Source organism: Platichthys flesus, chromosome 19 (assembly GCF_949316205.1).
Source record: "Platichthys flesus chromosome 19, fPlaFle2.1, whole genome shotgun sequence".
NCBI lineage: Eukaryota > Metazoa > Chordata > Actinopteri > Pleuronectiformes > Pleuronectidae > Platichthys > Platichthys flesus.
Window position 1 is genome coordinate 12,936,400 of NC_084963.1, and position 132,647 is coordinate 13,069,046.

General features: G+C 42.0%; 8 protein-coding genes and 2 non-coding genes across 20 annotated transcripts; 6 read left to right on the forward strand and 4 right to left on the reverse strand.

Moving 5' to 3' along the window:
- Nucleotides 1–3,286: 3,286 nt before the first annotated feature.
- Nucleotides 3,287–18,178, forward strand: ark2ca (arkadia (RNF111) C-terminal like ring finger ubiquitin ligase 2Ca). 2 transcript variants are annotated; one of them, XM_062413009.1, is made up of 8 exons: nucleotides 3,287–3,434; nucleotides 10,919–11,219; nucleotides 11,306–11,431; nucleotides 11,565–11,694; nucleotides 12,303–12,407; nucleotides 12,965–13,060; nucleotides 13,162–13,262; nucleotides 14,257–18,178. In XM_062413009.1, the coding sequence occupies exons 1-8, from the start codon at nucleotides 3,374–3,376 to the stop codon at nucleotides 14,372–14,374; spliced, it is 1,038 nt and encodes a 345-aa protein (XP_062268993.1). In that variant the 5' UTR covers nucleotides 3,287–3,373; the 3' UTR covers nucleotides 14,375–18,178. The 2 variants fall into 2 exon arrangements, with proteins under 2 accessions (XP_062268993.1, XP_062268994.1); XM_062413010.1 differs by having other exon boundaries at nucleotides 12,968–13,060.
- A 1,494-nt stretch (nucleotides 18,179–19,672) lies between these two features.
- Nucleotides 19,673–44,830, reverse strand: LOC133975353 (lipoxygenase homology domain-containing protein 1-like). The gene is made up of 43 exons (XM_062413284.1): nucleotides 44,380–44,830; nucleotides 44,122–44,250; nucleotides 40,801–40,915; nucleotides 38,998–39,078; nucleotides 37,748–37,932; nucleotides 36,937–37,035; nucleotides 36,503–36,651; nucleotides 36,294–36,417; nucleotides 35,952–36,202; nucleotides 35,743–35,878; nucleotides 35,428–35,588; nucleotides 35,236–35,322; nucleotides 34,862–34,997; nucleotides 34,578–34,732; nucleotides 34,328–34,488; nucleotides 33,601–33,677; nucleotides 33,306–33,502; nucleotides 33,016–33,208; nucleotides 32,717–32,877; nucleotides 32,471–32,632; nucleotides 32,299–32,353; nucleotides 32,038–32,189; nucleotides 31,434–31,567; nucleotides 30,966–31,114; nucleotides 30,717–30,821; nucleotides 30,512–30,637; nucleotides 30,269–30,436; nucleotides 29,988–30,169; nucleotides 29,744–29,860; nucleotides 28,852–29,014; nucleotides 28,428–28,582; nucleotides 28,105–28,314; nucleotides 27,586–27,712; nucleotides 27,244–27,452; nucleotides 26,925–27,110; nucleotides 25,945–26,072; nucleotides 25,728–25,845; nucleotides 24,001–24,178; nucleotides 21,653–21,838; nucleotides 21,202–21,372; nucleotides 20,726–20,864; nucleotides 20,417–20,572; nucleotides 19,673–20,153 (listed from the first exon to the last, which is right to left on the reverse strand). The coding sequence occupies exons 1-43, from the start codon at nucleotides 44,828–44,830 to the stop codon at nucleotides 19,673–19,675; spliced, it is 7,005 nt and encodes a 2,334-aa protein (XP_062269268.1).
- Nucleotides 44,831–47,671: 2,841 nt separating this feature from the next.
- st8sia5 (ST8 alpha-N-acetyl-neuraminide alpha-2,8-sialyltransferase 5) lies at nucleotides 47,672–60,925 on the reverse strand. 7 transcript variants are annotated; one of them, XM_062413521.1, is made up of 9 exons: nucleotides 60,252–60,925; nucleotides 55,511–55,618; nucleotides 55,077–55,172; nucleotides 52,956–53,048; nucleotides 51,664–51,825; nucleotides 50,735–50,879; nucleotides 50,459–50,571; nucleotides 50,045–50,137; nucleotides 49,331–49,923 (listed from the first exon to the last, which is right to left on the reverse strand). In XM_062413521.1, the coding sequence occupies exons 1-9, from the start codon at nucleotides 60,395–60,397 to the stop codon at nucleotides 49,461–49,463; spliced, it is 1,419 nt and encodes a 472-aa protein (XP_062269505.1). In that variant the 5' UTR covers nucleotides 60,398–60,925; the 3' UTR covers nucleotides 49,331–49,460. The 7 variants fall into 7 exon arrangements, with proteins under 7 accessions (XP_062269501.1, XP_062269502.1, XP_062269503.1 ...); XM_062413522.1 differs by having other exon boundaries at nucleotides 51,664–51,750; nucleotides 60,252–60,924; XM_062413517.1 differs by having other exon boundaries at nucleotides 47,672–50,137.
- Nucleotides 60,926–62,813: 1,888 nt separating this feature from the next.
- rpl37 (ribosomal protein L37) lies at nucleotides 62,814–66,045 on the forward strand. The gene is made up of 4 exons (XM_062412587.1): nucleotides 62,814–62,921; nucleotides 63,938–64,073; nucleotides 64,313–64,397; nucleotides 65,935–66,045. Exons 1-4 carry the CDS (start codon nucleotides 62,919–62,921, stop codon nucleotides 66,002–66,004), a joined length of 294 nt encoding a protein of 97 aa, XP_062268571.1. The 5' UTR covers nucleotides 62,814–62,918; the 3' UTR covers nucleotides 66,005–66,045.
- Nucleotides 63,787–63,866, forward strand: LOC133975636 (small nucleolar RNA SNORD72). The gene has a single exon (XR_009924777.1). It is a non-coding gene; the product is annotated as a small nucleolar RNA SNORD72 (small nucleolar RNA).
- On the forward strand, nucleotides 64,795–64,871 carry LOC133975635 (small nucleolar RNA SNORD72). Its single transcript, XR_009924776.1, has one exon. It is a non-coding gene; the product is annotated as a small nucleolar RNA SNORD72 (small nucleolar RNA).
- A 3,275-nt stretch (nucleotides 66,046–69,320) lies between the features above and the next one.
- On the forward strand, nucleotides 69,321–84,211 carry pdcl (phosducin-like). The gene is made up of 14 exons (XM_062413285.1): nucleotides 69,321–69,538; nucleotides 69,685–69,768; nucleotides 71,500–71,616; nucleotides 72,551–72,691; nucleotides 72,779–72,922; nucleotides 73,385–73,566; nucleotides 74,707–74,790; nucleotides 75,075–75,321; nucleotides 75,926–76,212; nucleotides 76,925–77,072; nucleotides 78,370–78,710; nucleotides 81,993–82,176; nucleotides 82,477–82,658; nucleotides 82,842–84,211. Exons 1-14 carry the CDS (start codon nucleotides 69,532–69,534, stop codon nucleotides 83,403–83,405), a joined length of 2,712 nt encoding a protein of 903 aa, XP_062269269.1. The 5' UTR covers nucleotides 69,321–69,531; the 3' UTR covers nucleotides 83,406–84,211.
- Nucleotides 84,212–88,578: 4,367 nt separating this feature from the next.
- Nucleotides 88,579–91,156, reverse strand: rpl28 (ribosomal protein L28). Its single transcript, XM_062413372.1, has 5 exons — nucleotides 91,079–91,156; nucleotides 90,532–90,619; nucleotides 89,297–89,420; nucleotides 88,856–88,974; nucleotides 88,579–88,716 (listed from the first exon to the last, which is right to left on the reverse strand). The coding sequence occupies exons 2-5, from the start codon at nucleotides 90,610–90,612 to the stop codon at nucleotides 88,627–88,629; spliced, it is 414 nt and encodes a 137-aa protein (XP_062269356.1). The 5' UTR covers nucleotides 90,613–90,619; nucleotides 91,079–91,156; the 3' UTR covers nucleotides 88,579–88,626.
- A 199-nt stretch (nucleotides 91,157–91,355) lies between these two features.
- Nucleotides 91,356–94,290, forward strand: LOC133975551 (uncharacterized). Of its 2 annotated transcripts, none has more exons than XM_062413530.1 (6): nucleotides 91,356–91,729; nucleotides 91,818–91,932; nucleotides 92,635–92,747; nucleotides 92,903–93,002; nucleotides 93,241–93,359; nucleotides 93,544–94,290. In XM_062413530.1, exons 1-6 carry the CDS (start codon nucleotides 91,645–91,647, stop codon nucleotides 93,651–93,653), a joined length of 642 nt encoding a protein of 213 aa, XP_062269514.1. In that variant the 5' UTR covers nucleotides 91,356–91,644; the 3' UTR covers nucleotides 93,654–94,290. The 2 variants fall into 2 exon arrangements, with proteins under 2 accessions (XP_062269514.1, XP_062269513.1); XM_062413529.1 differs by having other exon boundaries at nucleotides 91,357–91,729; nucleotides 92,632–92,747.
- A 7,135-nt stretch (nucleotides 94,291–101,425) lies between these two features.
- sec16a (SEC16 homolog A, endoplasmic reticulum export factor) lies at nucleotides 101,426–119,190 on the reverse strand. 3 transcript variants are annotated; one of them, XM_062412487.1, is made up of 32 exons: nucleotides 119,106–119,190; nucleotides 115,209–117,568; nucleotides 113,979–114,611; nucleotides 113,743–113,891; nucleotides 113,499–113,587; nucleotides 113,246–113,369; nucleotides 112,754–112,952; nucleotides 111,578–111,761; nucleotides 111,341–111,483; nucleotides 110,987–111,048; nucleotides 110,371–110,509; nucleotides 110,004–110,246; nucleotides 109,806–109,903; nucleotides 109,614–109,695; nucleotides 109,360–109,477; nucleotides 109,142–109,253; nucleotides 108,944–109,049; nucleotides 108,592–108,732; nucleotides 108,359–108,472; nucleotides 107,547–107,745; nucleotides 106,975–107,435; nucleotides 106,840–106,884; nucleotides 106,247–106,414; nucleotides 106,072–106,158; nucleotides 105,929–105,985; nucleotides 105,701–105,815; nucleotides 105,392–105,529; nucleotides 105,156–105,238; nucleotides 104,655–104,726; nucleotides 104,163–104,222; nucleotides 102,862–102,930; nucleotides 101,426–102,725 (listed from the first exon to the last, which is right to left on the reverse strand). In XM_062412487.1, exons 2-32 carry the CDS (start codon nucleotides 117,492–117,494, stop codon nucleotides 102,651–102,653), a joined length of 6,651 nt encoding a protein of 2,216 aa, XP_062268471.1. In that variant the 5' UTR covers nucleotides 117,495–117,568; nucleotides 119,106–119,190; the 3' UTR covers nucleotides 101,426–102,650. The 3 variants fall into 3 exon arrangements, with proteins under 3 accessions (XP_062268471.1, XP_062268469.1, XP_062268470.1); XM_062412485.1 differs by having other exon boundaries at nucleotides 113,979–117,568; XM_062412486.1 differs by lacking the exon at nucleotides 104,163–104,222 and having other exon boundaries at nucleotides 113,979–117,568.
- Between the last annotated feature and the right edge of the window lie 13,457 nt (nucleotides 119,191–132,647).

Consider the following 132,647-nt stretch of genomic DNA (forward strand, 5'->3'; position numbering starts at 1 on the left):
GCAATGCAGCCTGCGGGGCCCGTCTCCTAAAAACCCAAAGAAGCCCTTCAGCCTACTCCTTTCACCCCCGGGGGCAGGACATCAGCTGTATGCTAATTTTATTTTACAGGGCAGCGGTGGCCTCACAGAGCAGTGAATGTGCCAGTTCACTCTCAAAGGGCAGAAATGAGCATCCTTCCTCCTGCAGATGTCTCTCAGTGTGCAGGTTTACATTCAGTGTGCTGTTCTATAAAGGTTTATTGAGAGAATGGCTGCCTCAACCACCACCAGAGGGCAAAATAAAAATATATGGAACTACTTTATTTAACAGTGAAAATAAAGTGAAATGTTACTTTCAGGCTCTGCTCAATATATTACAAATTAAAGCGCTGATTTCTATCAGACGATGGTCACAGCCTATGCTACAACTTCTGCCAGGATGAGCTTATTTTCCTCTTCATGCCTTTATGTATCCTTGTTTTTTCTTTTACTTTTCTTTGTCTTTCTCTAAATTTCTATTAATTTCTTTGTCATCTGATTTGCAAATTGGACATCTTTTGGCACTTTATATCATACATTTAACCTTTTTCAAAAGATTCCTACCACTTGTTGACATGTTGCATTGGAATTGAAGGCAGTGGGGGAAAAACATTTTTCGATTGAATCTACCACTGCAGTACCGACTGTTCACTGCTTTATAGTATAAATGAAGAAAAAATTGATGGTTTGACAAAATTTAAGATCCGACGCCTGTTATTTGGGCATAAAGGGCACTGATTGCAGTAGTTTGACCTGTGCTGATAGTTAACTTTTGTGAAAGGCTCTTTGTGTGGCACAGCAGGCTTAAAGTATTAGATGGTGGGAACTGGAAGACAAGGACATATGGGACTAAGAGTTTGGTGACCACTCCCCCAGCCTCCAAGGCCCATCTGTTCCTTCACCCCTCGGGCTCCACATTGAACACAGAGAGGTTTCCTGGATTCAGGACAGTTTTCAGGATATCTGGTGGCCAGAAAAAAGGTGCAACATATGCTCAGGATGTCATTGTTGTTTTAAATGAATGAGGATGAGAACTGAATATTACTTAATGAGCTGTAATCTGCCTACAGTCCTGCAGGCAGCCCTAATGACTGTGATTTGATTCCTTCCACACAGAGACAGATGGGACAAATCCTCCACTGGGTCCCAGAGTGAAGAAAGGCCAACTTAACCAGATTTTCTTGTCCTTAAAACACTTCAGAGATTCTTATTACAAACAGACTATGGAGTCTTCTCATTAGTTACAACTCAGAAGGAGTCACACATCTTCATTTTAGCCCTAACCCTTCACTAAAGTAAAAAGTAATGAGGAAAGAGCTCCACTGAAGACTACAACATTTTATGTAAGTAAAGGTTTGCACACCATAGTGTAAAATCTAAGTACTACAAGCACAATGTACCTCTTTAAGTAGTCAAATAAGTACAAGTATAACAAGTATTCATGACAGGGAATATTCAGAGTTTACACAATATTAGTGCACTATTAACGTCAAAATGTCCTGAATTTCAATGCAGCTGTATTACTCATGAGTTGTTGGTGAGTTAAAAGACCCTGCGATAGCCTACCCCGACAAGTGTTTGAACTGATTTTCTCTTGATTGTCTTCTTGGCTTTGCTGCAGTACAAGATTCAACTTTTTCTTATAGCTTTTTCTTCACAGCACAGACTTTTGCTTAGCTGTAGCGGGAAAGGAACAGGTAACTTAGCTCGATCAGGTGTCCCAGTGAGCCAGCATTTAGGGACCATTGTCAGGGCACTGGTTAAACGTATTCAGCTTCGTCACTTTCATGAAACACACTTTCCTTGCCTAATATGCCCATTAGTAAGAGTTTGGTTACCTCTTGTCGCCCCCAGCAGAACTTTGAGGAAATATCTGAAAACATGTATATGCAGGGCCAACAATCTTAAGTACTGCGTCATATAACTCCTGTTGCTCTCCTTAATATTGTGGTAATGTAATATTATTACATGAATGAAAATAAAGAATATTGACCATGGAAAATACACATTTTATTTATTGCTTATTTTTTTACTGGGGCAATGGAGTTTACATTGCATCAGAGTCAGGTAGAAGCCAATTTGAATCTGTTGTCCCTGTGCATGTCGTCCCTGATATATAGCCTACATATATATATATATATATATATATACTTTTCCACCACAGCATATTAAATAATACTTTTAACGTTATTGATCCTCCCTTTGCTACCTGGTGTATCATCTATCCCAGTGAGGACAAACACAGTCGCTTCCTCGGTTGTGGGTCAATCCTCAAAGTATTGATACTATATGAAGTCTTATTTGGAGTATGGATACCAAAGACACATGGACACACGTATTAACTATTTGCTGTGATTATCTCTTTAATTCAGAGAAATCATACAATAGATTGTTGTTTTACCATTTAAAATTGTCTCGTTTATCAATTGTGAAAATAAAAAACAAAGCCTTGTGTTTTAAACAGTTGATGAGATTAAATAAATTGAAAGAATATCTTTTAAATTGAGAAACAGACAAGAGTAATTAGAAAGGAACTGGAGATAAAGTGGAATAGTAAATAATAAAGAGAGTAGCAGGAAGATTTACCCATTTCCTTTTGTTTTGATGTTTTGTTGGTTTGTTATGTATATGTATACAACCACTTGAGTTTTCAATTTGGTTAGTTACTTTTTTAGGAAAGTAATACAATCTAAAGCTACATACTGCAGGATGATTAACATCTTGAGACTGAATGCTTGTAGTGCAGTACCTTCAATAAAGTCAAACAAATAGCCATTCAATAATTATTTAACGTTATAAATCATAACATGTTTTTCTTCTTTACGTGATAGTACTTTAGCTGATTTAATCACTGGAAATTATCAATATTTGGATTGATTATCTGTGATCCTATCCTTGATATTGCATAGTACCAGATTCTAAGCAAATTGAATGGTATGACCTCTTTACATACACTCTATGTCCCTGCAGAATGATCTGTTGCAGATTTTCATTTTAATTCCTCGATGAGACCCATCGTGTGTGTGACATAATCGTGGCAGTGCTGAATAATCAGTGTGAATGAAAGCTAACGAGGGGCCATGTTTACTTGAGGAGGCAGCAGCACCTCTTCTAGGCTGCAGGCTTCAGTGTGGACGGAGGGGGCGGACAGTCCCCGCCCCCGCGCAGCTCCCATTGGCGGAGCCGCCTGCCACAGCCGGAGGCTCCTGCTCGGGGGGCTCCGCTGATTGGCTGCGCGGGTGTGCGTGTGCAGCCAGCGCAGCCTGTGCGTTTGAACGCGCCGAGCACCGGAGGGGATCATTTCCATGGACCATCTGTCTCGCTGCGGCCGCTGCACAACAAAGAAGGACCCAGGATGGTGTTAGTACATGTTGGATATCTGGTTCTCCCCGTCTTCGGCTCAGTTAGAAATAGAGGTATTTACGAGCTTTTCTATTTCACGTCCTAACCCCGTTAAACCCCGCCGCGTCTCTTCTTCTCTTTCTAAATGTCCTCATGATGTAAACAGAGCTGACACCTGCTAGCGACGAGCGACGAATAACATTAGCCGCGCTGCTAACTGTGGCGTCGCGTGTGCGTAGCCGCTTTGAAACGCTCAGACATCTTGTCTGGACCGTGAGTATCGGTGTGTTGCGCTGTTTCGGGGCCTGTTTTCTGGCACCGAATGACCGCAGCTGTCAAACGGCAGCCCCCCGCTTACTCCGTTTTTTTTTTAACCCTCCGCCGCCAGCGCGGTCTCCCCCGTGTGCTTCGGGTTCGTGTGTTTACTCGGGACGACACCCGGAGCTCGACACCGTCACATTTACTAGCACCGCTTCGTTTGCTATTAAGACACGCGACTGTGTGTATTTGTGTGTAATCTGGCCGTGCACGCTGCTGACAACATGACAAGGGTTGTTTGCCCCTTTGTGTGGCATCCAGTGTGTTGTCCCCCCCCCCTTCTCCCCCTCCTCCTCTCCTCGTAGTTCTCATGTTAACACGTTTTAACATGATTCTTTTCTATTAACTCATCCTTTTACTCCAGTTTAGTGTCGCAGTGTGCCTCAGGTTTAATACAGAGAGGTTATAAAATGGTGGCAGTTTGCCTCCGATCCTAAAAATACACAATGAAAAACGCTGCAGCAGCGAGAACAGCCTAACGGTAGAACAACCACAGTCGTTCGATTGGACATAACAGCATTAATATCATCCTCCATCGCAGTACTAGGCTATCTGTGTTGATTATGTAATAATAGCAGTAAGAGCAAGAATAGACTGATTGTTAAAACTACATGCAGTAGCACCAATGATTTCATTGTGCTTTTATTTGTGTTCTTTTTTCCTGTTCCATAGTATCGAGGCTGGCTCTACATTCCGCATTTCTCAGACCTTTGTCCCCCTCCATTGTGTAGCTAACGATCATCTGCTGCTGTCTGCCGTAGCCTCTGCCTGTTCTCTGCATCTAGCTGTATTGTGAACCCCCTTCTTCCTCATTTCCTCTTTTCCATCTGAAGACGACATTGGCATTAAAACAAACCAAACCGAGTTCCCACTCATACCGTATCCTTCTGTGTAACCGACTAAAGAATAACACCTTCTGTAGTAAGCAGTTTGTCTCTATTTAAACTGTCATGTTGCTCTTTAGTGAATAACCCATTGTAGCGTGTAGACTTTTTACTACAGACTGTCATTGTGATTCTCCCATTCAGTGTGGATAGACTACATTCTGCTGTAAATTTCTGTAAAGTGGATACATTTTGATCTCCCCCCCCTCCCTGATTCGATCACAGCCAGGCTTGATCGAACCCTTTGGATATTTGTGTCCAATCCCCTGTTTTGCCAAGTACCAGCTTTTGTCATCTACAAAATTGCTCGTATGATCACCTACTCTAAATCAATTTTACCGATAATCCCGCTTTTTTCTTACATTCACCAATTGGCTTGTTCTCGCAGCGCTGAAATTACAGTGATTTGTGTGGTGTTATTTTCACCTCTGATGGTCCACTGCACCTGCTGTAGTGCAAAGCGTCCAAACGGCTGGTCACCATCCTATCCATGTGTGAAAGCCTTTGTTCATGCGAGCTGAATTGATTCTGTCAGTCACAATAAATTGGCGAGACTCAGGTCTAACTCATCTTGCCATTTTGAAAATCCCCCCCCTCACCACTATCATTCACAGCCCCCTCTTAAGTCTTCTCCTCAGACACTTCCAGAATGCTATCCATTTTACAGGGATGTGTATATCCTGCACTTCTGTAGAACTCCTTTTAGAATCAAAATGTCTTTTTATTCTTTGGTTGTGGTTCTTTCTACCTTATGTTCTTGTATTAGATCCTAATGCATGGTCATTTTATACTTTTTGTTTTTCCACATTGAACAGCAGATTCCAATGTAATCTTTGTGTAGAGATGCCCCTGCTGTACTGAAATGTGCTGTAAGCATACACATCTACTCATTGGATGCTGCTTCTGTTCTGTTAACCCTACAGAGAGCATGGTCGGGCCTTGCCTTTGGTCTTTATTTGCATGATATTATTCTGGTTATATTACTCTTATTATTACTATTATCACACAGTGCCACACATACTAATATTTTCCAATAAAGACTGTAGTTTTCTTCCTAACCTTCAGTGTGCTTTTTGCTGATTTCCATGTGTTCCTCCCTTCCTCCTTCCACACCTTGCTGTCACTGAGACGGTCCCCTCACTCTCTATGTGCTCTCATTCTCTCAGCTGTCTTTGACAGAGTTTCTTCAAGTTGCTGTTCTGCTTACTTTGGAGTTGGGGCAACCAAATTTTCTGTCCATTCAACAACAAAAAAAAGAAAAAGCATGTTTATACTGAAACACATCGGCATTGATATTTAATGTTACACGCTGTCATTCCCTCTTATTCCATACACTATTATTTATAAAACTCAACCAAGCCTCCCTCACATCCACTCATTGGTGTTTATTGGTGTTGAGTTAACATTGGAACCACTTTGGGCAAAATGGATAACCTTCTTCAACATGGTAATCTTATATTGGGTAAGATATATTCGGTCATATTATTTACTATTGTCAGTTTTCTGTAAAAGTAATGCAGAAAAAACCTTAGAGGAATGTCTGATTTCTAAATAAGAAAAAATCAAGGTTAACATGTTGAATACGCTGCTTTGCAATTTATAGCATTGCCTAAATGGAATAATAAAACCAAAGATGTTAAAGGTTTATAAGCCACAGTATATAAATAGGTTGGCGAATGAATCGTCTCAAGATATATATCAACAATTTGAGGTACTGACTGATTAATAGCTGAATTCAAACAACCCTGGATGTCTGTCTACCGTTAACACTAGGCTACCTTCTTAATGTGTGTTATTAAAGGAATAGTTCTACATTTTGGGAACTTTGCTTATTTGCTGTCTGGCAAAGAGATGAAAAGGTTGTTACTTCTCTTGTATCTCTACTGTAAATGAGAAGCTATAGAGTCCATTAGTTTAGCTTAAACAACTTGATAAGTAATTTGTCCAGAGAGAAGGGATAACACATTTATTGCTGAGCTTTGGCGATGCTGTCAGGTGGATTTAGTTAGTTTGAAAGAGCCATAGCAGCTCTTTCTTTACTTATATTTATCTGACAGATATCACAACCGACAACCTTTTCATCTGATAACATCTGACAGCAAATATGCAAAATCCCCCAAAATGTCCAACTTTTCCTTACAGAGTCTTCAAATGTGTTGCGTAATGACAAATCCGCTCGGTTCAATCGGCACATTGCAAGTTGTTCGTATGTGAAGTTTTATATCTGTGTAAACTGGTCTGTTTCATCCACTTCCTTTCACGTTCATGTCGCACAACAGACACATTAACACACAATCTTAAATCACAGGAAGAAGCAGCCAGGTTGATAATGTGAGATTAAATTCCTATAGTCAAAACTGTGGTGTGTCTGTACCTGGTGACAACAAAAACCTAATGGGACTTGTATTAGATTACAAGTGCAGATAAGACCCAGATAAGACCTGATTATTTATCCCAGGGAGTTAACTGAAAGTGTCAACATAGTGTTTACGGTAGGATCAATGCGCTGTAAAGAAAAGTCTTAAATTACACAAGTACTCCATTTTTATGCTAGCCAACAAAATGATTCAGTATATAAGTTCCATATTTTCCTATGTGTTAAGTTTGATCTCTTGGGTTAAGGGGTTTGCTCTCACTGTAAACAAAGCCTTTTTTCTTCATTGAAAAGTGTGAAATCTGGGCAGTACGTCCAGCACAGGCTCGGGTGTTATTCATTTGGACTATTTCACTGCACATTTAAAATTTGAGACTCAGCACTTTGAGGCGTTTTAAAGCGGGGACCCCTTACCGGCCCGCTCCAGCCACATGAGCCATACATCTGTTCACAATGTCTGAAATAGTCCAGAGTTATTTATGTGCAGAGTCTGGAGACACAAGGTGTGGCTGAGAAGTAGCCATATGTTGCTCTGCAACTTCTTGCCAGCGACTGCAGCAACAGACTTTTAAAATAACCCAGCAGCTGTAATACATATGTTAATCCACAGTAGCTGCACGGCTACAGACCTTGTTAGCATCAGATCTTTTGTCTTCCTCCCACCATGCCCTTATGTGACCCATGCACTGTAGAATCAAGGTCAGCGAGTGCAGACATTAGCCAATATGTGTGCATGTTTTCAGTCCAGCTGTATGTACATCACAGAGGCCGATAGCATTCCTTTAAGAACCACACTGTAATGGTTTGTATGCGGATCTGTGATATCAGCAGGTGTGGGGACGGGTTTCAGTGAAAAACAGCTAGCACACAGCTCGGAGCATTCCATGATGGAGGACAATCAGACTAGGAAGAAGACAGGATTATGTTTAGAAAAGGAGGTGAGATTGTAAAGCTGCAGCGATGGCAGCGGGAGGGAGGGAGGGTGGGAGGGAGAGGGAGACAGGTTTAATGTCAGGCTGCTGCAGTCGCTGGTGGGCGGTGCTTCCGGGCTGTCACTCACACAGGGGACGCCATGCTGCAGCCACACCGTGGGGGAGGGGCTGCCTGTGCAGCAACTCAGGGGTGAGGAGAGGTGGATGAGAGCATGTGTGTGTCTGTGTGCAAGGGGTGGGGGTCCGTCCTGCACCAACCAGGCATTTTGTGTCTGTCCGTCAAAGTGAAAGCAGGGACGTATAAAGAGTAAGAGCACCAGCGCTGCTGGGAGACCTGCAGTATGTCAAACATTAATGTCAGCGGCCGATTCTGCAGAGGAGCCCACAGACAAATAATTTGACATTTACTTTAAGCTCCACACGGACGCCAGTGTTACCAGGTCACAGGTTTCATACAATAGTGACGAACAGCCTTTTTACCAAATCAAACCAACAGTCTGCCATTTCTGCTCTACTTCCTCAGCCAAATGTTTTCAGTCTGCCAGTGGCTCTCAAGCTTCATTGGCTTTTCATGTCCTGAGGCGAAATGTCAACGAAGCAAAACAACAATCATGCATATACTGTATGCCATATTAGGAATAACTGCAAAATAAATGAATAGCGAGACATTTGGGGAAATAGGCTTATTCTCTATTTGTAGGAGAACGAGAGAACATTTGGACGATCCAATGTTAAATATGATGCTGCAACCAGAGGCTACTTAAAACAGCCTAGCACAAATACTGGAAACCGGAGGAAACGGCTCACCCAGCTCACAAAATTATATGTATTTCTATATTGTCTTTGTTTGATTTACACAAACCCTGGAGTGCACAGGTATTTCTTTGGTGAAAAACAGAGCACCACATTAACCCCATAAAACAACAAATTGTTGCGTTGTCACTTTGGATTTTGCATGAATTAAATAATACATACTCCGGAGATGCTACGCTGTAGAGAGCAAGGCCTTCTGTTTACCCCTGTTTCCAGTCTTTGTGCTAAGCTAAGCTTTATATTATATATAAATATTTATAATAATCATAAGAGTGGTCTCAGTGTTCCGATATCGTTCCCTGACAGAATAAATATATAGTCAAAAAGGCAAACTATTCCTATCAATAAATAAAAATAATAAACATATAATCACATGCATGTAAGAGATGAGGGATTTTGTTGAGTAACGATTATAATGATTACAGATGGTAATTTGCAAATGTGATCTGAAGCCTGTGAACTAGGTTTAGTTAATGACATTTTTCAGAAAGTGCTTAATTTATCAAAAAACCATTAAGTAATAAATGAATCCTCCCACTTACTCATATTAGACACAGTGTCATTAGTATGACTGTTAGAAAGTCCACATTTAATCCAACAGACCTTTTTAACAGCAGCCATCTTGATATGAAATAGCAGGTAAACGCAGGTGTCATATTAAATTAGGCTCGACCTGAACAGATTGTACTTTCATGTGGTGTCTAATTCTAACATAATTCTTCAGTCAACTCTAAACAAGCTATTAATGTGAACTTGTTAAATGTTACACCTTACAGGCTCGATTCAGATAATACAGAAGTTTTTATGATTCATTTATTCGCTCTAAACAAACATACACAACATTTTTTGTTTACAGCGTCCATATGTTTTCCACATTTAGACGGAACAGCAATGCCACAACTGGAGAAAATTTGACTTTCTACACAACACAAATAAGACCATCTGTCATAATAATCGTCTTTTTAAGATGTCAACACAAAATCCTGGTCTTTATCATCTTAATTTAAAGGAAAAGTTCGCTATTCTGGCCGATGCTTTTGTTTGCTTTCCGGCAGGGAGCTTGGTGAGTAGCTTGATACAATTCTAATGTTGGATTGTTAAACAGAAAGCTACAGTCAGAAGCTGATTAGCTTAGCACAAAGACTGGAAACAAGGGGAAATAGTTTATTTGTGCAAAAGCTGCCTTTAACACCTCTAAAGAACGATAATTGTATTTATACAAAACCTTGTATGACCTTAATATAAACCATGTTTACCTCCTACTCCGCTTGAAACAACAACAACAACATATAGTAGATTTCCTCCAAAATATTCAACTCAAAGTGATTGGATCTATTTCCAGGCCTTTGAAAAAGCACAACACAGTGGTATTGTAACATCCACTCTGCACGGTCCATCCTCCACACCCTGTGGTCGGCGTCCTGCTTCACAAACCCAGTAATGTGAAAGCTCGTAATTGGAAGTTGAAGTATGAGCTGTGTGTCCCCACCGCAACCTCCTCCCAACCCGCCTCTCGCCGAACTCGGAGTAATTTGCATCGATTGTCCTGTGCAGGAGGAGACTCAGTCTGGACCGCGCTGCACAATCTCACGTCGCCTCCACCTCTGAGAGGAGGCTCGATGGGGGAGGGTGAAACCGGACGCAAGATAATCTCTTGAGCCCACCTCGGTTGTGGTGGTGGTTATCAGACTCAGCGAGGGTTTCAATCAGAACGAGACAGTTTAATCTATGATCCACCAAACTGCAGATATAATATAGAAACTACATGTAATAAAGTGACTGGAGATCACAGGCTGCAGACGACCCCTTCGGTGCTGTAGATCTCAGAACCACCCCGGGCTCTTAGTGAAGATCCCTCCTCCCTGCTGGCTGAATCATGGGGAGCGGACAGACAGGCCACTGGGTGCAATCTGTCCGTGGGTTTAGAAGGTGCTCCACAGGGGTCTTAGTGTGTGTGTGTGTGTGTGTGTGTGTGTGTGTGTGTGCGTGCCTGTGTCATCCATCTGTTGGTTTGTCTGCTTTGTCTCTTCCTGTGTCCTATATGTATGTTCTCTCTGTGGGATAAGTTGTATGTTTTTAAATGTATTTGTGTGTGTGTGTGTGAGAGAGAGAGGCAGAAATCAAATGTGCATGTATTTATGTGTTCTTCATTTGTTCGTCTGCATCTCTGTGTGTTGTTTGTGTGGTTGGGAGTAATCTCAAGCTCAATTCTCATCACTTGGATCTCTTTCCCACAGGAGCACACTTCACCAGGCATCACAATAGCCATGCTACCTCCTGCCGACACTTTCACCTGGGCGCTCCCCAGGCGCCCATCTCAGCCGAGTTCCCTCTGGGACACACCAGCCAGCCCCCTCAGACGGGCCTGGCCACCCACCTGCCCCCGGCGCACCATCCGCCCCTCACTGCCCTGCCCGCACCCCCCCAGTTCCAGGATGTGCCGGGGCCTCCATTCCTACCTCAGGCCTTACACCAGCAATACCTCATCCAGCAGCAGCTTCTTGAAGCGCAGCACCGCAGGATCCTCCCGCACTCCAGGTAAAACTAGTCTACATGCAAATAACACACACTCACACATTCTGTCTACTCATAGAACCAAGTCTAACGTATCTGTGTTATTCTAGAAGAACCCAGGAGCGTATTCCCCTGAACCCTCACCGACTGCGTTCGGGCTACGAGTTCTCCCCTCCCCTCCATGTTCCACAGCCAATGACACAGCAGCCGCGGTATCTGGCCGAAGGCACTGACTGGTGAGTCCCCGCTGGAGATAAACGAGTGTGAATTATCTTGATGCCTTTGTCTCGGCACCCCTCTGTCTGTCTGTCATATCGTCCTAGCATGGTTGACAGTGTTGATTTAGCCGCCTGTCTGTCTGCCCTGCAGGGACCTGAGTGTGGACGCGGGCATCCCTCACCACCAGTACCAGCTCCAGCAGCTCCCTCAGCACTATCAGCATTACCTGGCCTCCCCTCGCATGCACCACTTCCCCAGGAACACATCCTCCGCACAAGTGGTAGGTGGTATTCTGCCCTGCTATAATTTATTTCAAATTTTGTATTTGCTAGTTAGAGCTTTCTCCATTGAGCTGATGCTTTCAAACAAGGATGGTAAATGAACTGTAGAGCTTTAAGGGTCTTGTCAATCAGGAGAAGGTTTGAGGAATCTTTATTATCCCTGAGGGGCAATTAAATGTATACTTCAAAGCATATAATAACAAGAAATACCTCAAAAATACAAGTACATCACAGTGAGACATTTGAAAGGCTGTTGGCCGCAGGGATAAATGACCTTTTAAATCTGTAAGTTCTGCATCTTGGCAGATTGAATCTACGGCCAGATGGAAGAATAAAAACTCAATAAGAAATGTTTAAGATTGTTCGGGCCTTCCTTTAAATCTCGACCTTGCTCAGTTGATGAAGGTCATTTAGGGTCGCGTCGCATTTGCAGCACCTAGCGGCAGGTTTCTTACTTTTTAGGGTTTTACAAACAGAGACGTTTGGTGCTTGTGTCGCACTTTGCATTCTCCAAAACGAGGCAGATACATTCAAAGAACAGAGAGGACCTGTTTTCCTCTGCAGGATTATCAGTGCTGTTAAATGACGAGGAGCTCTCTTTTGCCAGGTCGTGCATGAAATCAGAAACTACCCGTACCCCCAGCTGCACCTGTTGGCCCTGCAAAGTCTGAATCCCTCGAGGCACGCCACTGCTGTGCGAGAGAGTTACGAGGTAAATTATCCCTGAAAACGCTCCGTACACTTTCCTCCCTCCGTCGATCCAAACCAGAACATCCTTGTAACTTGAAAACAAACTTTGAAACTCTCGAACCAACATTTTTATTTAGTCTATCAGAGATTTGTATCTTTTTATCTTTTTGTTTTATTGCTTTTGTTGTTTGTACTTATTCGCTCTCATGTAGTGTCATCCATTTCTTTTTATTGTTCTATTCCTTTTATTTGTGTTGTCTGCCTTCACTTGATGCTGTCTTTTTATTACTTTTATGTGAATGCATTTTTGCGATTGAGTTTGTGTGTCTGCTTTGTCTGTGTAAACCCTGCTTTTAAAGTTGCTATATAAATGAAGTTATTATTATCAATAATAATAAATTATTATAGAGAAATTCATCGCTCCATACACTTTTACTCCTGCTGATGAGTAATCTCCCTTTATGTTCCCTGTGGAAATGAGGTCTAACTCATTTGTAGTGTTTTTTAACACTTTTAGGGGTGTTGACAAAAACACAGTCCAGTTAGTATCGGTTATGTGATTGTAATGTTTTCCCCCAGGAGCTGTTGCAGCTTGAAGACCGGCTGGGGAGTGTAAGCAGAGGAGCCGTTCAGACGACCATCGAGAGATTCACCTTTCCACACAAATACAAGAAGGTTGGACAGATAATAACAGACATAGACATTACTGAATGTTTTCTCATTGGGTCGAATGGCTCCCATTGACTGTTTGTCTCTATATTGTGACCTGATCACAGAGAAAGCCACTGCATCTGAAGATCGGGGAGGAGGAGGAAACCGATGTGGATGAGAAGTGTACCATCTGTCTGTCTATGCTGGAGGACGCCGAGGACGTCAGGTCAGAAACGTTTTCACGGTTTTCTTTCAAATTTTAAAATGATGCTTGCATTTTATTTCTCGTGCAGGGATAGATTGCAGAATCGAAGATACTTGGGATGTTAAAGCCAAAGTGTACAAATCAAAATTTTCAGGGGATTATATCTGGAGACTATTTCTTATTTCTGAGCCGTTGTCAGGCAACCAGTCTATGTTGCAGCCAAGAAATAGTCTCACACAGATAAACTCCCTCCAGTACATTTACACTTCTGTCTTTCTATGGATTAAACAAACACACATTTAAATCGATGAGCTCTACTGGTGCTAGTGGGCATTTTTACAGAGCCAGGCTAGGTTCTCAAGTCTTGGATCTAAACTGATTGCGTCTTTTTGGTCACTGATTTGTCAGGCTCCTCTCACATGTCCCCCATCCTGAAGCAAACAACCAGCATTGGCCTCAGCTACCTGTGTAGAACGTGACACAATATATTACAAGCACTGCTGTTGTCTTTAACAGCTATCAGCTGTGTGCAGTTAAATTCAGCGTTTTACGATGATATACCTGCTGAAATGTGTAGGAGACCAGATTTCAAACTCTGGTGTGGACACAGGTCGTTTCAGTCCAAATAAACAGTTTTCATACGTAATCGCAGTGGTATGTATGTAGCATAAGTCACCTCCAAACGATGGCCCTTTTTACAAGCACTGACTAGAGCACATGGTTTTACACAGGCAGTTAAACCCGAGCTGGGGTGGGTGAATGTAGGGGATAGAGAAAAGTGCTGTGGGACGAGGAGAGAGTCGGTTTACAACATACAGAGTCTCAGCTGTCCGAGAGGCGTGTGGGACTCAGGCCCAACCGAAGTCCCCTCTGCATGCCTGAAGGAACTAAATTAACTCCCTGCAGGTTTCAGAAGTTCCGTTGCAGAAGCACATAGTTGTCTGCACCGCTGAGACTCATGCTTGTCCCTGTGACTCAACGTTGACCCTGTGTCTTTCTCTTCTCCGTCCTGCAGGAGACTGCCCTGCATGCACCTCTTCCACCAGGGCTGCGTGGACCAATGGCTGGCCACCAGCAGGAAGTGTCCAATCTGCCGCGTTGACATCGAAACACAGCTGAACCCTGACAGCTGATGAGATTCAGACCGCGCACGCACACACACCCCCCTCCACACTCTTGTCAATCACCGTTGTGTGGTTCCACGCTTTCTTCCACCCCATCCCCCCCACACCCAACTGTCGGGTGCTTTGCCAAATGTCTCCAGACGTCATGTGACATCACCACCCTCCTTCTGACTCATGCTTTACTGAGCCAAGCCAGGATAACTAACTGCACGAGAGGCCGCGACAGAGTCTCTTTTATATAGAAGCACATCCTTCTGGAAGCAAAAGACATGCAAACACACACACACACTCTCACACACACACAGATATGTACACAGGGTTTACTTGTAGCTTGCTGCTTGTCAGTTGGGTGTTGTTGCTGTGGTAGTGTTGTACTGTAGGTAGCCCCGGGCTGTGTAGCATGTCCTTAAAGCCATGACTTAATGTCCCGAGAGTGGAATCATAACCCCACAGTGAGCTGGCTACTTTCTCCCTCTCTCATACATGTATTATGAGAGAGTGTATTATACATGTACATATATATGTATAATACACACACATTTAATATATATATATATATATATGTATATATATATATATATTTCTCTCTTTTCACACACACTTCAACATGAATATTCTGCCACACAAGAAAGCTTACCAGAAACTAAATGCTCTGATGCCATGTTTACCTAAAGATCATTTGTGGTCGTAGTAGAGTAGCAGTAACCAACAAGTGATATCTGGTGCACAGACGCCCTCCTGGTGGGCGAGCGCCAGCCTAGCTGAGTGTTTTACTTCTCTCATGCAGCTTTGACATTTTTGCAATACAGTCGTACATTTACCTTGGGTTGGTGTCATGTGAGATGGTGTCGTGTGAGTTGGTCTCTCTGTCACTGCCGCATAAAACCCAGCCCGGTGACTTGAGTCGTTGTGTGTGTTTTTAACGTTTAAAAAAGAGAAAAAATAGGTAGAGAGTATTTTACCAAAATCAATTTTTGTTTTCACAGTGTAGCTTCAACCTGGCGACACGTCTGTGCTCGGCCCTGCTGTGAGTGTGTGGATGTGGCAAACTAAAAGTGTGGGTGTTGGAAAAAGTGCAAATGTGAGTGTGTGAGTTTAAGGGTTTCAGGCAACAGGTAGACTCACTGTAGGTTAATGGCCACTGGAGTGCTTATACAACACGAAGCCCAAAAAAAAACAAAACAGGAGGATGAATAAAAGAAAGTATCGTGCACTGCCGAGCGAGGTGGGAGGAAGATTGAGCCGCTTTGGTACCTGCACCTTCATCTTGGCGCCGGGCCAGTGGCAGAACGTCGTGAGCTAAAAAAAAATGCATGTTTCAGCGTCGAGTCGGGCTGTGAGCTTTGCAAGTGTTACTCCATTTTCAGGGTGCAGAGACGGCTGTGCATGACTTAGTGATTGCTTCTCGACACTAACAAAGAAACAAAAAAAAAAACAAGCACGGCGTCAGATCCCCTGACTTGTAGCGTGCGTGCATCTCGGGATCCTCTTTCGGTGGGAACCTGTTGGCCTAAAGAACAAACACATGTGACAGTAGTTACGGTGACAAGTAGTTCTTTTCACTCGGTATTGCATTTGGTTCATATTTAGGTATAGATTCATGCAGTGTTTTCAGCAGAGAGAAGAGCTTGTGTATTGATCTCGTGTATTTGTGTGACAGACCTCCCCTCGTGGTTGCTATGCTGGTTGCTATGCTGTATTGCTAGAACATGTAGAACGTGGTGTGACGGAGGCAGCCTCCCTCTCACAGTGCACACAGACGTGAGACGACACGGCAGCAGGGGGAACACTCAGGCTGTTCCATCCAGTCTCGCCTGCTTTCACTTCGGTTCACAGGTCCCTGCGTGTTAATTGCTGCTCTGAGGACCCTCGCCGTCCTACGCACTGTGATGATTAAGAATAAGACTTGGCCCAGAGTCTCTTTCAGGCCAAGGACCAATCAAAACAGGATCCACTTCTCCCTGTCTTGTGCACTGCCAGTGTCGACACTGCCTCCTCCTGTAGTGGAGTCATCCGTGATGAAGTTTTCATAGTTTACACAGGGTCTTGTCAGTTCAGATGCCTTAAGTATTTAACAATCATAATTTATTACTAACTGTAGATATTGTGGGTATGTATTTAATTTTGTATAGTTTTTTTTTCTGGGGGGGGGCGACTGAATCATAATTTATTTATTTAGAAATAACACAAAAAATGCTATGAAAAAAAAACAATTACCTCATTTTTGCATTGTTTTAAATAGGAATGCTTTGCATGCAGTTGTACTTTTTGGAACACTGAAACGAAAACAACAAAAATAACACGATTCACCCTGCTGTTTGACCTCCACAAGCTGGCTGCGCGATGTTTACTGTCCAAGTCTGAGCTACTGAGCCCGCTCTCTCTCTCTCCTGCTCTCTCTCTCTGTCTCTCTCTCTCTCTCTCTCTCTCTGTCTGTCTCTCTCTCTTTCTCACTCTCATGTGGTGCTGTGGATCTTGGTTACATTCCATTCAATGCAATTTCTCAGATCCCCCATGCTGTGATGTAGTGGACAAACTGCAATGAAGTGAATTGGTTTTAGTTTGTGACTTCTCTTTTCTTTTGTTTTGCACTCACTTGTTTAAATATGGGAACCCTCTCACTGGCAAAAAGGTAGTTTCGATAATTTCAAATTATCACTAAGAACTCTGGCTTTTTTTTAAATTTTATTTTCAAATTTCATTTTTAATGCTCTGCTTCTCACAATGCACTATGGGTCTTAATGATGATCATCTGTGAAGCATGTTCCTTCGCTTTAACTCTTTTGTGTCGATCTCTTTTCATTTGAATTTCTCTGGTGTTTCTCTTCAGTTCGTTTTTTCCAGACTAGTTTGTAGACTTACGCATAACAAGTGCCTCGCTCTAAGTGTTAGGAGATATTTCCATATGACTGAAACCATCAACAATCAATCCACGAAGCCACCATGCCTTATTGGTCGCCCAGTTAATTGAAAGAATGGGTCACGAAGGAGCTACGACAACATTTGACAGGTGTCTACAAAAGCCATTTTCCTCAAAAACTTCCAGTCAAAATGTCCAAAATAGCTGCGGGGAAATAGTTTTAAAGAGGCATCTTTCACTGTGGGCTTTACAAATACTCCACTCACCTTTCGCTCCTTCATTTCTCCCTTCTCCCTATCTCCCATCTCCTATTCTCTCCATTTCTTCTTTTGATTTCACCGTCCATCCCTCCTCTCTGGATCTATCCTCCGTTTCCTTTCCCAGTCTAAAAAGGAAGGCAAGGATTTTAAAGCACAACCTTTTTCTAAAAATGCATGTTTTCTCAGGTTTCAATATAGTCTCAATGGTTTAATAGTATATGGTGAAAATATATACAAAGAATATAACAGAAAAAAAAACTATTAATTTTGTTGCTGCTTGAATCTGAAAAACAAAACTGAAGAGAAAAATCCCAAAAAGTGCCAGTGAAAGGGCTGCCGCCATCCTCGTATGAAAATCTGCTGTTTAGCTGTGACTGCGCAATGTTTTTCAATATAGGATATTTTATCTGAAAATAGAACTATTTATCATTAATATTAAAGCAATAGCGCATTAGTGGTGATGAGTGTGTTAATGAAGAAATGGATGAGCATATTATGGGTAAATGTTAGATTCACATTTGGTGGAATTTTGTACTTTATTTATTATTACTAATAATAATAATAACGGTGATGATTTCAAAAGTTGCATTGCTAAACCCAAACTGTTCTGTTTTTTTAATTTGAATTTAATTTCATGGCTTGTATATTATCCTTTTGTATGTGCTCTTTTTGTAATAAATTGGATAAAATTGACTTGTTTTCGACTCTTTTCTAATGGTCTTAACTTCCCCCTAAGATGTGGATGTAATGGGCTCTGATACCTAAGAGGCTGCTGATTGGTTGGTGAGAAAAAAGCAAAATGCTAAATTTACAACTTTAACATCACGTTTCTAAGGACATTTAAGCACAAAAACAAAAAAACACCAGGTTTAAAAGATTCCTCTGACCTATGGACCTAAACTTAGTATGACCACATTAGATGGTCTCGGTCCTGATCAAAGTGAACCTTGGTTCTGTTTGTTTACTTTGAATAGTTTTGATTTTCGGACAAAGTGCAGGAAGTTGAAACTCAATTAAACAACAGAAGAAAAAGATGGAGGAGAGGCTCAAAGGTTTCCTTGTAGTCCTCACATTAAATGAGATAATGTTTGATATAATGATTTGGTGAATTCGAACTCCTGCTGCATCTGAAGCTGTTAAATCTGGTATTGAAACCATAATGACATTACCGCAGCAACCGTTACCGTTAGCATGTTTCGAGAACATGCTAACGCCATACACACAACCGTCTACAAACCAGTGTCAAGTATAGGTCGACACTACCCACTTGCCTCAAGGGTTGAGATAACCCCCCCGAAATGATTGATATGAATTAAGTGTTCAAAATGTAAAAACTGTAAAGGTTGTAGTGTCCATTCATTTTCCACTGCTCCCAAGTGGCTTAATAAAAAATCCATAATTGTCGGTTTAAAGCAGCAGGGTCTACTTTCATGGTCTACTGTATATGCAAATTAACAACTACTTCATTTGTGTTAGTTAAGACCAAACAATGTTGTTTTGGACCAGTTTGAGTTCAGAGGTGTGTGTGTGTGTGTGTGTGTGTGTGTGTGTGTGTGTGTGTGTGTGTGTGTGTGTGTGTGTGTGTGTGTGTGTGTGTGTGTGTGTGTGTGTGTGTGTGTGTGTGTGTGTGTGTGTGTGTGTGTGTGTGTGTGTCAGTACGAGCGAGCGAGCGAGACGAGTCAGGGCTCTCGTGCAGCTGTGAAGAAAGATTTGACCAATTTAAGGAAAGTGTTGAACATTATGATGTTGATATTTTTAGCGGTGGAAACAAACCAATCAACGAGAAGAGAAAATCTACGTTGGATTAGTAGTGAGACTGCAGCGGCTCAGAGGACGTCAGCTGAGTCCTTCACATGTGGCCCAGGACGGATTTGTGTTTACACTGTTAAAAGAATGTGGACACACGTGAGTATTACAAAAGAGTTGACTCTTTTATAAAAATCTCTATTGTGACAAAGCAGCTGAGCAAATCATCCCTGAATAGCTAAAGAATGGCACATTCACTTTTCTGACCAAGGGCTATATTCCCATGTATTAAACATCTGACCATTAAAAAGCATGGATGTAAAAATCTGTCTCACTTCCTGAAATATAAAACATTCCAGAGAAAAATCTCTTAAAGTCCTTAAATTCAACCATGAGTGTCGCTCTCTCGGCTTTGGGAGTTTTTTCAAATAATAAATTGTTTTAATATTTCGGGTAGATCACCCTAGTGATTTTCCCATCGGCCCTCTTCGTGTCCAGCCACTTCCCGCAGAGGAAGATGGTGGTGACACCGTTGGCCGTATTGGTGACTTCCACGCGGTCCAGCTGCCAGCCGGGGCTCAAACCAGAGTTGTCATGCGCCACCCGCACTTTCTGCAGCTCTCCCATGTCCAACATTTCCAACAGGAAACGGTCCGTTTGCCCTCGTTCGAAAAGGTTGCGGAACTTCTGCCGCAGCTGCCGGCAGCCTGAATCTCCATTGGAGCCGTAGACGGTGATGAAGACGTTGGCATCTGTACCTGCTCCTTTCTCGTCGCCTGTGATGACGATGATCTCGTACTTGACTGGGACCAGGCTTCGAGCTTTACTGGCGAAGCTCTCCATTGTCTTTGAGCACTCAAAGGTCAAGAAATCATCCCTTTTAGCCGAGAGAGGGATGAGGGCTTTGCAATTGAAGATGTACCTGAAGGTGAGGAGATAGAAAGAAATAGAATATTATCTGATACCCCCAAACTGTATAAGTAATAACTGGAATTGCACTCAGTAGAGCACATACCTTCACCAAGGCCCAACAGTCCTAACTTCAATCAAGCTGCTCTAATTTTGACACACTTGGAGAAATTAGTCCTCTTAATATGCCTAATTTACACAGGGGTGGAAATATAACCTCCCTTGTGGAGATAAAAACTTCTATTAATGAAGAAAGTGGATGCTTAGATGTCTTACTTGTTTCCCAGTTCTCTTTCAGTGACGACAACAGACACGACATGCCAGTAAAATTCCCCCTTTACTTTCTTTCCATCCTTGGGTGAGTGGCCCAGGCAGATTCCTGCGATATCACCCAGGTTCTTGGACGAAAACTCAAATCTGTCGACATTTCCCCTAAAAAGTGAGGGACATGAGCAGGTTGGGTCAATGAGCAGCTGGTGTCTCACATTGGATTTGCATAAGTGGGACAATTGCAGGGAGAGAAAGTGCCGGTAATTTCATGCAACAGTTACAGCTCACTGAGTTCCTCTCACAGCAAGAACCTACCGCAAGAACCGCTTCTTCTTTGACGAGTTCTCCATGACCATCTCTTTGGATCGACCCTTCCTCCCCTCGAGAATGATCCAGGTGTTTTCTTTGGTTTCAGCCTCAGCTGTGTCTCCAGTCGTGACAACAATTTCATATTCTTGAGAGAAAACCAGAAAGCAGTTAAAATCAATTTTTTCCGAAATGGTATCATTTCCACACAGAATACATAGATAGATTCAGATATTACATTAAAAAAATATACAGGAGGAATGCAGTGTGTAATTTTGTCTCATTCATGTTTGCCTCTTTGCTCACAGCTCTCTCTCATTACATTGAATCAGCGCTGCTTAATGTTGGTGCAACTACTTGACTGCAACACTGTGATTGTTTGGCTGCTCTGTAAACTGATACACCACTTGCTTCTCTGTGGAGTTTCTGACAAATTAGTTTAATAGCTCTATGATATCATGTGTAATCGCAGGTACTATCCTTACTGGTCTTCTCATTGAGGTCTAAGTAGTCGTTGTTAGCACAAGCCAGTTCTCTCATTATCTGTCCATCGTCGTCGTTCTTGGCGAGCCAGCGGTCACACGGGAAGCGAAAGGTTTTGTCCATGATCTCATCCTTCACATCGATGTACTCCAAATGCCATCCTGGAGCAGGACCTGGGTTGAGTGACACCAGCATAGAAAGGGGATACATTAAGTTAAGATGTCGTTAAGACTGATAAACCAAGAGCAATGCAGGAAATCGTTTGGGCAAATCAGTTGTGTCCCTCCTCCGGAACCAGAGCAGTCCTGAGTAGTTATTGATGGACAGCTGCTACAATAACCATCAATCGTCCAGGTTTCTTCAAAAGCAAGACAAATGTTACCTCAGACATTTGTGGACTGGGGGGAGAGAGATATCTTACAAAGTGTGAGTGTTTATGTTTAAGTGGCTGACCTGCGTTGTCGTGCCACACCCGCACTTTGGAGAGCTCTCCCAGGCTGAGGATTTCTGAGAAGCGAAACGTGTCCATCTGTTTGCGCTCAAACTTGTTGGACTTGTTGCATTCTTTCAGCGCCAGCGTCCCCGTGTCTCCGTTCTCTCCAAAAATGATGACCCACACATTGGCATCAGTGCCCGCTCCTGAAATGACAGAAGAGAGTTGTCCATTTAGAAAAATGTACTCTGAAATTCGGTCTGACTGGAAGGGTGAGCTTAACTGTGCTTTAGATTCTTGTCTATAATTACAGTTGCCATATCGACATTAGCACAATCATCAAATAAGGACCTACTTCTATTCTTTGTATGACTGAGTACTTTAGATTGATGAAAATAGAAACCTCATTGAATGGACTCGACCTCTCCTCTGTGATTAAAGTGTGGTGATAATAAATTGACAAAACTCTGCTTCTTGTTTCAGATCGTCTTGAACCACAGGGCATCTCTGCTTTCTCACAGTTGTGTTGAATTCCTGATAAGCCCAAAGGAAACCAAGAAGCTAACAAGCAACCACACAATGTGTAAAAAAAAATGAGGAGTGGAGAGAACTGAACTCAGAGAGCATATGTATGATCCCTCTGTGCTTAATAATTTCATTACAACTCATTTTGCAACATCTTTTCTGTGTCCTGGTGTCTGTGCAACATGATATCAAGCCAACAAACTTGTAACAACCTTACATACTTGACATCCAGTGGCTCTTCACACCACTCTGGCTGCAGTTTCCCATTTAACTGGACAATGCTATTTTATTTACCAGGTTCTCAGGTCATAGGTGCAGCTGTGTTAAATCAGACCAATAAGTCAAGCGTGAACTTTCCAAACAGCCATTTGCAAATCATTTTAGCAACCAACATGCTAAATCCTCTATAGAAGGTGACCTAACCTGTCCGCGCAATATGCTCCATAAACTTTGTGTTTTATCGCTATCTAGGCATTGATTGTGAACATAGAATGTAATCATGCATGGTTTAATAATTAGGTTAAACGCTTTTAATATTCCGCAAACCCTAGTTTTATGTTAGTTTACATTTAATTTAGAGCAGAGGTCACTGATAGGTTGACCGCAGCTCACATCCAGACCCAGATGCCATTCTATCTTGACATAGACCTATATGAGGATTGTCACATTTTGACTGGTTTAGTGGCCCAGGTACCTTTAAAAGCAATTGCATGCATTTTAAATCATCTCCTGAGATGCCACTCAGCCAATCCAACACACCGTGAACAGACAAGAGAAGAGAGTATGGACAGTCAGAGGTGAGTCAGCGAAAATACCGAAACTACTGCGTGCTGAAAAAACAGAAGAGTAGGCTTTGTTTTAAGTGAATACCCCTGATAGCGGTTAATTACCCTAACACATAGAGGGTAGCTGTGTCTGACATAACAACACAAGAGCAGGTACAATTTGAGTCGCTTATGCTTTTCTTTGGTTGACTACAACCCTACATATACAGATCACTCCTTAAAGATCCCCAGGGAGGCCATTAGCGTTTGCACAGCCTCACCTATGTAATGCATGTCTGCCTGTCTGTTGTGTACGTGTGTCTGTCAGCCTGGCTCATTATTCTTCACAGAGTCTGAGCAGCGGTGCAGAGCTACATCTCAGCCTCCAGAGAGCGGCCCCTTTGAAGTCGGCTCAGACTTCTCGTCTTGCTATCGTGTTGATCAGCAGCTCGCCTGAGCTATAGAAAATCCTGTAGGAGGAACAGAGGGAGCGAGGGCTGCATGGAAGGTCTCTGAAGAGGATCTCTTCCTTTTACCACGTTGGTCTCAAACAGAAATGATTCCACTCTCTCTCCTCATGGGAAACACAACCCTCTGCACAAGGACAAGTCAAGAGAGGATGAGCATCTATATGTAATGACCGTCTTAACGTGGAGAGTGAAATAATGATATTACAGACAGAGGTGACCTTATTTGTTGTTACATGGGTAAAGAATTCACATTGGAGAGACGAGCACCTGCAGGATGCCCTCAGGTACATCCCTTTGAAAGTGATTCAAAAACAAACAGCTCGGAGGTGATGGAAAGGTGCAGCCAGGAAACTAAACACAGATGACATGTTGCTGTTGAGGTCATTGAGGATCCCCCAGGAAGAGCTGGAGGATGATACTGATGAGAGACAACTCCTGTTCTCCACATCCCGATACCTGATGCTGACCCAGAGATGGAAGGATGACTAGATTGTGTCTGTATTTTTCTTAGAGCCGGCATCTTTTGTTTTCTTGCCCACTCCACTTTTGTTCAATCACAGTACATTTGGAACGGATGTGATAATGTGTTTTCAGCCAACAACCTATTACCTGCAATGTCACTGGTCTTGACCTGGATGATGTAGGTGCTGAGCTCCACCATCATCTCCTCGTCCACCACAGCGCCCATCTCGCAGATCATCGTCCTCTTTGGTCCATGTGTCCTGGACAGCCAATCCTCATATGTGAACACCGACACCTCCTCTGTGGTCAGGTTACGCATGATCACCTGAATGAACAGAGTCAGTTGTGTAAATATAATATTACACTAATTGTAAATATCAGTCAGAATCCTGTCATTGATGTTGGTGAAACTAAAGTCTCATAACAAGTGTGGCACCAAAGGTCCTTATTCAAAACTTATAGGTTTAAAAATATTAGTTTGTTACTATAATGTATTGCAAAGATAAAAATGATTGCCTCTGCAGTGCAGTTTCAGTCCTTATTCCAGACATATTGCATTCACAACAATGTGAGGTATGTGACCTTTGACCTTTGACCACTGCAATCTTATAATTTCTTATTTGAGTCCAAGTGACAACTGGTCAAAATCACTTGTATGGCAAAAAGCAATCTCCTCTGAGTATATTAAAAAGTGTTAGTGTCACATTTTGACATGCACACAAATCCTCGTTTCTCTTTAGATGTGTCACCACTTATTCTGGGAAGCGTTCATTAATATAGACTGGGCTCAGGCACAGTTACTCTGCACTGCATATTCATTTGGGGAGATTAGTATGCTGGCAGTGCGCCTGGTGCACTGTTGTGTCGATTTCAATACACAGACCCAGAAATCCATAAAGACAGCACATCTGCTTGTGATGCTGGACACACATGGCTCTTCCCAGGGTCAAGTCAAGGAGATGTTCACAGCCGCTGAGTCCCAGGCACGGACAGGCAGGGCTAGGTATTGTTCCTGACTGCTCTGCAGCTCTGCAGGCATCCTGCCTTTACCAGAGAGGACATTTGCATAGGAAATACGCTCTGTTTCATCAGAGCGGTTCGCCTGGGACATCGGACTGAATTTGGAGGTGAGCAGGTGATGCCCGAGGAAGCTCAGGGGGACACCGTTTTGGGAAACTATTAATACAGTGGATTATATTTTAGAACTACACATAAACAAGTTGTGATATATGCACTATCACACATCAGTTCACACTCAAATTTCTCCCTCTCCTGAAAGCACAGTGCTCTTTACCAAGTCTGTTTGTGTGTATTGTAGACGTGTGGGTGTCTGTGATGCCAGCAACAACAGCATGGTCAAAAAAAAGAATGAGTCAATATGATCACTCCAGGAACACTGGGCCCTGCAGTGTGTGTGTGTGTGTGTGTGTGTGTATATGTGTGTGTGTGTGTGTCTCTGTATCTTTGTGGGTGGTTGAATTATTGACTATTTTCCTGCAGGCATGGAGAGATGTGTATTTGTCGGTGTGACATAACTAAATGTTCCTGTGACCTACAGCATCAGGACACAAACACAAAACCTGCGACTGCTTTCAACCAGCGATCTGGAGGAAGTTACTGTTGTGCCAATTATGCTCCTGGTTTTATGTTTTATAGAAGAGATCACTTTTAAAACCGCAGCAACGTCTGTACTTCTTTTCATTGACAATTACACAAGTATCTTCTGTATATAACATCATCAGACAATTCTGCTAAGTTTATCTGCTTAGGGCTTTGCCTTCCCTATAATCATTGACACTTTATAGCATGTAAACATCTCCTGAACACACATATGTCTGTCTGCCTCTGCAGCAGGTTGCTTCAGGTGAGCTGACCTTGTCCACGAACCAGTCAGGTCGACTGCCGGAGCCATCAATACGAAGCCTCATCTTCTTCAGCGGGGCAATGTCTTCAATCTCCATGTTGAAAGTGTCGTCCTGACCGCGCTCAAACCTGTTGCACAGCACATACATTACACAGTGCATCATCCTTGATCAAATGAAATTGTCTTTTCATTGATATTGTTTCTGATGATGTCCAGTATTTGGTCACCTGTCCTCGTTCTTCTGTAGCAGCATCTCCTCTGTGCTGCCGTTGGCCCCAAACACAGACATGAAGATCTGCGTGTCTGACCCTGCGTCCTGCACGCTTCCCGTCGACACTGTCACCTCATAAATAATCTGATGTGAAAATGTAAACATTTTATTTTCACTTTTCTTAAACATCCGTCTCCCACAAGCAATTTTACCTCTGAAACATCAGAGAGAGAAAGATTTATTTTTGCAGCTGATAAATATTCATATAAAAATCTGTTTACATTTAAGGAATTATAAGGTCGATGGCAACAAACATACATAAAATAATAGTGGACAATATATGGAAAAAAAATTAACTTTTACTGTAACAATGACACGTCCCTTCATTGCTATTTTTTTTAGCTATTTATAGTTATAAGGCCCATTTAGTAATCCATCAATGTGGGGAGGTATCATTTATAAATAGCCAAGGTGTAAACCAATAAGATTGCGATGTGGTGACTCTCTTATTCGAAATATTATATAATTTCCATTAACATATTTGTTTCAAGATAAGCCACATCCAACTGTTCATTTTAAATAGCATGACTTCTTTCCTACAGATCTAAAAAAAGTCATGATCTTATCGATCATGACTTTTTTGACCCTCAAAACATTAGTCGCCTTCCTGATCAATGATATTATGACCATCATTTGGAGTAAAACACAAATATATTTAGATACAGTTCTGGTGTTACAGCCAAATAATAGCAAGTAATACTAGTAATTATTTAATCTTAACAGTCAGAAAGATGAGACACATCTGTTCGATCGTAATTCCATTCGAATAATATCACCAAATTCAAAATTACAAGATTTTAGAGGTGCCAACCGGAAGTTTTAACATGTTTCAAAGGGCTGAGAGTTTGGATGGAAGTTGAATGTTAGTACATCATGTAAATTGTCCCAGAGGTTTCAATAGAGACATGAACTGAGTTTCGGTTTATGCTTACAAACCTTCTGGGAGATGGAAATGGCCTCTGCATCCAACACGTTGAATATTCTAGCAGTCAACCCATCCCCCCTGTCTTTGGCCAGCCAGCACTTGCAAGCGAAGATATATTTGACCCCTTTGGTTGGTACGGCAACAGCCAGCTCATCAACCAGCCAGCAGCTCTCCGGAGTGGCTCCATCGTGGCCGAGCTGCGGGGAGGAAGAGAAACAATCACGTCGAGCAACATGGGTGTATTTTGCTGTGTGTTTGTGTGTGTTTGAGTGTGTGGACCCATGATCCTCAGCGAATCTCTTATAGCAACCCCCCCCCCCCCCCCCTCACCTCAACCTTTTTGATCTCGCCCACGTCTAAACCGTGGGACTCAAGGTTCTCCAGAGAGCCAGCCTCAAAGCCCTTCCTCCCATCTGCCAGGTCCAGCCACAACCTCTCTGTCTGGGCGTGATTGGCCCCGACGATGATCACATAAGCCCTGCTGGTGGTGCTCGCATCCCGCTCCAGTCCCGTACAGATGGTGATGTGGTATGGTATGACTGCACAGTAAAAAGGCACATTCACGAGATCAAGAAATGATGTAATATTGTCTGTGCCCGATGATCAATAACAGGCATTTTACAGAGCGGATGAAGCAGACATGCAGAGCTGTGGATTCTTGATCTTCCTTACTGGGGAGCTCAATTTCCTCCTCCTTCTTCTTCTTGTTCTTTTTGTTCATGTTACTGTCGACACTCTTCACTTTCAGAGCAGAGTTCTTCTTCTTACTGTTGATGCTCTCTCTTACTCCTTCAAAACCCTAAAAGATACATAACACACACACAGTGATACAGACAAATGCAAAAACACACACTCATATGCATATACACACACAAATATATATATATATATATATGTTTATAAATGTATGGATATAAACTTATAAAATAAGCTTAAAATTGAATAGGTTTTTCCCTGACCCACATATCCTGCCGCTAAGTTTCGTGGTAATCCATCGGCTAGTTTTGGGGTAACCCTGCTAACTAACAATCGAACCCACTTCCTTGGTTGAGGTAATAAAATGTAATATACATGAGCTTACTCTTCATTTTCTGCATTCTAGTATTAAGTTTTAATATCTTCTTTACCATTTCTACTATGTGTATATAAAGGCACCTCCTACATGCAGTCATTTCATTTCATTCATGTTACCTTGACGTAGAAGACTCTCTTGATGCGTCTGTCCTCCCTCTTCCGAGACAGCCAACGCTCACACAGGAAGAGGAAGACCTCCTCCGTGTCCGCGTCAACAATCTCCACCTGGTCCAAGTACCAGTCAGCGCTCATCATGCTGTTGTCGTGGCGGATTTTTATCTTGAAAACCTGTCCAAGGTCAACTGCCTCAATAGTAAACTTATCCACCTGAGGAGGGGAAACAGTCGGTGGAATAGCGTGCACATCATGAAGTTGTTTGTATCTGAGAAGTTTGATAGAATTATTAAAAGTAATAAAGACAGGTTGTGGGTCTTTCTTACACATCCTCGCTCAAACTTGTTGCTGTTTGTCTCAGACTTGCTGAGCTTCCTCTCCCCGGTGTCGCCCAGGTCCCCGTAAATTGTGAGGAAGACGTTGGCGTCGGTGCCGGCTCCGTACACATCGCCTGTCATCACTGACACGTTGTATGTGTGAGCTGTAGGGGAAACAATGAGCAGAGACATGAACACAGGGGAAATGTTGGAGGAAACTTTCGAAAATAGACCAGAAAGAAAGTTGATGTTTTATGCCACTGTCATAAAAGAAACTCATTTCAGGACAGACAGAACCTGAAAGGATGTTTGTCTCTACCTTTTCTAACTAGAAGGTTGAGACGGGACAACAGAAAACACAGCATTGTATATTTGTTATTAATAAACCAAGTAGAATATGATTGTTTTCTTTCGTGCCAGCATGTTCACATACTCTCTAGAGCTTCCTCCACCTCGACTTCAGTGACTTTCAGGCTTCCGTCTCGTGAAAGCTTCTCAGTAATGATGTCAGAGGGCACCAGCTCTCTCACCGTCTCTCCATCATCCTCCGACTTGGCGAGCCAGCGCTCACATGGGAAGATGACCGTCTCTGAACCCTGCAGTGAAACAGAGGGATAGGCTTAAAACTCAACCACCAATTTCATTTGTGTGTTTGTGGCTTAGATGGAAATCTGTGAACAGTGTTGTGTTTTTATCTGAGCCCTGGGTGAGTGTATGAGAGTCAGAGTGACGGATTATCCTCATCTATCTGTGAGGAGAACATCTCCACCTACTGACCAAAAGTAGACCCTGTTACCAACGGATGTAAAGAGGAAGATGCTGACAAAGGTAGTGAAGTCATTCACATCAAATACGTAATGTTAATTATGAGTTAGGTTGCAAGTATTGAGACCAATCAGGGCCTGGAGCTTTTGGGAAGGACTGATCTTTATATACATTTTTATATAAAGGTGAAAATTTAAGGTACTTGTACTTTTTTCATTTGTATTTAGAGCTAATTTATTTAGCAGATCATAGGCAAATATGCATAGGCACGGCGTTGGTTGCTTTAAGGTTTAAGATTTAATAAGATCTTTAAAAATATCGAGCATTATCAAAAGTATATAAAGTTATAAAAAATTGTTAATTTACTACAATAATGCAAAATGCAGTTTAAACATTAATGGTTCAGTGAATAATATATCTATGTAAGTATTATTATATAGTACCATATGTTATAAAACAGTATAACATCTCTGAGGCAAAATTTCTCAATGTTCACATGTACACATTGTTCTTTTTCGTAAAGTAAAAGCACTGAGTACTCCCTCCTCTGTGGACGTTACCTTTCCCTTTCTGAGCAGACGTCTGATCTCCACCCTGTCCAGGTGCCAGCCTGGGTTAACCCCACGGTTGTCATGACCGATACGGATCTTCTCAATTACGTCCCCCACGTCTTCTAGCTGCACAGAAACAAGGAAACACTATTGAATTATTCAGTGTGGAATTTACGAGAGCAAATATAAAAACTGCACTTATGACCTTGGAGTGCTCCGATTCAACTTGTTCCATGAAAATATGTACTGATACCTCTACAATAAACATTTCCTCAGCTCCTCTCTCAAAGTACATCCTCCTCTCCCTCTTGTTGACACACAGACACTTCTGCTGTGTGCACACTGCATCTCTCCCGTAGAGGACGATGAAGACGTCTGCATCTGTGCCAGCTCCAAACACGTCACTCGTGAAGGTTTTGATCTCATAAGGAACAACTACAAAATAAAAATTAAGTAATATCATGACCAATTATGTGCATCAAAACAACGTTTTTTTTTATATTTAAAATTGTGATATAGACTTCTGTGATTTACATGGTGTGTAAAGCTCTGTCTGAAGATTATTGGGGAATAGATCCCTGAAAATGGCACCATCATCCTCCCCTTTATCCAGCCAACGGCCACAGGGGAAGCGTAGTTTCTGTCCCAGAGACGGGGCGTCGATCTCCACCCAGTCAAGGAACCAACCTGCTGATCCTCCTCCTTAAACAGTGACACAAGTGAGTATATTCATCATTATGTGTTTATAATGTGCTCGAGTCGGTCCTACTGTACCACGGTTGTCGTGTCCTATACGGAGCTTCTTCAGCTGTCCGATGTCCACGGCTTCCACAGTGAACTCATCAATCATACCCCGTTCAAACTTATTCTTATGGGTCTTTGATGCCTTGAGGTTTATTATCCCTGTGGATTATCCAATCACAAAGTATTTTAGTTATTCAAGTACACAGATATAATTCACTACCAAAGTATAAAATATTACCTGTGTCGTCCTTGCTACCGTACAGGATCATATAGACATTGGCGTCTGTTCCAGCGTATTTCTTGTCACCAGTTTTAATCCGTATTGTGTATGTGGTTGACATGGCTGTCATACAAGAAAATAAGAATGAATGAGTCTTTGAACAACCATTGATCAACTGTGGTGATTACCATCCTTATTCATTTAAATTAAAAAAGCTTCCCCCACTGTCCAGAGGTCAGATTCTCTGTGCTAGAATGTTGCTCTAACCTTTCTGTTCCAGACCGAGTGTGGCTTCAGAGTCTTCCTCATCATCATCGCCCTTCTTCATGAAGGCCTCGTCCACAGGAACGAGCTCCCGGGCGAGCTGTCCATCATCCTCATCGGTAGCCAGCCAACGCTTACAAGGAAAAAAGTACCTAAAACACACCATTTTTAATTTTTATAATCTCACAGTTTACTTAGAAATTAAACCACAACCAGGGCCCGAACTGAAGATTGTTAAATGTTCCTGTGTCCAAAAATACCAAAACTGAAAGAACTTTGAACTGATCGCAAGTCTCATCTGAGAAGCTCTTCTAACCCAGAGTATTTACTACACACACAGTATGTTGTACCATTTTACACCTTACAGTGGCGCTCTGAGATATTTTGTGTGCAAAGGTTATGTCTGCTATATGTTGAAGACGCTGTAAAGGGATGATGCAGTGCTGCTCTCTTAAAATCATCATGACATACGTGGTGTCATCTTTGTTGTCTACAATCTCCACTCTATCCAGAAACCAGCCGGCGCTGGCCTGGCTGTTGTCGTGCCGGATTCTCAGCTTCTTCAGGGCTCCCAGGTCGACCGCTGCGATGTCAAAAATGTCCTCCTGGGTCACACATGCACAAAACGAGGACAAAGGGTCACAGGTCTTAGGATAGCAGAGCGTGAGAACCTCATTTTTTTTATTATTTGATCTTTATTTATCCTTCAAGGCTCCAAAGATCCAATATCTGTTGGATCATTTTGGAATGATGATAACTTTGTGTTTAATGCTTGAGGCTTTCTGAGTGAACATGACAGAAGTTGTTTTGTCTAATAATTGGGTGAAAATGTCTTACTTTGCTCACTTTATATATTTTTTTATTATTCAATTAGACTTATAAGCCTACCAGGTACAGTGCATTCAGTGCATTCATATTGTTAAAAACTTATTTCACCCTCCAATGACCAATCGATTGGTTGGAGATTCAGATGATGTCAATCAAACAAGATTTTCATCAGTTGGCCAGTCCTGATAAGCAAACTATCTCTTCACTGCAGCTTTAGACGTTCTGCACCAACAGAAACCAAACTGACCTGGTTTTTCTCGAATTTGTTCAGGTTGTTGGACTTCCTGAGCCGTCGCTCCCCTGTGTCACCAGTCTCTCCGTAGATGTTGATGTAAACGTTGGAATCAGTCCCCGCCCCCCACATGGCCCCAGTGAACACGTGAACGTCATATGAGTTCACTGAGAGGAAAACCATTAATCAAAGCAGCAACAATCTCATTTAAACCAATATATATGTGCTGTAAACTGCGACCAGTGGGTCAACACATCACATGCATGCTCTACTTACTCTCCAGGTCTTCATTGTCCTCTGTTAGCAGCTCAACCACGATCTCTCCATCCTCCTCATCCCTGGCCAGCCAGCGGCCACAAGGGAAGGAAAATGTGTCCACTACTTCCTGCAGCTGCTCAACCATCTCCACCTCCTCCTCCTCTTCTTTCTTCTTCTTTTTCTTGTCCTTCTTCTTGTCTTTCTTGGGCTCCTCCTTCTTCACCTCAACCTGCACCATAGCCATCGTCAGCAGCTTTATGTCCACTTTCTCCAGGAACCAACCATCGCCGATACCCTTCCCATCGTGGTAGATGCGAATCTTGTAGATCTTGCCAACATCATGAGCCTCAATCTGGGTGGGATGAAGCAGTGATCAAACCGGGACCTTAAATCTCCATGGGACATTTACATGATGCCACAGAGGTGCAACACAGACCTTAAAGATTTCAGTAGTGTTACGTTCAAAGTTGTTGGAGCGACTCTTGAGATTGAGGACTTCAGTTTTTCCCTCATCTCCATAGATCTGACAGAAAACATTGGCGTTGGTGCCACCTGCACGCACGTCCCCTGTGACCACTGTGACTTCATAGTTGATCACTGTTAATGAGGGGGTACAATGTTATGACCAGAAGATAGACTATGTAGAGAAGAGCAATATACTTCAACTCATAATCAGTTAGTGATTAAAAGGATGAAGTCTGACTGTATATTATGTTTTAAGTTCCTGTTATTTACATTGTTCGATCTCCAGGATCTCGCTGGGATAGATCTCAACCTCCACTTTCCCATCAGCCTCATCTTTGCACAGCCAGCGGTCGCTCGGGAACATGTACTGCTTCCCGTGAACTTGCACTGAGATCTGCACGCTGTCCAGAAACCATCCGGCCCGCAGGCCCTCGTTGGTGTGACCGATCAGGAGACGGTTGATCTGTGAGAAGAGAGGACGTGAACAAATGGAATATAACAGAATTAGGAAACAGAAAACAAATGTCTGAATCACGTGCATTTGTGTCAGAAGAACTTGCCTGTCCAATGTCAAAGGTTTCAATGGTGAAGATGTCAGTGCGCCCTGTCTCAAAGTAGTTCCTGAGGTCATTGTCAGAAACGGCCAGTGTCATCTTGTTAGTGTCCCCCTTCTCCCCGTAAAGCTTCACAAACACCCTAGAGTCAGAGCTGGCGCCATTCACATTCCCTGTCTTGATAGCAATATGGTAGCTGACATCTGATGAAGGAGAAATTGGGAGCATGGATGAAATTTATCAAAGCATTAAACGAATGCTGTCCTTTTTTTTTATACTTAACCTCTCTATTAAGACTCACTGAAGAGACGCAGGCCATCTCCATCTGGAACTAACTCACGGACAATTTGTCCATCATCCTCATTACGGTCCAACCACCTGAAGGGAAACACAAAGAAAACAGACAAACATATATATAAAAGTAACAGCAAACACAGGATGAGAACAACCGAACTTCCCTAAAACTCGAAATATATGAAGAATATAATGTTACGTAGTAATTATTTAATTTTACTCTTGCAGAATTGAGATTAAATATAAAAATATATGTGTGCTTTACATTGTTTTCAGACTCTGTCTCTTTAAACAGGACAAACAAACAGGAAGAGTCTCTTTCCAGAAGTAACACTGCACCTCAGCCTTGTGGTCAGGCTCCAGTTACTAAAGGAGAGAGCTGTCCAGCCACATGCATTTAGTGTCCATTTGTAAGGTCAAACTCATCCATCAGCTAACTAATGACATAAGCGCACACCACCGGAGAACTAGGAAACGTAAACATGGCCAATTCTCATAGGTTCTGAGAACCGTTTGGACAATTTTGGTGGTTGACTAAAACGTTGAGAGAAATTCAACATTAAATTATACATAATTGTAATAAATATGAAACAATATCTGTTACAGCCATAACAGTATGAATATATATTAAATATTTGGGATATTTTGGAAGATAACCATTCTCCCATTCCTGCTGAGAATCCCAAAGTGTTGAAACATTTCTTTAAGTCATGTAAAAAGTGTTGTTGCCTTGCCTGAAACAAGGGAATACAATGGCCATAGTCTCCGGCTGACCCTCCTCCCTAACCATGACTTTATCAAGGAACCAACCACAGCCTCCTCCGCGGCCGTCATGTCCAACACGCACCCTGTGCACTCGACCCAAGATCACAGACTCAATGAGGAACTCGTCGTGCTGAGGGGAGTCAGGGAGAAAACAGATTCAAAATGCAAATTATATCCACACATCTTCTGTGCTCATCGTTTAATTAATAACACACTCACGTTTCCCTTTTCAAATTTGTTGACATTGTTTTTACTCATAATCATGAGCCGCTCCCCCGTGTCGCCGAGGTCACCGATAATATTGAGGAAGACGCTGGCATCTGTGCCGCTGCCGCTGACGTTGCCGGTGCAGATGGTGACGCGATATTTAATCACTGGAGGTAAACAAGAGAGCAATCACAGGACTTTAACTGTACGTTCAGTGTAATCTCATACACGTCACACTACAGGCTGTCAACATGGAGGTTGTGATTATTTAGGATGATGATATGTGCGTCTCTCACAGGGCAGAGGCTCGTTGATGAGAGCTCCTGTGGCCGAAAGCTCTCTGACGATCTCATTGTCGTCTTCGTTGACGTCCAACCAGCGGCCACACTCAAAAGAATATTTCTCCATCGTCAGGGTCTTTAGCAAAGTGACCTGAAAAAAAATACCAGGGTCAAGTATCATCATACTGTAGTAAGTCTTTATCGGAAAACGTTTTTAATGGACTGTCTGGAAGCCTCTTCCATTACATCCTGATTTGCACATCAGTCTCATTTCATGGGGGAAAATAACCTCTAATCCAGGGTCTGACTCGGTGCTTAGAAGTGACACTGTAGAACAGTTTTAACAGCTTACACTGACAGCTCAAGCCGAACAGAGTAATAGGTCTCACCTTTGCTAAATGCCAGCCAGAAAATGGATGTCTCTTTTCGTGCCAGATGCGCAATTTCCGCAGCCGTCCTGTGTCTGGCATTTCAACCTACAGTGCAACAACAGGCGACACATGAAATAAAACATGTTAGTGGAAAGCCTCACAGTGTGAAAAAGAACTGCGATGTGCACAGCAGATGGAGCCAGGGCTTACAATGAACTTATCAAGCTGGCCCTGCTCAAAACTGTCCGATTTGTTTTCCAGTTTGATCTCATCGGACTTTCCCTTCTCTCCGTAGATCTGCAGAAACACCTGAGCATCTGTCCCTGCCCCCTTCACATCGGAGGTCCAAATCCAAAGGGACCATGGGAACTCTGGGGAAGATTCACTTTGACATTATATTAAAAGATTACCAAATTCGAAATACCTCTAATTGGAACACGTTCATTTTCAATACCAAACATGAATGTGTTTTTTATGTTTTTGTTTTTTTGAGTAGATATCTGTGAGTAGAATGAGGAGACCTACTCTTCTGTTTCTTCTGCCTGAGAGAGACCATCTCATACAGCTCCCTCTCAATCAGTCCGTCCCCCTCGTCCTCGTCCAACCACATTCCGCACGCAAAGGTCTGCTCAATACCCGTGAAAGGACAGTATATGACAACCTGTAGGGAAAATGGATACTCGGTGAGTGTTAATCACTTTGCAAATGTGTACCAGATGAAATATGTCAGGCACCTTTTCACAGTACCACCCGGCACCAACGGCCCCGTTGTCGTGCCCAATGGAGACCCGGCTGAGCGGGCTGATAAGTTCACAAATCTCCACGTTGAAAATGTCGATGAGACCGCGCTCGAAAGCCCCGCCCTCCAGGAACACTTTGCCGCTGTTCTTTAAGCCCTTGGAGCCGTGCATAACCATGTGGATCTTAGAGTTGGTTCCTGCACCCCTCACATTTCCAGTCATCACTTGTACATTATACACAATTCCTATACGATGCAAGAAAAGGCACAAAGAACTCAAATTTGTGTCTACATCTATATATTAGATATACTGAAAAATGATTTGTGTTGTTCTCACCCATCGGTTGCATTGATCCAACCAACACATCTTTCTGTATTTTGCCATCACCTTCATCTAAGGCGAACCAGCGATTAACAGGGAACTCATACACTTCTTTATTCCCCATGTCATCGATTACCACCTGCAGAGGCATTAAGCGCTATCATATTTTCTATGTATTGCATGTGTACACAAATATTATGTATGCATGTGCAGGTTGTTCATGCCTTATCTAGAAACCATCCAGCCGAAGAACCTCTGTTGTTGTGCCCGATGGTGATTTTCCTCAATCTTCCCAGGTTTGGAGCCTCTATTGTGAACTTGTCCTCTGAGCCCCGTTCAAAGTTGTCTTTGTCACTGTCCAGTCGTCTCTCTCCTTTCATAATAAACAAAGTTTAGGAATCCCAATGAGGATGTTTATTTATGTGATTGTTCAAGGCATGATATCGCCAAACATAACATTTGCTCTCAGCCTCTCAAATGTGAGGACTGAGCACTTTTCTCTGTTAATATAATTTGTTTATTTAATCTATTTGCTGTCCCTATATCAGACATGATAAGCAAAGTCGTGATATCACCTTGTGGTTTAGGGATAATGTGATAAGCATATTTTTGGTATGTCTTAATAATGAATCAATGAAAAAATAATGTGAAGGTCTACCTGTGTCGCCGATCTCTCCAAAAATATTCAGGAAGACATCAGCATCCGTTCCACTTCCCTTAATATCAGGAGTGAACACACTCACTATGTATTTATTCACTGCAGATGGAAAACAACACAGAAAACAGTGATTAATATAATCAATGATTATGATTGACGGAAATGCTAATAGTGTAGAAAGTGCTGATGATCAGGTCCTTTTCGAAAATAAGAAATATCCACACAAGTTCAGCATTAATAGCATTATGTAAAATGAATAAGTTTAGTAAGATTTGTTGTTGTCATGAGGCTGGTTCTTTGCTAATCCACACTGAGATGATTTCTCAGTTAAATATTCATAACATTGTGTGCATCTGTGTGTGTGTTTGCATGTGTGTGTGTGTGTCTGTGTCCATAATGCTCCGACCGCTCCCTCACACTGTCTCCTGTGTTTATCTGAGTCTCGGCTTCCTGACGCTCTGCTTGACTGACTGCATGTTAGCTCACATTGCAACAGAGAACACATGGGCTGCACTCTGATGGAAATCAATTACAACCTGAAACAGTAGGAAGGTGTGTAAGCCCACCGGGCGACTTTAACTATATAACTGGTGAGGCACATAGTACTGATTTTATCAAGCTTAATTTCCAGTGGACACTTCCTTTTTTACTGTTATTATTTTCAACTCATTATTCAATAGTATATTTTGCAGTCTTTCCAGTAATATTTTCAAACCAATTAGTCTCTCTTGGGGTATTAGTAATTTCCATCAATTGTTAATGAGTTTCGACCTCCCTGAGCCTTTGTGTATTCTGCCTCAGAGTGACCTACATTTTGGAACGTCCATGGGGTTGAGGCTGCCCAGCAGGTCCCTGACAAACAGGTTGTCGGCCTCCTCCCGACTCAGCCAGTTGTTGCAGGCGAAATAGAAGCGCAGATGGGGCCGGTTCATGTCGGTCACCACCACCCTGTCCAAGAACCAGCTGCCGTTCATCCCTGTATTGTCGTGCTCGATCCTAGAGAAACAATTAACAGTCATGGTGTGATATGAACTCACTGTACAGGTATGGAGATGCTTGTCACATTGGATTCACCAGTGCCTTTGTTTTTTAGTGTGTTAAGTGTATTTCTGCATTCATAAAAAACAGAGAGTGTTTCAGACATCACAAATATCATAAGGCCTGAATGAGTATAATGTCACGAAAAATAATAAACCCATTTCAAGATTATTTGCCTGATTTTGTGTATATTTTTTTAGGGCTACAACAAACTCAAGAACTTCTGGTGGAGTTGTTAAAGACTCATCCACTACAGTTTTTATAAGAAACATCTGTCCTGTCTAATACATTTCTAGGTTATTAATCTGGACTGAATTTGGGGAAGGCATAACCCAAGTTGAATAGAATTTAAGATGTTGAGTCCATATTGGATAAAGTATAACATGAAATCACAGCACATTACAATGTTTACAACAAGCAGAAAAGGTCATTTTTGACCTTGAAAAATTAATGTTTTAGAAAACTAAGAACATTTCCACTTTCTAGCTATTTCCAGAGCTTTCAACACAGTCCTTATCTATAGATGGAGTTGATCTGTTATAATGTAGGTTCATCTGATATGCAAGATCATTACATATAATATATAGTTTCATCCGTAGAAGAAATTCCCATTCTTCAAATTAAGATTAAAAAAGTATTTGAAAGCTCTGTAAAAATTGGTGCATGGACTTTGGTGTTTTCAGGTTATATCCTACTATTTATCAAGTCAAAATGGTCAAGTACACCTGTTCAGTATGCAAATTTGACTCCCAACAACAGATGGGGCTTAACCCTCTAAAGCTGGATGAAATCCTTTGATGGCCGATGGCAGAGCTGGTAAATAAGCGAGAAATGTCCCTGTGGGATCTGCTCTATAAGCCGCTGTTATCCGAACTGTGAAGCCTCAACTGTGATGTGTCAGTCGACTGTAGCTGTGCATTCTGTCGACTTAGAAGAAGATTATATTTCTGCGACACCAAACACCATTGTATAACACATGTTGGTTAATATATGTCAGGTCACTTTCAGCATGGTGGAATATACCTCAGCTTCTTCAGAGGCCCCACGTTGTGGGTTTTGACGCGGAAAACGTCAGTCTTGTTCTTTTCAAACGCAGTTCTGCTTCTGTAGAATGAAGAAGCGATGAAAATGTCAGAACTTGGGAGACACAACGAGTTATCTGAGAGAAAGTTTGTGTGTGTGAGTGAGTGAGTTTCTGTGTATGAGAGAGAGAGAGAGAGAGAGACTCTATTTAATTGGAAAAAAGTGGGTAAAGAGATATAGCTCCGCCAGACAAGTATATAGAAAGGTTAATTACACCTCCTGACTGATCCAGGTTAAGGTGTACGCTGGTTGGCTCATGGCAGTGGTATAATCTGAGACCTCTTCAGGCTCGGCCACTTCATCGCTCCCTCCTCCTTTTCCACATGTTCTATTTTACCCCTGACAGAGACGAAACGGGGCCTATACACCCAGCGCAGCCCCTCTGCCAACCGCCGTGAATCAGACACCCTCTTTTTCATTAACAAAGAAAGCCTCACTTTGTCTGACCCACACCTCCATCTGCTTCCCTCTCCCTGCAATATTCAACCTGTGCACAATGCCAAGGCTCGAATAATTAAGGTGCACGGTGTCGAATGCTATAAATCAACTGCCAAGAATGAAATGTACTGTACAGCACACATGAATACATGACCTTGTTTGGTCACACCTGTGGGAGAATGATGGGGAGACACTGGTTATGACAAAAACAAACCCAATGCAAACTTTGGAATTCATGCAATTCATGAGTAATAATCACAGTGAATTTCCAAAGAGTTACAAGTTTAGTCGGCCTTGATCGTTCAATCATAGCAGCCCTCCCTCACCTGTATCATGTTTTAATGTTTTAATCAATCATTACACAATACAGGCAGGGCCTATTATATATATACCGGAGTAAGGCGAAACTCCTTACTATACATTATGTTTATAATATGACCAAAGTGACTCCGTCAACACCCATGCATGGTATTTCATCAGCTGAGCAACACAGCAGTTGCACAGCATGGAGATACTGAATGCATGGCATGTTGGTGCCATCTGAAACAGATGAATGAGACCACCACAAGGTGTGTGTGACACGGTCCAGAGTGGGACACAATAAGTTGGTATATCCTATACGCTGCACAGGTAACCCTATCTGTCAATCGATGTGTGCAGAGATAAAGAGCCTGATGCTGATAAGGTCCCCCTGAGAGTCATTTGATCATCCACAGAAATGACATCGTGGTCTTCTTTCATTTGCATCTCAAATGAAAAAGAAGACCGGCCATGTCACGTAGTTCCTCCTTACTCCAGATATTCTGTGTCCGACATTTTTATTTGACTGTATAGAGGAGAGATTCCTGCATCACAACAAAACTTGTTGTTGTAAACACGCTCTGCTTCTCTGATATCAGAGTGTTCCTAGTTTCCAGGTCAATGTTAAACAGGAATGCGGCCTCATACAGTGTTACATGCACAATACAACTCAACACAAGGACAGAATCATGATCATCCTTTAGCAGACGGATTCAAAAATACCTCTTTTCTGTGCTGAAGGATCAGAGAAGAATAGAAAAAGGTTAAAAGTTAACAGTGGACATTGAAAGGTTAAAAACCAGCTAAACATATTTTTTATATCTGTTATGAACTCCTTCTGACTCAAGGTTAACAGTCTAACACATTAAGCCAGAGTACGTGCAAACAAATCAAAGCAGAGTGACTCACTGAGACCTGGTTTAGAATCTTAAAGACAATTTACAGAATGTGCCAAAGTGAACTATACTTATGTGACATCAACATAAACCCCTTTAAATAACTCACTTGCTTGCCAGGTGAACCTTGGGCGTGACGCCAAATTCTCCAAAAAGGGTTACAAACACATTGGCGTCGGTCCCCGCTCCTTTTACATCACCAGTGACAGTGACCACCTCATACACTGAAAAAGAGGAGATGGAGATTAGAAAGGTGAGGGAGAATTCAGCTGTTTGCGGTGTTGTCCAGTTTGGGAATAAACGACAGGGGATTAAAAACTAAAAAAACAAAAGTCACATCACACAGTGTCCAATAATCTACAAACATTAGGGAGCACTATGTTTCTTTCCATACGAGGTTGCCAGGGAATTCAATATGGCGAATCTGCAGCGAATCCATGTCTGGTGTGATTCATCAGCCCAGCCTCTCTCACATTTCACAAATGTGTCTCTTCGTCCGAACAAATAACAGAGTTGATGAGAAGGTAAAAAGGAAGACAACTAAGCACTCTGTTATTATGTAAAATGAATATAGTGTGGCCTTAAAGGTATTGAAAAATATTCTCCTGACAGACCTAATGGAAATTATATGTTTTGTGCAGTATGTATGGTATTAGACAGTTTGTAAGGCCTGGTAAAGGTGGTTCTATGTCGGGTATCCATTATTTTGGGTGGATGCTATAAAAAGGATGGTGGACATAAGAGAATAATTGTTAGAATAATTGTAGATTCAGCCAAACACCATCCAAGAACAGGTTAAGACAAATGCTCAGGAAGGCTAAGCACAGAGAGAGAACACAAGCAGATAACCTTAAAATATCCAGGAGAAGAGGAAAGCCCTGAAGAACCATTTGACCAGAGTCAAAAATACCTAATTAACAGTGAGCAGGGCTATTAAGAGCAGATTAAGGAGAAAGAGATACACCTGATACAATCAGACAGCCCGTGGCCTGGTACAACTGAGCCTCGATAAACTCTGTGGAGTGTCAGAGAGCTAATGACGACTAAACACTTAGGTTCATCATCTCCTCGTGGAACCTGCATGACAAACAAGAACTAAAACTCTACTAGCTTTCATTTATGGAAGCTTTTATTCAGCCATACAGTATCACCCTTTGTCTACTTGTTAGGAAACAAGAGACAAAGTGCTTTTAGGTACGGACATTTTTTGTGTTTATGTGCAATTTCCTCACACAAAACATATTTGAATACTGCAAGTGTTAATCTATACTATGTGTCTTGTACAAATTACATTTTTATATCAACAATTTTAAGAGCAGATTTTGTCCTGTGCCTGGTTGGTTTTGGCAACAAAAATACATTGGTGGTTTGTATGACTTTGATTTAAAATTAATTATATTGAGTTTCTTTAGATTCAAATAAATGTACGCTTTGTTAATACTAAACCGAGATCATGAACATGACCGAGTGCTGTGTGTGCCTCAATATATATCATAAACATAAAAAAAAACAATATAACAGTTTTGTTGCTACGAGTGGAGCAGATTTTAGAAAAACAGATCAGATACATAATGGTAACTTTACTCCATTTATATAGCACTAATCTAGTCTTAGCAACCAGTCAAACTCACACTGTCAGGGACTCTTTGCTGTTCAGTGTCTTGCCCAACATGTGGACAGTAGGAGTTCTGGATCAAACCCCTGTCTGTTGACCTGTTATTCCTCCTGAGCAATGACTCTTATTCATTATTAGTATAATGATGTATTCTTTAAGATACAGTTTTGTTTTGGGCCACCTGCAACAACTAATTTGTACTGTTTGTTTCTTTGACATTTTAGTACATTTTTAGCATGGGCATTCATTATTTACCTGGAGAGGGAAATTCTAACACATATGTCCTATATTCAAAGACCTTCTTAGTGTCTTTTTACTGGTAGTGAAAACGGAAAAAAAAAACTGGTCAATGAAAGATCTTAATTAAACCATTGGTATGAGAATTTTCAAATGCATTCACTTGAGTCATTCATTCACTTATGACGATGGTCTAACTCAGAGCTGCACAGAGTTGCATTGCTCTTATTGCAGTCTGTGTTTATCTTCGAGAAAGGGCACCGGCTGTTGGTTAAAGGTCAAACATCTGAACTATTATTGAATGGGTCTTAAGCAAGTTGGGACCTACTGAAAACAAAGTTTACAATGGCTCAATTTGGAAGCACAGTGGCTTGACTCTCAGGTCCCTCAGGTCCCATTTGCTTTGTCATATTTACTCTCTTCCAAACATGCTTCTCCTTCCTCTTGCAAGTCTTGTATTTGATTGTGTTGCCATGAGTCTACTGATAATAACAACTCTTTAGATTATTGGAATTTGACACTGCCTTTGTTTGAGTGACAGTATCAACATTAAATCTTCATCAGGGGATTAGTCAGAGTGTGGCTATTACCTGTGACTCAATACTGCTGCCTTTACAGTGGTAATTCTATAGTCCGGCTGCCTTACTGTATTCATATAACTCCACTCTCTCCTGATTGTGCATCTTTTATTATTATATAACTTACAGTGTGAAATTAAAAGTAATGAAAAAAAGTTTCAGACAATTTGAAATATTTTTGGGAATATTATTTACCTGGTTAGGAATAGTTTATCAGAGATAAATCGAAATTAATTAATTAAAAGACCTACTTGGCTTATAACTGATCCTAATAACGGCTAAAGGAAACAGGTCAATAAAAGGTATTAATAAGCCATTGCTGTGAGATCATGATTCATATAATCATATAATTAATTCAATGAGTTTCATCACTCTTATTGCATTATGAGCTGACCTATCCTTCTTAACGAAGACTTATCATTGTATCGTTAGGGGTTGCGATACACTTGTTACAAACAAATCATTTAGATTTTACCAGCCATCACAAAGGCGAGATGCTTCTTCAGCTTATTGTATCCGAGCTTCTTAGAATAGTTTAAGAAATAAATATCTAGTAATCTAGAGAAATGTGTCATGTATTTACATTTGTGTCACAAAAATATAGGCTTGTTTCATTCCCCCCACTAAACAAACGCACAAAGCAATCTTGTGCCTCCTATTTGCCAACCTTTCATCGGCTTAAAGAAAACTCTTTTGGCTGCCAGCCCTGCCTCTGGCCTCGGTGTCGCTCCCAGCCCCTGCGACTGGGATGGCACCCAGCACCTGTCTGCCCCAGAGCCTCTATTTAGTATCATTCATGTGGAACATAACTGAGCGTTCACCCAAGAACAATCAGAGAGGGATTCCCTTGTGTTCCCTGTTCAGAGCTGCGGGGAACAAGAGGAAATCTGTGGTCAGTGTTTGACCAGTTGATTCACTCCTGCAGGTTCGTACATCTTAGACTCACCTAAAGAGCAGCATGTGCGGTTTCTCTGTTGGTGCTGCAGTGCCAAATACTGACCTTTCTTTTTGTAGTACTCGTCCTCGTATCCGTCCGATGAGTCCGTGTGGTAGTTCAGCAGCTCGTTCTGGTAGATCACTGCATAGTCCACCTGTTTATTTTTGGACTTTTTCCCCTTTTTCTTTTTATCTTCATCGCTGTCAGCAGATCCCTTCTTTGCCTTCTTCTTTTTCTTCTTCTTTGAGTCCTCCTCTTCTTCCTGCTCCTCAATCAAGGGCTCCTCGTCATCATTGTTGTGGGATTTCTTTTTCTTCTTGCCGTCTTTGGACTTTTTATCCTTGGAGCCCATCTCCTTGTCTCCCTGTGGACTTTCAGAAGAGGTTTTTTTTTTCTTTTTCTTCTTTTCCTCCTTGACCCCCTCAGTCACTTCCTCTTTGAGCTTCTCTGATTTCTCCTTTTTGGAATTGCTTGTGGGATCATTATTGTTCTGCTCGTCGTCTTCAGCTTCATTTTCAATCACAGCACCAGCCTCAGAGTCATCCTTTGCTTTCTTTTTCCGCTTTTTCTCCTTTACGTGTTCACCCTCTTTTCTCTTCTCTTTCTCTGAGGCCTCCTGAGTCTCAGAGCTCTCTGCGCTCTTGTGTTTCCTCCGACTCCTCTCTCCTTTTGTGGAGTTCCCACGGGTCACTCCTTTGCTCCTCTCCTCAACTTCGTCATCGACTTCTTCAGTTTCTTCTGAAGCTGTGGATTGTTTCTGTTTCGATGGCATCTTTAATTCATCCACTTCCCTGGCTATTAGTTTCGTAAGGGCTGCCTTGAGTTTCTAATGTTGTAAGACAACTCATTTGACCCTCGGCTGTGGGGCGGCTCTGGGATCGCGGGGTTAAGAGCAGCCTGGGTGTTAGCGGCGGTAGGTAAACCAACTCAGGACACGCAAAGGGACGGATAGCTGCATGGATGTCTCCAGCCTGGGCAGTATATGGCCATACAACCAACACACACTACTCATGAAAGAATACTGTCACCTCAGCATGCACGTGACCCATGGGAGAAAGCCCTGTGAAAAAGGAGCCTTGCACAGAGAACTTATCCTCTCTGCCACAGCACGCTCCATTATTCATGGTGTCAGGATCGCTTTACGTGCCCGGGACGTCTCGCTTTGACATGTCACAAGTACATAGACGGACAGACAGACAGACAAACAAAGACACTCACACACACAAACATACACGCACACACATACACACAAACTCTCAGTTACTACAACTCTTCTTCTGAGTCTGATTAAACAAAAAGATTATATACCGATAAAAGTCCCGAAAGAGCAGACATATACATCTTTGATTTGTTTTCTTTGTTAGATATCAGCGAAGGGAACAGGTTCATATTTTAGCTTTATTTTCAAATGTAAGATGAGAGGATTGATAGCACTATTATATCTGTACTCCAATTTGTAAGCACAAAGTCATATACAGGCAAATCTACTTCAACCACAATTTGTTCTTGTACTTACTAAGCATAACGTTAATAAAATACATGTTGATAAATTTATCTAGAAGTTCGAATTTGTGCAAATCACCACGATCAAGGATTTTCCCTCCATCTCCATTCATGCTGTCGATTTTCAAGCCCATTCAAATGTGAGAACCGTCAGTGTGTAAAATAATATTTAATACATTTTCTTCATTTCATTTCTTGTTTTTAAGCGAGTCTGTGTTTTTCTAGAAAAACCTGTATACAAACATGCTCTGTACTCCTCCGGCCTTTACTGGTTCACGGTTGTACACATCTGCACCTGGTTATGAGCCAAACCTTCCCATTAGCGTTATTGCTGCTACCTGATGAGACAGACATCAATGGGGAGGGCAGAGTTTGGTCATATTGATCTTTCAACATCAGATTACCCCGACCAAGGGATGACAGCAGAGTCATGTGAAACAGTAAACCGAGGCACGGCTCCACTAAAAATATAAGGCAACATTTATATGAACCATCACATTCATAACATCCACACAACGAGGTTCTACAGTGTGATCACAGATAGGACTTTCTCACATAACAAAGCTGTTATTGATAACATTTACACCGGCTTTCATCAGTTTGCTCCATTAATGTGCAACCATATGCCTGTGAACCACCACAGTCTGTGCAAAATACCAAGACCCTGAAAAATGAAGTGTATTTCAGCTGAAATTCATCTTCTTTACACCTACAGCGGCATGTAAAATTGTCTGCAGTGAAAATGGACTATAAATGATCTGTTCAGCTTTTTTTTTTCAGTGTGATCCTGTCTCAGTGAATGTCCTACTGCCTTAGTTCAGGAAACAACAAAATATACTCAAAATACAATAGAACATATTACTTCTTACAAAGTACTGTTCTTGATACCTAGTTAAGTACTATTAAAAACTGCAGTAATATTGTTATATTGTTCATATGTCTTAATTATATTATTATGAAACTAATATCGCTTGCATCTAATTATGGGATTTGATATCTTCCACCACTCATCAATTAAGCTACATTAAAATAATCTAACTCTTCATTCTTAAGTTTTTACAAAAAAATTTCAACCATTTATCCTCCTTTACTGTTAATGTCAAATAGCACAGTACTTTAAACGTCAACTGACGAGGGACAGATGAAGCTGAAATGTATGATTGCAAAAGGCAGACTTATGACTTTGAAGGAAGACAGATGGCGCTAACGCACCTTCATGATGGTTGCCACCTGACAATAAACCAACCAAAGAAAGAAAAAGAAAGAAAGAGGCATAGGTGTAAAGGTCAGGTGACTGGAGCCGAGGAACAGGTGAGCAAGTGGAATATTAGACATGAAGAAAGTCCAGGGACATCTAGTGGTTGGATGAAGAATGACAGGTCAGACAGAGAGAACTGTTGACTGCAAATAAAGATGGACGACATGACTGCTCCCCAGAATTGAAGCCATAACGTCTTGATGGTGACTGGCTGCAGAATAGGTCATAAATCCCACCTCCTCCATGTTAATTAATGGGAGGGGGGGGCCTAAGTACATATCAAATGATAGTTGTTCTCAAACGTGGTTTCTGTCATTAAAGGTGGTTCTTGCAATTAGTTATTTGATTTGGTCAAACGAGGTGAGACGTCATGGTTGAAAGCTGGGACTGACTCCTGATTGGACGGGTCCTTGCTTCTGCGACTACATCCCTGGATGATGGCAGGCTCTCCGAATTTTGTATTGGGTATCCAGGGTTAATCCGGATAATTGTGGGTGAGTGGAAATGCGTTTTCTTTCTTTATATACAGTCTGTGGAGAGAACATGAATAGTGATGGAAACAGCCAGATCGAATCACTTCATCCTTTACTGACAGCGGATTTTTTTCTTGGGGGGGGGGGGGGGGGGGCTGGTTACACATCCTCACAGACTGGCATCACTGCAACTGTCAAGAGAAGCAGATGTGGTATGTCCAAGCTCTCTAAGAGAAACAATTGTGGTTATTGAAAGTATGAAAATGCCTGTTCTCTTCTATTCTATTCTACTATTATTAATATAAGATCATTTACTAGTATGTGCGTATATGCATGTAAGTATAGTGCTGGAGACTCATACACAATAATAACGATCATACATGTGAGAAAATCCAAACAAGTTTATTTACAAACACTATACCAGTATAAAGAAATATCCAGAGTCAGTTGAGAAGCACTGTGTTAAATATATTACCTTCATCCTGCACACACACCAGGGTTCCTTTCCTTTACTGATCTTGATTAATTTGTGTCTGCACAACAATTTGTGGTCAATCCAAAATATTTTTGGTGTTCATATTTGCTAAACTCATGTCACTTGAGATAAAAAATGGAACAACAAGTTTCAATATTATTAGCAATATTTTTTAAATACAAATGGTTCGAATATGACAAGTGCTCAGCCAAGCATGAACTTATGATCAACAAAAATTTGATTCACAGTCTCTAAAAAACTTGTGCTGTGTACAACAAAATAAACAGTGAAAACCCATGATGTGTTCAAGTGCACTAGTTAAATGCACAATGCTTTGTTGAGTGCAAATAGACCACAGTTCAAAGGGGAAATAACTTAACACAGTATACATAAAAGTGTTGTACCGCTTCACAAAAGGGCGTCAACCATCTTCATTCTTGCATCTTTAATCAATAGGAAACGCATCCACTATTATACAATTCACTTCAAAAGATCCATTTGTGTTTCCGTGACAAAGTTCATGTACATATCTCCAAGCACTGTGAGATTCAGTAGAGGCTTAAGTGTAAACATATTTTAGTGATCATTGAAGCAGGCACACACAAAGCCAAGTACAGAGTAAAGTCATGCAGAGCATTACATGATTATGAACGGTGTTCAGACTTCACTAATTCCAATAGAATATAAGTTGCACATGGACGTCGTCACCTCAACGAGTCTTAAAACGTCTTTTTCATTCCAGAGACCAGCTACGCTTTAGGTCGATGTTGAAGCATTTGAAGACAAGCGAAACGCATGGGTGCACTGCATAACAAAGAGAAGGGTTTGATATCTCCTAAGGCAGCATGGCTTAAGACAAGGATGACGGCGAGAGGCTGGGTCACTCAACAGTGCTCTGTTTCTTTACAAATCGGGTGAAGTCAAACGTTTCGCTGCACTAGGTGTCGCTGCAAAATATGTTTCTGGCTTTTGTCCAAAATCACGACAAAGCCAAAAGGAAAATGAGCCCCATTTTTCAAACCGGAAACATCCAAGGCCCCAGAAAACAGGCCATTTTAGCAATGTTTTAAAATATTCACCAAATCAATCAGGTGAATAAGAAATAGATCTAAAAAGTAGACAGTTGGATGTTACAATTTTATCATTTTCTTTTAAATGTTAGCTCGATATCAAGGTTCAAGCTTTGTTTTACACAACTATTCAAATCTGCCACACCCACAGAGTGTCCGAGATAAAGAGAGCAGAAGAGGAAATAGAGAAGAAGAAGAAGAAGAAGAAGAAGAAGAGAGGGGGCAATGAGGCAGCACAAAGACACCGAGGCTGCCCCATGTCAGCATAAATATTCTGTGCAACGTCGAGTAGAAAACAATAACTCTGTACAGCAGAGCCACTAGAAAACTTCACAAAACAACATCACTAGGTAGACCACTTTTCACATTAAAAACAAGCATCCTATGGTCCGACAGTCAAAGAGAACCAGAGTGATTTGATTGGCTAAATAGACGACCTCAGGTATGCATCTAAAAGAGAAGTATGTCGTTCGGTAAAGCAAGCAACCTTCAATGTGTGGTTGACTCTCGTTTTAAACACGGAGAAAAATGGTGAAGTGTCCCATTCACTGACATAAAACGTGACAGGTCAAATAAAAAAGATATCAACGGTGCTTCGACTGTCGGAGCAGGGGAGTGAGGGATCACGTGCACTGCCCCGTGTGCACGTGGAGGATCCCGCGAGTATGCATGTGGATGAAGTTGAAAATTTCGTGAGGCATGGCGTGGAAGCCCGGCCGCGGCTTGACGTTGTCGTAGTAGTGGTGGGTGATGAAGATGCCGGAGGGGTTCATGGGGAACGCCCAGAAGCCGTAGAGGTGAACCTCCTCGCACATCTCCAAGGCGGCGGTCACGAGCATCAGGCCGCTGCTCAGCCTCTTGGCCCGGACGCCCTGCACCGCCCAGAAGCGCTGCACGTTGAGCAAGTACTGCGGGTGGAAGAAAAACACGCCTCGCTGCTGGTCGAAGTCGTCCAGCATGTATTTGACCCTGAAAGAGACGTCTGTGTTGCGGGTGTTGTAGAAGGCTGGAAGCACCACCGAGGAGTTCTCGTAGTTCTGGAGGACTTCGTAAAACGGTCGTCGCCATTTCTCCAGCTTCTGAAATCTGCAGAGAAGGCATAATGTGAATTGACCAAAACCAAAGGAGGAGACGACAAAGACACACACACACACACACAGAGTGAGAGAGAGATCTGAATCCCCACTCTGACTCATATCTACAGTACCTCTCAGTAATAATGCTCGGATTTATTGTCACCAGATCTGTTTTAGTGCCAACATCCGCTGAGTACTTCTCAATAATGGGCGGGATGTTGCACCTGGAGAAAAAGAAAAAAGAAGTCCACTGATAAACGAGTTCAAAGGTTTTCAAGTTGACTTGATTCATTGATTCATTTAAAACTAAGCAAATATATACAGAGTTGCAGGTATATTTTGTCAAGCATAAGAGAAAGATTTCAATTTCCAATCACAATCACATTGCTATTAAAGAGCAAAAATAAATGTGTTTATCATACTGCAGCTCTCACATATATACCTATTGTTTATTCTAATTGGGGTTAAAGTAATCAGAAACTGCTGTTACATGACAGGGTCTAATTCAGACTATTGTCCTAGTTGAAGGATTATATGCTGCGTACCTAAATACAAAATCTGCTGAATCGATTTCCTTTCCACACTTGCTGTTCTTGATGATGCCCCCATTTCCAATGACAGCACATTTCTTGTACTGCGATTTGGAATATGGCATATCCTGCAGGAAGCAGACCGGTTGTGTTAAGGTCAGAGAAGAGGGCACTTCAAAATCAAACAGATCGCAGCACCAGGTAAGCACAGTGTAATAGAAACGATAGGTTATATACACCTACACCGCTCATATGGGATTGTACAGTATATCACGCAGGTTATGAACTCACATCTGGGAACATCTTAAAGACCTCTGTGGTGATGGGGAGGATACCACTGGTGTCCACCTCGTACCTCAGCTTGGTGCCTGAAGGTGTGTTCCTCTTGGTGGTGAACAGGAAGGAAGGAGCGTTACAGCAGCGAGACAGAGACATCCTTCAGGGAGACACCAGAGGAAAGTCAGAGTTAGTTTCATCTCCGGCGACTGAGGGGCAGCATCAGGATATCAGCTTTACCTCCTCATTAAGATCATACAGACCCTGACACTGTGCAATTTTTTAATTATATATATATATATATATATTAATATTATAACTTAAATAAATAACAACTAATCAAATTCTTGAGATGGTAAAGCTCATTTTTGTCTCAGATTGGGCTTCCACATTTAAATGGGGGCAATAAAAAAAGCATACAGCAATCGACAGAAAGCATTATTAAACCAAATGTTTGCAGAATTCTGTCCTACATAGAGACTCTAATTAAGTTTAGGATTAATTAAGCCCCAGTTAAACCCTTCTTATAAAACTGCAACAGCATCAAATCAGACTGATTTGGGATTTGTGATGTGTAATGCTCCATAACAATTACTTTAGAAACCAATCACACGTCGACAAACTAAGAAAATAATTTGTCTTTAACCATGTTTTATAACTAGAGACTTTGAAACCCTCACAGGAGTAGCAATCATCAGTAATTTCATTATTTCAAAGTAATCTTTATTAACAATTTGCTTTTAATAAACCAGTAAATGTGAAACGACTGTAAATAGAAATGTTTTTGAGCGACAGAAAAATCAAAGAAATGTGTGCAGTAAACAAACTGAGGTAATTTAATATTATTCATATTAATAAACTAAGAATTAAAGAAAAAGTATGGGATTGATTGAATGAGACAGATACAGGCTTTATTTATGTGGCCGACACTGTGTGGTTCTTACTTGAAGTTGCTGGCCTCCTCCTTGTTCTGCTCCCACTTACACACCTGCAGGTTCCGCCACCTCTCAAACAGGTCAGAGGTTTTCACCCTGGCAGACAGGCAGAGAGACTTGTGGAATGAGGAACGATACCCATGGCCATGAATTATCCGTTTACCCATGTCTCTACAGGGGTAGTAAATTGAAGAAGCATCAAGGAAAAAACACGAGACGACAAACAAGGGGACAGAACACTTGGGGGGATAACTGTGGGCATGGCGGCACCACTGGATCTAGACTCATTAACACAAAGGCAGTGGCTCCATCGTCGTCCTTAAATAGCTTGTCCTTGAGATGTCATTCCTCTTGAGATGACTGGGAGTTGGGATTCGCTCTGAGCGGCTGAGTGGCACCACTAGTTCGGTCGCTCTGGCAGAGGGACAGCGGCTGTTCTCTGCCGCGGCCAGTGTGGCTCACAGCCGTTCATCAGGCACCCAGAATGTATCTGATAAAAAACTTTGACCGCCTGAGGGACATGCGTAAAAGGTCACTGGACAATGATCATATTCATACCAGAGGAAATATGCAGCTCAGACTGCCGTGAGCATGACTGGCTGTTTGAGGAGTGCAATGAATCGGGCCATTAATCTACTGCAGGATGTAGAAATGTTATTTATAGTGTGATGCCGTTAAAGTTTCAAGTGTGTGGGCCTGTAACATGTCGTTTGCTGTTTATTACCTCCGCCGTGGAGGTTATGTTTTCCACTGGGTTTGCTTGTTTGTCAGCAGGATAACACAAAAACTACTCAACTGATCTTCATGTAATTTTGTAGGAGGGGTGGGGGATATCTAACGTGGTGAGATAGGGACACAACCCATTGCATATTGGTGCGTACGGCAATCAGTGGCACTTTCAGGAATTTTAATGGCAAAAATAAGGCACTTTTGGGGACGTGATATCAATTGTTGCAGCTTGATTGAATTTAAGGGGACTATTGGACCTTGGTAAAGGTATACGCTGTAATGAGTGCATTTTATTATATATATATAATGTCTGCCACTTTATCACTCAATAATTATCGAATCTTGAGAGTGGGGAATTTTAAAGGTAATTTAAAGATGCCCGAGACTTTAACAAAATCAATATTTGCTTCATGAAATATATTTGATATTTATTTCATGTGGGAAATGGGGTTTATTCATATATCATACAAACTGCGGGAACATTTTTCTCTTTACCTACCTGAATTTACATTCATTCCAAATAAATAAAACAAGGTTTTCCACCATTGTCTACATCACAGGTCCAAACTCACATGCTCAGGACTTTGACGTCCATAATCTCCTGCCTGAGCTCCCTGCATGCAGTGGAGTTGTACTCAAAGGAGCCATCATAGTTATCCAGATACCTGATGGGATAGACACAGTCATCGCCTGCCTAAACTTCTCCTCAGACACAAGAGACTCTAACAAAATTAACAACAAACCACAGAGATAAGATGCAATATATTACAAATAGTGTGCTTAAAGTACATAATAAAGCAAAACATTATTTCTGTTTAATAAAAAATATATATCTATAGAGTGACTTAATGAAGTAGAAGAATATCAGAGTAGCACTGTGGGATGACAAATGACACAAGTGATGCAACGGATGCAACAGGAGAGAAGGAAACGGTTTAGTTGACACTTGCACCAGATTCTTTTACATCTTAGCCTAAACCAATGTTAAACTGGATGTAGAGAAACAATACCTCTCATATTTTACCTTATCTTAAAGGTCATGATGAGAACTTACAGGATTTAACACCATTATTTCATGATTCATATGTGATGTGTATTAATTTAAAAGACAAGCTTGTTAAAATGGTGGATTAGATGTGTAGTATCTGGTGGATATGAGTATGAGAGGGTCTGTGATTTATTGTCAGGCAGAATGTTATAATTAATATTTTAAATGTACAAATCTGTATAGCTAATTGCACCAAGGTATTATTGTATATACATTGTGCTGCAGAGTGACTCAATGGCTGATTACCTGATATTTTGATACGTAAACATGTACACAGATGGCCATGCAAACAGGTAATCAGAGAAGAGGCAAGACTTTTGGAATTTTATATAACGTTGAAGTGGTTGGGACGAAGTTTGAAAGAAGAGAGGAAGGAATCAATTTTGAAGCGTCAAAGGTGTCGTCTGTGGGAAGGAGTTTCTCATAAGTCTGGGCAATTTGCATGGTTCCAGTTTCAATTCGAAATGTGTCTCTTAATGAATGTTACCAACTAAAAGGTTATTTGATTTTGAGTTCATTTGATGTAAAAGACTATCAAAAGAAAAAGTAGAACATAAACATTTGAGAAAAATGGGAATTAATGCCAAAATGGCGGCAACTGCGGGATGAACTTGTCAGAACAAATGTTGGTATTTGTCAGAGAGATTAAATGCAGTGTGGTGTTTTCAAAGATGTATAAAACTGAAACATATTACCTGTGGATGTGGAGGGAAATGAGGCGAGTTTGAAAATAAATAATGATGATGAAAGAACGAGCAATACAATGGAGGGATGCAATAAAAGGAAGAAGTTGCTGGGATGAAATTATACAAATAAAGAGCGATGAAACTGGTTGTCTACATCCACCTGATGATGCAGAATATATCTGAGGTTTTACTGTGAGCAGCCTCTGTCCTACATAATTATATCTGACTATTTGAATGACGACTATTAATGCTTGTTTTAGCTAAGATGACGAAACCTTTGCAAGTGTTCTGTGTTTGCTTCAGTAAGAGATGGATTTCATCTATAATGGCAGCCAGGATGAACCATTTAATGCTGGTTGCAAACCAATCTGGGAGGAGAAAGAACTAAACCTGCATCTTTTCCATTTTTTTGCCATAGGGACATCCTCGATGAACTTTGAACTTTGGGGGGAGGGAGGGGGTTAAATCTGGCACCTTCCTGTCTTCTTGTAACAAGAAAAGTCAAGAGGAAAAAAGGGGGTAGATCCAGGTCACAGGGAGAGACAATGCAGATGTGAGAAGGGGAGAAAAAGGGGGGAGCAGAGAGTAGTGTCCACACCATGTACATGGCATACACACAGAGCTGTGCGGAACACATGAAACACAGGTTGAGGGGAACAAGGCATTTGGAAATGGGTGCTGGATGGTACACAGAGGGAACGAGGAGAAGCCAGTGCAGCGACAGACCGTGGCTCAACCAGCTTCTGGCGGGGGGGAGTGGGTGGGTGGTGGGGTTCGGGGGAAACTGGGGTTTCGAGGTGGACGGGATCAGACAACATGCAAGAGCAAACCTGAAGTGCAACCACCACTGAACAAAATATGAGAGTTTATACCTTTCAGACTAATGAAAAAGAAAAAGAGGCATTCTTGGGTTTCTGTGAGAAAAAAGACTACAAAAGAAAACCTTCAAACTGGCCTACCTTTGAGAGCGTTTTTTTTTCTTCTTAATACCGGCTACGCAGGGTGTGACTACTACGGAGATCTTTGAATCTGGCTGAATATTCTGACGGAAACATCTGTCAACATGCAGACAGGTTAAGTTAGAGTTAAATGGGTAACGTGGCCCTCATTTCCTCAACCTGCAGAATTCAAAATAAGTCAAGAAATGAAGAGAAGAGTTGTGTTGGCCTAGGTGTGCTGGACCAAATGTGTTGCAGTTTGTGTCTTACAGCATCTACACAGGAGAATGATGGGCACTAAACAGCGGCCCAGTCCACGCATGCAGGGCTGGGCCGTCACTAGGATGGATCTAAAACTTGTGTTGTCCTTTTCCTCTATCTGTCTGTCTGTCTGTCTGCATCTCACACTCCCTTCTCTCAGATGTGTTGTGTAGTCAGTAACGCTGGAAAGGTACCTTTTCCTTCCATTTCTGGCAGGCTTCAGCGGTCTGTCATCCGAGAAATTGACGGGACCGGTCCAATTTCCTGTCTCGTCCCCTTTGAGTCGGCTAAACTGTTGCGCACTAGTAAGAAAATGAATCAGTTTATTTGGGATTTATTGTCCTTTTGGTGCAAATGTCAAACACATATAACCAAGCCCCATGTGTCCACTCTCAGAACTCACAGCTCAAACACACGCACACACACACACACACACAAACACACACATATATATATATATATATATATACATTAAGGGGGACCAACTTTTTTGGCTTGAGAGAAACATTCATAATGTGACATCAAACATGCTTGGAATGGATTTAGAATGACACTGGGGTTTGAATTGTTGAATTTATGATCTGCTGGGCTGTCGCCATCGTCCTGTGTGTTATTCAAACAATCGCACTCTGCAGTATTGGCCTCCAGGAGTGTTACACTTGTACTTCAATATATTATCATCGCTGCGATTTAATGGGTGAAACAATTATCGCTGCCAATGTTTCTGCAAATGTCAAGTCGCTTCTGAGGAGATGCCAACGGATTCGCCAAGCGTAGATGCCATAAAGTGGACAATTTAGACCATCACTTCAGCCAAATTTAACCGATTGGAGGCTTTTACACAGAAAGATCCTTTTATTTATCCTGTTAGTTGCTTATCAGACTGGCGAAAAAGTTGTTATATGTTGTCCTTGGCTCTTTGTCGAATCAGGTGATGGGATATCTCAACTTGGACCTGGACACCACAGGCCTGGTTACACATACGTGAATATATCAGTGGCGGCTATATACGACTTCGATAAACATTGGGCCACGATATTCGCTTTGCATTCAAGTATGTGTGACAAAAAACATTGGGCCAATCTCCACAGAAAAAAAAAAATGCTAAGGTTGTATTAATGGGGATAGGATCCACAGGAGCTTGACCTATATAATAATATGGTTAAAGTCAGGATATCTTTGACAGAGGAGATCATTGGGTGCAGGTGCTTCTTAAACTCACATCCAGTTTATTTTTGCATCCTGTTCTCAAGTCCTTATTGATGTTTAGTCTCCTCCGGGAGGAGAACAACACATGGGCGACACAATAAAAAGCAATATGAAATATTTATTCTGGAGCAGCTGGCAATAATCTACAGTTTTGTTACCGTCAACAAATCCTAATAAAGCAGCAAAATCAACAATGCCCTTGAAATAACCGGTGACAAACACCATATCTTTTTTTCAAGGCTCAGTCATTTCCCAAAGCAGCTGAGCTCTGCAAGTTGTTACAAACATTACTCAAATAGTCTGTTTGCTGGGGACTATATTCTGCTGCTGACTAAGCTTTTAGTGACAGAATTGAGACAGTGTAGGATAGGTTGGACTCAAAATAGGGTTAATGTGACATGTGTTAATGTGTGTTTGAAATAAGAATAAGACAAATATATTACACAACCGGACAACTCTTCCTATTATGTGACTGATTACTATGCAGCTATTCATGTGTGACTCATAATTGTGAGTACTCTGTAGGCGTCGTGCTAAATTTAGCAGAGAGATCAAACCCAAAGAGCCTCTCTGGGTGCATAATGTGGTCTACACTGATCCGCAGGCCCACTTGGCTTCTCTGGAGCCGCTCCATCTTCCCTGTAACAAGCGGCTGCAGAACAAACCCGAACAGGACAGAACAGCTCATGCTGAGAGACATCTGTCCATCGCTTTAGGCTACGTGCCTGAAATAGCCCAGAAAAGAGAATCACAGTGACATAATGTGGTCACTTATGATATAAAATAGATAATCACCAACAAATTGCTGTGCCTCCTGGCTTATTAATAGCATCAAGATTGTTAATTACTGATATTTTCCAATAACTTTGCCTTCAATAAAAGTGTAATCAATCTCATGCTACTGCATCTGATCTTGCATACAAGCATTAAGAGCCCATTTATATCCCATTGACTGGATTACGAGGTCTGTAATCTCAGCATTAGATTGGACAAACAACAGACACAAAGTTGCTTTGAAGCATTAACGATCTTTGATTCTACCCTGGAGCGCTGTTAATGGGACTTGAAAGCAGGCAGACTTTTGTTATATTGGATTCTGTGGCTCTGGTTTTTATAAGGGTATAGGCCAGGCCCATTGATCCAGATGACCACTTAGTACTTATTGTATGTCCAGAGGTATTTCCTGTTACCATCAAGGACTTCCTGTCCTTATCAAAACAGGAAATTAACAGACGTTATCTCCTCACCGACTCTATCTTGTTTATGCTTTGCATGGACTTTTAACAGGGAATCACTTTGGTAAACGGCGCAATCGCTTAAAAATTATGAAATATATACTTTTATGGAGGAAAAATCTATTCGTTGTATACAGCTGAGTCAACAGCATGTCGGAGAAAAACACTGAGCTGCTCAGGAGATACAGTCCACATACATAAGGCACCAAGAAAGGCTTGTGTATAAATCAGTTGATTGATAGAGATGCCAAGATTTTTTGATTTAGGACGAGGACATTTTTTTTTGTTGATGTTTTATAGAGTTACACGATAAATCATAACGATAATGAATTGATAATGACCCATCCACATGCACTTAATTGCAAAGCCGCTATTTTCTGGATAATTGCTCCCACCCTGAGGCCCTTGGCATTCCTCCCTCTATTTTTAGATCTCACCCTCTTCAGGTCATTACAGCTGAAAGTGAATATGTCTGCCAGCACAGAAGAAGTGTGCCAGGCATTGTTATCCTTTATTAAGCTCCCTGCTTGTTCCTGCAGGTGCAACCTTACAATCCGACAGAAGTTCACCCTGATGTCAGCACAGAGGGGCAGGGGAACTAATTTTTGATACTCAACGGCCAGATTCCTGGTCAAATCTATCAAGTGCAAAGGGACCCTCATACATTTAGTGGAGGGACCTTTGCCATCTCCTGCTCATCTGGGAGGAACAGATGAGATTTATGACAAATTAAGCCCGAAATACGACTCCCTGAGCTTTGTCTCAATTACAGCACCCAAATGTCTTCTCATTTGCAAGTCCAGTCAAGATGTCTCTGTTAACGTAAGTTAAGATAAATGTATTTTTATGCCTGTTTTGCCCAGAAACAGGAGCGCATGCCCCTGCCAACATGGTCCCAGGCCTGAGGAAGAATCAGGGTGCGGCCGAACCCATGTGGCATCGACTTTTGATTGTTTACGCTTGGAGAGATGTTGTAAGATGACATCGTTTCTCCCTCTCACTCTGCTTCATACACACACACACACACACACACACACACACACACGCACACACACGCACACACAAAAAAAGCATGAAAGCACAGTCATCACCCCCTATTCTCTCTCTCTCTCTCTCTCTCTCTCTCTCTCTCTCTCTCTCTCTCTCTCTCTCCCCCACTTGCACTGGGGTGTGTGTGCAGACAGTCTGTAGCAAAATGGCTGCCGCTGAGCTCAGTGGTTTTGTCGCGTGGCTTGTTCCCCCCCAATCGCTCCTAGGCCGAGCACCAGGCCCACACACCTAAATGCACAGAGCATTTAGGTGTGTGTGCCTGTGTGTGTGCCTGTGTGTGTGCATGTGTGTCTGGGCTGGATTCATCCATCTCACCGCAAAGGTCAGGATGCCATGAATCCACATTGAGCATCCAGACCAGCCCAGCAAGGTGGGAGAAGAGGGGGGGGAGGGTTTCGCTGTGGGGGAGCTGTTCAGATTGCAGCACATGTATGTTTGCTTTGGAGGAAGCATATATGTGCTGAGTGTCAGATATCTGGACGTGTGTGTGTGGGGGAGGGGGGGGGTTAAGTTCTTCTAATTGTTTCTTTCGTTTGAGGTGAGATTTAGGTGTGTTCTATATAAACCACCTAAAGATCAGACATCCCGGCTTCTCAGCATCTGTTCGTCTCACACTGAAATTTTCTCAGAATGTGTAATAAAAGAAATATGACATGGGCCTGTAATTTTAAACTGGTTCAAATGGGTGGAAACTATCAAGCAGGATTCAGCTCGAGAGCCATGCATCCGGGAGTTAAATACTACTACTGTTGCAGAGCTGTTATAAAACTTGGCTCTGCAGCAGCCTGGTAGGGGGAAATGATTTATTTATCAGGGGATGTGGGGGGGGGGGGGGGTGGGGGGGGGGGGGGTGAATAAGAAATACACATCATCTTAACCATATCTGTCATCATCATCAGTTCCAGGAGCTTTCAGTTGCAGTATGATTTTCTGATGCTCTGTCAGATGTAGGCTACTACCAGTCAAGAAAGGCTGAAACGTAAAAATATCAAATAAAAATCTTTGAGGGAAAAGAAAGGGGGGAAACTATTACCATACACGAGCTGGAGCACTGTGTATGGTATGAATGTGATGCCTTGCTTTCAGAAATTATCAAAAAAAGAAATCCGATGGAGACTGTTTCTACTGGGAAAGAAAGATGGATGGTTAATTGCTTTTGTTCTTTTCAGCCATAAGAGCTTGTCTCCCCCCCCCCCCCCCCCCCCCCCCCCCCCATGCGTCCCCAACATGTAGACTGAACACCATCAGCTTATCAATCACTGGCCTATTGTTCGAACAACATTCGGTTATTCATTGGGATCAATGGAAGCTGTGAAAACATGCTTTTTCAAAGCTGGTTATTATCATTACAGCGTGGATAACTCTGAACAGCAAGGCCTGCATGCATGCGCTCTAATTGCCTGTGTTTAGTCAATGGCCGCTGCACAGAAACAACACTTACTTCTTGATGTAGTTCTTCCCGTAGAGAATCTGCTGCAGTAACGTGACGAGGCCGAAGGCGCAAATGAATATGAAACAAAGGGAGCGATTGCCGAGAATGTCTTTGCCCGACGACGGGTCGGCGTATCCCATTCTGCGGCGCAGCATCCAGGGCTGAAGGTGGGGACACCCGCTAAGGTGTCTCTCTCCGCTGCATTCAGGGCCGGGGTAGCAGGTGTCCTGCGCCCGCTGCACCGGGCATCGTCCCTCACCTCCTCACTGGGCTTCAGCTCACTGCCCCTCACGCCATCACATCACCGCTGCTGCAGGAGAAGCATCGCAATGTATCAGCAGCCGCCAACGGCTCCGATCCTGCCTAGAATAAACCCTGGATGTGTGTGTGTGTGTGTGTGTGTGTGTGTGTGTGTGTGTGTGTGTGTGTGTGCCTGTGTGTGATATAGGCTGCAGATGTTGTAAACAGCTGGACGGGGGGAAAAAGACACGGAGGTGCAGTCGCAGGCAAACAATCCAGGTTGTTATTGTCCAGAATAAATCCTGAATTACTTAATCAGATATAGAAGATGCATCCAGGTTGTTTTCCTTTCTCTGTCTCTAAATAGCGGATGCGAGCTGCGAGAGAGAGAGAAGACTCACGGATCCCGCATGCTCCATCTCCAATGTGAGCAAAGCTGCGTGACTGAAATGTAAATGGAGGAGGATGCGCCTTTTCTCCGCCTGGCAAACGGGGACGCGCACTCAGTCAGATGCTCCGTTATAATACAGCCAGAGAGGACAAGGTCACGCTCTCCTTCACCTGCACAATCACTACATCCCCTAATCTGAGATTTCAATGAGGGCAGAAAAAAAAAGACTGTCACGATGAGATTACAGGGTGTAAACGTAGGTTATAAAAATCCTCCGATAAGCAATTTTTGTGTCCCATTATTTGTTTTTGCATTTTTTGCACTATTTAACAGTTTTCAGCAGTGTGGCAAATCAAAAAAAATACACAACAGCAAATCGAAAAATACGCAACAGGAAATCAAAAATCCCAACAAAAAATAAGAAACCACACTGGCAAAACACAAAGGCAAATCTAAACATCTGCATACAAGAAAATACAACAGCAAATCAAAAGACACAAAACACTACTGCGAGTACAACACATCATTCCACAGTTTAATCAGCGATAAGCCTCGTCATTAACAGTCACCTAGCCTTTTTGTAAGTTAATGCCGCTGTATTTTTTGATTTGCCAATGTGTTCTGTGATTTGCTGTTGTGTTTTCTTTTTTGTTTTGTGTGTGCTGTGATTTGTTATTTGCTGCTGTGTTCTCTGATTATGTTTTGTGATTTGCTGTTGTGTTATGCTCTTCGAGACCTGTGTATATTACCTTGCCAGAGCTGATCCACTGACAGGAACCAGTGGGTCTTTAAGTGCTGCAGAAAACTGTTTCAGTTTCGTTGTCCACTTTGATAGTTTGTTTTATGCCATGGGTAGTCTTTAGATTATTCAGGTATTTACTGATGTTGCTCTGTGGGTCGTCTCATTAATGTAACTTTTAATGACAGCTCTTTTTTGTCTTTTCTTTATTGACCCACCCATAATAATTTGACATTACTGTCTTGAAACATTTATCTAGCCCAACCTACTGGGGGCCTCTATGTAAATCTGTTAATCTATTCTTCGGTTGACAAATATTTTAGAAGGGACACACATAGTTATTTTAAAACTGAAGCAAGTCAGACAGAAACACTGATAGTTAAATTCCTGCAAAAATCTATTCTCCATAACGACCTATTTTTTCTAATTTGGCCTGCAAGGTGAGAACAGTAGCCCAGACATCTTTCTCTCGGGCCGCAACCCTGAGGACCTGACTCACTCCCAGACCAGATGGGACATGAAGCTCGCCAGCATGTTTGGGGTCTTTCCTGGGGCACCTCCCAGTTGGATGTATGCAGATTATTTGCACCAAAAAAATGTCTTGCAACAAACTTCTCTGACTACTCTCAACAGAGTTGTTGAGCTCTTCATCCTCAAAGGGTGAGACCAGGCCTGCGAACACAGCCCCTTTGTGTTTTATATCCGCAGTGTTACTTTCTGTCATCATGGTTAATCCAGCCATGGATCAACCATGAATACATTAACCACGAATACATTAACCCTGCATAGATTAACCATGAATTGAGAGTTTATGTGAAGTTATAAATTATCTCCCTCCTCTCTGTGCTCTATGTTTGCCCCAAAAGGCACAAACGTAGTTTCCTGATACAAACACAGTATCAACAGCAAAACTCTAAATGTTGAAACAAGGGCCATTTCAATACAGGATATGTCTCTAGCTGATTATCAACTATATTTTTGCTGTGACACCAAGCCTTCTAAATATGCTCATGGTCAGTTCACATTAAAATTACACACCAGAATTACATTTTTATATTTTCATATAATGTCTTGTGTTTTAGAATATATAACATTTAATTTTTTACGTTATTTAAATATTAATGGATATAATGCTTTGAGTGGGAACTTTTAAAGTCGGTGCGTTGGGAAATTAAGTTAATAATCGTTTTCCTATGCAAAACAGTATGGGGGCGCATTTGAGTGTTACACCGGAAACAGCACGGATTTGATTTCATGCGGTGCCTGCTCCTCTTCCGGTCTCTTTTCCCCCAGCCCTCGGACGAAAATGGTGAGAAGCAACGCTGTCACACAGAAATCTGCAAACATCAGCCCAATGGGTCGTTAAGATGACACCGACTCAGGATGTTTCTGTACTGGATAAACACCGTCTCTGTTCGGATGATCTATTTTTGAGACGAAGCTCCATTTTATTAAGAAAATAACGCTGTTCGTGTCGCTTCCGTCTAGCATCTACAGGCTCTCGTTAGCATCGAGGCTCGCTTTACAAATTCAGTTTGATTCACCCGGGACACGAGCGGCTAACGTTTAAATTACCCTAAATGCTTTTGGTTGTATTTGCCAACAGTCAAAACTACACCTATTATTTATCCTGAAGTTTTAAGCAGGCAGTGAGACGTCTAACAAGCTAGCTCCTCCATAGTGGTTAGCACAACCAGCTAGTTTCATAATGTGCTTCATTTAGGTGAATCTGTACAAAGTAAATAGACCTGTAAAGTCGTTTGAATATGTTTTGAAGCCTGTGTTTCTATCGGTCATACATTATAAAGTAATTCACTGTGATTGTACAAGTCAACACCTTTCATTGATAGCATTTTAAACATTGTTTTAGCAAAACAGGCTTAAACAAACTGATAAAGTTCAAATATAATGACCAGTGACGTATGATAAACAAATCCATAGCAGCAACAACTATTATACAGTGTGTAACCAGGTGAAGAGCTCTACCTGCTCTACTTTGTTCATTTAACATCCACATACATTAAAATAGCTCCAGAAGCAGTTGTGTATTGTTTTTCAGTGATTATCTACACAACACTGAACTGTATTTGATAGATTTTCTGTGTGAAACATTATTTACTGTCACATGCGTATGACATCCCCTACATGCATCAAGTGGTTGTCGCTGATCCTCTGTCTTGTCAGTGATGTTCTCAAACACAAATGTCTGAACAAATGATTTTCTGTGATTCACACGTTGTAACTGAGACAAGACTGCCGGAGCTCTGAACCTGTGCTCAAGTCTGTTGAGTTGTCGTTGACCTGTGGCGTCTCTTTCTTATTCAGACGAAGGGGACATCTTCGTTCGGTAAGCGCCGCAACAAGACGCACACCCTGTGCCGTCGCTGCGGCGCCAAGGCCTATCACCTGCAGAAGTCCAGCTGCGGCAAGTGTGGCTACCCCGAGAAGCGCAAGAGAAAGTGTAAGTGTGGCTTTATGAATGAATGACTTGGAAAGAACATGCAGGAGAATCGCCTGAGTGCTTGTTTAGTGTAGCTATGTTTTTATCCTCTAAAGAGGATTTTTTCTCTTAGGTACTTTATGTACTGTTGACAGAAATGGACTTTGTTTGTCCACTGTCTGTATATCAGTGCATTATTCACCTCTACATTGGCGTGAATGTCCAGGCTAATTTGATGCATTGAAATATTTGTTTTGCAGACAACTGGAGCGCCAAGGCCAAGAGGAGGAACACCACTGGTACCGGCCGTCTGAGACACATGAAGGTTGTGTACCGCAGGTTCAGGTACGATCCACTTGAAGATGCAGATTTAGATGTGCTGCCACTTAGGTGCTAACTCTGCTATGAAAGCAAGTTTGCTCTCTGTCTGTTATTGGACTCCATGTCTGAAAGTTGACTCGATACAAATTATTAAATGTATCATGATGCTCATACTTATAATTAGGTTGTATAACACTTTCTTGGTAATTCATTTTTAACTGGCATCTTGATTTACAATCACCGGATTTGATTTAATTTGTATTGACCTATTCCGTGATGGAAAGACAAGCAAGTTGACTTAAAACCACTTTTTTTTCCATAGACATTTTAATCAAAGAAATGCTAGATTTTATAAGCACATTATCCCCATCGTGGCTTTTGTTGAGGTAACATTATGAGAACTCTGGAGATTTGTCAATGTTGCTTACCAATGATGGTTGAAAAAAATGTCTGAACAAATGAAATCTAATGATATCAGTATTTTCTCTGAGGTAAGCTTCATTCCAAGACTCAATCAGTGACATAGAACTGGAAACTGCTGTTGCTTGATTGTGCAGTTTTTAAAGCAACTTATTCAGTTTGGCAGGAAACATTGTTTTGTGTGTGTAGTGAGAATATAGACAAGCTTTTGTTCCTTTGGTGCCTGTCCAGTCACAAAGTTTGGCTTCATTACAGTAAATCAGCTCCAACTCTTCATCCACACAAAGTGACAAACTGCCAACCAAATGTCTTAACTTTATGTCATCTAAGTTAAAACTCTGTTCATATTCCAGTTCTTTTTCTGAAGTAGGGATTTGATAGACTTCCTGTTTAATTATAGTACGTATAACTTATCTTTTAGGCAGTCGTACAGTAGTTTTCACCATCAGAGCTTACTTACCTTCGGCTCAGTGAATATTGATAAACAAACTTTGTGCAACGAAGTTGGTTTTATTAAAGACTTGAAATCTGTCGATCAAAGATGAAGCCAGGTGATGAATGTTATTTAACATAAAAGTACAGATCTTTCAGGGCAGATGTTTGGACATGTTCTCTCACTGCTGTGGTTTCATCTACCTCTGCCAGTTTCCAAGATGTAATCATTGAACCTCTTATCCTGCTTTGACAAGTCAAAATGCCAACTCATGGTTTAGATAGCATCTCAATTGAAATTACATCTTCTGTTTAAGCAATTGCCACCAGAATACCCCCCCCCCCCCACACACACACACACACACTACTTTGTGCCAAAATGCCAGTCTTGACTTGATGTTTAGCCTTCTGTCCAAACAAAACTGGGAGAAATAAATATTCAGTATTAATCATCAGATCACAACAGGTGAGGTAACACAAGTTGTTTACACGTTCAGATGGTACACCAGTCTGTAAACAGGAGACTGGAATCATCAAGTTAATTTGTTTATAAACGTGACTAAAACCTGAGTAAATTGTCAAGCATTATTGTGAAATATAAAACTACTGTGACTCTGACTTTTCACCAGAGTCTGACTACTTCTACTTATGTATCAAACCATGTACAATTATTCATTCTTTTAAATTGATCTCATTCTTTATTTTCCAGGAATGGTTTCAGGGAAGGCACCGTCCCCAAACCCAGACGTGCTGCAGTGGCCGCCTCCAGCTCATCCTAAAAGACACATTTTCGGTTAAATAAATGTGATGTACAACAACAGTTTTGTCCTTGTCTCTTGATCTTTCACCCTCACTGTCTTATCCAGTGATTAAGGCCACAGACCGAGGCCATGTTTAGTGTCAATTAAATGTATACATGGTGGAGATTGAACTCACTTTCTTCATTTGTGCAAATCTCAAATGTAAGTATTCGATGTTAGAAAAACACAAAAGACTGAAATAAAGTGTTTACCGAAACATGGGCCCTTTTTGTATTAATACTGGACATGTTTAAGTCAATTTAACAAATCAAATGTTTTGCTTATTGGAAGTAAACACTTAGCTTTTTTTAGTAGTTTTGTGAAACAACCTTTTAATGGATCATTTAAGATTCAACTTACATTAGTTTAAAATGTATTATAAAAAACCTCATCAAGAGCAAATCTAAAGAATGTCCTTACCGAACCCTCTTTAATCACATGTGTTGAATATTGATGTTTTATATTTCTTAAAGGCGCATAGAAAATGTCATGCTGTAATGAGACCTAATCTCAGATGCCACACAATGCATTTCACACAACCATTTTAAGTGCACTTAATGACCAAAGGTAATTGACTGTCTCATATCTTTTGTTCTGCATATTACGCAATGACTTACTTTTATCATCTCCCATGTTAGTGGAGAAATATTTGTAATATAACCTTTTTTAAAATCAAAATTAGAGTAGAATTCTGAACACATGTTGCAACAGTCTGCAACTTATCTCTTTCACAGTCTGTAGATAGTTTTAACAACTCATTGAGACACGTGCATCCACGACACAGTCACGTGTATTCACTGGATTTGAGTTGGATTCATTAGCCCCAACTTGTAACATGTAATACAGACAATCCTACAGGGCTATGTTCCATCTCACTTAGAAGTGCAGCTGTGATATATTGAATCTGAAACTTTAATGGCAGCGCACAGCTTCCAAACATCCTCAACAACAAAACAAGTCTAAATATTTATCAGGGGCCAAACAATACTGAGCTTTCTTAGATGATGAGTGGAGGGAGGTCTGTTTACAAATGACTCAAACCTTAAAATGTTATGGTTGCAGCTGGAAAATGTCAGAGGAGTCGGTCACAGTGAAGAAAAGCAGCAGAGAAGCATGTGGAAAAAGTTTGGGTGTTGGAGTTGTATCGAATTACCCATCACCGATTTCCGGCTAAGTTATTAAATCCGTTTTTGGGAATTCAACATGTTTTCCAGTAAGTTTTCTCCTGTCATATATTCCATAGTATCCTCCAGTGAAACTCATCTGTTGGAGGATCTGGTTGAGTCAGGCATGATTTGCAGCCTCACACTTCGGTGGAGGAGCGCGGCTCCAGTCACAGAAAACATTCCTCTTGGTTGTGCTGCAGGGTTCTCCCCCTACGCTGCCAACACTCTCTGTGGAGTTTATTTTCTACAGTGTTGGAGGTTGCCATAGACAGTGTGGCTTTGGCTTTTTAAGATATATATTTGATTCCAGTTTAGTGCACACCTTCACATAGGGTTACTCATTTTTAGGGCCCAAACACTGACAGGCAGTGAGGCCCTATTGAAATTGTAAGGACTATTATTATTCAGGCAAATTTAATTTTATTAATTTGTTTTATTTAATTTTACATACTTTAAGGTATTGTGCAATGAATAGGTGGTTAAAGTCCTGCTAAATTAAGGGGTTCAGCATCTTCCCACTGACACTTTGGCATGCAGATGTGGAAGAGTTGGTAACGAACCCCTTAACATCCTGGTTGGAGAACAACTGCTCTACACCTTAGGCCACACAGCCTGCTCATTCCCATGAGAAACTAAGGAGATCAAGAAGACCGATAAAGTATTGTGTGTGTGTGTCTGTGTCATTCAATGCTTTTTTTGATTCACATTTCAGAGAAAACCATTGTATTTACTACTTTACTACTTATATTTGACAGCCTTACTTAAAAGTTATTTTTTATATTTTTGGATTTTAGATACTGGATGATTTAATATGCTTTAAAAACCTATTATTAGAGAATAACCCAGGAGCTTCCAACCTTGGCTTCTGATGCCTTAAAATAATCACAAAGGGAAAATTATGAAAAAGAATCAGATATCTTTGACCTTGTTTCCTGTTGTGACCAACATAACTAAATAAAAATTGAATAAACTTGTTATAGTGATAGAAATGTACAAATATTGGAGAGAAAATTGTGATTTGTTGAGCAAAACTTAAAATGTATGGAGAGAAAATAGATAAAAAATCGGCACAGATGTGTTTTAAATGAAAGTAAAAAAATTTAGATTTACAGTAATTACACAATTTATGTGTAACTTTGGGTACTCACAAATGCATGTTGAAATCCACATTCAAATACCAAGCGATTTGTGCACATGTAAAACTGTTTTACAAATGCACACATGCACAAAAAAAACATGTAAAAAAAACAAATAATTAATCTCCACAGATTCCTGTGTACATATGTCAAAGGATATTTGTTATATTTGATCAAAAGTATACAACTTTTACAATATTAAAGTTTACACAGTGTAATGTAACTTTCACTGGCTTTTTAAAGTCCAGCGTTGGAGTTGATATCTGTTACATCCACACAGCCCTAGCAGAGCTGCTCCACTCTGGCCCTGGTTGTGTTTTCCTTCTCTGTGAGGTGAGTGTCTCTTGTGGAGTGATACCGCTCAAACAAACATCACACTGGCCAAAGAAACAAGCAGGAAGCTCCACTACGGTTCTCACAGTTTGAATGTGATGATCTGTTCAAAAGAAGGAAGTGCTTTTTTCCCATGATAGCAATGAGATTCTGGGGATGATCGGAATATCTCCACAAATATTGGATGGACTTCAGCAGTTCTGTTTGGTAATTGTGGCAGTGACCCAGGTCCCAGAACCTGAAGCAGTGTAATGGAATTCAGTGAGGCGCAATAATACACTGCTCCAACATATTAAGGGAACACTTAAATGACGTAACAAGGGTCAATGGTGACCAAAATCATTAACCCATTGAGGGCTGCATTCACAGACAGATAGATAGATAGATAGATAGATAGATAGATAGATAGATAGATAGATAGATAGATAGATAGATAGATAGATAGATAGATAGATAGACTAAAACATTAGATCATGCGGTTGCAGTCCGACTCTGATTTAACATCCAACTATAAAGGCAGGGAAATCAGCACTGCACAAACAGCAGTAATGCCTTTACACCAATAGGGGGCGACACAGAGCCGGAGAGTTGGGTGAAGTCACCTTCCCACTTTCTCTTCACTGAGGGTGTGTGAGTGTGTGTGTCTGTGTGTGAGGGCAGGTGAAGGCGCAGTGCGACGGAGCTGCAGCACCCAGAGGCAGCAGACTTTTCCCCTGTTGGGTCTGTTTCTCTCACAGTGACCATCTGAAAGAATCTGGATCTCCTCCTCTACAGCTGTGGACCCTCTGCATCTCTCTTCTCCGGATTATCCCACTTTATCTCCAGTTTTTAGGAGTTGGGAATGAGATTCTCCTGAACTGCGGCTGCTGTAATGAGATGTGAGTAGAGGCCTGGTGGCTGCTGCTTTGCTCTATACATACAAGTGCGTGTGCGCGTGTGTGTGTGTGTGTGTGTGTGTGTGTGTGTGTGTACCTCTCTGCTCCCCTGAAACACTTGAACTGACTCCAAACTTTCCCCTCTGAAGCCTCTGTCCTAGGATCAGTTTGTGCCCTGCTGCTGCTGCTGCGGGAGCCTGCATGCCTGGGAGAGGAGGTTACCTCCAGCACAGGTAGGTGTGAGGCCAGCAGGCCAGCAGGCTGGACCCACCACCGTTGTACTTGCGTTGTGATAACGTCTGGTAATTTAATGGCTCTTACAGCTGCCAGAGGTCTGCTGAAGGGAAACGCGTGCACGAATCAGTGTGCGTGCACGCCCGGGTTTTCATTATACCTGAGGTTTACTCAGGTCTTCCTCTGAGGACACTTGATTTAAGCTGCCCACCAAGCTATTAGACATTCCTGTAATCACAGACAGGTCCTGACAGGCCTGGTAACAATGACTTGAATTCATCAGCAAGGGGGAGATACTACTGAAGTGATTATTTAAATGATGTCATATTTAACACAATATTTATCTTCTAAAACTGATCATGATAATAAAAAACATCACTGAAGAGCCTCATTTTGTAGTTTTCAGTGAATATTAGCTTATTTCACGTCGTCTTGCATCTTGACGAGACACTGCAGAAAAGATAATGTATATGAAATCATGTTTAACATCCTTTATATCTTCTAAAACAGGTCATAAAACTGAAAAATATATTTTAGGGCCTAATTTTGTATTTGTTAATTCATATTAGCTTGTCTCAGGCCTTCTTGTCTCTTGAGGAGGCGCGACAGAAATGTATCTCTTCACTGCATTAAAGACAAGATTTCAATATGCCCCACTAGATTTGCCCTTGATTTTACACGTGTTTCTTGTAATGGAGACCCTGAACCGACTTTTCCTGCCCGACCTGTGGAGACATCCAGCCTGACCTGTGCAGTCACACCCCCCCCCCCCCCCCCCCCCCACCCCCTGCCCGTGTCACACCTCCCAGCTACATACTGTTCTGCCCTCAGGCTAAGAGATCGCACACACTCGTGAACAAAAACCTGCTCACTTCTTCTTTTTTTTTAAATATTTTTGCATCTGATTTCTGCTTTTACGAGCTCCAGGTCCTCTGGTTTCTCACGGTGAGATTGTGTCATTTTTCCAGTAAAGGCCCATCACTGGAGGATTGACCTTCCAGGCTTTTCCCATCAACTGTCGACTCACAGACGGTGATTAATCCCCCAATCAGAATCTGAAGCGATAACTGCGGTAACTTCATCTGACCCGGTGATATCAGATAGTATCAGTGTGGTATTCTCGAGTGTGCTGCTGGTAGACAGAAAGGCCTGGGGGCTGTGTACGGACATGTTTTACCATCTAGTGGAGTGTTTATGAATTCACTGCTGCAAAGCTTCTCATTGCTCATTTTTTCTACAAACAGTTATCAGGGAACCTACTCCCTGAGCTGGTAATCTAAGGATAAAGGAATGTCTGATACAAACATCGTAACTCTCTCCGGGACCGCTTAGAGAAATCGTTTGGTAATATGTGGCAATATACTCAACTCAACCGAACATCCCACAAAATTCCTCTCAGGTACCATGATATTTTAAAGTCCTTTTTAATTAGAATTTTTTTTAATAAGTTCTGACAGTATTTCCCACAAAATTCCTGGAAAACTAAGAGAGGAAGAATTGCACCAGGGGAATACAAATGGAATAACCTCACAGGCAGATGTTGTTTTAGATAAAAGAAAGTCCTAAAGGATTTATCCGAGAAGAAGTGGTGATCCAATCCCAGAGAGATGGTAATGTGGGCGGTTAAACTACTGTCCAAGCCACAGTTATATTTTATGATAGTCAGCATAATGTATGATCTCTTTTACCACTTTCTCTCACAGTGTCTTCCCCTCCTTGTTTTTTCGCAGTGAACCCGTGCTGCTATTTCCCCTGCCAGCACTGGGGTGTGTGTGTCAGGTATGCTGAGGACAAGTACGAGTGTGACTGCACCCGCACCGGCTTCCAAGGAGAAAACTGCACCGTCCGTGAGTGAGAGCAGCTTTTGGGGGAATTTGAAATATCCTCTCATTCCTTTGTGTGCGAGCTGGAAGGGTTGTCGGCCGTTGAAAGGGCTTTCATTTTTGTTGTTGTTAAAACAGGAAATAGTGCAACAGAGCCTGGCTCACCAGAGTCAGGGCTTCTTGTCTAGACCCAAATATTTGGAGTAAAAATTGGAGAAAAAACAGGAGCCACGGTCAGAAAGAGAGCAGCTGGAGGAGGGCTGCTGGTGCTAATCCTGCCGCTCCAGTACTCCTCAACAAGGACTGCTCATACACAGCAGACATTTATCACATGTGACGTGTCTGGCTGAAAGTTATTCAGTTGCGTCACATTCACTGGGCATAAGGACAATAAACCATCGCTTTGATTGTGAAAGATAGAGGGAGAGCGAAGCAACGTCAAACAATATAAGGGAAATGGGAATGGAGTATAAGTGGATGGTGATGGATTGATATTTAATCTCTTCTAGTGATAGTTTTATGTTGTTTACTTTATTGTGGTCAAATTGAGATATTTGTTGCTTGGAAAACGAAATGAGTCAGCAAATTATTTTTATTATGGTATTATATACCAAGCAGTAGAGTGCATACCTCCGCCAAGACCCAACAAGAATCTTAATTAAATTCACTAGATTTTTTTTATATTTGGATCCTCACCAAATTACTCGCAGTCATAAATATTAGTCCCATATACATGCCTGATGCCTGGTCCATTAATAGATCCTTTTCACAGCATCCATTTCTTTCCTTAAGGCTCTATCTAAATGGGGCAGAATCATAATGAATGGGATAACACACATGTTAACCTACTATTTCATGTCAAAATGGCCTGACTATGCCAATGTCCAGTATAAACTCCCAGATGCTCCTGATTTCTTATATTGCAAAGAATGTTTTTTCCCGTGTCCTTTCCCTGCAGCCGAGTTTTGGACCAGGGTGCGTCTGTTCATCAAGCCCAGCCCAGATGTGATGCATTATATTCTCACCCATTTCCATTGGCTCTGGGACATCATCAATCACACCTTCCTGCGGGAGGTCCTCATGCGGCTGGTCCTCACAGGTTGGGAGTCACTGAAAGAAAGTAATTCAGGGATCTCACAAATTCAAATTCATCTGATGAGCTGATTTTCTTTTTTTGTATGAACAGTCAGGGCCAACTTAATACCCAGCCCTCCAACCTTCAACTCAAAGTACGGCTACCTCAGCTGGGAATCCTACTATAACGTGAGCTACTACACTCGGCTGCTGCCCCCGGTACCAGAGGATTGTCCTACACCTATGGGGGTCAAAGGTCAGATACTCAACAATAATTAATTTAAATGGATTTATTTTCGCATGAACTTCAGGCATTTATGCACGTCACTTACAAATATGCTTGTATCATGACCATAGACTGAATATAAAGATGAACGAAGTGACTGTTCCGTAAAATGTATCACTATCTGGTGGCTGCCTGCTATTATTTTCTCCAAGTATCTGCCATTTTAGTTAGTTCTTATCGCACTGACGTTTCTTCAAGCGTTCATCTTTCTTGATAAGTTTTATTTTAATGCATTGATATGATATAAAAACAGGGTGAAACGTCATGATTACAATGCATGCAGATTATTGACCTTGAATGGTTCAGAAGTGCAGCGGGATGTGTTCACTTTGTCAGCATTGTTTTCACAAACAGACTTTCTCGGTGTTATGACTAGAGGTGTGATGTCTCTGTGCCGTGTGCTGTGTGTGACGTTGTGCCGTCACCCCTCAGGCAAGGCTTTGCTGCCTGACCCTGAGCTGCTGGTGGAGAAGCTGCTGAAGAGAAGGACGTTCAGACCCGACCCCCAGGGCTCCAACCTCATGTTCGCTTTCTTCGCACAGCACTTCACCCACCAGTTCTTTAAGACCTACAATCGCATGGGCCTGGGCTTCACTAAGGCTCTCTCGCATGGGGTTAGTGCGGTTACAGCTTCTATCCTGCTAAACAATAACACAATTTACTTGATTAACACTCATCTTAATGGGGAGATGGTGGTCAAAAGAAATTAAATAATAAAACAAAAGGACATGATACTGTTATGATTAGATAAAAACATAAAATAACAAAGTTGTGTTTTTATCTTCTGACTGAGGGGAAGCATGTAGTTGTAAACATCAGTGGGCTGAGAATTGATTCTTGGAGCGCACTTAAATTGCACTGACCACATCGGAACACAAATCTGCTAACACAACAAGACAAACACTTCTTGAGAGATACAAATGTGAAAGGTTTGAAGCAATCTTCTTAAAAGGAAGTACAAGTCCTTTGCTCTCTAGTTTAAAGTTAAATGGGTGTGTCTTACAACTGGAAACAGATGTCTGGCTCAATCCAAACATTAAAAAACCACCTCTGGGATCCTCTAAAGTCCATAAAGTAACATTTTATATAAAATGTGTTACGGTAAGAACCAGCTTAATCAGTTTGTTTTATCTGATTTAACAAATAAGCTGTAACATGATAATTTTTTTACTTTATAGGTGCTAGTAGGAAGATTTTGTGATAGGATAGCTCCTCTGTTTTCAGTTGTCGAGCTTGTGCAAAGCCACATTATCTGCTGCTGGTGGTGGCTTCATATTTATAATGTTTTACAGTTATGTTAACCTTGACCTTACACTTAAATCAGCTCCAAAAGTTAATTATCTGGCGCTACCGTCTCCTGTAATATAAATACCACATTAAGTGAAAATCCATCCATGCATTGTTGATTTATATTTTCTCTTACAGACAAAAATGTGCACATGGTCCAATAAGGGGTTATGGTTGCTTATGTGAGAATTATGGAAATGTTTTTTTCTAAATGGGGGTTAGGGTTAGTGTCGCCAATGCCAGAGGGGAAGCAGTTATTGACAGTTTATTGACAGTTTTTGAACAATGTTAATAATTCATTGGGATTTCATGACAGTTTAAGCGAAAGTAGAAAAAGCCTCACATAATTTGCCCCCCATGTTTTACACCTATGTTTTGTACATTTGTATTTATGCATTTAATGTCCATTTTTAATGAAACCAATTGTTTTTAATTAATTTTGTTCTTTTTTTTGTCATATGGTCCAGGTGGATGCAGGGCACATTTACGGAGACAATCTGAAACGTCAGCTGAAGCTCAGGCTTCATAAGGATGGAAAGCTCAAGTATCAGGTGAAAGAGAAAACACATCCAAAGACTTTAATTTTAATACGTTGAGCAGAAAATTCTCCCTTCAGTTGAAGATATATTATGCTTGGTTTAAGTTTAGTTAATAACAAGCAACCTGTTGCTTACAATTAAATGCAGCATGCAGCACCTGCCAAATATGATTGATGTAAATATGTTGACTTTTCAAATGTCATGTTCTAGGAATATTATCTCAGATGAAGGGGAAAAAATATTTCGCAATGAGGTGTTTTGTATAGTTCATTAACATTACTATTTTCCCCCATTAGTTAATTGACGGCGAGCTATACCCTCCTACTGTAGCTGATGCACCAGTGAAGATGAGCTACCCCCCCGGGGTCCCCCCTAAGCATCAGATAGCTATTGGTCAGGAAGTCTTTGGACTCCTCCCTGGTTTGGGAATGTACGCCACACTGTGGCTGAGAGAACATAACCGAGTCTGTGAAATCCTGAAGGCGGAACATCCCACCTGGGACGACGAGCAGCTGTTCCAGACCTCACGTCTCATCATCATTGGTGAGCTGGACATTATCTTAAAGGAATAGTTTGACATTCCGGGTAATAACAGTAACAGTAATAATAATAATAATGATCATAGTTTTTATATTTGGTAAAGGCGCAGTCATTCTCAGGGCTATGGTTGATTGCTCATTGCGATGCCAAGACTCCATGAAGTCTCTGCACTCAGCCAAGAGATAACTACTCATAAAACCCACTTATTGTTGGCTCTGTACAGTGTAATGTAACGTGTTCATGCATGAGCCTTTGAGAAGCCAGGCGATGGTGCCTATTTCCCTTTTGTTAGCCGTTATGATAAAAAAGCTGACATACTTTTTTTTCATTTCATCTGAATCTCGGCTAGCAAAATGTTTATTCCCCAAAATTTCAAGCTATTCTAACAATGTATTGTTGAAGTTTTTAAGTTTTTATCTTGTTTGCTTTGTGCATGTTCACTTGATTTCTTCAATAGCAGTGTATGTCAGCACATCTCCACATAAGCCCACGCATGGATGTCCCAAACCCAAACTTTGTTGCAGTTTGAACCAGTCCAGTTGTGACCCAGTATCAGGCTGGTGAGCTTTCCTCATCCCTTTGCCCCCTCCCTTTTTGTCTCTCTCAGGTGAGACCATCAAAATCGTGATAGAGGAGTACGTGCAGCACCTCAGTGGATACCTGCTGAAGCTGAAGTTCGACCCCACCATGCTGTTTAGCTCCCAGTTTCAGTACAGCAACCGCATTGCTCTGGAGTTCAGCCAGCTCTACCACTGGCACCCCTTGATGCCCGACAGCTTCTTTATTAATGGAGACGAGCTGTTGTACCCACAGTTCCTCTTCAACACGTCTGTCCTCACACACTACGGCATCGAGAAGCTGGTGGATTCTTTCTCTCGGCAGGTTGCCGGACAGGTAACCAACCAAAACCATTTAAACTTACAAACAAAAATAAATACTGTATAATGCTATGACTAAGTGTTTAACTCATTTAATATGCATTATTGCGTCACACGTTTTTTTGACACTCATGCTTACTCTTCCTGTTTCCTATATGGATTTGGCATGATTGCAAATTACTATGTCTGTGTGTTTAACTGAGGTTGGTGGAAATTGTCACACTGTGTTAATGCTGATGTTGGACTGAACTCTGAGAAACAGAATATAATGATTTATTTTTCTTTTCTTTGAGCTGTATACTGAAATGTATATATAGGGTGGAAAGAATTCATATTTAATAATTATAGTCTTCACGCAGATTAATTCATTTGCAAGCCTACAGGAGCTCATACACCTTTTTAACTCGGTCTCCAGACAGATCAATAAACATCAACACAAGCTGCATTGTAGTAAAAAACAGTGAATATCTTAAAATTATTTAACCATCATTTGGATTAAACATTTTTTAGATTCAAAAACATCATGATGGTTCAGTTTGTTTGTGATGGAAGAGCATTATTTTGTACATAAAGATTCTGTACAAACGTCTTTCAGTGATTTGTGAGTGTTTAATGTTTCTTGTAATGCACATTTCATCCACAACGTTTTGTTCGTCCAAGATACCTTCTGCCAGAGATTGAAACCTCCGTTCATATTGTATTTTGTATGATGTCCTTTTATCCCACAGATCGGCGGCGGCCATAACATCAATGCTGTGGTGACCCGAGTGGCAGTGGGAGCCATAAAGGAGTCCCGCCTACTCCGCATTCAGTCCTTCAACGAGTACAGGAAGCGTTTCAACCTGAAACCGTACACGTCGTTCAGACAATTCAATGGTGAGAGAAAACTGTTCTGTGTCCAAACCACACAGAGCCAAGAGCCTGAGATGTACGACTTCAGAGAGTCCATGAGAACAGCTGAACAAGTACTTTCTTGAAATACGTGGCATCAAGTCAAGTTCTTGCTATGTTCTTAAGAATATTACTTATTGTAATTGTATGTTCCTAGGACCGCTATTTTGTGAGGGGAAACCACTGAAGCCATTTTTAACCCGGTCCTCAGTTATTGATGTATTCTGCATTGCTTCACATACACTGCACGGTATGCCCGTGGATAATTGCGATGTATTTTATGTTGTATGTTGACTTTAATCATGTCCTTGTTTGCAGGTTAGACATGGACCAAACTACAAAGTCAAAATATCTAACATATAAAATTACTTTTCATTAATGACAGTTTCTGTCATTTTTGAAAGTTCTAATCCCACTGGTGTTTGGTTTTGTGCTGGCACCACAGTTACTACTGCGCAGTCTCTGGCTTAAGTGACATCAAAAGTGCAAGATGGTAGCAGTCTATTCATGATATTTTGGCTTCATTTTTTCTACAATGCGAGGCAGTGGAGACAGGTCGTCCATCTTTATATATAGTCCACATTGACAATGCTATTATAGTCTCTAGCAATCGTATGTAAACCACGTTCACAATGTTTTTACTTTAACATTCAGTTCAGCTAAGGCTATTGAGAGTTTCTATGGTACATAAACAAGGAAAATGTAGGGGTCATGGAAGTTGCTGTGGAGGAAAATTCCACTGACCAGTGTCTAAGGGTGTGGAAATCCCCTGACTAGGTGTCTCACCGCTGTGACCTTGGCAAACAGGGAGTTTGCTACAGCGGACGGACACAGCAGATAGAAACAGAGGAGGATTTCATGTCTTTTTTTCATATTGTCTTATGAAACACCCCTTTGTATAAGTCCTTACTTTTTTTAACTTGCAGCCAGTTGTTCCATTTTGAGCACCCGTGCTTATTGTGTAAACCCTGCAGAGCTAATTATTATAAAGAATCAAAAGCAACTCCAGTCAGAGAATATCAATATTTCAAACCTCAAGATGAATTTCCATCACATTGCTGTGATTAATCCAGAGAGGGGGACATCAATGTATGTTTCATGATTCCAATATATTTACCATCTGTCCGATAGTTGTTCAAGTTCTTCAGAAAAAAACTAAACAAGGTCAACCTGGCGGATCAATGCTAGGCCATACTAGTGAGACAAAACAATCTATAAATAAATACCTTCACTTATGTATATGCAAGAATTAACTGTTCTCTACTTGTGATTACCTTTGCAGATAACGAAGAGATAGCCAGTCTGCTTGAAGAATACTACGGGGACATCGATGCTCTTGAATTTTATCCTGGCTTGATGTTGGAGAGAACACGACAGAACGCCATATTTGGAGAGAGCATGGTGGAGATGGGTGCCCCCTTCTCCCTCAAGGGGCTTCTGGGAAACCCCTTATGTTCTCCAAATTACTGGAAGCCCAGCACCTTCGGAGGCAGCGTCGGCTTTGACATAGTGAACTCTGCCACGCTAAAGAAGCTTGTCTGCCTGAATACCAGGACGTGTCCTTATGTGGCATTTAGAGTTCCGACAGAGGACAAAAGTGACAGTAAAGTATCTGATGAGCTATGACAGACACCACACGTAGAGCAAACATAAAGATAGAAGAGGCTGCTGCTAAAACACAAACAAGCCTTGGAGATGCGTTGCGTGGAGAACTTACAGTCATGCTTGATCAACACTGGAGAATCACTAGGGACACAGACACACATAGGCATATAATTTATGTTAAATGCTTAGTGTCTGAAAGCTGAAATACTATCATCACTACGTGTTCACACTGTCCAGTCACCTACGTTTGTACCGTCTGTAAGTTTATTTGAAAGTGGCTTTTTTTATGCAATGTGTACATTCATGGAAATAAAAACCATAGACACAAAGTGGGTTATTGTTTGTTTTCACTTTCCATTCATCTGCACCTTGCATGATGTCAGTGTTTCTTTTGGCCGGACACCAAATACTAATGGCAACAGAAGAGAGAGTCTCCCGAACACATATAAAACTAAAGCAATGGTTATCTCTTATCTAAAAACATTTACGTTAGGTAAACATTGGTCACATTTGGGTTTATTTATGTCAAAAAACAACAAGATGAAACAATCCCAAAGAGTGTGAACCCATATTCTAGTACTGGTATAATCTATGGTACCATATTTGTATAATTTTTACATAAAAATTGATCAAATGATTTTTAAAGAATGGGAATAATGTGTAGATGCAGACTACAACTAGCGGTAGTGGTAGTAGAACAAGTATTTCTCATAATTATACTGCCCTCCAGTTTTGAAGGCTGGAACTGCATACCTCCAGAATCTTCTGTGTGTGCCTGCAAACCAGAGCCAGGCCCAAATAGCTGGGGCAGCTCAAACAGGAGTAGCAACAAATAGTAAAATGAAAATCCTCTCTAGGATGATTATCACCAGGACAATGGGAATTAAATGAAAAGGTTTGACAAGATATGAAATTGCACTCGTGTGCCTTTTCAGACCTACGTTTACTAGAAACAAAGCAAAATAGCTGTGGACACATGGAGCCCAGTACGTAATTTCATACAAGGGTATATTGCCAGTTTTAAGCTAATTGTCAGAATCTTTCTCTAGTTCACATTTAAAATTATCAAAAAATGTTTTTATTAAATACATCTCAAAGCCCATAAAGATTGTTTATAACAACACATTCTTCATGGCTTTAGAGCACGTTGGGTATTTGAGGGCACTGGCATATTCACAAGGTTTAACTTTAATTCTTAAAAAACATGAATGAGAGGTTAAGGTTTTAACCAATTTTGCATTGGTGGATGAGGTATTTACCAATTGACAATAAAAGACGGTTCACAAAGAAGTTTCAATCTTCAGATCAGCCATAACAAAGAAAACATTCCAAATCAAAATAAAAAATCTGCAATGATGGGATCTTTGTTGTTTTTGATCTGTATGTGAACAACTACAGATAAAAAAATGACAGATTATATCATGACAGAAGTATTTTGCTTTAAATCAAGTTCAACTCCAGTCATTTTATGAGGAAAAGACAAAAGGAAAAGAGACATTTGTATAAATATGCTAAATGTTCTGCGTCAATGGGACAGACCATATTTGCATGTTGCCTTTACGTACACTCGGTAAAGTCAACGTATTTACTCTAGTAACAATGAAACGAAGCTCAGGTGTGCTCATTTGAGGCTAAATATGTGCTGCTTTAACATTTGACATTATTCTATTTTCACTAGTTACTTAAGTGGATTTCAGTGGGGATCATGCCGAAGTCGCACCTCCGTGAAAAAACGTGGGCTGTCTTTGCATTTATGTTTCATATTTACGACAGCTCTGTTGGGCGTGAAGGCAGCACTGTCCAGGGAGAGTGGCTTTCGTCGGCTAAAGCTAGCATTAGCCTGAGCGAGTGAACGGTGGAAGCAGGTGATTTACTACTAGCACCGGTTTGCAATACAATACAGGTAAGATTCAAAACAAACAGCGAATATTCGACATCCATTTATTGCAGTGTGTAGTATCGTCATCGAGTTATATTCAATTGTCGGCTCGCTGACCCGTAGCTGGAGTTTACGAGTCGGCGTTAGCTAGCTGAATCGGCTAACGCTAACTTAGCTCACTTTCGCACTGCCGGTGTCTTACTCAATAAGCAGGGTAATTGGATTGCTCCCTCTATCCTCTGCACAGTGGCGTTCAGATACGCCAGGGAACCACGGTGACAGGTAACAGTTTGCTAATGTTGACTAACTGTCCCGTCAGGAACCATAGCAGTTACTATAGCTGCTAACGCCATCCCCTCGTCTCCACTGTTTATATGTGTTTGAGGTTTTACATGCAAAGGTGGGGCATGTATATTGTTGTTCCTTGTCACCTGATGTCAGTCAAATTAAACAAAGGCGCTGTACACAGTTGTATGACATAATATGTTATTATAAAGCCTGATAGGTATTAAAGTAAGTGTGAGAGGGTGATTCTGCTTCCTGGTCTCTCCATCTGTGCATATGACCTGGTTTATCTACGGCTCAGTGGCCCATTGAAGGCCCTTTATGCTCGAGGTTTATACACCGACACACTTAGGTCCAAGCTTCGCATAGTGTGAATGTCCTAGTTCTGAAATAAGCTCTTTCTGACCCATAACAACTCGGATGGCTGTCAACTGGATTATACCGCTTCACTGATTCATGTGCTCTAGTCTGAATTGATGTGATATTACTGCTGATAATCTGTAGAGAGTCTGCAAAACAGTTAACAGTGTTAACTTAACACTGACTCAATTGTTAAAGGCAAATGGTAGTTGTGTCTGTGTCAGGACTGCAACTATTGATTATTTGCCATATCCAGCGTTCTATTATCAATATCCATCATAACTTACTAGAGCACAAATTTATGTTCTTAACTTCTTTGTTTGTGCACCCAGCAGTCCAATCCTATTAAATACTTAATTTACCATCAAACATCAGAAAAAATAAGTAATAAATCCTCATATTTTAGCAAACGTTTGGTATTGTTGCTGGATAAATAAAGATGAATGATCAGTGGATTGCTAAACAGTCGACTATCATTCCCTTTTTTCCCATCAACTACTTACTTTATTTTAGAATAGTTGCAGTTCTAGACTGATAACACAAGAATTCTGAGTTTGCCTTGTTTCCAGGGGAAAATGCATGAGATTAGTTCACATTATTCATTTTGCTTAATACTCGCACTTTCCCTTACAGGTAGTTCAAAGATGTAGGATTAGCTTTCAGTCATGTTGATAATTGGAATAAACATTAACTTAATAATACCATTTTATATGGAAGCAGTCACAATTGTATCACTGTCCTGTTTCACACATAAGTTAACTCTTTTACTCAGGTGAGCTGCTGTCATGACGACTCTGGACGATAAGATCCTGGGAGAGAAGCTGCAGTACTACTACAGCAGCAGTGAAGATGAGGGCAGTGACAACGAGGAGGAGGAAGGGGCGAACAAGACCATCAGGGACGCTAACGTGGTTGAGCCAGAGATCGACTACAGCGCTGATGGAAGTGCTGTTAACACAGGTATCACCGATTACAAATACAGACCAGAGCTTAAACTAATGATTATTTTGTTTTTGGTATATAGAATTTTTTTAATGTTTTGTCCAATACTCTAACATATATGCAGGTAACAGTGATTTAAAACAGAAAAAAAATATTTAACTTCGTATAATTCTCGTAATGTCATCAAAATCAATACTCATGCTTTCATCAATGCTGATCATGCATTTATCATTTATATGGACATCATATTTATTTAGAATATTGTTCATGTTTAAAGTAGTTAGTATGATGACAGTGTCACCGGCTCTTCCTTCACAGGACCAAAGGGTGTGATCAATGACTGGAGGAAATACAAGCAGCTGGAGGTGGAGCAGAAACAAGAGCAGAAGAAGGAGATGGAGAGACTGATCAAGAAACTGTCGCTGACCTGCCGCTCTGACCTTGACCTGGAAAAGGAGAGTGACAAACAAAAAGAGCTGCAGGACAAAATTAAAGGCAAAGTAAGTAGGATGGGGAAGAGATACAAACATCTGAAAGAAATGCTTGTTGATAGTGTAAATGTGTTACTTTTGGCACGAACCAGACTGGTCGCGTTGTCTCTGTTAAGCTCTTGCGAACAATAATTTATCATGAAATGTGAAACAATTTCTTGAACTGATCACTAATCTTTTTCTACTCTACAGATGACAATGCAGGAGTACAATATGCTCCAGGAAGGCGAGGATGATGAAGATTTCCTCCAGCATTACCGTATGCAGCGCATTGAAGAGATGCGGCGCCAGCTCTGCCGTGGTAAACGCTTCGAGCAGGTCCAGGAGCTCATCTGCGGCGAGGACTTCCTGGAAGCTTTAGACGAAGAGGATAAAAGCACGCTGGTCATGATCCACATCTACGAGCCGGAGGTCCCGGGCTGTGAGGCCATGAGGGGCAGCCTGATGTGTCTGGCCCAGGAATACCCACTGGTGAAGTTCTGCAGCGTCCGCAGCTCGGCCATCAGCACCAGCGCACTGTTCAGAGACAGTGCTCTGCCCGCTCTGCTTGTATACAAAGGAGGAGACCTGATCGGCAACTTTGTGCGGCTCACAGACCAGCTCGGGGAAGATTTCTTTGCTGTGGACCTGGAGGCCCTGTTGCAGGAGTACGGCCTGCTGCCTGACAAGCCCCAGATGGTCCCCAAGACGGTTCGCAATGGAGCCATCATACAGACCATTGGGAGTGATGAGGACTCTGACCTTGATATAGACTAGAGCCATGATATCTTAAATATGTTGTATGCTTGGGAATAGTGTACCTACAGTCTGCATGGACAATACGTCATTCATACATATTTATGCGGACCCCATGTGATAAAGAACTGAGCCAGGATTGTCGTTTATTCTTCACACAGCAACATACTAGAAACACTGAAGCACAGTGAAGAGTAAATGCACAGAAATCATGGTCCAGTGGGCGTTAATCATTCCATGGTAAATATGATTTATATTTAATGATAGTAACAATATCCATTATTATTATCAAGGACCTGTTATTAAGCACGGTGTGAATGCTGCATATGTAGGTTAAATATTTTGTTTGAGCTCTGACTGTCAACTATTTATTTGTTGTGTTAAGGAACCTGTTTGTAGGATTTAGTGGCCTCTAGTGGTGGGGTTCCAGATTGCAACCACCTGAGTACACCTCTAATCCCCCCTTCAAAACGCTAGAACCAGTGTTTGACTTGAGCTCTCTGGGCTGCTGTAGAATGTGATGGTATAACATGGTGGTGGTACAACACAAGAGGACTCTCTCTTTATGTGGACATATTCTTAGTTTCAAGTGATCTAGCAAAAAAACTACTTATAATTTATTCTTAGATCCCCCTAAATTCTTTCACACTGGTCCTTTAAAACACACTTCCCTGTTTTTGATCCACGTGCATCCACTTTGTATCATCTGTGTCACTCTGTCGAATACGAAACATTCAACGATCCTCTGACTTTAGGTTCATTTTATAACTTTTATATGTGCTGTAACATTTCAAATACTAAGAATAATAAAGTATAAAGTCTTTGGACTCACTGACTGTTGCATCTTCATTATCAGAGTTGTGAAATAATGCTTGAATAATAAAACGAAAGCAACTGCAATGAATGTGTCATGTGAACGGTCATAGTAAAGAAACCACTTCTTCAGCCTTTTTGAGCTCCATTTCTTCCTGGTGCTGTTTCAACACATCTGTCCATTTTCAGCATCCGTGTCTGGATAAATATCCACAATTTACTGTTCTCTTGCACATCCATTATACAAGCCTCATGATTTGACATTATTGTCATAGCTTCTCCTGCTGCCCCCATGTGGCCGAAAAATTATACCCACAATGAGTGGTCAGTTAATTCAACAACATGAGTGGACAAAAGAAATAACACACTGAGCTGCCTGAGTTCGTAGCCATTTATTGTATTCACAGATCAGTTCAAATCAAGAAATAGTATCTACCCTTTTAAAGCATTGGTTTTCTTTGCCTGTTGATAATAATAAATCGAAACTTTCTCATTAAGTTGCAATTTTACTCTCCAAATATCAGGACCTTGTTCTCAAAGTCTCTGCTTCATTTGTTCAATATAACCCTTATGCTCTGTCACACTAGACAGGGGAAATAAGAGGCCAAAAGATACAAAAGTATCTTCAGTGATTGATTCCCTTTATCATCACTATCATAGCAAGAACACTGAGTGAAAGCATGATTTAAAAAAATCCCCTGGCCTCATAAGCACAATGGGAATAAGTGGATGAGACTCAGGGGTTTAACCTGCTGCTATTCAGCTTCTGTGATGACACATCAGCACCAACAGGCTCCAACTCTCCTACTTCAGGTAATTTCCCAGAGGTGTTTTGGCTCACGCAGGTTGTGGAAAGGTCGACTCATCCAATCCGGCCGCGCTCAGTAATCACTCTGGAGTGGGAGGAGCCAGAGTCAGCACTAATCTCTGCAACAATATCACAACTCATCCCTCCGCTATGTTAAAATGACCCCGCTGTAGTTCTGCTCTCACACCCACTGGGCCATGAGGAGCGACACCGGGCTCAGGCGGCCTACACATAGCTCAGCAGGAGCAGGGCGAGGCAGGTTAATGTCAGCAGCAGGAGGGTGGTCTCGTGGAAGGAGGAAGACGCTGAGCCGTGCAGGTCGTGTCCACAAAAGACGTGTTCCAGCAGGAGATGGGTTTCTGCACTGACGCCTGAGAGGGAGAGAAACAGTCACATCAGCTCATATGGGGCTTTAGCTTTACTTTCCAATGGGCAACAAACATTCAATTCAAACATAACATTCATTTTCTCAAGGCCTTTTACATAGTGAGGTGGAGAAGAGGGAAGAGAAGGGGGGGGGGGGCAGGAAGAGCTGGGTAACTGTCACATTATGGTGGTTGTTTTAAGCACAATAATAAGAGTGATATTTTTAGATGTTATAATGCTATTAATGATAGCAGCATCAGTTAATGATACCAATAGTACTAGTAGTAGGAAGATGAAGAAGAAGATGAAGAGGAAGAATGGATCCTGCAGCTCTTGAGTCACAGTACCTGCAGAATGAGGAAGAGAGTAAGAAAGAGAGAGAGAGAGAGCAAAAGCGAGTCAGAGAGAGAGAGCAAAAGCGAGTCAGAGAGAGAGAGCAAAAAAGAGTCAGGGGAGAGAGAGAGAGAGAGAGAGAGAGAGAGAGAGAGAGAGAGAGCATGTCTCTGCTTGAAGCCTCATCAGACCCTTGCTGATTAACAAATCATTTCATTATCCCTCTGGTGCTAACATGACCCGTTGAGTCAAACTGCAGCCCACATCCTCAGGAAATCAATGCCAACTAATGGTGTGGCCTCTGCCACAACTTGTGCACTCGATGCTGTTAATCTGCTGGAAGCTTTTCACAACTGGTGTCAGTCCTCAGTGGATCCAGTGAACTGTTCCACAGCGATACGCACCGTGTTGAGACCACTCGTCCCACATGTGCTGGGCGTCCTCGTCGTGAGGCTCGTGGGGTTCGTGATGATCTGCGTCTTCAGTAAAACACACAGAAAACTGAGGTTGTTGTCACATGGCAGACGGAAGCATGTCAAATAAAGGCCCAGCATCCTGCGAAGGTAATTCATTCCTCAGTCTGACGTCACAAAACTAAAAGCTTAGTGAATCCCTGAGTATTTGTTGAGAATGTGAACGAATAAAAAGCAGCAAAGAGAGGATTAAGGAGGAAACAGACTGAACACCAACAGGAAATGAAAGAAAGGGGAATGACTACAATGAAAGAAAAAAGCTTTTTTGACCTTGGGGACCAAACACTATAAGCCCAGCTGCAGAGGCGTCGCTAGAGGGGAGGCAGAGCGATCGTCTGGTCCCACGAGAACGGTAGGTTACGTAAGTCCACAACAACAACAACCTTGTGAGAACCCCCTGAAATGCTATTATCATCTGTGTACAGGAGTCGGGAACAACACCATGGTCAGACACCCCCTCACTAGGCCCCATGCAACATTTTCACCCTTTGTAATATTTCAGGAGACTTGAGCATCTAAATATATTTGAATGCTAAGCCTGGGATGATGGTGGAGGTTTGTGCTTAAACTTAACTACTTCACTGTCTTTAATGATCACAATATGCACTTTGAAAGAAAGTGCATATTAATAATATTAATAAGAATACATTGATTTATATTGCACTTTTAACAATGGTACCTAATACTTTACATTTGTTTAATAAAGCAGAAGCAATTAAAAATACATTATGTCCTCAGATTTAATCTAATTAGGAAAAGTTATTCAATCTGGTTCAAAAGGTGTATTTGGACAATATGTAGTGAACACAGGGTATCCTTCTTTAAAATAATGTGACTGTATTTAAGAATAATAAAATTAAAAGTTCAATAACTAAAAAACAAAAACATGAAGTGAAAAGATTTTAAAGATTTTTTGAAATCATTTTCATGATTATGCCTAAACAAGGTTTTTTTTAAGTTCAGATTTTGAATAAGCTGATAATAATGTATATAACTAAGAGTGAACCTGCATACATTTTTTATAATTAAACATTATTTTTTAATTATTACATAATTTGAACCTTATATTTTCAGTTGCTCATTTAATGAATCTAGTGAGTCCCACGAGAAGACAGTATCAATATACCATAAACAATAGTAGTGTTCATAATTGGAGCCCAAAAAAGAGGTTCCCATGAGCCCCTACTCCCACCTCCTTTCTAAAAGTACCATTTGGGTGATGCCAGAGCATTCGCTTGAGTTCCCTGAGGGCCTGGGTGAGGTTCTCCAGCTGATCATGGAGGTGGATGTTCTCCTCTATCAGCAAGTGGATGGTGTCCTGCAGCTCAAAGGTCTGAGCGTCCAGGACCAGCATGGCCAGTGGCAGCAACACAAACACCAGCCTCAGTCCTCTCATAGCGTCCGCAGCACAACGCTCCTCCTATCTCATCTTCACAGACAATGCCTCACCCTGCGATGTACCACACTCTGTGTCGCACACGCTGTCAGCTTAAACACAAGGGGAGGTGACTGCAGTTTGTTCTTTCTGTCCAAAGCCACAAGTGGAAAGCTGCCAGTGGGCTGTGCTTTAAAATCCATCCAATGTTTCTGCACCAGTGGGCACAGTAACTGCAGCGGGAGGCCTTAATATGCGTCAGCTGACAATGTTATGCTTTACACTTTTTACATCTGGGTTTACAGCTCTTAAGAAATGTATTTGAAATGCCCGGAAACACAGAATGACTCTGGCCATGATATGGACTAAAAAGGAGGCATCATCCACACAGAAGATGATGTAGTCTGTTCATCATCCCTGGTACATCAGCAGAGGGGAACACTACAAGGTCTTCTCGGGTAATTTATATATAAATATCTTGAAAATACCTGATGTACTATAAACTGCATTGCTGCACAGTGTGTCAGAATAATTATGCAAATCTGCACTAAACTCTAAACAGCTTGAAGAAGCTGACCTGGTTACTGACCCATTTATATTCATAACAGAAAAAAGATTTAGTGCAGAACAAGTGAACAAAAGATTAATGGGATTCAACTCTACAGAAACTGCTGTAGGAATCATTTTCGAACTAGAACTGATCAAATAAAACCTATTGTTTCTATGTCTTTCAGATTCAAACATTACTGAAGTAATTTCCATCAAATTGCCTAGACAGAGGATTCAACTAAGTTTTGTAGCCAATTTGGATAAACATGTGGATCCAGGAACCTTTATTTCCCCCCTTCTTTAACATGCCAAGATGTGTCATTAGACTTGGAGGTAAGAGCCTTCCAAGCCCCTGTATCCAGAAGACCTTCGCTGACCCAACTGGGAGGTCTGCTCATTTCCATACTTCCACAAGTTTTAATAGCTCTGTACGACATTGCAATAATTATGTGGGACAAACTAAGACTCAGGAGAATGTAGTTTTTTTCCAAACAAAAAGTTTATTTATTTGTCATGTGTTTTCATTTATGCGGTCTTGGTAGCCCTGGTACGCTTCTTCCTGACCACAACAGGCTTCTGGCTCTTCAGAATAGCACTGGCACGACGCAGGGCAGCCTGGGGAAACAAATTACAACATAGGTTGTTGAAAGCATTTAAATATCAACTTCAAATGGAGTACAAACTTAAAACCACCAAACAAACAATGTGGTGACTACAGCGGACATTTTGGCGCTAAAAACTATACAAAGCTCACCATGCGCAGGTCCTTCCTGTAGTTGTTCTTGCGAATGATGTGCCTCAGGCTGTTGAGGGTGGCACGGGAGTTCTTGTTGATGGTGATCTTCTCATAAGAACCGGCAGGTTTGTGCTGGCCTGTGCAACAAGAGGTAAGGAGTTAAAATGTAAACTCAGGGATCCAAAAATATCTACCTTAATAGTATTCCAGATATGAGTGAGTGAAGAGGTAAATCTACTAAAAAGGAATGAAACTCCTGCTTGTGACCGACACACTAAAAGAACATAAGCGAAGTCTAATTTGAATCACTTGGCTGGAAACAGTCACCCAAGAATAAGGTTAAAAAAATCTTTGGTTCTTTTCAGTCAAGGGCCACATTCAGGCTGAACAGGTTAACATTTCATTGCGTCATGTTTAAAGTATTTGCTCTCTACAAAAACACATCCATCAAGAATTTACCTCTGCGCTTCTTCAGCACGACGACGACACCTTTCCCATCGGCCGCTGGCTGAACACCAACAGTCTTCTTGTGCACCAAACCATTGAAGCGGAAAGAGTTCCTGGACTTCAGGTTGTTGGGCTCCTGTTACGTAAATTGGTCAAATTGAGATTAGTCCACTGAACAGCTGTGTCATCAAAGTTTCCTGCTAGATGCTAAAAGTATTTTGCTGTTAATATGCAAGAATTCAGTGTCCACTATAAAAACCCACAATGTGTGCTAAGACACTAACAATTCAACAGATTATCTTTCATAGCTTTCAAATTATAACAAAAACCTTCAAGGTAAAGCTGTGAAAATATCCCTCATTACCTTGAGGGTTGAATTACTAGACAACAGTATGCTGAGGCTACATCTATACTGATGCGTAAAGCGATCCCTGTCCATATGAGCATTTTGGCTTTGAATCACGTTTATCCCTGTTCAAACTAACACGCCTGAAAACTTATAGCATGTGACCACTCACATACACTGGGCTTGAATAATAGCTTGTTTGCTACGCATGTAACCAGTTGTATCATTGTTAATTTAAGCATTTTACAGCACAAGAGTCAGGAATGCTTTCTGATTATTCATGTTGCTGTCTCATACATAGTTTATCATCGCTTGTATTTAGTCCATTGTTTATAGGCTTATTCTTAGGTTATATTTCATGAAAGAACTTCCCTGTGTAATTAGTAATTTAATGTGTATCACTTACCGAGAAAGTAAGTATAGTTTTTATTATTATGATTTTACAATTGTATTTTTAGCTATTTTTTAATTTTTCTTAACTGTTTAATTGTCACTTCTCTCTGTGTGCAATGCCCTTGTCAGGTTGCTGTAACACAATTATTTCCCAATTTGGGATCAATAAAGTCCTTTCTTTATACACTGGTAGCCACGGCTAAGGCCGATTTGTTTTCTTCCAGAAGGGGGTCCTGTCATAGGAGTCATCGAAGGCTACATCGTGACCGAACAGGACCAATTTCTGTCCGTCCAGAGTAAAACACAGGCCTGCCATTTTTCAACAGCATTTCAAACCTTCTGTTGAGGAAAACAGGCAAAAACTTGCAATTTTTCATATAATATGAAATATGAAAACCTTTCCTGTAAACTCAATTACTGCTATTCGAATACTTTGGGGGAAGATCTGGGTAGAGATCACGTTTGACACAGATTAGGTAAATATGAATGGATATGTTTGACCACTCACAGTGCTGTAGGTCTGTCCGTTCCTCTTGATAAGGAAGCTGGAGCAGTTCCTGATGACCATCCACTGCAAATGGGCCGACATGATGAGTCTGGACACAACAGAACCACGTGTTAGTCAAGATTCAACTGACAGGTTTCAAACGGTGTGACACCATTTTACTGAAGTTAGCTTCGTATTAGCCTAGCTTCACGTTTACATTTAGTGAGTCAACCACCATTGAGTAGGAACTCGTTTGAGATAATCGTACAGAATATTAACAGTTCGGATGGGGTTTCACTTCAAGTACAAAACGCTAAGCTGTAGATACCCCACAGTTCAGTTTGCTAACGCTAGCTCCAAAGCTCCGCACGATGAGGCCCGGCCGGGGCGACGCGTTCATTACAGTTTCTCTACGTTTCTAAAACTTCAGACGGGCTTTGCCTTCATATTCTTATATGTAACAAACAACACAACGATGCGCTTTGGTTCATTTGGAAGAAAACAGGCATGGAAACGAGACAAACCCACTTAAATTATCTGCTGTTAGCGGCAGAAGCGACCACGTTACCTTTTAGCGGAGGAAAAGGGCCGGAGAGACCGGAAACCGCTTTACGGAACCTCTATCCGAGATTCCTGCGCCCATGAAGCCACCTTGTTTTTAAAGCATTTGACCCCAAACAATTTTTGTTACACATTTTAAACACTTAGATTTGAGATTTATTTTATTTTCATAAATTTGCTTTAAAGTTGTGCGTAGATATATCTTTAATTGTGGGTGTCTATGAAGTACTATTTTTTTCTCAACCCAGCGGACGAACACTTACTCGCCTCTCTCGGCTAAATCCTGACGTCAATACTGTGCGCCTGGTGTTTACAGGAAACCGTCAAAAAAACACCAGACACCAAACAGCAGCTGTTTTAAACCTTGAAACAGGAGAGTTGTTTTTTATTTTATTACGTATGCATGTCCGAGTATTAAGAGGATCATGTCATCAAACACCTGCAGTCTGGGGCGTCGATTTTGTGGTTGACTGTTCGTGTGATTGGAAGATGTGGAGGTTGTTAGGAAGTGAAAATCAGCTGGAGAGCAGCTCGTTTTAAAGCCACATGCCAGGTTGAAAGTGTCTCGATGTGATGGATGAAGCTCTGGAGACGCTTGGTGAGCAGCTGTACACCAGGATCTACTCCAAACACAAAGAGGCTGCTGGGAAACTCACAGGTGAGCTGACTTTTACAAACCAGCAGGATCCAGCACTGGAAACAGCACCTAACTCTTCCGAGCCTGTGTGTGTGTGTGTGTGTTGCAGGTATGTTGCTGGAGCTGCCAGGTCCTGTGCTGAGGCAGATGCTGCAGGACGAGGCCATGCTGACCGCTGCTGTGGAGAAAGCCCTCAGAGCCCTGCAGCTGGAACAGGAGCCAAGGTACAGGAACAGGCAGGAGGGGACTGCACATGATCTCCCTCCTCCAGTATTGGGGAGTATGGGGGTCCAGACAAGTCTGCATCTCTGAGCCAGATGCTAACCCAGCACAGGAGTGAGGTAGTCTATAGATGCAGAAGGCACATACTGCTATGGGCAGCTGTGGGTCAGGAGGTAAAACAGGTCGTCCACTTACCAGGGGAGACTGTTACTTACCAAAGCAACAGTCTCCCCTAGTCCCTATGCCGAAGTGTCCTTGGGCAAGATACTGTGTGTGAATGACACAAACGGCAGTGTAAACTACTTTGAGTAATCTAGAAATAAATATATCAATAGAAATAATTTAACATGTATCTTTTACAAGATAAGATAAACTTTACTGCTCCCGCACTGGGGAAATTCACTTACAGCATCAGAAAGTCAAAATGAAGTAGACAAGAGAACATGTGAAAGTATAAAATAGGCAAAAAATTCAAAAAATATGTTCATAATATGCACCTTTCACTTCAGACAGAAATATTTATTGTAGTGAAGCATACTTGAATAAAGAACATTGGTACAGGATGATTTCATGAGGATCTATAGAGTATTTGTGCATTATGTATAAGGATATATTGAAACAAACATATACGTATGTATGCATAAAAATGACATGTATTTGTGCATGAACAACTTTTAAAACAGTGTTTTCTCATTTCTTAGCAGCAGGGTATCGTGTAAGGAGGAGGACAATGTGTCAGCGTCCTCTGACTCTCTCGGGGAGCAGCTATTTGAGTTGGTGGACGTCTACAACACTGGTCACTCTCAGAAAATCACAGGTAGGAGACTTGTCCTCAGGCTCAACAAACACTGAATGCTATGGGGTAAGATACCAATTAGCAATGAAATGGGTATTCAGTTATTTTTTTAGAATATTGTACACTTTCTGCCCTCTTATGATTAACATTAACATCAGATATTTGTTTTACCACAGGGATGCTTCTGGAGCAGCACAAAGAAGCAGTTTCAAACCTTCTGTCAGATCCCAAACTGCTGGAGGAGCAGGTGCACGTCGCATTGGAGACACTAAAGGAGTATGTGACCTATTCCTGTTCATGGAGCATAGTCATGTGTGCAAACAAGGCCATAATCGCACATTCACATCCACCTTTGTTTCACATGTTAAAGCATATTTCTTACGTGTGCACCCCAGACACGAATCCATAATTCACTATAATCCACAAAATACAAACCTAAATAAGAGTCTGTATAAATAAATGAATTTCTGTGAAACCAGCGCTTCGTAATAACGTTCCTGCTGCTGCTCTTCAGGCAGAACGAGGAGACAGACTTCAGCGACGTGTCGGACGCCGACGACACAGAGAAACTGGGAGAGAGGCTCTTCTCACTGGTGGAGGAGTTGGATTCTCTTCATGCAAATGATATTACAGGTGAGCTGAGGCTTTAATTGACATTCGAGGTAAACATGATGATTGATCTCACTAGATTTAATATGTACCAATTGTGTCACTGTATAGACACTTAGGATGAAGTTTATTATATGGATACAGACATTATCATAACACTAATGATATTTATTTTCTCTGTAATCCATGGGTCTATCTTTCCGTGTAGGGATGCTACTGGAGATGGAGCCAGCTGTTCTCCGGCAGCTGCTCAGCGACCATGTGATGCTGGAGGCTGCTGTTAGGAAAGCACAATCGGTTCTGGACACTGGACAATGACATTTAACACGCAGAAGAACAAATTAATCAATGATTGACCTGGATGAACTCTTATCACGTATCCAGGCTGTGATCAGGAAGTTGAATCGTGGAGGGTTGAGGTTTGACTGGACCAACTGTAAATAACCGTTAAACCTCTCTTCAGCTGAAACGAAGCCAATTCTGCCACTTTATAATACGGGTGCTCTCTTTGCCAACATTTTTATTTCTGAGATAAAAAAGACTCAACAAAAGTGCCACACAAGTGTCAAATTAAATATTTATCAGAGGAAAACATTTGCTGTATGAAAGGATTTACTTGTGTGGTTTTAAGACGTTCATGTTCACCAGAGGATAAATGCTACTGACTTTGTTAATCCCCTGATTTTTTCTGCACACAATGTTGATGAATCTGACTAACTTGGTGATCACTCAACTTCTGAATCAAGTGCCATCATCAAGTTAAATTGTCCAATTCTGTTGTTTTATGATGAAATAACAGAAACTAATGGAATGCCCCTCCCCCTCAGCTGTCCTAACGTTAATTAGCTGATGTTAGCATGCTAAAACACATAAATGGTGAAAATGCAGTAACATTGGAACTTTAATAAAATGTTTATTTTATCAAATTTAGTAAAAAATATGTTTTTCTCATGCAGTGAACTGAGTATTTTGTTATTCAAAGCTACATTAAGATTAAGATTAAGATACATTTATTGCTCCCAAACGCATGCACAGACATGCACAGGAACACTCAATTCTAGGGAAATGTAACCTCTGCTTTTTACCCATCTGGTGCGGGACACACAGAGCAGTGAGCAGCCATGTACGGCGGGGAGCAGATGTTGGGGGAGTAAGGTGCCTTGCTCAGGGGCACTAGACAGGGTAGAGAGAATCATCTTGGATTTTTGGGTTAGGGTTACTCAAATTCACAACTTATACTTGGACCAGTTGCTGGTTAACTCGGTCACACTGGTGCTTTTTACATGAAGAGATGTGAATACAGTGAAAATGCGACTGTAAATCCCCCTCCACCACGTCACATCCAACATCTCCCAATAATGAATGAATATCTCTGTCATCTTTAATAATGTTCTTATTATCATCATAATATCAGTTATTGATCATAAATAAGCTATTTAGGGTGAGCACCGAATGGTAAGAGGCCCTATTGAAATTGTAGGGATTCATCTTATCATGGTGACGAAACTGAATTGGCTTTTTGAGGGCTTTAACATGCTGAACCTCTTACGAAACTTTGCCTAAAATTTGAAGGTGGTGAAAATGTACATATTCTGGAGTAATTTGAAATGGGTGTGGCAAAATGGCTCAACAGCGCCCTCTGGAACCAGCCCTTAGGTTTCCCCTTGACCGATTTTCTCCAAAATCGAGCACAGGTGTATCGTGACCAGTCATACAAAACAGTCTCAAGGGGCATTGGGAAAAACGCAACAGGAAGTCCGCCATTTTCAATTTAGTGGCCGTTTTGGCCATATTCCACATTTTTACTTTGAACTACTTGTCCAAGGGCTTTTTTCAGATCAAATTCAAATTAAGATGAGTGTCATCACAACAAGATGGAGATAAAAACTGATTTAAAGATCGATTCTTCGTCACATCGTGTGAGCTAGGCGTGGCGTCAAAGTTTGATTAAACGGCATCAGAACAAGAAGTTCTGTATCTCGGACATACATGGTCCAATCAAGTTCAAACTAGACATGTAAGACAAGAGTCCCGGTCTGACGACATCTACACACAAATAGGACTTGAAATTACAGCACCCCCTGGTGGCAACAGGAAATGTTTGTTTTTTTTGCACGTCTTACACTTGGATGAATTCCTCTTCATCCACTGACCTCAACCATGTCAAACTGTATCAAATGGGTCTCAAGACATTGATAATGTCGGCATAAGATTACTGTGACTTTTCATCAAATGCCATATTAATGGTGTGGCTTTAACGTTCATCAACTCGCCGTGAAACACAAAATTGCTGTAACTTCAGTGTTCATGGTTCTATCTCACTCAAAATATATGTGTGTATTAAAATCCCCCCCTTGAAGATATTCATATGGTTTCAAGGCCGTTTGACCGTGGCGTGGCCATCATAACACTAGCCTCTGTATCTAAGACATATTTGTTCCAATCAAGTCCAAACTACACATGTAAGACAAGACTCGCGGCCTGATGACATCTACAAAGGCATCATGACTTAAAACCACAGCGCCACCTGCATGCTATAGGAAGTGAAGCGTTTATCCTTGCCGCAGAGCAAAAAAGGGATGCAACGCGGAGACGTGCAATTGGTCATCGATCGCTCTCTCTTTACCGACCGCAACAGGCTTGAAATTGCCTGTGGTCGGCCCTGTTAGTGCTACAACGTAGCCCTAGTTTGTGTAGGTGGCAAAAACTGCGATAAATGGTGTTCGATCGGCCACGCATTCACACTCTGCGTGTCAATATATTAGGCCAATCACATGAAGCCCTGCTACTCTAGATGATAAATTAAAGAAATTCATATTACTGATGGGTTTTTCTGTCAATGAATTATTGTCAAAAGAATTGAGGAAACAGATTATTTGAAAAACAGAGATATGACGGAGCCTCAAATCTCGCTCTGCCTCCTCCACGGTGGAAATATCAACGGATCTCGTTTGTCCCGGGTCAGATTCATCATTATGATAAACGTGTGAATGTCTTTCTATAGTTTTGAGGCCACATTTTTGTCCAATAGCATAATTATGAGGACATTTTGGCTGTTCCTCACAAACTCAAAGGACTGTTTGAATGTATTTAAGACTTTTCCAACCAGCAGTAATTGTGGATTCACAGTTTTATTTCATTGTCTTAAACAATGTGACTCAAAAGATTTATTTTACATTTTCACTGATTTCACAGAGGGTAATTCATGGATATGGTTGAGAATAATAATACATTTAAGGGAGTGCTGAAATCCACGATAATTAATCTACATTTTGGCATTTTGTGATGAAATATGACTATTGAAAGGAAACATGTAATAATAAAGAAATCAAGGAATAAATGGAATGTTCCGGAAGAAGAGAATTGGCGGCCATTTATGCACGTGCTCCCCCACTCTTTCTGTTTCCCTTTCACAACAAAGCCTATGTCCTATAAATAAAAACAACATAAAGGTTATAAAACGACCCAAAAATACATGCAAAGGAAAAGGACTCATTAAGATCACAAACATGTTTAATGTTAAAGATTAAAGACACGTTCAATGTTCTATATATCTAAGGCCCATGCTCCTTTATCTTAGAGGTTCCATTGATAGGTCCTTTATAGCAAAATAAGATGAAGGGAATAAACTTTAACTTACTCAGAAATCTCTCCATAATAATTCTAACTTTCTATTTAAAACTAATAGAATACACTAGTGATGGAAGGTTTTTTTCAAGAAAACGTGGGGACTATTCAAGGTCCAGCAACGATTCTGCAAAACTCTATTTGTATTACTGAACAAATAAAGTACCTCATAGACCTGCTGGCCAAGAAGAACACAGAGTTCCAGGAGGAGAAGACTAAAAAGAACGTTCTCCAAGAAGAGCTGGAGAATCTCAAAGCTTCTTGTGACAAGGTCTGCCAAAGTCATACATCCAACCAGGATATGTTGAAAACCGAGCTCCAGGAGGAGAAGAAGAAGAATAACGATTTTCAAGAAGAGCTGGTGAAGCTCGAAGCTTCTCATCACGAGGTCTGCCAAAGTCATGCAGCCAATCAGGAGAAGTTCGACACCGAGCTCCAGGAGGAGAAGAGGATGAAGAACGATCTCGAAGAGGAGGTGGAAAAGCTCAAAGCTTCTCATCACAAGGTCTGCCAAAGACATACAACCACCCAGGAGAAGTTAGACACCGAGCTCCAGGACGAGAAGAAGAAGAACAACAATCTCCAAGAAGAGCTGGAGAAGCTCAAAGCTTCTTATCACAAGGTCTGCCAAAGTCATGCAACCAATCAGGAGAAGTTGAAAACCGAGCTCCAGGAGGAGGAGAAGAAGAAGAACGATCTCCAAGAAGAGCTGGAGAAGCTCAAAACTTCTCACCACGAGGTCTGCCAAAGTCATGCAACCAATCAGGAGAAGTTCAACATCGAGCTTGAGGAGGAAAAGAGGATGAAGAACGATCTCGAAGAGGAGGTGGAAAAGCTCAAAGCTTCTCATCACAAGGTCTGCCAAAGACATACAACCACCCAGGAGAAATTAGAGACCGGGCTCCAGGAGGAGAAGAGAATGAAGAACTCTCTCCAAGAAGAGCTGGAGAAGCTCAAAACTTCTCACCACGAGGTCTGCCAAAGTCATACAACCACCCAGGAGAAGTTAGACACCGAGCTCCAGGAGGAGAAGAAGAAGAAGAACGATCTCCAAGAAGAGCTGGAGAAGCTCAAAGCTTCGTATCACAAGGTCTGCCAAAGTCATGCAGCCAACCAGGAGAAGTTAAACATCGAGCTCCAGGAGGAGAAGAAGAAGAAGAATGTTCTCCTAAAAAACCTGGAGAAGTTCAGGGTTACTTCTGATGAGGTCTTCCAAAGATATACACCTTATGCTTCCACATCTGAGCTCACTGAGGAAGAGGTTCTCTACAATGTTCTCCCTGATCCCAAACCCAAGGAGACAGGGGTGCCTGAGAAGACAGAGAAACCTAAGAATGCTTCAATGTGTAAGAGAATCCGCCACCTTTTGGGGTTGTGCAGGAAGCAGCAGAAGTCAGCGGCGCCAACATCCCCCCGCAACTGAGCTGACTTTACCTTCTTCACCTGCTGTGAGGACTGTCAAGGTTAATAGAGGGATTTACAATTTGATTTCAAAACATCCTAAAAATAAATAATGTCCGCACAATGATAGTATTGCACCAAATAAAACGATAAAAAACTAAATGTCTTGCAGATGTTGATATATATATAAGATAAGGTAAGATAAGATGTACCTTAATTTATCCTCCATGGAGGAAACTCACAAATGACACAGCAGCATAAGAAAGTGTATCAGATACATCCTCCTGCAGAGCCGGAGAACGGTTCCAGATGTACACATGCAAGTGTCATGGAACCACAGTTTAGGCCTGTGCATGCACCACCAGCTTGGTTCTCGTGGTTTTCCATGTATGCATATGTCAGACTCTATAATTATCACATTTTATTCTCTTCTATAAAATGTTTGTGGATGCTGGTTTATTTATCAATCTAAACATGTATTAAGTGTGCACAGCCATATCCCTTCATAAAATACATTAATCAGCTGTATGCCTGCACACATGCAAATACAAATATACAGACACTGATATCGATAGCGTTTTTTAAAAATGTATACAGATTTTGTGTTTTTCAAGGAAACATAAACTTGAAGAATTTTTGTTGACCTTTGTTTAGGCAGAGCCATGGAAAACTGAGTAGAGATATAGAGTGCTCCTTAAAGCTGTTCACTATGCCACCAGTATAGTTATTTGTCTGTGATAGAGTGCTGGAATAAATATTCTGCCTCTGATGATGTTAGAATGAATACTAGATGTTCAGTTTCCTTCTCTTAGTGGGTTTGGAACTCTTGCGTAGGTCTTAAATGGTGGAGAACAGGGGCTCTTCATCTCTGCAGGTTGATGTTAATAAAGGAAGTAGCAGGTCAAGTGAAAAATATAGTATGACAAAAAATATGTGTAAATAAAGAAATGTATTCAAAGAAGGGATAATTACATATATACACAGGGCAAATTATATATATATATAAAAAAAAGGCAATATAGAGATGGGATCAGAGTTGTGGTCATGTGCAATTTTTCCACTCTATGGGCCCGAGGTGCGGTGGGACGATCCTCTTAAAGGTGACATTAAAAACACCGGTCTGAAGTCATTTGCAGCACTGGGATGTTCCGTCTTGGGCACAGGGACGATGCAGGATATCTTCCAGATCTTGGGCAGTCTCAGCGAGAGGTTGTATAGATGTAGAAACACACCTGACCGCTGCTCCACACACACCTTGAAGACCTGTGGGTCCATGTTGTCCGGACCTCTAGTCTGTTTCATCCTGGTTTTGGTGAGCTGTCATCTCACCTGGCTGGTCTTGAGTTTTTGGGGGTATTTTGGGGCGTGGTGGGGGACAGACTGGGGGAGGTGACAGATATTGTTTGTCCATCTTGTTGTTGAGTCATACCCAATGACGACTAAAGGGAGACGGGACTTGTATCTCCATCTTATCTCTACCCTCATATTTTCTCTCCATCCTTGCTGCTTTTGATCCTTGTCTCCTAACTTCCCCGATAGCAGATTCGACGCAAAAAGGCCCGGCACGGAAATCAAGACGAGCACTTTCTACACAAATTCTCACCGAAATAAGAGCAGAGGATGATAAACGGAAATATTATGATTAGGGCCCGAGCGCCGAATGGTGTGGGGCCCTATTGAAATATAAAGATTTAGACATGCTCAAAAAGGAATAAAACTTTTCAGGAAATTCAAGGTCTATGGATAGTTTAGTATTCATGAGTAATTTGAATTGGGCGTGGTAAAATGGCTCAACAGCGCCCCCTGGAACCAGTCCCTAGGTTTCCATTTGACCGATCTTCACCAAAATCTCAACACAGGTGTATCGCGACCAGTCATAAAAAAAGTCTCGAGGGGCATTATGAAAAACACCACAGGAAGCCGGCCATTTTCCATATAGTGGCCATTTTGACCATATACACCATTTTTACTTTAACATACTTGTCCCAGGGCTTTCATCAGATCAATTTCAAATTGAGATGAATGAAAAGGTGGAGATAAAAACTGATTTAAAGATCCTTTGGCGTCACTCCACGGCGTCAAAGTTTGATTAAACGCCATCAAAACGCGAGGTTCTGTATCTTGGACCTAGATGGTCCAATCAAGTCCAAACTAGACATGCAGGACAAAATTCCCGGCTTGATGACATTTGCACAGAAATTATGACTTGAAAACACAGCGCCCCCTCGTGGCTAGAAGAAGGCACATGTTTTATAATTTGATGAACTGCTCCTGGCCGCTTTACAATATACAGCTCAAAAGAGCTCAGGCAAATCATTGGATCAAGGTCAGAATTGGGACGTTTCCTCAAACCGTGTAAACATTGATGTGCGGCGAAGGATATTCTTCGCCAAAGGACACGATGTTTTCATTACTTCACTCTGCATTGTCCTATCACTACCAAACTCTGTCTCCTGATTAGAGTCCAAGCCTGAACAGCTCTATGGGTCAATATTCCCTCATTAGTCATAGCGCCACCTACTGTTTCACCATGAAACAGAAAGTACTTTGTTAATCCACTCTGCATTATCCAACCGGCTGGACGTGAAGCGTTTATCCTTGCCACAGTGCACAACACGAATGCAACGTGGAGACGTGCTCTTGTTCATCGATCGCTCTCTCCACCGACCGCAACGGGCTTCAACGTGAGGGTGCTCGGGCCCGTCAGTGCTACAACGTAGCCCTAGTTGATATTACATCTGCACAAAAAGAGCCTGCCCATTGTTTGGATCAAAACTGGTAGACTTTACCCGGGTGCAGATATAATTCATTTAAAAACGTTCAGTGACAAAAGAAGTACACATTTATTATTTCATGGTGCTACAGAGCACAAAATACCTTTATTACTATTTTGTTTTCATCTTTTTCTATTCACGGTTTTGTCAATAATTGAACACGAGGAACTCTGAAACAAAAGGGGAACTTTTGAAATCAGAAGTGGATTTCTACAAAAAAATTAAAATAATGAAAGATCAATGAACCTAAAACACTTGGGAGGAAAAATGATTTGAGTTGAAAAGAAAAACGCATCAGTAAATTTTAATGACAAAGAAAGTCTTCAGAGTGCAATTAGATCGCGATTCACAATTTAGATAAAGATTTATTTGTCTGCAGAAGCGGCCAATACAAATGATCAGAATATGAATCCATGTCATCTCCGGTCAATCATAAATGCATTTTGTCAAAGCTATTCGGAAAAAATTAGTTGCTCTACACACATACACACACTCACACAAACCGTCTTGCCTACAGCCCATAAATACAATCAATCTGATATACAAATATTTGGATAGATTTACTTTTATTTAAGCGATAATTAAAATGCAGGTTTAATCCAGATTCCTCCTCTTCAGAAGACCACCCCTTGTTTTTCGTTGATACTGTCAAAGTTTCTCGGGAAGAGAAACCGTAGCCGGACTCGGACGAAAGGCCCTGACTCAGCTGTAAAAATGAAGAGTCGCTGATGGGCGGGAGGACATTTAAATAAATATCTGCAATGGGCAGCATCCTAGCACTGCACACGTCCTCCAACTCTCAGGTTGTGAAGCAGGTCTGAGTCTTCCTTTCCAGGATCATTCAACAATCCTTCCTTCGCTGGAGGCTGACTGAGGGAAAGCACACGACACAGCAGACGACGCACTATTGACACAAATCATTCTCACGCAAACTGCAAACTGCAGCAGACGAAGCGCTGCAGATGCACAAACGAGTTCAACGTGACAGTATGAAATTAAAAAAAGGCGCCACTTCTTTTCTAATCATCAAAGTCAATCAAGCAAACATGGACGTTCGGACTTAAGACACAAACTAAAACAGGACCTGGGTTGATCATTCTGTATTGTATTTGAGGGGAAGCTAGACCTCTTTGAGGGGAAATATGTTGATGGTACATCAAATGATGCCTTGTGAATACATCCTAGGAAACTATTCTATGTTCATTAAAACCCTTGATACAACGTTCTGTCATCTGTTCGGATAAAGCAAAAAGCCCTTCGTGGAGACGCCATGCCTTTTAGAATACTCCAGTGACAATTACTGAACAACAGACACGACAGAGTGGTTGAGCTGTTTGACGAAGACTGACGAAGACTGACAAGATGGAGACACCTTACGCTCTTCTCAGGCGCGGGCAAAATGAAAAAGGTCCTTAAGAGAGAGAGCAGTACGTCCATGTGCTTCATTTCATTCCAGGTCGGATATCACTCTATCCAACAAAGTCCGTTTACGTAATCTCTCTGCAGGATGATGTTACTTCATCACCGGGTACTGGCGCTGGCCGGCCAACCGCCCAGGACGAACTCCACCGCCTGGTGCTGCACTTGGCTGGGAAAAGGGAGTAAAACAAAACAAAAAGGAAAGACGATTTATGAAGTGGAAAAGAGGAAACACGAGAGGTGCTTTTATAGGGCCTCACGATACTGGTCCATTTTGGTAGTTATTTTCTTTTTTACATCCTTACCTGTGCAAACTGTGCAGGGTTATAAAAGGTGACGCCTCCTGCGGGTGCAGCTCCCTGAGGAGGATGACTCTGCAAGGCACAAATAGAGTTAGTACAGTGTGTGCATTTACTCTCACTACTGCTAAAGGCACAGAGAGGAGGTTACACTCTAAATGCCACTGAATGTTTTGACATTAGAAAACAGACGCAAAGTGGAAAAGTGATGGCAAAGCTCTACGGTGAGGCAGCTTTACAAACCACAAGTCACTGATATTAGTAAGCATGCATGCTATATGACAGGTTAATGAAGCATTGTGCTCCCATGACCACGAACAGGGGAGTCGTCCTGCAGCATGTCTCCAGCATGTTTCACTCTCTGTCTGACGTCAATATGACCAAGACCCTGCTGGCAGCTCTGTGACGCATGACTGCGTATAAGGGCAAATTAAAGGTGGAAAACAATCAGAGATTTCAAGAATAAAGTCTTAAATTTGCGAGAATAAAGTCACAATTTTAGGCTTTGTGTCAAATTAGATGGAGGATGTCTGAAGATCACCCTGTCGGCTGCGTTTGAATGAGGAATCTGAAGCGTCTTATTAAGTTATACTTTAGTAAATGTTTAAAAATAACAGCTCCACATTATCATGTATAAGGCTCAAGTTTCTGGATCCAGAAGTGAAACTCCTTTGATCAGGGGTTTTCATTGTTGCATATTTGGTGAATAAGGTTATATTTTGATTATTTTTCTCTTCTAATTACAACTTTATTAACGTAATATTATGACTTTATATAACTCAATTCTTGTAATGACTTTTTTTCTTATAAAATTAGGACTCTGTTCTTGTAGTATTACAAATGTATTCTCAAAACCTCCGAATTGTATTTTCTTCATATGGCCCCAATACTCAGTCGAACAAAATAAAAATTTCAACCAAATGGTTGTGCTCGAGGATGTCACATTAGGATCCATCTTCTGGTGACTATTAATGACTACAACTAAATGATGTGCCAATTCGTGGTATAGATATTGAGGTAAAAACGTGGCAATGCTATGGCAATCCATTCAATACACATGGAAATATTTTGGGCTGCACAAATTGCTAGTATATTAAATGTGTTGACCATTTGCGAGTCTGGGTTTTTTCATCACACATAGAGAAGTTAACAACACTGGAGACAGCCGGCAGATGAGCGGGCAGACATCCTGGGTTTGATGGGTTAGCGGTGAAGCATCAGTGAAGCGTGCTGCTAGTGATGTAGTGAGCTGGGTGGGTGAGCAGGCAGGGATGAGTGGGAACCATTTGAGGCCCAGCTAGAGGTACCTGATTTAAATGCTGACTCACTTCGCGTGATAAGGAGCTCATTGAGCTAGAACGTGAGAGCTGAAGACAGTAGGAGGGAAATTAACAGTAGAAAGAAAACCAAGACACAAACCACAAGCCCATATTCAAAATGTCCCATGAATATGATTAGAACTATTTCGCCTCGGCCACCAGTTCAGAGTGTTAACAAATGAAGCATTAGATTATTTATGATTGTTGAAAAAACAGAAATGGACAAAATTAGATTGTAACAGCAAATGGAACAGATTGTTTTTTTTAATCAAGACTGCATTTAGCATGATTACCAGGAAAGATTATCAGTTGACATGCAGGCATTCTGATGTTCTCTCAACCCTTTATCCATTAACTTACATTCATACAAATAAGCAAACTGCACGCACTGGCTGTTAGGTGATGAGCAACATGGGTCAGTGGTGGCATGATGGTACTATGGCAGCTACAGTGCGATCTGACAGGGACAGTTTGTCTTACCTCCCCGGACTGTGAGCCATCAGGCACAGGAGCTCCCTCTGGGGCAGGTGGCAACAACGTTGGGTTGAACATCTGAACAGATTAAAGTGCAAAAGGAAGAGAATGTGGAGGAGGAGAGCTTCAGCTTTGTACTTAATTTCTACTGGCTTACCCCGAATGTCCTCATTTCCCATGACCTTTTTAGAGATACTGCACAATTAAATGTGCTTTATTGAGCTGTAAACTAAAATGTATTAGTTTTCTTTGATGAACTACATTAATGCTGGTTTTAACATAAACAAAATATGATATATATATATTGTATTAATCACCAAATATGTTAAATAAAATCTGCATTTATTGGTTGAACATGGCTCATGACACCACTTAGTCTTTCAAACCAGGGACAGAGCCAAGGGGGAATCAGTTATTATCACTTGTTATACATATTTGAATCTACAATACATTTTCTGCATTAGAGCAACAACAAGAGTTTTTTTAAACATTAGATTTCAGGTTTACCTGAGGAGCAGTGCTGGTGTTCGGTGAATTCTGCTCCTGATATCCTCCTTCACTGCCCTCTAGAGGTTGATGATCGTCAGGCGCTATAGCAGTAATTTAGAAAAATTATTGAATCTCTTCCTCTAAAGCCATCAGGGATATCTCGCTTGTGAGTTAACTGGTACGTTAATCAACTAAGAGTGCTTATTTAAGAATTTTACATGATTTCATATATTTAAAATAAACATAACCCCCACCTGAACTAGGCACAAATAGGTTGGCAGGCATGGCCATCGGTGCCAGAGGAGCAAAGATGTCCGCTGGAGCAGGGGCTGATCCACTTGGTTTAGCTGATCTACTGGGGTTCAGAACGTCCACATATCTGCTCCTGGGGCCTGAGAAGAGGGGTAAACACCCAAGTGGCAAGAAACTGAGTAAACAGTGACTCATTTCTGATAGTCATTCAATTTTTTGCCTCAAAAATGAGACACCAGTTCAAAAAATGATGCAAGGTCATATATGGTATTTGTAGAGCCAAAGACCACAGGGGATAACCCTCATCTCACCTGCCTTCCTGGAGAACATGTTGACAGGCGGACCGCCACTGCTTGGAGGTCCCGCAGGGCCGGGCATTGTGGGCATCTTGGGGAAGCCAGAGGGAGGTGGCGGAGGAGGCTTACGCTAATAGATTAAAAAAAAAAAGAGACACATATCAGATTTAAGTGTCAGTCTACTTCAACAACAAAACTGTTGTATATCTGACTTGTGAACCAATTTAAAAGATGATAGCAGACCTCCTCTTCAGGCTCGTTCAAGTCGACCCATTTCTGCTTCTGTTCATCCCACACAATCTGACAATTGAGAACATGGGCTCTTATCAGTTACTGCTGATATAGAGAAAATGTTGAATAATGTACATGTTCCAGCTGTAACTTACAGATGGGTTTTTGTCATCTGGCAAGTGAGCCTCATTCTTCCCCATCCCTAACCACCTCTTCAGCAAGCTAACACCACCACCACCGCTCTGTGTATGAAAAGAAAGAAGACATATTGAAATGACCACTAGGGAACACTGTGGGTGCAATCATTGTGAATCAGAAGTGAATATGAACCTGTTTTGGGGGGTCTTTCTTGACTTTCTTGGGCTCTTCTTTGCGCGGCTGTTCAGGAATTGAAGGCGGCGGTAGAGAGATCTGCCTGACAAGTGAGTCTCTGCGCTCTCGTCCACCACCAGAGTGATTGGACGACTCAGAGGTGGTGCGTGAGCGTCGCCCTGAAACCTGAAGTCAGAAAATACAGGCAAGAGTAAGACGACAACACACACCTCTTTCAAGCCTCCTGGACGGAGCTTCTTTTGGACAGGTTTCCTTTTTGCCATGTCCTCCAATCATGACCATTTATAATTACTGAACTGAAATTGAGTTCTTATTTTGCAGACATATGCTGATAAGTTACCTCTGTAAACAGATTCTGTATGTAAACATGCAGAATCTTTAGAGACAAGAGACAGGAAGCGTCAGACACTAGCTGCAAGATCGGCTGATAACTGATGAGGGATTATTGATCTCACTGTTAGACGAGTAAAACTGTTTACAACGTAACAAATTCCAATAATTCAAAGAAATTTCAAATACCATTTTTGATAAGCTGTGCATCACTTCACTGAAAGTTTTTTGTCTGATAGAAACAAGACACACAAACCCACCATGTGCATTGATGATTGTGAAGTAGTCCTCGATCTTCCAGGACCCTGCAGCACCGGGAAAGACAATGGGGTTAACATTTTGTGTAAGATTTGACAGCAACACAACAGCAATCACAACTGTCTGGAGAAACCGACCATGTGAGCCATGTGGTCATAGAAGTCCATCCGAGGTGTGAAGGAGTTTCTGGTTGGGGATGATGGTATTGCCTGAGCAGTCTGCATCTCTGGTTGGGGTTGGTATGGGTACTCGACAGGAGGCATATGCCCAGGGGAAGGGGGCATGTGCTGAGGCATCTGGGGCAGTGGGGGGTTCATCTGCACAGGTGAATGTGGCACTTGAGGGAGCATGTGTGGTGACATTTGGCCCACTTGAGGAGGTGGGTGAAACGGCTGCTGGTGGGATCCTGGATACATCTCTGTCTGCTCAGTTTGAGGCTGGAAGGGAGGGGGGGCAAAGCCGGGATCCTGTGGAGGGTAGCCTGGGACAGACATCTGACCTGGTGGTCCACTGGGAGGTACTGGGTAGAAATGGGGCACATCACCGGGGGGTAAATGCTGAGGTGGGGCCATCCCCTCTTGGAGAATGGAGGTAGGGGCTGAAAAAAAGTAGATTGCATTTTGAATAGGCTGACAGTCAAGAGAGGTTAAAAAAGGAGACAACAAGAGTATTATTGTACGAGTACACATATATATTTACACAAACCCACCTGGAGGCATCAGCTGTACTCCCTGTGGTGGAGGCCCGGGTAGTAATGAACTCATTAGTGGGTTGTCAGGAGTGGGGCCATCAACCTCCACTGGCATGCTGTATGGTTCAGTTGGACTGGGTTGGCCCAAGTCAGATGGGCTGGTACAGTCGAACTGTGGAGGAGTTGTTCTGTCTGCACTGTAAGTAATCAGCCCAGTCTGAAATTTTGGTATTAAATGAAAATTGTTGAATGGGTAAAAATTACCAGGAAAGTTTAGAATACAATGAAAATAGGATTCATTTCAACAAGTTCCACATCAAATTAAGTCATTCCTTCACTTATTATTAATATTATAATTATTTGCATTGTCATTGTGATGGAAATTTGAGTTAAGAGACAAAAAAGGTAGTTTTTAATTAAATAGCCCTCACCCTTTGTAAGTTGCTTTGTATAAAAGTGTAAATAAGTTAAAAACCAATAATATAAGAAAGATTACACAAAAACAACAAATCTAATTCCCATGAAACGGATTGGAAGGATGTGGTATAGGTCAGGGAGCAACCTGGGAAATTTTGGTGCAGATCAAAAGAAATTTTCTATCACTATCTTTCACATTGCGTTTTAGGGCACTTTTCTACTTGTTCCTGGATCATGAAGAAAAAAAACTGGCACATTTAGGCAACTGATATCTGAGATTGTCTGAAAGTTGATGAAACTAGATCTAAATGAATTAGACTGTTGATCCATGGGCAGTGGTATACGCTCCAATGAGTGCAATTCTAGTTGTTAATATGGCATCTATTACTACAAATATGTGTCTGCCTCCTCACCCGGATCTGTCCATCCAACTGTCTGAGTTTAATCAGCCAATCAGGCTCATTGAACAGTTCCTGCTCAGGCTTCTCCTTCAGTTGTGGATCGAAGAACCGCAGCTTTTCCGACATCTGTCAACAAATAATAACATAATATGGTATTTGTCAGAATGCAAAGCCTAATGCACATCTGTGACAACTGAATAAATGAGGAACCAAAGGGAAAGACAGGAAAGCGGGTGAGTGCATACCTGTATGATTTGGCTAATAAAGACAGGAGAGAAGTAGGGAGGGTCCATGAGCACTGTCTTGGAGATAACTTCACAGTAATGGAAGGCCTGAGCACTCAGGCCTGCTTCAGCCAGACGACATGCATAGATCAACTTGAACACCTTGTAGGAGACAATAAAGCAGAGAACAGTTTGTTAATCTTCAGTAATAACACCACAGTGGACATATTTGTTATGTGGTGAGCGACAGATATACAGACACACAAACAAGACTGTTTTTTAAAATGTCTGCAGAGGCTTCAGTGCAATCCATCACTAGGATGCATGTGTAGGAGACAGTACATTGATTAATCAGAAACAGAAAAAAACCTACCTGGAAATTGGGCAGTGTGCTGGGGTGGGAGCCAAGTGATTGAGCATACTCATAGGCCTCAGTCCTCTGAATAGCTTCGTTGGTTGCAAATTGGAAAAAGGGAAAACTGAAGTAAAAAGACAAAGATGAGGGTAAATGTTTGGCTTTTTGATTTTTATAAGACACCCATTTCGCTTATGTGCAATTTCTATTTCGAACCTGTGATTTGAGCCAATCAGAACCATCTTGGTGCTCTTCTTTGTGAAGACTCCCAAACTGACTTGTGCCATCATGTAGCAGAAGTGTGCCGCATCGATCAGCCCCTTGGAAGCTGCCACCCGACATAATGAGAGCAGATAGAATGTGAGCTATTGTCTGAAAAATTCCATTTTGATTTAGAAACCGTCAGTATCTGCTTTCTTTTTATGCAGTCCTACCCAGAGTGTCTCCCATGGTGGTGATTGTGCGGGTATCCAGGTCCATGGTATGTGTGAGGTTAGACAGCACCATGGCCAGGTGAGGGCGCCAGTCACCCCACTTCTCCTCTCCACAGCACTACATGAACACATCATAGGGCTTATTTGTGAAAAAAGTTAAATTTTAAACCCCACAAATTACTACACAAACAAAAAACTATTTACTCAAAATAATGAGGTGTTAAAGAAAGAGAGAAAGCCAAATTTGTCCTTACAGTGGCTGAGGCCGGCATTCTCCCGGACATCAGCTGGTACACTGTCTGAAGAGGGTCGTTGATGGGCAGACTGTTGGCAAACCTAAACAACAAAGACAAACATATTGAATGTTTTATTTTATTCAAATAAGGGCAGGATAAATATGCTAATTATTTCATGAGGTGCAACCTTTTATATCGCTGCCACTTTACCTTGTCATGACACGTGCATGTGTCCTGCTGTCCATCTTACTGGCCAACAACAAGGCATGGCCCCAGAGACCTCCCTTCATGGCTGCCTCTAGTGCATCCTATTCCACAGACAAAGCAGAGCACATCAGGTCACCATCAGGTTGCGGAAGATAAAAACTAAATGACAATAATACATTTAAAGAGGACACTTTTTTTTACCTTCTTGCGGCCAAACAGAAGCAGCTCCCTGAAGCGCTCAGTTTCTTTGCCAACGTTCTCTGGGACCATCATGAAGGTGTCAGAAAGGAGAGAGAGTGGTCCGGCTCCCGGCTCTTCCTCAGCTCGTGCCAGTGGTTCGTTGTTAAAATCAATCAGGTTGGCTTGATTCGGACTCTTTCCCGGCAGCCAAACAGATCGGTGCTCTTTCAGCAAGAGGTCAGCGATGTCTGTGCCCACGACAGTCTTGAGAAACGAATGAGGAAGATAAGGAAGATGAAAAAAATATTGTTTCATGCAGAAAAGATGAAACATTTTCACTTTTAATTCTCTTTCTGACAGTTTTCGAGCTACGTCTGCGCAGTCTTACCCCATTCTGTCTACAGAGCAGCATGATGAAGTCCCAGAGCAGACAGGCAGAGTCCCTGTCCAAGAGGTTGTTGTCACGAGAACACTCCATGGCTTTGTTCTGGGAGAACTTGATCACATCCACCTTATGGGTCTCCTCCCTGATGGACAGAATGAAAGAAATGACATGGATTGGAAGTCAATAAGAATGTTAAATTATATTTTTTTAGATATTTTTTTTGTCATCTTATTGTATTATAAGTATTGCAAAGAGCTTGACATGGCTCCTGAATTCTTTTTCCGAGTTTTCTTGAACCAATCCCACACTCGTTCCTACTGCCGTAAATAATGCAAAATCTGTAGCTAAAAATAGTCCGACGAACAAGTCTTGTTTAGGTTTGTTTGCTATAAATTGCCCTAACTATTTTAGGGAATTAAAGATGAAACATTTCTAGTGCAACAGACAGGCTTGGGAAGTCTATAAGTGTCAAAAGATTCAACTAATGCATTGCTGGAATTAGTCCATCATTGGATTTGTTAAGAAGAGAATAAATAGAGAATGCTGCCAGCCTCCCCCCATAAAAATGGTAGTGTCTCTGACATGTTTGTAATACATACAAAGGGTTGAGTAGACTTACTTAACAAGAGGTCCAGGGAAGGCTCGTAGTTCTGCCTGATCCGGGGTATCCTGCAGCATGGTCTGCAAACACAAATGTGGTTTGGGATTTGACGTATTTAAACATTGTGCAAATGCTGAAGTGTCTGAGGTTAAGTCAAGCAAGTTCAGTATCAGTAACAGTTTTAGGACAAGTCTGTAGTTTTGGGGAACCCTCTTCTTCTCTGTTTTTCCCTGTGCAGATACCTAAACTCTTATGACACCTCACAACATATGACATCAAATCCTGATAACATTTGCACCCTGTCCATTCGTGGATGGAGAAAATTCCCAGCGTATACCGAAGATGCTGATATATAACCCGTTAAATACGTACCTCCATGTTGTGAATATCAACAAGAGCGGGCTGTCCAGCTGAGGGGAGATTGGGCAGAACTTGAACCAGGTGACCACCAGGTCCAAAGCGGGCACAGCGGTGGGGTATGCTAAACTTCTCTGGGGTTGCAGGACGAAGGGGGGCTACGGGGAAAAGAAGAGTCAGACTGTGAGTGTTAACATTTAGAGATTGGTTAAGCTTAAAAAGGCTGAGAACGTTAAAAAAGGTTCCCCTTACGTTGCTCAGGGCTGATCCATGTGCTGTCTGCAGTGTACTCTGAGGGATAGAGGTACTGGCTGTAGTTCTGTGTGGCATCAGTTTGGTTTGGGTACTGTGCATAGGAGTAGTCCGGAGCCAGAGTGGAGGCTGTGGTGTCATAGGCAGCTGACACTAAGTCAGTCTGGCTCCTGTATACCTGGCTCTGCAGTAAGGGAAGACGAAGAGAGACCATTATGGGTTAGTCTGGAACATAACACAGCTGTTATCAGACAACCTACTTCCCTGAACACAAGCGACACATAGATAACCATCCTAAAATGTCAAGGATGTGTTATGAATGAAGCAACTGATAAGCAGGAGGGATCATGAGACCGCTTACAAGCATAGCTAATAGTACAGATTAGATGCTTCTAGGGGCTGAAGAACAAATCTAGGAAAAGAAATGTCTAAACTGTTCTTCCAGCGAGAAAAAAATAACCTTGAAAAAAGTGAGAGTGCAATTAATGATGAACACATTCCCACTCTTTTCTTTCCAGCTCATTTTCTCAACCACAACTCACAGACGCTCCATGTGATAAACACATTGCTTACAATCTATTAACCGTACTTCTGAAAAGCATTTCAACACACAAGTTCTAAAATCGGAATATGGCCTAAATCAAAACCTTGATTTTCAGAACAGTGAGATGTTGGCATGTCAATGTGTTACTGACAGTCTATACAATGTTGTCTTTCTCCTTTTCTGAGGAATCCGCAGCCTGCCCCATTTGAAGATGATGCTTCTAACATGCGACAGATGCAAAAATGAAAATACAAAAAGAAAACAAATATCTCCCGGTGAAAAAGTGGTGTCACAACTGAAGAAGACACTGACGAAGATATCAAGAGAGTTTGTGGTGATAAGAGCTGACGGCGGTGTCGGGTGCTGTGAAAAAAATCACGCGATCTCTGCAGCGTGCAGAGTTAATTCATCACTTCCTGCCCCTGCCTGCTACCTCTCGCCTCAATGCGGAGGATTTTTTGCTGTTTTGAACGCATCTGTGCAGAAAACCTCCCGCTGTGTTGTGTATGTGTGAAAGAAAAACTCTGGGTAAACTCTGTAGCCAATTTTCCGGATTTGACTTGGAGGTCATGTCTGAAAACGGCACAAGATAATAATCACAGGTAATAATACTTTCACAAGAAGACTTTTACCTGTTGCGACCTTGAGCTGAAGCTGCTTCGTCTGCTGTGGTGGCTTTGAGAGCTGTGGACACTGTGTGCTGACTGCTCGCTGTGGACGCTGCGTCGATCAAACTCATCGCCATAAATTTCTCCGCGTCGTTGGTAATCGTCATCAAAGCTGGGATCGTAGCCAGGATAGTACTGCCACTGGTTTTCAAAGCCTTCTTTCCTATAAGTGGAGTGTTAAGTGTTAGTGAATCAAAAAACATCCTGTGAAAACCACAAGTTGCTAGGTAGCATGCAATAAATACAAAATCATAAGTGTAACAACCATAAACATTTCAAGTCCAAAACTGCCTATCATCAAACAGACATGATAAGCATAGAATTCTGTTTGAAATCTGTTTTTAGTCAGACTGACATATATATATATACATTTGAACCAAATATAAATTACAAATAAAGTTTAGATAAAGTATAACAACACTTTTAACAGCTACATTGGTGCTTCTCTCTGCATACCTGGCAGGATACACTTGTTGATTATAGTAGTTTTCTCTGGCTCTGTAGTTTTCATCGTAATTAGCCCAGTAGGCCTGATCATAGTATCCTCTGTATCGAGGGTCATACTGTCCATAGTTGTATCCTTTACAGAATTTATGGAGAGGATAAAGAGAGAGATTCATATAAGGAAAATTGTTTAATGCACAGTGATTAATCTTTTATATTTTTTGCAACATCTTCATTAAGGATTCACACCGTTTTCAACTCATACCTCTGTAATCGTAGTTTTTGGGGTATTCTGCATAATATTCACTATAGGCACTGCGGTTAGCTCTCTGGTAATCTTCAGGATAGCCTTGTCTTTGGGAGAAAGTAAACAAAAGAGAAGAGTTTATACCTAGTTCACATAAGTTAGTAACTTGGAATCTGCAAATACAAATAAATGACCAAAATGAAAATATTGTGGTTTTATAGGCAGTGCATCAGATGTAAAACTGAGGAGCAGTTTCACTGACCTGGATGAGGGCCTGTCAGAATACTGACTAGCCCTGGAGCTGGGTCGCTCTGGCTGAGGCTCTCTGTACTGATTTGGATCCCGATAAGCTTGGGTCTGAGCATCATACCTGCCATACCAAGGATCAGCTTGGGTCCTGTATTGACCATCCTGAGAGAAAAGAAAACGCAACGTAGTGCATCTTCACATAGTTGAATACATTCACAAGCCAGCGTAGATGTAAGTCGTTCCACATACTTGATAATATTGCTGGGCTCTAGGATCCCCAAGTGGTGCTCTAGGATCCCCAGGTGTTGCTCTAGGATCCCCAGGTGGTGCTCTAGGGTCCCCAGGTGGTGCTCTAGGGTCCCCAGGTGGTGCTCTAGGGTCCCCAGGAGGTGGTGGGTACTGGCCAGGAGGATATGGTGCTCTGCTATCCGGGTATTCCCCATGATAACCATAGTAGCCACTGTACATCTGTCCTGGCTGTGGAGGAGGGGGCCCGTAGCCCTGCTGGCTGCCTGCAGCTGAAGGTGGTCGAGGTGGCTCTGCAGAAGCTGGATGGGAAGCCCCTGGATGTCCTGGTCCTAGAGGCCCTGGGGGGTATGCAGCAGCATGGGGAGGAGCACTCCCTGCAGCAGGCCCCTGTGCAGGAGCTGGATACTGACCACGGAAAGGTTGTGCTCCACTCAGTGGAACACGAGAAGCATCAGCCTGTCCCTGCAACGCAGGCTGAGGGTCTGATGTCCTCAGAGGTTCTATTGGTGGTGGCTCTGTGTTTGCAGCTGCTTGGGAGGCAGCTGGCGGTACCTGTGGGGTGGATGAAGAGGCTGGGGTCTGGATAGGGGCATTCCCTTCTATTCTTACCCCTTGCTGAGCATCTTTGGTTACCTGTAGGTAAAATCCATTACTAGACTGTGGAGACTCATGTAGAGAGGAAGGGTGGCCCAATGCTTGATTTTGGCTTTGTGATTGGTGCATAGAAAAATCAAGCAGTTCATAATTTGAAGGCGGATTATGATTAGAAACGGGAGGAGTCATGAGAGAAGCCTGTGCATTAACTTGGAGAGCAGAGTGGTTTTCTGGTTGGCCCCTTGAAAGAGGAGGGCGGACTGGCTGAGACAGGGGTGGAGCTGTGATTTCTGATGTTGCCGCCTCTGTGTTGTCTCGGGTCAAATTGAGTGGACCCTGGTTAGAGGCTGAAGAATTGTAGCTTACTGGTCCAGAGGCAAACAGTGGATTTGGATTGGAGGCTACTAAAGGTGATTGGGGGGTACTGGCACCTTGCCCCTGTGCGAGTGATCTCACAGGTGGGGTAGTTTCCCTAAGGCTACTTTGACTGGCTGCATGAGTCGGGGTACTTGGGGAAATCACAGTATAATTGGACACAGGCGGGGCAATCAAAACAGGTTGATGGAGTGAATCAGCCACCAGGAGAGACGCATATCCCATGTTGCCTTGAGAGTCAGCTGACTCTGCGTCACTCACCTTTGGAGGGTTCTCTAGGTTCTCTGAGTGCTGCTGTGAGGTTGGCTGAACTCGGTGGAGGTCCAGGGGACCATCCTCTGGAGGTTGGATAACATCAGCACTGGGCTCTCGTAAAGGAGCAAGAACCATTGGGGCGGCAGGGGCTAAAAGGATGTTAGCGCCCAAGCTAGCAGGATCATGCTGTGCCCACAGAGTAGTGGCAGGGCTCTCACAGGGCTGACTCGCCCCATAAGCACGTGATGAAGGTCGTGAGTGAGAGAGAACCACTGGGTGTGTCGGGGGAGGTACACCAACTCCAGTCCCAGGAGGCAAGGGATGTCCTTGGCCATAAATATTTTCCATATTATCTGGTGGCTGCTCCAGGTTGCCTGGTGTAGAATCTGCACCTCCCTCTGCTACAATATTAGCCATATCAACTTCAGCAGGACGCACCCCAACACCATGGGAGCGAACAGGTTCAAAAGAGCTGTTAGCACTTGCCTGAAAGATGCCAGTTGGTTTGGGAGGACTTGGTGTGGGTTGCCACGTCTGCTCCAGTGAGCTCTGTCTCGCACCCATATCCACGGCCGGAGAAGTGTCAATCTGCTCAAAGTAACCTCCAGTGGCAGCAGTCAGGTTACCATCATCAGTGAGACGAGGGCTTTCTTGCTGTATAAAGGTACCTACTACTCCATGGTGCCGGCGAGTGCCAGTCCCGCTTCCATGACTCATATTGCTGTAGTTGGATGACACACTGGCAGATCTCATTGGTCTTGGAACAGAATCTGGAGTCTCCAGGTTAGGTCCGGTTTCGAACTGGTCAACATTAAGCACTGCAGCAGCAGCAGGACTACCATGAGTTTCACTGGGTAATACTTCCTGATTCGGAACACACTCTAAATTCTCCATATGGTTGTAGTGAGAATCCGGGGGCCTCTGTGATGCATGACTGCTATCATTCATGTACGGTACATGTGAATGATCCTGAAGAGAAGCTCCTTGATAATCCATATGGGCATCTGTGTGGCCACTTTGGGTTGGTGGGCTGTTGTGATACTGAAAGGAAGCAGGAATACCATTCACTGCCTTATTTCTGTCTTCAGCCAGTGTTTCTTCATTTTCCACATCATTGTCTTTGAAGAACATTGAGAGGGAACCAGACTCCTGAGAGTATGGTACTGGGGGAGGGGCAGAACTAGGCCCAGGCTCAAAACTGGCCACATGTTGAGATCCACCAGCGTCAGGTGTTGGCTGAGAATGGCCAGAGCCAGTCCCCATTTGGTGGTAGCCTGAATCCTGTGTGGGTTGGTTGAACCAAGAGTCTTGGGGGGAAAAGTAGCTTTGAGATTGGAAGTGTGAATTATGCTGTTGGGGTGCGCTTGGGTCAGGCCATTGAGAACTAGGGGGCCTTACGAGGTTCTGAGGAGGAAGATGAGCCTGGATGTGGGGATGTACAGATTGTGATGGAGGGGTTGGGGTTTGTTGATGGGGCGAGGGGGCTTGGGACGGGAACATCTGGGGCTGTGGAGGTATATTAAAAGGTTGTGGTGGAGGTGTTGGGGTGCTTTGCTGGGGCGATGGGGCGTGGGATGGGTACATCTGGGGCTGTGGAGGTATATTAAAAGGTAGTGGTGGAGGGTCACTTGTAGGCTGGAAGTAGTTCTGAACTGATGGAGGGCGACTTCCATGATCAGGGGCCCAGTGGGAAGAGGAGGTGGTGGGAGGAACTGGCTGGAAGGGCACGGGCTGTGGAGTTGGCTGTCCTTGAAAATCCATGTTAAATTGTGTCTGAGTAGGAGCTGGGGCTGAGAAGACAGGCGGCGGCTCTGTGGCTGTGGATGGTGTCTGTTCTCTTGAATTAAAATAGCTCTGCTCTGTATGCGACGATGCATATCCTGCAGGACTTGGAACTGGGAAAACAACAGGGGATGCTGTACTGTGAGGGTTGAACAGCGTCACCCCTGGCACAGAGGATGGTGGGGGACCATATGGAGCAGCCGGGACATCCTCCAATGTCTGTGGTTGTGGAGGCAAACCTCCACCAGCTTGAGAGTACATGGCGTTAGGTGGGGCTTGCATGGGTGGAGGGTTACTGCTCTGTACTGTTGGGAGACCACCTGCAGCCATAGGTGGGGGAGCTCTGACAAAAGCAAAAGGGTCTGTCATGGGTTGGGTCGCAGGTGGCATTGTGGCAGTAGCTGCTGCTGCTGCTGTATGCTTGTAAGGCCTGGTCCTGCGGAACATATTGGGCCCAGACGGTGGAGGGCCGGTTGCTCCTTGAGGTCCAGTCCGCGGAGGGGGCTGCATGGCTGCAGAGCTCACAGGTCCGAGGACCAGGTCACTCTAGTAGATGTCACTGAAGAGACTGAAGTCAGGCGAAGCTGGTTGGAGGGAAAGAAAGAGGGAGTGTTAAACAAAAAGCTCTTTGATGGACTTCACCGCACCTTTATTTGTATAATAAGCCAAGATCCTATTAAGATGAACAGTACAACGTGGCAATATCTACAACACCTGTTATACTTTCTTAGAGATAAATACATTAAGTACTTTACTGGGCAGAACACAATTGACAAATTGTATGAATGCCAACTTTGACTGTAAGACACACAATGAGTCATATGGTATTACCTCAAATGCTTTCTACTTATGTTACTCAAGCAATTAGAAGAGATTAATAGATGTGAACCTTCATGTAAATCTTTAATGAAAAGTTGTCACAAATGAGGAAAAAATATTGCCTCCAAATCATGGTTGATTTTATATGTATTTCAAAATTATGATATCACATTTTAGGTTAATACAATTGAAATAGACGCAGCTGTTTTGCAGCAAGGTTATTTATAAAATCATTGAGGACAATCCGAACTCAAAAATCAAATCAGAATTTCTTCGCATATCTAAATAGCACCTTCATTTTGATAATAGACAGCTCTAAGAGGGAAGGTTGAATGTGGGGGCTTCTGCTTAGCTTATCGGAGTTTGTAAAAACATCTCACAATGTCAGAGATTAAGCAAACACTGTCCAAACAGGAACTTGCTGATGTTACATGTGACAGAGCAAACGTGCCTCAGCCCTTTTGTTTTCGTAGGGGTAACGTTAGTTGTTGGTGAGACTTCAATAAGCAAGCAGCACACACAAAACACACGAGACGGTCTGACAGCTGACTGTCACACCAGCACTGTGGATCTGTCACAGTGGAGCGAAAATGATCACTTGACAAGTCAGGAAAGGGAGATCGGCAACAGAGAGTGCCGGGTGACAGGCAAGCCTTGACAGGATGGACTCTCCCGACGTGATCGCGGGGCTTATCAAGCGCTCTGGGTTATAATTTAACCGACAACCGCTGCACTACCCGGAGCTAACATTAGCATAGCCGATGTCCCAGCTCATTGACAGGTCAACACGAAGCGAGACTCGCAGCGTTAGCACAGAGAGAAACAAGACACAGACTTCTGCTCATCGTGCGACACTTGTTGGAAAACGAGTTAGGTCCGCTGCGTCTTTAAGTTCAGGCTACACTTGCTATGAGGAAAGGTCCAGAGGGCTAACGGTAGAGCTACACTGCTCTGCCAGACCCAGCAGCAAAACAGACACCCAGTCGCCTGCTCGTACCCGAAGCCAGGACTCCTGACAACCGGTAACTTATCATTTCACACACATTCAACACGGACACGAGCAGTTACACGTTACTGGCCCCTCGTCGGGCACATTTCAACCGGTTCGAAGACTGCTAGCGTTAGCAACACCGCTTAGTTAGCATCGCCGGCTAAGTAGCCTAATGCTAACTCCAAGGATAACAGTTCCAGGTCGGCCGAGGACACCAGATTAAAGCAGCGAGAGCCAAACAGTGTTCGTGACGGTGCATATTTACTCTTACCCGGTGCCGGGAATGTGTACAGGTATAAATCAATTCTTACAAATGTGCAGCAGGGTGAGTCTGACACGGCGCCACCATCTTCAATGAACACATCCTACTAGGCTACGTGTAACAAGCCGCGTCACGGGCCAAACAACCACGGTGTCATCGCAGGGCGGAGCTTCGGAAAAGGGTTCATTCACTGTATTTATCTTCAATTTATGTGCATCCCTGTTCTGATGTATTTCCACTATGGGTGCACTTTATTAGGAACCACATGCCGATAATGATGAGGGTTCCTCTTTGCTCTCAAACTCAGTTCTTCATGCAGTGGATTCTGAAAACATAGATTATTAACCCGTGATGGTTATTGCCCCATATCATGCACAGATATCATCCTGTCACAGGCTTGTTAAATCTGGCATACCAACAAGTGAGTAAAAGATAGCCAAGGTTCGTTTACATCGGAAATCGTTAGTAAAGATTTCTTCTTTGATACTAGAGCTAAGTTATCTTGCTTGGAATTTGCATATAATCCTTATTTAGTGTAATGGTTATGAATAAATATCACTTAGTGGTAATTTCCAAGAGAATTCATCGTGCTAAAAAAAATTTTATAGTCCGCTCTCGAAAAATGCCATTTTTTGTTTGTCTCTCCCAAAGTTGTCAGTGATGCAGGGAGACTGTGCCTTCACCGGACAAGGGTCACATGTCCCAGGAAAGGATGGACCGAAGAACCAGTTCCCAGCTTCCTTATTTTTTGGGGGGGGGTTTCATAAACCTTGCCCTGTCAGACTGTGATCAATTTGATCTCCAGGTTGAGGAATCTAGGATGTCCCTTATTTTATCTGAAAGGATGGGAAATATTACAAAAATATCACCTGCACATGTAAAAGCTTGCAAAGTTGTGTTACTAGATGATTTACGGCCAGCAACAAATAGTCACTAAACAGTGGATAGCTTTAATACTCTGTGATTGTCCTGACCCTTCTTTGACCTTGTACAGGTGATGAAGGTCATTTAGGACATACTAGACTGTTGAGCATAAAGAGGGTTCATCTGTGTAACCTGACTCGTTGTGTCAGCTTCAACCCCTTTGCCCTTTTTCCTCTGTCCTCTCTTATCGAAAAAGTCCACACAACTGCTTCTCACTGGATGTTTTCCTCTGCCATTCTCTGTAAAAACATTATATCGTTGTGAAAATTCCAGGAGATCAGCCGTGGTAGAAGCACTCAAACCAGCCTATCTACCACCAACAGTGCCAACACAAGTCAGCGAGATCACAGTTTTTACGATGTTTAATGTGAACATTAAATGAAGATCCCCGCCTGTTTGACCTGACCTATAATTCATAATTTCATGCCTTGAACGGCTGCCACATTATTGGTCACGTGATTAAATTGCACGAATAAGCGTGGGTACAGATACAGATTTTCCAAATAAAATGCTGATACTATGTCTCTTTTCACTGGATCCCACAAGGTTTTATATTCTCTCAATTGCTCACTGATATCTTTTGAGGCCCTTTATGGCCGTTCACCCTGTTTCAAAACATTTGATGAGGTCTTTCTCCACTGGGGGGCAGTATGGTGTCATACACACCACATACCATCTACTATCTCAAACAATGTTTTAACCAACTTTAACCAAATATAAGTCTTAGGTGTTCTTCAAAACTGTAGCTTTGATTTATTGTGAAGTTAAGTAATGCAAAGTGAATTATGTTGCACCTTGAAAAGACTATGGATTGTTTGGAGTATGTTTTAAAATACTACCTGCACCAACTTTCCAACTCAATAGGTCCATTGTTAAATAAAGAACACAGCAACAGACATACTGGAGTTCTTAATTTACTCGTTTATTGAAATATGGGGTGAAACAGAAAAGCAAATGAGGTTCTGAGGAAAACAACTCCTAAAAAAACTAACCCCTAACCCTAACCCTAACACTTAAAAAAAAAAATGTTGTGGAAGTAAATACTATGAATATTAAATTATGTTGATTAGGCTGTAATTTGGCTTAAATCAGTGGGGGTGGTGAGGATGAGAAGATCTAAATGTTCTTGATAATTGTTTATATTTTGTGATAATAAATAAAACAACTTTTCACCTTTGTTATTCATGATATATTTTTGTATGGAGCCACAAATACCTCACCATGGGCACTCTACATAAGGCTTTGAGCTACACTAGGTGTCTTATCAAAACAAACCTATTAACGTAATCCTCTCTGTCAAAGATAACGAAAAACTGGTAAAATGATGGAAGGCACATGCCGTCAGGGCAGAATTCAAACACCCACGATACGTACATCTATGACTTGTTCGGACGCCTGCTTTTCCTCAAGTTTCGCTCAGGCTTGTCAACCAAAACCTCCCCTCCCACCAGACTGCGTGTGGAGAATATAGGCTGCGGGGCAGGTTTGAACAGACCACGTTTGCACCTAAAACCCAGTGGCCTCTCTTTTCTGTGCAGGAAGTGGCTGTTGAGAAATCTCAGGCTCCGTCTGCGTGTGAAACCCTCTGGCTAATGATGATGTGCCGACTTGTCTCAATGACAGTATCTCTGTAAAAACAAGAGGAACATGTCATATATACTGGTGATTTAATAAATTGCTAAATTCACAGCAGTTCCTTCAATGCCTTATTTCGATTTTTTTTGATTAATATCACATCTTTCATCAAAGATTCGTGGAAATCCGTCAAGTAGATTTTGTGTAATCCTGTTAACTATCACAGAGACAAATGTTGACAAAAACATTTGGCGGAGGTAATAATACAAGAAATTATTCAAAATATGCTGTTAGTTAATGTTCGATCCTTAATCGATAGTCATCAGCTCATGTAATAATGTGATATTACATAATGCTATCGACCAACATTTCATGGGAGGTTATGTCATGTAAATGGAGCATCAGTGTTTACATGTTGAAAAATGTCTGCACTACCAAACATTCAATAAATCAAACTTAATTGGGACATTTAAAGAGATTAAAGCAAGAAAAACAAGTGCTTCACGCAGAAATGATAACACATACATAGCCCAACCCCCACCGTTTAGCATGTTTTAACCAGTAAATAGATATCTAATGCATAGATTGCACAATACATATAAGGGAAGGCTAGTGTATGAACACACAATTAATGAAAATGTAGTAAAGGAGAGTTGTATTATTATGAAATATGTCTTCATATGAAAAGTAATAATGTTTTGCTTTTGTGGTTAAAGTAACCGCGTGACTCAGGATGTCGAGCTGCAGCTGAAGTTTCCCTTTTTCACATGCATATGTAGTATAGTCATATGCACACACACACACACACACACACACACACACACACACCACAATGTCTGCACCATATGGTATAGATGTAAACTACAAACACACACTTAACAGTTTTCATTTTGTGTTTCAATAAGAGACATGTTTATCCAATGAGAGCAGGGATAGAGAATAAATTGATAACAGATGTGGAATCTTTTTCCATAACTAGTATAATAAGATTTATCCATGAGAAACCCATCCCTCTCATTTTCATTTGTATATCCTGTTTAATTGAGTGGAAATTCTTATGAGGCCAATACTAATTATCAGGTTTGATACCTAAATGAAAGCTGGAAGCTTTAACTCAAGAAGTAATTGCTCAATCAGCAGCATCTGTGGCCTGCATCATTTCCTGAGGGTATCGAGTGTTTGTGACACTCACTGCGTTTGTCCTCAGAGGCTCCGTCTACCTTGTCATTAAGGCCATGTTTACAGGAAAGCCAAGAGAGTGGTTAATGTTTGGTTAACCACTGTTTAAACGCCTGATAAGCCCCTGAATATCAACCTGAGCCCCGTGTTTTTTTATAAATAGCAAGGGATCTCTGAACAATGGTCCCAGAGTGAGATCATTCTTGCTGAGGAGCATACGCCTACACTTATCTGACGAATGTGGCAGGTGTGTGATGACTGCGATAGAAACTCACCATGACATGGAGATTTAAAAAAAAAAATGTATTTGAATAGAGAAGGAAATGATAGATCTAGATCCTGGCCTTTGCCTCCCCCAATCTCAGTCTATCTACACCCAAATACACACACACACACACAAACCCACAGAGTGATAGAAAAGATTATTCGGGCAGGTGTGGACCTGATTCTGCACCACAGGATGCAAAGATTGACGGCAGATAATCTCTCACCTCTCTTCATAATATACTAGTGTTCATGTGGTATGGGTCAGGGAAGATGAATTTTGTTGCCAATCCAGAAGGGGGCAGATCCTGGATTTTTTTGGCATTTTCACTCTTTCCCAGGGAACTAGAATTGCACTCAGTAAGCACATACATATAAAATCACACACTCACCTTCCCTAATATATATAGATATAGATTTTATTATTTAATCAAGATCCGTTTTCCATTATTCCCTCTGAAAACGCTGGACCTATAGTACAGCACTTGAGTAAATGTACTATTTACATCCCAGCACTGCATAGGAGACTTCTGTAATGTTGATGATATTATCGTGGAAATCTTTGTGGATCTACATATTCAGACATTAGTCAAGTACATTTTATTCATAGCCCAGTATCGTGAATTTGCCTCATGGGGCTTTGCAACAGAATCTCAATTAGAAGCTGTGGTGTCATCAAGCCTTGTCAAAGTGACAGCTTTTCTCTCATGAGACCTGCGGGTATACTGTTTATGTATGATTCTCATCTTCTCAAGAACTAGAATAGCACTGATGCATCTGCAGCTGCAATCAAAAGCAGCGATATTGGTGTTTTTCCTCAGTACTGTATGCATTTTTACTTTGGAAGTAAAGGTGTATTTTGCCACTTATGACATCAACAGTGGCTCCATCACCCTGTGAGCTAATATACACGACACCATGACTGCACCAGGGAATCAAATAAAGTTGTTATTGAAGCATTTCGGCTGAAAACCGGATTATTCCACAAAAAAGGATGCTGACATGTTACTGAGGGAAGATAATTTATCAGTGAGCGGCCAGTCTACACCCCCCCCCCCCCTCCCCTCATGAGATCGAAAACGCCACCAGATGGGGGCGTTGTTGCTTGAATGATCAATCATGAGACAAAAGGTGAATTAAGCTAACTTGCCTCGAGACTTACAGATGAAAAGTACCAGGAAGAATTCCTCATATTAAACGTGCTGATTCCAAATTACGTTTGCCTTTCACAAAGAGTGGGAGAAATTCACTTTATATGAATGTGTTGATCTAGCTGGTTTTGTTGTACGTGTTTGAGTGTGTACATTTACCGAATGTGTATGTTAGTGAAAACCAGTGCTGGGAGCAAATTTAAATGACATATTGAAGAGCACTTACAAGATTACTCTCGGGGTCTTGTATTACATCAGTTAAGACTGGATACAATTATCGTGTGACAAATTTACTGATAATTTTGTTTTCGTGTTATTAAGCGCCAGTGATGGCACAAGCGATGGAGGTAGAAAGCAATGTTTTTACTTGTGGAAGATGGATTGTTTTACAAGCGGCAGAGGGATAGACTGAGGGTGGGAGGGACAGGCCGAGCGGAGGAGTGAGGACGTCACATCTGTTCCTGCCACTCCCTAGGGGGCCTGGGAGCATGGGAACATTCGGCAGCTCCACTGGTTGCAGCAGTCTTCCAATAGTGCAGTTCATTTATCAATTTAAAAGGTAAATTAAGCTTTTCATGGGTCTGAATGTGCTGCATTTGGATACTTAGCAGAGTTCAACTCCCGTTCCACCCATCATCCAGTTGTGAGATAAAAATAAACTTGGCATTGTTGATGTTTGGGGTTGGCAGGGGAAATCAAAGCGTCTGTCTTCAGTATTTCATGCACGCAGCGTGTGTGTGTCTGCGTGAACACATCCAATAAAAGTATCTCCTGAATCTCTGGCTTCCTGTCTGCGGCTTGTGCTGTGCACGGTGCTCATTTTGCCAGAGAGGGTTTTGAGTTACCACTCTCTTGTCCTGCGTTGGCCCCCCCAGAATTGCGACCACCACACTTTAATAAGCCATTTCACAGGGGTCAATTCTCCTTTCTCCACGGCGTCAGCTGGGTCGCCCCGTTCACCCTTCCCTCACCCTGGCTCCCCCACTGGCATGTGTTCAGCCCAACGTTGTTTACCGGACAGAGCATTTAGAGGGGTTAGCGTTTCACCATGGCAGCTGTTGGCACCATGTGCCTCCCCCCTCAGGCGGCTGGCCGACGGCACGCAGGCCACTGCTTCACACACCCTCCAGCATCCCCCTGAGGACTTCCCCTCCTTCCTATCAGCCCCTTCACTTGGCCTTGGTTGTAGCCTTGATCGGGTATCAGATATCAGTTTAATGCGAGGACACATTTCTGGCATTAATTGATGGCTCCTGGTTGATAGTCACTGTCCAAAGACATTGGAGCATGAGTTTTAAAATGTAAATTTGCAGTCGATGAGGAGCATCGTGTCTGTGTTTGCTAAATAGATCAGACATGTACAGTCTTTATTCTTTCTTGTGCATCAGTGAATGTCTTGTCTGTCATTAGCAGGATTAAAGGCTCCTGTCACTACATTTTCTGTCACCTCTCTTACTGATTGGCCAGACAACTGTCACAGCCACAGCAGGGCTCAAGGAAAAAAACTCAATGTGAAGTTTCAGCTTCAGTTTCAGCGTGTGTGCTGGAGTACATTCTAGCATAACTGTGCCGATCTGTTGGTTAATTGGTCCCCCACTTTGGTCCATACTGAAATACCATGACAATTATGGGTTGGATTGAGAGGTTTGACATTGATGGTCCTCAGAGATTTAATCTCGTCTAACCTTGACTTTTCCTGTAATGTCCTGCAGCAAATGTTAGCATTGCAAACACGCTAAATTAAGATGTGTTAGCTCCGTGGACCACTGTGCCTCAGTACAGCGATACACACTGCAGACTCTTAAGCCGTTGAACTCCGTGAAAAAGGTCAGAAAATTGGGTCCAGGCTTTCATTGGGCTATGCCTTTAACTTGTACTGCAGGAGAAGTTTCTCCGGGTCAGATGGATTCACAGCAACAGAAAAAGGTCCGGAACAGTCCCACAAGGACAGTCATCTGGTTAGAGCATGCAGGAGGCAAGACATAATATAAAAAAGCTGCCATGGAAGACACAGACAATCTCTTTGTCTTTCAAAGTTCACATCTTAGTCTATGTCTCCTATGTGAATGGCTCCTCTTTTTCATCCTGAGGTATCTGTATTCTTCCAGTTATGCGTTGGTCACGTTTTAGAAATGTCATCAACACGTCCTTTCACTCACTTTGAATTTTCTGGGCATTTTAGTGTTGAGGTCAGCACAAAATGTTTTGGACAATGTCTGCTGCAACTGATATATGTATTCTCTGGGAAATTGTGTGTGTTTGAGTTCTTTGCATTGAAAGCAGCACTATAGTTTGGGGATAAGCAAGAGATGAGATCACACATAACCAGAGAAGAGAAAGTTCCGTGAAGATAGTCAACTTAAAATGTGGACAAATGAAGAAATCAGTAGGATAGAAGAGGGAAGTAGAGAGAGGCTACTTTATCAAGATGTAGAGTGGAAAGCATGTGACTTATCTTGGTGACATTTAGCTCTGCAAATCAGACGTGGCTCGCTAATCAGCCAATAAATCAGTCAGCAATTTCTACCCAACTAGTTGTCACCCTCCGTTGGGATTCAAGGGGACATGCAAGAGACAAACAATTATTTTAAATATAAACCTACTCGAAGACATACCTTGATCCCCACCTGTCAGTATCTTCATAAGGTTTCAGCCATCGGGTCGTGACTGTATCTGGTGATTGGCAGATGGCTGGCCGTGTTTTTCTGACAGAGGAGACCATGAATGTTGGTAATCTTGTCCCACCTCACCCCAGAGAGAGTTGTGAGTCTTGGGACAGGGGTATAGCGAGGCAAGGTCAGGGTGACAGTTGTCAGGCCCCCATCCATACCATTTGGATGGAAAGTGATACCGCGGACAGCTGAGGCTGCTTCTGTCACTCTCAGGGTTAATTTGGAGCGTCTTAACATTCACTTTGCTCTGGATGGATTTGTAATGAACGTGGAACTGGGGGCTGAATGGAAATCTCAGCCTCTTATCTGTCCTTAACTCTCCCCCTTCTCTCCCTCACACACGCTCACCAAATTGCAGTCACGACCGCAGAACACATTCCTGAGGTTGTCGTGTAACCACAGAGTCATGCGATGACTGTAACTCTTTCAGTCATAATTATTGACACTGAGGCCTGGCACCCTCCCGAATACATCACACCCCATCCGTGTAGTCGTGGGGCTCAGAGATCATGATGAGAGCCCAACACTGAATGTTTCCCTCTTTCTCCGCAGTGAGGCTGCATATCAGGTGGGCCCTAAAATAAACAAATAAGTGGGATGAGACTCTCTGGACACCAGATATTCCTTCTCCAATTGGGACTCATTCCAAGTTCCACACATGCCTTCAGCGCCAATGTCACGAGGGATCATGAATCATCATGAATAGGATGGAGCTGATGGGTGATACTGTATAATACCAAGTATACATTGAGTGTGCAGCTTCCCTGAAGAGACTGTTCTGTCTGTGAAGGTTTTAATGTTTTTTTCCCTCAGAAGGATTGAACAGAAAAATTTGTGTTGATTGATGTAATTCTTTATAGGATTAATTACAGTTTATTAAAACTCGTAATAAGTCACATAAGTTGTAACCATGCTGTAAGTATGATGATCTGTCCATAAGTGTGTCTGCCAGTTTGACAAGTGATGTCCCTGATGTTAATGGTGATATGTGATGACATTTCTTTACAGATATTTATAGTCCCCAGAGGATGAATCCTCTGGCGATCCTCAGACTATTCCTCCAGCACCTCCTGCAGGTCACAATTTTCTCTGATCCAGTGTATTTCTCCATATTTCATTTGATAGCTAGTTGTGCGCACACTGTTTTTTAATTTTGATTAGTCATTATAATTTCTGGTGTGGTCACTGTTAATTTTACGACCAAGGCCAAACGAGGATGGCATTCAGAAAGCATTCCCCCGCCAAGGGCCAACCTAAATATATCAGAAATGAAGAGAAAAGCTGAAAAATGCAAACAAATGTTGAAGAAAGAGAAAAAAAGATTCCCCCTGAATCAGATCCTCAGCTAAATTTAATAGGATCTTTCCTGGCCCTTTCCCTAGCCTTCCACCGAGTTTCATTGCAATCCATCCAGGAGTTTTTGTTGAATAACTGACTAAAAAGACAATCAAACACAGAAGAAAACAGAAGAAAAGACAATAAACTAGCAAACAAGAACATAGCCAACCTTGGCAGAGAGAAAACAACTAATACAACTCTTATTCAGGCTTGTTGACAACAGGTTGTATCATTTCTTCTACTGCCGGACATTGTCGTTGCTACACCACGTTGTTCCCAGATCTCCACAATTGCTTTCCTGAATATACAATTTTTTCTCTAATTATGGATTTTGGATCACACCACACAAACCCTCTCTCTCTGTGTATATCCCAAAACTTGGCCTTGGAGAATGCATACTGGCATCCATTAGTGTCCATTAGTACCAGCATCCTTGATGTATGGGAAAGAGGGTGATCATTATTCACTGTCGCTGTTCTCTAAAGTATGGGAGACACACCGACATTCAATTAGTTATGACAGAGTAAATCTGCACTGCTCTTAAAACTCCTTCAAAACAAATACACAGTCCAGCTGTGTCATGACTTAAACATCATCACCGTGCACAAACATTGTTATAGTGGGTGTTTATTGCTTCCTACTCCCTTGTCTCACTGGAGCATTTATGTTTTTACATTCACATACAGATGCTTGCAGAAAACGCATTTGATAGAGTAAAAACTAGGGACATGGGGGAAGTCCCTGTACCCAACTTGCATATGGAGCGACAGGGGGGCTGAAGAATAATAATAGTGGTGGTGGGGAGGAAGGGCCGGGTGTTTGAGTCTACACTTAAAGTCTCTCTGTCTGCCGGCCTCTTGTTTACATTCCACCCCCCCCCCCCCCCCCCCAACCCCCTATCCAGATCTCCAGTGCTCTTAATCTCATCAGTAAATTCCCCGGCTGAACAAATATCTCCCCCTCATAGAGAATATTCCCAATCTTTGTGTTCATACTACTCGGGCATGTGCCGACATACAAACTCCCCCCCACACACAGACACACAGACACACACACACACACACACACATACACACACAAACATAGAGTTTCTAAGCACATGTTCCAGTCACTTTCCCAATATCTTTGTCTTGTCTCTTGTCCCTGAATTCAGACTTTAATTTATCTCTCCACCGTGAAAGATAGTCCATGGGACATAAAGGTTTATTTTCATTTATTTACTGTTTTCATGTATTGAGGCTTTGGTGGAGAGGTTTGCAGGGGACTCTGGCTTCAGTAGTTTAACGAGTATCTCTGTGTGTTGAGGCATTTGCCTGGCAGGAGAGACACACACTGACACCCTGGACACAGAGAGACCTCTTGGCAGAATGAGGGGGACGTTCAGATATGAAAAGCCGGGTGGAGATAAAGAGATGGCAATGCGTTCCCCGTGAGCCGCAGAGCATAGCACAGGCCTCCAACTGTGCAACCCTGACCAGTTCGTGCAGCTATTATGGGTCGGATAAGTGGGCCTGTCGAGGCCAACTGCCTGACCTTCTGCACTGTTCCAGTCTCCAGCCAAAACCAGCAATGTTCCTCTGTGAAGGCCTGGAGCATCTGCTTAGTGAGGCAGCAAATCTAATTTATGATCTTTTTTGTTATCTGCTGAGACAGTGTATTTCTGTATTATTGTATTTAGTGTGTGTGTGGTGTGTGGTGTGTGTGTGTGTGTGTGTGTGTGTGTGTGTGTGTTTGTGTGTGTGTGTGTGTGTGTGTGTGTGTGTTTCTCCAGTTGTCCTTTCTGTCACAAGGTTGTGAATTAGAGGCCATTTCCTGCACCTTTCTCACTCTGGACTATGTAGTTGGGGGAAGTGTGTGTGTGTGTGTGTGTGTGTGTGTGTGTGTGTGCATGTGTGTGCGTGCGTGTGTGTGTGTGTGTGTTGGGCTGACTGTTGTAGCATATATAGGTATATATATGCCTTGTCTACATGGACAGCATGGAGCCGGCCCTTCCTGCATTCCATTGTCCTTTGGCAAACATGCTGACACACACACACACACACACACACACACACATACACACAGTTAAATAGTATATTACTCTATAAATGGCACCATGACAATGACAGGTTTGTTAGGTGGTCAGAGATACAAGTCTGCATTACACTCATGTTGGTCCATATATGTTAAATATGCAGATATATTATGGGGATAAATAGTGATAACATGCGGTAAATTGGCACCATCACCACATTCAATTATTGGGATTATGAGGAAACACCAGCAAAAAAGATTCTATTTCCATGAGCACTTTGTGTCTAGACTTGAAAATCAGTGAAGAGGTTGCAGGATTAAAGACAACAACGAAGTTGGATGCAAATTTAAAAAGAAACTACCCAGATTTTACATATCAAAGTCTAACTGTTTGTGTGAATAAAGTTGTATAGAGGCTTTTGTGGCTCTGCAACTGTTGGTGCAGCTGAATTGCATTGTGGGAAGATCAGGCCCCGGATTTTGACAAGGAAGAAGAAAGAGCAGAAGAAGAAAAGATCGTAAAACTGTTTCTGCTTCAACACTTTGCTTCATGGTGTCTGAAACAGTGTCAGCGGAGAGAAGTGATGAGTTAGTGCATTGTGATTTTAATAATATTTCAATCACATTCAATTGGAAAAAATATATGTAGATGGGAAGCAGCACACATCAGAGATTAGAGGGGCCCCCTCCTTCTGTCACCTTGATGATAAGCTGTGTCTTCATGTGCTGATCTGCCGCTGGGGGTTAGATGTGTGGCAAAGTGCTTGATCTGTATCACTCGCTCATTCTCACCACTGAGTGTCTGGGCATGTTTGACATCAGCCCAAGTGACATACATATGAGAGGCCGGTCTGAAAAGTGAATGTGAAGGCCATCAGAGGAAGGTGATAATTGAGACACCTGAGGACCTGTGTTCTCCTAGTCGGCATGCCGTAAACTCCGGAGAGAAAACAAACAGAGCCTCCACGCCACAGGGAGGTCGATGTTCCTCTTGATAAAGTCACATGTTTGTCCGATCACTTATTTTCAAATAATCAACAGAGGGGTTGTTTTCCCACAAACAGCAGCCAATTCAGCCCAGGCCCTTCAGTAAACACAGGGCCATCAGATTGGCAGAGGAAAAGGTGTGAAGTACCATCAGCAGATTAGGCACAAAGCCGGTCTTTTCTCTGAGCAGCGCTTTTGCTTGTAATTTGATCTCATAGATTTCTGAATAGTTTAATTTAAAGCAATTTGTTCCTTAGAAAAATCAGCCGCTGTGAACATGTAACATTTGCAACCGAAGCATAATTTGAGTACTTTGATTCAAAGGAAGAACAGGGATAAAATGTTTTGACTATATATCCATGTTAACATGAAGTTAATAATCGTTTTCCACTTTTCTGGAATACTACAAGCAAAAAAAGGCATGTTGAATGTGATATATCTCCTTTTGACTTTACAATTCTGAATAATAGTCATAACACCAAAATGATACCTCTGATATGATCTTCTAATTTGTCTTAAGAGGCTGTTATGGCCTCTCTCCTTTATTATTTTCCATAATTCCCATATGTGCTATCACGTTCTTCCTTTAATCGAGTCAAATGACATGCTCAGTTTCCATTGATGTGTATTCTTGGATTTGTACTTTTCTCTTGCACACACACACAAACAGAAAAATGATGGTTGCTGCCAAACGATGATGTAATACTTAATGTGTATCATACGATTAAGTCATGTCTAATATGTGTAATGTCCAATTTTTCGATTTTACTGCGACATCATTGGAAAAATACAACAATTTTAAACTTAATGAGAAAAATTTGAGAATAGAATTTGATTATAAGAAAATTTAAGAGTTTATTCACAAACTAAGAAACAACTGAAGAAAACCACATTAAGCTTGTTGGTCAATATGAATCAACATTTGTTGTTCTTGAGAACATTGTAAAATAATGTTTTCTGGCTTGTGAATATTTCTGCTCTCTAGCTGATTGTTGTGTCATGGTGCTTGGTGGAGACTTTGTTGGGTGTGAACCAAGAACCCTATCTCAAGCTGCGGTGACATACAGGCCTGATAGTTGGATGACATCATGTATCCCTCGTAGGTTTTATCATAACCTCTGACCTCGCTCCATTCTTGCTCCCAGGGAAGGAAGGAAGAGAGTCAGAGCCGAAGGAACGGCAACGATCTCCAGGTCAGACTCCACAGCACCGAGCCGCCGCTGGTCAGTTGTATTTATATGTAATCTCAGAGAAGTGATTCTGTTTTCTTGCACTTTGCGCCGACCTCCCTGGTTTTTGTTTCTATATTAAGCTTTGACAGAGTTTGTTTTGCCAGCTCTGGGTCTTCCCCCTCTACACCCTTGTGAATCCATCGCAGAGCTTTTTCTCATGGCCTTATGTTGTCGCCCCCAAACAAACAAGTATCTCAAGTCAGAGAGGGCCTCACAAGCCAAAACAGAAGCTCCGATTTCATGGCAGATAAAAAGA

Excerpts from the sequence above, each read along its gene's own strand:
- sec16a (XM_062412485.1), bottom strand. The coding sequence starts at position 117,494 with ATGCAGCCCCCTCCGCGGACTGGACCTCAAGGAGCAACCGGCCCTCCA. Across the intron at positions 109,904-110,003 it reads TTCTGTTTGGCCGCAAGAAG|GATGCACTAGAGGCAGCCAT; the intron begins GTAAAAAAAAGT and ends TCTGTGGAATAG. Across the intron at positions 107,436-107,546 it reads AGTACAGCTGATGCCTCCAG|CCCCTACCTCCATTCTCCAA; the intron begins GTGGGTTTGTGT and ends ACTTTTTTTCAG.
- LOC133975353 (XM_062413284.1), bottom strand. The coding sequence starts at position 44,830 with ATGCCATCGAAACAGAAACAATCCACAGCTTCAGAAGAAACTGAAGAA. Across the intron at positions 44,251-44,379 it reads GGATAAAAAGTCCAAAGACG|ATAAAAAGAAAAAGGGGAAA; the intron begins GCAAGAAGAAAA and ends ACAGCGATGAAG. Across the intron at positions 27,713-28,104 it reads AGAGAGTCTTCTACGTCAAG|GGTTTTGAAGGAGTAAGAGA; the intron begins GTAACATGAATG and ends TGTATCTTTTAG.
- LOC133975551 (XM_062413529.1), top strand. The coding sequence starts at position 91,645 with ATGGATGAAGCTCTGGAGACGCTTGGTGAGCAGCTGTACACCAGGATC. Across the intron at positions 91,933-92,631 it reads CAGCTGGAACAGGAGCCAAG|CAGCAGGGTATCGTGTAAGG; the intron begins GTACAGGAACAG and ends CTCATTTCTTAG. Across the intron at positions 92,748-92,902 it reads TCACTCTCAGAAAATCACAG|GGATGCTTCTGGAGCAGCAC; the intron begins GTAGGAGACTTG and ends GTTTTACCACAG.
- rpl28 (XM_062413372.1), bottom strand. The coding sequence starts at position 90,612 with ATGTCGGCCCATTTGCAGTGGATGGTCATCAGGAACTGCTCCAGCTTC. Across the intron at positions 89,421-90,531 it reads ACGGACAGACCTACAGCACT|GAGCCCAACAACCTGAAGTC; the intron begins GTGAGTGGTCAA and ends TTTACGTAACAG. Across the intron at positions 88,717-88,855 it reads ACAGGAAGGACCTGCGCATG|GCTGCCCTGCGTCGTGCCAG; the intron begins GTGAGCTTTGTA and ends TTGTTTCCCCAG.
- rpl37 (XM_062412587.1), top strand. Across the intron at positions 64,074-64,312 it reads CGAGAAGCGCAAGAGAAAGT|ACAACTGGAGCGCCAAGGCC; the intron begins GTAAGTGTGGCT and ends TTTGTTTTGCAG. Across the intron at positions 64,398-65,934 it reads GTTGTGTACCGCAGGTTCAG|GAATGGTTTCAGGGAAGGCA; the intron begins GTACGATCCACT and ends TTTATTTTCCAG.
- ark2ca (XM_062413009.1), top strand. The coding sequence starts at position 3,374 with ATGGTGTTAGTACATGTTGGATATCTGGTTCTCCCCGTCTTCGGCTCA. Across the intron at positions 3,435-10,918 it reads CGGCTCAGTTAGAAATAGAG|GAGCACACTTCACCAGGCAT; the intron begins GTATTTACGAGC and ends TCTTTCCCACAG. Across the intron at positions 11,695-12,302 it reads ACACATCCTCCGCACAAGTG|GTCGTGCATGAAATCAGAAA; the intron begins GTAGGTGGTATT and ends CTCTTTTGCCAG.
- pdcl (XM_062413285.1), top strand. Across the intron at positions 74,791-75,074 it reads ATGGAAAGCTCAAGTATCAG|TTAATTGACGGCGAGCTATA; the intron begins GTGAAAGAGAAA and ends TTCCCCCATTAG. Across the intron at positions 76,213-76,924 it reads CTCGGCAGGTTGCCGGACAG|ATCGGCGGCGGCCATAACAT; the intron begins GTAACCAACCAA and ends TTTATCCCACAG.
- st8sia5 (XM_062413517.1), bottom strand. The coding sequence starts at position 60,397 with ATGCTGCGCCGCAGAATGGGATACGCCGACCCGTCGTCGGGCAAAGAC. Across the intron at positions 55,619-60,251 it reads GGGAAGAACTACATCAAGAA|TGCGCAACAGTTTAGCCGAC; the intron begins GTAAGTGTTGTT and ends TTTTCTTACTAG. Across the intron at positions 55,173-55,510 it reads GCCAGAAATGGAAGGAAAAG|ATGTTTCCGTCAGAATATTC; the intron begins GTACCTTTCCAG and ends GCATGTTGACAG.